This window comes from Oncorhynchus keta, chromosome 22 (assembly GCF_023373465.1).
Source record: "Oncorhynchus keta strain PuntledgeMale-10-30-2019 chromosome 22, Oket_V2, whole genome shotgun sequence".
In the NCBI taxonomy this organism is placed as follows: Eukaryota; Metazoa; Chordata; class Actinopteri; order Salmoniformes; family Salmonidae; genus Oncorhynchus; species Oncorhynchus keta.
In genome coordinates this window covers 6,354,743-6,498,921 of record NC_068442.1, presented here as the reverse complement: position 1 = coordinate 6,498,921, position 144,179 = coordinate 6,354,743, and the positions used below count along the sequence as shown (strand labels likewise).

Here is a 144,179-nt window from a genome sequence, read left to right as displayed (position 1 = left end):
ATTTTTGCACGGATATGATTGAGAAGGCATATAAGGTCGAGTATGTTCTTTTTTTTCCCCTTGCAAGACAAAATGTACTGAGAAAGAGGTATGAAAAAGGAAAGTAGAGCCACATTAATGCTGCAATATGTAACTTTTTGGACGACGCGACCAATTTCACAGAGAAATGTGAGTTATAGATCTGTCATTTTCATTGAAAGCAACTCTGAAAAGAGGTCGTTATGTTCCATGTGTGCTATTTCTATGCTTCCCATTCTGAAGTTTAGTTTTTGCCTCTTTTACTTTCTGTTTTGTACACCAGCTTTAAACAGCTGAAAATGCTATATTTTTTGGTTATGGAAAATATATTTCACAAGGGTTTAGATGGTTCAATCATTCACTACACAATACTTGCTTGTTTTGTCACATAAACTGAAATTAGGAACTATTAGAATTTTAGCAACCAGGAAATGGCGTTGCGATTTCTGCATAGTACATCTTTAAGGGAAACACATTGGAACGCAGACGTTATCTGCTGCTAGCGAGGGAATTCTATTGGAAGCCAGAGTGTTTATGGAGGGAAACCCTATCATTCCCTAAACCTCACTCCTCACTAGGCCTCACATACACACTCATGTGCACAAGCATGCACGCGCACACAAATTTCCATCTGTCTGTCCTAGGATTATCCTTCAAGGAACACATGCGAGATCTGCAAGACAAGAGAGAAGAAGAAAGAAATTCCAAAGCAAAGGCAGAGAGGGATGACAGCTGCCAAAAACATCCAAGGACACTCCCTTGACCACGTGGGCCGTTCCAGATGGGCTGATGAGGCACATGATGGAATTTACCATCTGAGTCAGGCTATGGATTGGGAGATGGGATTTCCTCTGCTCTGTTGGTGGAAGACGGCCCGGCTAATGGGGATCTCTAAATGTGTAAATCTCTCTTTGGAGACAGGGATCATGCAGGCACACACCCAGTGGGTGGGTGTGTTTGTGTGCGTGTGCGCGTTTGTTGGTGTGTGTGTTTGAGGCACACACCTTCATCTTTTGGCTCGCATGCATTGTCCTGCTGCTGCAGCCATTGTCTGTTCTCCTCAGTAGCGGGGGGATATGACTTCATGTTTCGGAGCTCTGCATGTGAAAATGACACCCCAGAGAGCCTTCTCTTGTTAAGGCTGGTTTATACTTCATCTATCGACGTCAGTGGAGGCTGGTGAGAGGAGCTATAGCAGGACTTGCTCATTGTAATGGCTGGAATTGTAATAAATGGAACGGTAGCAAACACATCAAACATATGGAAACCATGTACTTGACTCCATTCCATCAATTCCATTCCAGCCATTGCAATGAGCATCCTCCTATAGCTCCTCTCACCAGCCTCCACTTATCAACACATTTATGGACAATTAGAATGCGACGAGTTGCTGGTCAAAACCACGTTTCATTTATACTCCGGTGGAACGTTTTTATACCGTCGCTGCGACTGTCGGTTTCCTTGTAGCAGACAATATGAAAAAGGTTCAACTTTGACCCTGTCGCTGCGTCAGCAGTCATGGTTACCTGACTGAGCTAGCAATGAGACATTGCACAAGTTCAACAGTTATCCGGTAGAATGCCCTGGCTTTTACTTCGTCACGCTCACAACTGAAAGCTATTTTCTGTAATTAGCTCGCCATTAACATGTAAATAGTTATCTTGCTAAGAGTTTATTTTCTTGTAATAATTAATACAATTGTGCTAAAGTTAAGACGTTGTCAGCTATGCTCCGGTCATCATTTGAACTGGCTAGCCTGCTAGCTAACAAGCTAGAAACTACCAAAAACATTGTTTAGAAAGTTGATTAGCTTGCTAGATTGACATACTAAATACGTTTGTAAACGGATGGGTTTATTGGTGTATCAGTTATGCTTTTTGGACCACCAGGCTGCTGATGTCATTCAACCTGTTGTTTTTGTGTTAATACTTCATAACGACAACTACAAGTTTGATGTCGGACGACTATAGAATGTTCATGATGTCAATGCGACAACTGTCTACAGACATGTTGATAGACCAACTATAAACCAGCCTTTGCCCACAAGGTCTGGGCTCACAACGTCTGACCATTGTAACAGCAGTGTGGCTTTAAGAGGCTAGAGGCTAGTCTACGCCATGAGGATGTTGTGAACTTTATCAGGAGCCAGGACAGAGGAAAAGATCACGCCAGGGAAAAATCTCCCTGAGGACTAAAGGTTTAAGTTTTCCATCACTTTGAAATGGAGGAGGAGAGCATAATAGCTTGCCATGATAGAAGGTTGATGTGGGTCTCCCAGGCATCGCAGTGCTAGCTGTGCCACCAGAGATTCTGGGTTTGAGCCCAGGCTCTGTCGCAGCCAGCCGCGACTGGGAGGTCCATGGGGCGACACACAATTGGCCCAGCGTCGTCCGGGTTCGGGAGGGTTTGGCCAGCAGGGATATCCTTGTCTCATTGCTCACTAGCGACTCCTGTGGCAGGCCGGGAGCAGTGCATGCTGACCAAGTCGCCAGGTGTACGGTGTTTCCTTTGACACATTGGTGCGGCTGGCTTCCGGGATGGATGTGCGTTGTGTCAAGAAGGTTGGGGTTGTGTTTCAGAGGACGCATGGCTCTCAACATTCACCCCTCCCGAGTCTGTGCGGGAGTTGCAGAGATGAGACAAGAATGTAATTGGATACTACAAAATTGGTGTAAAATAAATGTTTAAAAAAAAGACATACCTGAGTGTTGATGAAAATAAATATTATGCATTATATTGTGTGTTTTCCTCATTGTCACACTGATGAGATATTCAAAACATCAGACCCTGTTAAAATCATCCCACTGTCCCATTCAAATCACAGCTAATGCACTGCATATTATAAATATTATAAATTAAACTACAGGTTTACGTACATTTAAGGGTGTGTAGCCTAGTTGCACAGTATTCAGTATCATTTTGGGGTAGAGTATAGGCCTTAAAGTGTGAAAACCCCGCCCACCCAGGGCATCAGGCGAGGTGAAACGTGTACCCAGTTCTAGGGCAGTCATAGAGAAGTGGCTGCTACTCATTGTGGTCAGCGGTGGGTTGGACCAGGGCCCAGATCTCTCTCTGTTAGGCTCCAGTCAGACTCTAATGAACTCTACTGAATGAATCCAGCTGAACTCTAGTTATGCTCAAAGTGGGGCTGCCTGGCTATCCAGGCAGGCAGCTGAAAATGCTATATTTTTGGTGATGGATGTAAGGGTTTTCCTGTGGTGAAGTAGAGGCGGACCAAAACAAAGCGCAGGTCGCGGACCCCACTTCACCATTGTCTTAGACCGGCTTATTGTCTGATTCCGTGGCCTCCTAACCACGGCGACCCCTCTAAATGACCCCACTGGACTGAGGGGCAGCTCGGGACAGAGGGGCGGAAGCCCTGGACAGAGGGGCGGAAGCTCTGGGCTGAGGGGCTCTGGCGGCTCTGGGCTGAGGGGCTCTGGCGGCTCTGGGCTGAGGGGCTCTGGCGGCTCTGGGCTGAGGGGCTCTGGCGGCTCTGGGCTTAGGGGCTCTGGCGGCTCTGGGCTTAGGGGCTCTGGCGGCTCTGGGCTGAGGGGCTCTGGCGGCTCTGGGCTGAGGGGCTCTGGTGGCCCCTGGCTGACTGGCGGCCCCTGGCTGACTGGCGGCACTGGCGGCCCCTGGCTGACTGGCGGCACTGGCGGCCCCTGGCTGACTGGCGGCACTGGGCAGACGGGTGGCTCAGGCGGCGCTGGGCAGACGGGTGGCTCAGATGGCGCTAGGCCGACGGGAAGCTCCGGCAACGCTGGAGAGATGGGTAGCTCAGATGGCGCTGGGCAGACGGGAAGCTCCGGCAACGCTGGAGAGGAAGGCTCTGGCAGCGCTGGACTAAGGAGCACTGGCGCCTCTGGACTGAGGGGCAGGAGCTCTGGTAGCGCCCAACAGGCGGGAGACTCCGGCTGCGCTGGAGAGGAGGAAGGCTCTGGCAGCGCTGGAGAGGCGGGAGCCTCTGTAAGGATGAACCGGAGAGACAGCCTGGTGTGGGGGGCTGCCACTGGAGGGCTGGTGCGTGGAGGTGGTGACGGATAGACCGGACCGTGCAGGCGCACTGGAGCTCTTGAGCACCGAGCCTGCCCAACCTTACCCGGGTGAATGGTCCCGGTTGCCCTGCCAGTGCGGCGAGGTGGAATAGCCCGCACTGGGCTATGCAGGCGAACCGGGGACACCGTGCGCAAGGCTGGTGCCATGTAAGCCGGCCCAAGGAGACGCCCTGGAGACCAGATGCGTAGAGCCGGCTTCATGGCACTTGGCTCGATGCCCACTCTAGCCCGGCCGATACACGGAGCTGGAATGTACCGCACCGGGCTATGCACCCGCACTGGGGACACTGTGCGCTTCACAGCATAACACGGTGCCTGCACGGTCTCTCTCGCCTCCCAGTAAGCACAGGAAGTTGGCGCAGGTCTCCTACCTGGCTTCGCCACACTTCCTGTGTGCCCCCTCCAAGAAATTTTTGGGGCTGCCTCTCGGGCTTCCTTGCCAGCCGTGTTCCCTCATATCGCCGGCTCCTCTCTCCGGCTGCCTCTGCTCTCCTAGCTGCCTCCACCTGTTCCCATTGAAGGCAATCCTTTCCCGCCAGGATCTCCTGCCAGGTGTAGCAACCCTTGCCGTCCAATACATCGTCCCATGTCCATTCCTCTTTGCGCCGCTGTTGCTGTTGCCCGTTACCACGCCGCTTGGTCCTGTTGTGGTGGGTGATTCTGTAAGAGTTTTCCTGTGGTGAAGTAGAGGCGGACCAAAACGCAACGTGGTTATATTGATTCATGTTTAATAAAAACAGAAACATGAACACTACAAAACAATAAAAGTGGAAAACCAAAAACAGCCCTATCTGGTGCAAAACACAGAGACAGGAACAATCACCCACAAACACACAGTGAAACCCAGGCTACCTAAGTATGATTCTCAATCAGAGACAACTAATGACACCTGCCTCTGATTGAGAACCATACTAGACCGAAACATAGAAATACCCCAAAACATAGAAAAACAAACATAGACTGCCCACCCAACTCACGCCCTGACCATACTAAATAAATACAAAACAAAGGAAATAAATGTCAGAACGTGACAATGGAAAATATATTTCACAGTGGTTTAGATGGTTCAATGATTTACAACACTATGCTTGCTTGTCTTGTCGCATAAACTGAAATTAGGCAAACTATTAGAATTTTAGCAACCAGGAAATGGTGTAGCAATTTCTGCATAGTACATACAGTGCCATGTGAAAGTATTCGGCCCCCTTGAACTTTGCGACCTTTTGCCACATTTCAGGCTTCAAACATAAAGATATAAAATTGTCTTTTTTTGTGAAGAATGAACAACAAGTGGGACACAATCATGAAGTAGAACGACATTTATTGGATATTTCAAACTTTATTAACAAATCAAAAACTGAAAAATTGGGCGTGCAAAATTATTCAGCCCCTTTACTTTCAGTGCAGCAAACTCTCTCCAGAAGTTCAGTGAGGATCTCTGAATGATCCAATGTTGACCTAAATGACTAATGATGATAAATACTATCCACCTGTGTGTAATCAAGTCTCCGTATAAATGCACCTGCACTGTGATAGTCTCAGAGGTCCGTTAAAAGCGCAGCGAGCATCATGAAGAACAAGGAACACACCAGGCAGGTCCGAGATACTGTTGTGAAGAAGTTTAAAGCCGGATTTGGATACAAAAAGATTTCCCAAGCTTTAAACATCCCAAGGAGCAATGTGCAAGCGATAATATTGAAATGGAAGGAGTATCAGACCACTGCAAATCTACCAAGACCTGGCCGTCCCTCTAAACTTTCAGCTCATACAAGGAGAAGACTGATCAGAGATGCAGCCAAGAGGCCCATGATCACTCTGGATGAACTGCAGAGATCTACAGCTGAGGTGGGAGACTCTGTCCATAGCACAACAATCAGTCGTATATTGCACAAATCTGGCCTTTATGGAAGAGTGGCAAGAAGAAAGCCATTTCTTAAAGATATCCATACAACGTGTTGTTTAAAGTTTGCCACAAGCCACCTGGGAGACACACCAAACATGTGGAAGAAGGTGCTCTGGTCAGATGAAACCAAAATTGAACTTTTTGGCAACAATGCAAAACGTTATGTTTGGCGTAAAAGCAACACAGCTCATCACCCTGAACACACCATCCCCACTGTCAAACATGGTGGTGGCAGCATCATGGTTTGGGCCTGCTTTTCTTCAGCAGGGACAGGGAAGATGGTTCAAATTGATGGGAAGATGGATGGAGCCAAATACAGGACCATTCTGGAAGAAAACCTGATGGAGTCTGCAAAAGACCTGAGACTGGGACGGAGATTTGTCTTCCAACAAGACAATGATCCAAAACATAAAGCAAAATCTACAATGGAATGGTTCAAAAATAAACATATCCAGGTGTTAGAATGGCCAAGTCAAAGTCCAGACCTGAATCCAATCGAGAATCTGTGAAAACTGCTGTTCACAAATGCTCTCCATCCAACCTCACTGAGCTCGAGCTGTTTTGCAAGGAGGAATGGGAAAAATGTAAGTCTCTCGATGTGCAAAACTGATAGAGACATACCCCAAGCGACTTTCAGCTGTAATCGCAGCAAAAGGTGGCGCTACAAAGTATTAACTTCAGGGGGCTGAATAATTTTGCACGCCCAATTTTTCAGTTTTTGATTTGTTAAAAAAGTTTGAAATATCCAATAAATGTCATTCCACTTCATGATTGTGTCCCACTTGTTGTTGATTCTTCACAAAAAATACAGTTTTATATCTTTATGTTTGAAGCCTGAAATGTGGCAAAAGGTCGCAAAGTTCAAGGGGGCCGAATACTTTCGCAAGGCACTGTATTTAAGGGAAACACATTGAACTCTAATTATGATCAACGTGGGCTGCCTGGCTATCCAACATGGCCTCAGAGCATTTCATACTATTCTGTTAAGTTTAGGAGTTAGTTTAAGTTTAGGGTTAGCTAACATGCTAAGTAGCAAGTAGTTGAAAAGTTGCTAATTAGCAACCTTTGGGTTGCTAGACATTCACTTTATACACCTACCCATCCACCCTGACCAAGCAACCTACTTACATTTTTTGACCTTAAGTAAACTTCTGTCATATGTAACCATACCAAACATAACAAATCATACTAATTTGAGTCCATGAGACCAGGCTGGGCTATCCCCGCACACTGTGAGTGCGTGGTGTGTGTGTGTGTGTGTGTGTGTGTGTGTGTGTGTGTGTGTGTGTGTGTGTGTGTGTGTGTGTGTGTGTGTGTGTGTGTGTGTGTGTGTGTGTGTGTGTGTACCTGCATGTGTACCTGCATGTGTGTGAGTGTGCTCCTATGTAACCATAGATGCACTTTAGGGGGTCTATTTTAGGGGTTTTCTTGTTAGGGTAGGCTTCATTGCGCTCCTATAGGCCAGACATGAGATTGGCAGTCCTACTAAGCCACTTTAGCACCACCAATGAACTCTCCTAGACTACTCTGATGTGGAGTCCTCTCTGTGGAGACTATTCTGTTGTGGAGACCACTTTGATCCCTCTATCTTTATCTTGGCCAGGTCGGCTTTATCTTGGCCAGGTCGCAGTTGTAAATGAGAACTTGTTCTCAGCTTGCCTACCTGGTTAAATAAAGATGAAATATTCATGTTTTTGAACTCTCCATATCTCTCTGCTATGCTACTGTATTTAGTTAGGCATTATCTTTTCTGGCTCCTATACATCAATGACTGGGTACTGCAGAGGTTCTGTCAGACAATGTAAACGTTGGATGTTAGATGGGCAAACATGCCTCCCACTGGAACGGTTCCTCTGGTGGCATTTGGGGAAAGCCCTCAGCCGAGCCAAGATAAATATCTGGATCAATAGAGTAAGAGTGGGGATAATGATTTGCACCAGGAGGCAGATTATAAGAGTAGGAGCATATTTTACAACTGAGCATCTGGATGCTGTGGAAATGGTTTTGAGTATTTCTAGCCTATGTGGCTTGGACGGCAGGACACATACTGAATACACACACACACACACACACACACACACACACACACACACACACACACACACACACACACACACACACACACACACACACACACACACACACACACACACACACACACACACACACACACACACACACACACACACACACACACACACACACACACACACACACACACACACACACACACACACACACTTAGTAGCAAAGAGGCCATCTTCTCGGATGGCGACCATGAAGATATACAAGCAGGGAATAGTAATTCCTTCCAAATCTCCATGGTCAACTACATTGTGAAGGCTTACAATTTATTGCAGAGAGAGGGGCCAAGTGTATTCTCTCCAAACCCAAACTCTCATACAGAGGAAAGGAACTCTACTATTGACATGTCTCTGTAGAAGAGGGGAAAAAGCCCACAAACAATAACTTGAAAGGCATCGTGAGGGGAAAAAAATTCCAAGAAAAGGGACAAAACACCTTTTTTTTATGTGTGTAACAGTAATGAGTGTAAGTTGATTAGATGTTCACTTTTTTGTGGTACCTGAACAAAACAAAAACAATTTACCCAAACTTGGCTCCAGCATGAGAAAACGTAGGCAAAATTTCGGTCAACTTAAAATGATGTGTTTCCTCAAATTGTCTCATATGATCATTCAAGTACAAATTAGTATTTGGGCATCTTATCAAAAAACGTTTTTTTTTTTAATTGTGGAACTAATTACACACACAGTTATTTTAACATAAAATATTTCCAACTTACATATTTGACATATATGATTACATTGTGCATGTTCATTTGTACAGTAATTCAAACTCACCTGGGATTTGCACTCACAACCTCTTGGTTCACAGCATTCCCGTCTTCCTGCTACATCCTGCTACACCCCCAGATCCGTGTCAATGACTCATTTCACCTGGATTGCTACACTTTGCACTACATCTCAGCTCTGTTAAAAGTACAATCAAGAAATATGATTTTATTTATCATAGTGATTAAGGAGTAACATTAAAATAGATTAATATGCTCCACCAACATTAGACTACTATACAGAAATCCTTCAAATTGCTGAAATTAGCTAATTAAATCAATGATGAGGATAGTCCAATTAACTGATAACTGACACAGGCATGATAGCATAGCAGGAAAATCAGAATGTCAAGAATCCAATAGGTTGTGAGTTCAAATCCCAGGCAAGGACATGTTGAATAAAAATTACTATACAAATAAACATGCACAATGTATGTTAAAAGCGCTGTGTGTGTGTGTGTAACTAATTCCAAAGCCTATTTTAGGTAAGATGCCCAAGTAATCATTTCTAGTGGAATTGAACATATTAGACAAGTTGAGCAAACACATCATTTTTAATTGACAGATTTTTTTCCTTCGTTGTCTCAAGTTGGAGTAAGTTTAGAGACAGAAGAAGGGATAGGGTGCTTATATTTGAGTTACATTCTTCACACCTAAAGGTAACTCCCTCCATTGCCTCAACCCTAACAAAAGGGGTGTGTGGTGTGTTTGTACGTGTGTTTCTGCATGCGAGTCTGTGTGTGTGTGGTAAACTTGGGGGAATACCTTTCCCTAAAATCAAAGCCATCAAGATTAATTTTTCAGCTGTCCAGTGAATGTGCGTGTGGTCGCGTGTGTGCCTGTGTGTGCATCTGCATCTAAGTGGCTGTGCTTTCATGCCCCATGTGTTTTAGTACAGGGCTGTGAGCTGTGGGGGAGGGAGACCACAGCTTGCCAGACTTTGACATGGATTAGCAAATTACACTGTGGAAAGCGTGGGGCTGGGGTTGCTCAATGGGGGCTTGTTCACTTTACAGGGCCTGGCTGTTACTGCCAGGGCTACCCTGAAACTAGGGGGGATTACAGTGGTATACAGGGTCTAGGCTATGAGCGCAGTCTGTCTAAGAGCAGGAGTCACGTTGGGAAACACCATGAAACACATGACCCAGTCAGTGTGCAGAGGTTGCTGTGCTGTGGGAAACGTTGCTCAAACACAGCCAGCGGGCAGAACTGGGCTACAGATCAGATCAGCCTGAAGCCTGGGAAACAAGTTAGCTCATCAGACAGTTAGCTAATCAGTCAGTCAGTTAGCCAGTCAATCAGTCAGTGAGTCAGTCAGTCAGTTAGCCATATTATAATTCAACCAGTGGGTCAGGGATGAAGATGAGAAGGACAGTTTGCCAGTCAAACAGGTAGCCAGCTGAACTGTGGATGGTCATGGAGAACCAAAAAAAAAAATGGTCAAGGGAAGCCAACTAGGATTTGGCATCACTCCTATTAAATCCCATTGAGAGCATACGTCATTGACAGAAACACTTGAATTGTTGCATCTTGTTGCGTTGTTGTCCTCCGGTGGCTAGCTAGCTAGCTAAAGTTGTCCCTTTTCTACCTTAGCCATGGATGAAGATAAGGATTTGGACTTGTGTTTTTACTTAATTCTCGGTACTGGCCAATGACTATAACGGCGATTCTGATCCAACCCCCTTGCCTGAGAGGATGGAAGTGAAATATGCACCTAGATGTAGAAGGCTAATGTTAACTAGCTAAAGTTGACGCTGAACGTAAGGCTAGCGAGCAACAGAAAAGAACAAAAAATACAACATCAAAAATATTAAAACTTGTACTTTCGTCACCATGAAACAGAGGAGGATGGCATTGGCGTTTCACTACAAGTAGTGTTAGTCAACATGTTTTCCTACTTGCACGAATGCGCACGCGCACACACACTCACACAGAAATCAGAACCATGGACAGCCACATCATATTTAGCTTAGGTTGACTGGACTAAACTGTTTTTGGTATGTTTATGATGTTGAAGTTGAAATGGTGCTGTTTTCTTTGCGACTTCTGGTAACTCTCTGTGGTCCTGAATCAATAGTTGTTTAGTGGTCGGAAAATGTCGGAAACATTGCTTGCTTGACTATGCTGTAGGTCATGTAACTGTCTGTTACTGTACATACAATATGCTTTGTGGAGTTTACTGGACAGAGGTTTTATATACGATTTCGTGATAAACAAAGGTGTGGTTGAATTTATTCTGCCACTGTGTCTTCTTATTGTCTCGGCCTTTAGGTACATCTGGTCTAATGGGACTTCTGAAATCTTGTGCATGCTTGATAAGGAGTACATGCATCATGTGTCTTAGTATTCTACAGGACAATTGACGTCATGGTCCTGGAATGTAAGAGCAGACTTAGAGAGAATAGGAATGCTGTTGCGGTTTCTCCCAGAAGCAACTAATAGGAATCTATTTCACTTCCAGACCAGTCACAGTGTTGGTGTTTTAACAAGAAGGCTTTGTGCATTCTGGGATGTGTGCGGGTCCTAACTGATCCAACAAACCAACGCGGTGTGGAGTCACATCCATGGCAGAGCCCTTTGAGGTTGGAGTGGGGGCGTTCGGACACTGCCTGGGCAATGGCAACCTAACGTAGCAAGTGTAAAATAAACACATGAACCTAGATCCCCTACATACTGGTCTTGACGAGAAGAAGAAAAAAAAACTGTCAGGGGAGGTTCTCTTCTGCACTGTTCAACCAATACAGTACATTTGGAGGAGGAGTTAAGGTTGCCTTGTTACCATCCAAGCGCAGAAGTCGCCTCTTTCCATTTTCCTCATGAGAAGACCATATTGTTCTTGTTAGTCATAAACTCAACTCAAGCAGTCTAAAACATCTACGATGTCTTTGCAAGTCTTCTTCCTTTCATGACACTACTCTTACGACACTTTGCCGAGAGAATAGGTCAAGTGCAGAGGCCCTGATCACTTAACAGATGGGAGGACGGCTCATAGCTGGAATGGAGTCAATGGAATGGTATCAAACACATCAAAAACAGGGTTTCCATGTGGTTGATACCACTCCATCGACTCCATTCCAGCCATTATTATGAGCCATTCTCCCCTCAGCAGTCTCCACTAACATACTTGACAATCGGAGTCAAAGTGGAAACAATACGTGTTGCAATAATAACATTCCCAGCTCCACATTCCTTCAGCAAGCATGGACCAGCGCTCCAGGAAACATGGTGTTAGTGAGTCAGTGGTTTGGCGAGAAGAAGAAGCGAACGTCGGAAACATGGGAAAGCTGAACTGTGTTGGAACGGGTCTGTTATGTTATTTGTTGAAAAGCATTTCTAAAAGACAATCTCTATTATTGATGTTAATGATCAACTTGTATGTCAGCCAGAAATCAGTACAGGGCCTACAGGGACATATAATAATCGCCGGACGATTTTGCGTCGAAGGGTTCGATGGTTTATTTATCATCTGTGTCTTATAAGTCGCCAGGCCTTTAAACTGACAGTCACTGTAGCAGTGCATTGGTGGAGGAAGAATGCTCATACTTTCTGTTTACCTTGCTGACTTCTAAGTGTATTATTTCTCATGCTTATCTCCCGAAGCAAAAGACATCATTCATAAGACAACCCTCTCTGACCTGTAGACAAGAGAGTGGATTTTGGCATACGTCAACGATGGAACGATAAGTGTAAAGGTTGGGAGGTGAGCTATGGGCCAGTGTTGACACTCACTTCATCATTCCAGATCAGAATCTGTCAGAACGTCTGTAACGGAAAGACGTGCCCCTTTCTTTCACTCTCGTTTTCTGTCTTCCTCTCACCACAGTGCAAAAAGTCAAACATCTGATCTGAAGGCGGGAAAATGAAGAGTGTAAAACAAAATGTCCAGAAGGGGTTGGTGGGACTATCAGTGATCAAGAAGGGTAGGAATTTGTAAGATTTTTTTGAGTGGAGGAACTTGACCCCGTTCCTCCCTTCCCTGTTTCCATAGCCACTGGGAGATGATATTTCACTAGGAGATGTCAGAGCGGGGCTAGGGAGTACCAGTCTCTTTCCACAGAGTCATGGAATCCCCAGACCACATTCCGGTCAGCAACTTGGCCCGTGTACACTAGGCACCTCTGTGTCCTCTGTCTGGACTATGCTGCTGGAGGGAGGGTTAGGACTGTGGGAGGGTAAAGAGAGGGTTATCCTGTTATGATTAATCCAGGACATTCCTCTAAAATATCACACCTTCCACTCCCTTGCACTGTATACACACAGAGAGGGTGTGGACCGGGACCAAATACATCGACTCACGGATGTGTGAGTGGGGAGATGGGGCATGAACTGTGTGTGTGTGTGTGTGTTTCATTTCATATTATACCTCCCTCTCCCATACACTGTAATGAAAAACTAATTTATACCGCAATTTTGGGTATTATTAATACTTTGAATCGTTTCACTGCAGCATGCAGGCAGATGGCAGACAGCGTATATGGCCTAGTGTGGGCCAGCATTTAACATTAATTATCATAATCATTTTAACTAGGCGAGTCAGTTAAGAAGAAAATTCTTATTTACAGCCTACCAGGGAAGAGTGGGTTAACTGCCTTGTTCAGAACAACAGCTTTTTACCTTGTCAACTAGTGGTCCTTCTGTGGCTCAGTTGGTAGAGCATGGCGCTTGTAACGCCAGGGTAGTGGGTTCGATTCCCGGGACCACCCATACGTAGAATGTATGCACACATGACTGTAAGTCGCTTTGGATAAAAGCGTCAGCTAAATGGCATATATATATATTATTATATTATTATTATTATATTATTATTATTATTATTATTATTATATTTAACTCAGGGATTCAATCCAGCAACCTTTTGGTTACTGGCCCAACACTCTAACCACTAGGCGACCTGCCGCCCCAGGTAGCCTAGTTTGCTGATGTCAGTGTTGTGAACATGGTGCCCCATGGTTGCAGGCATAAATTACAGACAATGAACACAATTGCATTTTATCGATGGCAATTTGAAAGCACAGAGATACCGCCATAACCTCATGTTTCAGCATGGTGTTGCACGGCTCCATGTCGCAAGGACCTGTACACAATTCCTGGAAGCTGAAAATGTGGCCTGCATACACACCAGACATGTCACCCATTGAGTATGTGTGGGTCATCCTGTATGAGGCAAATGGTGGACACACCAGATACTGACTGGTTTTCTGATCCACGCCCCTACCCTTTTTTGAAAAGTATCTGTGACCAACAGATTCTTGTCTGTATTCCCAGTCATGTGAAATCCATAGATTTGGGCCTAATGAATTTCTTTCAATTGACTGATTTCCTTATATGAACTATAACTCAGTAAAATCTTTGAAATTGTTGCATGTCGTGTTTCTATTTTTGTTTAGTGTTTAAAAAACAGCTCTCAATTTTTATTACCATACAAGGCAGCCACACATTCCTGCCGAGGACATTTATTGGCTCTTAAATTCTGTTCCTTCGGCTTGCCAAACTCTGGGGAGGAATTCTTGGTTGCGTCCCAAATGGCACCCTATTCCCTACTCAAATGACACCTTATTCCCTATGTAGCCCTGGTAAAAAGTAGTGCACTATATAGGGAATAGGGTGCTATTTGGGACACAACCCTTATCTGCTACATGAGCAGTGTGGAATGGAGACTTGGAAAGAGGGATGAAGGAGGGTGGGGGTTTACGGAATGAAAATGTTAATAGGAACCATTTTGTTTGAACAACATGAGGTGTAATACATGTTTGGGCTATAAAGTGCATTCGGAAAGTATTCAGACCCCTTGACTTTTTCCACATTCTCTTACGCTACAGCCGTATTCTAAACAAAAAACTATTTTCCTTATCAATCTACAAACAATAGGCCATAATGACAAAGCAAAAGCAGGCTTTAAGAATTTTTGCACATGTATGAGACTCAGAATTGAGCTCAGGGGCATCCAATTTCCATTGATCATCCTTGAGATGTTTATGCAACTTGATTGGAGTTCACCTGTAGTAAATTCAATTGATTGGACATGATTTGGAAAGGCAGACACCTGTCTATATAAGGTTTCACAGTTGAAAGTGCATGTCAGAGCAAAAACCAAGCCATGAGGTCGAAGGGATTTTCCGTAGAGCTCCGAGACAGGATTGTGTCAAGGCACAGATCTGGGGAAGGATACCGAAACATTTTTGCAGCATTGAAGGTCCTCAAGAACACAGTGGCCTCCATCATTCTTAAATGGTAGAAGTTTAGAACCACCAAGACTCTTCCTAGAGCTGACCGCCCAGGCCAAACTTAGCATTCGGGGAGAAGGGCCTTGGTCAGGGAGGTGACCAAGAACCCAATGGTCACTCTGACAGAGCTCTAGAGGTCCTCTGTGGAGAATGGGAGAACCTTCCAGAAGGACAACCATCTCTGCAGCACTCTACCAATCAGGCCTATATGGTAGAGTGGCCAGACGGAAGCCACTCCTCAGTTAAAGGCACATGACAGCCCGCTTGGAATTTACCAAAGGGACCTAAATTACTCAGACTATGAGAAACAAGATTGTCTGGCCTGATGAAAACAAGACTGAACTATTTAGCCTGAATGCCATGTGTCACGTCTGGATGAAACCTGGCACAATCCCTACGGTGAAACATGGTGTTGGCAGCATCATGCTGTGGGGATGTTTTTCAGCGGCAAGGACTGGGAGACTAGTCAGGATCGAGGGAAAGATGAATGGAGTGAAATCCTCGATGAAAACCTGCTCCAGAGCGCTCAGGACCTCTGACTGGGGCTCTGAATGAGTGGCCCAGCCAGAGCCTGGACTTTAACCAAATCGAACATCTCTAGAGTGACCTGAAAATAGCTGTGCTGCGACTCTCCCCATCCAACCTGACAGAGCTTGAGAGGATCTGCAGAGAAGAATGGGAGAAACACACCAAATCCAGGTGTGCTAAGATTATAGTGTCTTGCCCAAGAAGACTCAAGGCTGTAATCATTGCCAAAGGTGCTTCAACAATGGACTGAGTAAAGGGTCTGAGTACTTATGTAAATGTTATTGTAATATGTCTTATGTAATAGTTTTTTCTAATCAATTTGCAAACATTTCTAAAAACCTGTTTTTCCTTTGTCATTATGGGATATTGTGTGTAGATTGATGAGTGAAAAAAACCCAATTAAATCCATTTTAAAACAAAGTGAAAAGTAACAAAATGTGTTAAAAGTCAAGGGTCTAAATAGTTTCCGAATGTACTGTAGGGGGCTACAATGAGAAGTGTCCTCAATTCCCGCTAAGATTGGGAAGATCGCTTTAAGTTACTTACCCAATGATGGCTGGGCTGTATATAACAGACAATGTCATCCTGCAGTTTTATGGATTGGCTAATGCATTGGAGAGGGGCTCTCTCCAGAACATTTACAGAATAATATATACAGCGAGAAAACACACACCAATCAAAACTTCAGAAACTCTCGATCCAATATGACTCACTTGTATTTTTCAGCTGGTGGCATGAATGTGTTTATGTAAAAAGTACAGTACGCTCACTGGCATCAGCATGCCCATGACTCAATTGTTGTGAGTGTGTGGACGAGCAACTCATTGGTTTCTCTTAAATCCATACCGTGTGTGTGTGTGTTGGAAGAGCAGCTCATTGGTTTCTCTTAAATCCATACCGTGTGAGTGTGTTGGAGGAGCAGCTCATTGGTTTCTCTTAAATCCATACCGTGTGAGTGTGTTGGAAGAGCAGCTCATTGGTTTCTTTTAAATCCATACTGTGTGAGTGTGTGGAGGAGCAGCTCATTGCTTTCTCTTAAATCCATACTGTGTGAGTGTGTTGGAAGAGCAGCTCATTGGTTTCTCTTAAATCCATACCGTGTGAGTGTGTTGGAGGAGCAGCTCATTGCTTTCTCTTAAATCCATACTGTGTGAGTGTGTTGGAAGAGCAGCTCATTGCTTTCTCTTAAATCCATACTGTGTGAGTGTGTTGGAGGAGCAGCTCATTGGTTTCTCTTAAATAAATCCATACTGTGTGAGTGTGTTGGAGGAGCAGTTCATTGGTTTCTTTTAAATCCATACCTAGTGTGAGTGTGTTGGAGGAGCAGCTCATTGGTTTCTTTTAAATCCATACTGTGTGAGTGTGTTGGAGGAGCAGCTCATTGGTTTCTTTTAAATCCATACTGTGTGAGTGTGTTGGAGGAGCAGCTCATTGGTTTCTTTTAAATCCATACCGTGTGAGTGTGTTGTAGCAACTTTTTGTTTACATGCGTCTTTAACGAGAGGATTATAGTCTTCTGCCAGGCAGAACGCAACAGTCATTATCCGGTCATTACAGAAGAGGAGGAAGATTGTTGAACAGAAACAATTTATTAGTGGAACGGAAGAGTGCTCCAGACCGACCAGTACTGGGGGATCACACTGTCCCTGTGTGTATCTAGCCTCCGTCTTTGAAAAGACAGGAAAAGAGAGAAAGCGAGAGAGTGTACATGTGTGTTGTATTATACTGTATCTGTATGCTCTCACATGCAATTGAGCCTTGGACATCTGAATTAACACAACTGCACAACATTAATAACATTGCCCGAATGCACAATGTACGATGGCAATTTAATGTGCAGAGTTAACTACACTACAACTCCTCATGCCATGGCGAATATGGTGTCATTTGGAATGAGTGAAGCAGCAACGATGGAGAGGACAGGTGTGTTTTAGAGAGGTGAGGTAGAAGGGGGAACACTTTGTTGAAGGCTAATAATGGCAGTGATGTAAAGTCCTTAAGTAAAAATACTTTAAGGTATTACTTAAGTATTTTTTTGGGGGGTATCTGTACTTCACTATTTACATTTTTTGCAACTTTTACTTTATTACATTCCTAAAGAAAATAATGTACTTTTTACTCCATAAATTTTCACTGACACCTAAAAGTACATTTTGAACGCTTAGCAGGACAGGAAAATGGACCAACTCACGCACTTGTCAAGACAACATGACTGGTCATCCCTACTGCTTCTGATCTGGCGGATTCACGAAACACAAATGCTTCATTTGTAAATGATGTTTGAATGTTGTAGTGTGCCCCTAGCTATGTGTAAATAATTAAATAAAACAAGAAAATTGTGCCACCTGTTTTGCTTAATGTAAGCAATTTTAAAGGATGTATATGTTTACTTTTGTAGTATATTTTAGCAATTACATTTACTTTTGATACTTAAGTGTATTTAAAACCAAATACTTTGACTTTTACTGAAGTAGTATTTTACTGGGAGACTCACTTTTTCTTGAGTAATTTTCTATTAAGGTATCTTTACTTTTTCTCAAGTATGACAATCAGATACTTTTTCCACCACTGGCTAAAGGCCTAACACCTGGCTTTACAGCTAACATACAGACAGAGCTTCTAACACACTCCGTTGTTTATGATGCCACTAGAGCGAGAGCTTTACATTAGGATTGACTGACTGCCAGGGGGTTATACTGTACTGGCTCTCCTCAAACATTCTCTATAGTGAAGGGTTTCCCCCAATCCTAGTAGTGCTGGGGAGAGGAGACCCACTGCAATCAAAATGGGGGGAAACTTTATTTATCTGTAAACACTTTCCACCGGTATTTACCTAATAGTTATTTGGAAATAGTTTGCCATTAACAATGGGTACTTTCTGAAATGTACGAGTCCATATTCAATGAGCCCATCCTCCCCATTTCTACCTCCATCAGCTGCCACTTGTTAGAGAGTTATAGGGGAGTGTTGTCCGTAGAAAGCACTTCTGACACAGTGTTTATTGTGACTGGGGGACATTTCTAAGGCCTATGCTCTTTTAGTTAAAGAGAAGGAGTAATTGGTTGTGTGAATGTGAATGCAGGCTTTGTCCAGCTCTGGAAAAAGGAAGTGCCGCGGTGCACAATGACAGGAAAGGGAAACTTGTATTGAGAATCAGGGTACAGCTGCTAATGTTGCTGGACAGAAGTCCGTGCTACTAACAGGAAAGGATAGCAGTCTGCTCTTATAAACACCTTGGGTTTATTCATTTTTGGGGTGCATAGTCGCTAGTGAAATTACCTGCATTGCAGCTGAGCTAGGTTTAATATGTATCTAAACATTGGGCCTATCACTGGCTCATTATTGAAAGAGCCAGTGATCGAAAGAGCCATTGATTGACCAATGCTATTGCCACTGAATCTCTCCCTATACATCGGTCATAAACAAATGTTGAAATTATAATTCATGATTATCGTCATCTCTTATTGCAGCTGTCTAGAAGCCATTGTGCAGTACATCCAATTACAGGATAAGTGTTTCTCAGAGCCTTGTCTCTTGGCTGACAACAACAAAAACAACACAACACGAACCTGCGTGAGCACCTCTGTTTTTAACTCCACTGTACCTTGACCACCCACACTAATCAGCCAGGTCGTCCGTGATACAAGTCAGTATTTGACCCTCATCCATGTCGGAGGATGCCAGGAGATTATGTACAAACAAAACGTCCACTAGGGGCAACCGTGAGCGCTGTTACCTTCAAGTAGGTTGCGGTTTTGCGCGGGTGTCGTGGATGGGTGCAAGCGTCTGCCTCTAATTCTTGAAGTTAAAGTTAAAGTCCAGCGATAGAAAGTGTTTTTTGGAGATTTTCGTTTTAAGCCTATCCCCAACCATTTGGAGGTAATGCCTAACTTTAAGATTTTGGACTTCATGCCTAAACTTAACCTTAAACACTTTCAAATTTGACGTTTGCAACAACTTCAAAATGCTATGTTTGAGAAACATGGATGAACGTGTCATGGCGGACTGAACACGGCGGTGCAGAATGCCTCAAGATAAAAACATAATATTCAATATCTGTACATTTGACTAAATATTAGCACTTCACTCCACAAACTCGTGGGCAATAACCTTCAGTATGGATCAAATCAAATCCAATTTATTTATATAGCCCTTCGTACATCAGCTGATATCTCAAAGTGCTCTAGAGAAACCCAGCCTAAAACCCCAAACAGCAAGCAATGCAGGTGTAGAAGCACGGTGGCTAGGAAAAACTCCCTAGAAAGGCCAAAACCTAGGAATAAACCTAGAGAGGAACCAGCCTATGAGGGGTGGCCAGTCCTCTTCTGGCTGTGCCGGGTGGAGATTATAACAGAACATGGCCAAAATGTTCAAATGTTCATAAATGACCAGCATCGTCAAATAATAATAATCACAGTAGTTGTCGAGGGTGCAGCAAGTCAGCACCTCAGGAGTAAATGTCAGTTGGCTTTTCATAGCCGATCATTAAGAGTATCTCTAACACTCCTGCTGTCTCTAGAGAGTTGAAAACAGTAGGTCTGGGACAGGTAGCACGTCCGGTGAACAGGTCAGGATTCCATAGCCACAGGCAGAACAGTTGAAACTGGAGCAGCAGCACGGCCAGGTGGACTGGGGACAGAAAAGTGTCATCATGTCAGGTAGTCCTGAGGCATGGTCCTAAGGCTCAGGTCCTCCGAGAGAGAGAAAGAAAGAGAGAATTAGAGAGAGCATACTTAAATTCACACAGGACACCGGATAAGACAGGAGAAGTACTCCAGATATAACAAACTGACCCTAGCCCCCCGACACAAACTACTGCAGCAGAAATACTGGAGGCTGAGACAGGAGGGGTCAGGAGACACTGTGGCCCCATCCGATGATACCCCCGGACAGGGCCAAACAGGAAGGATATACAACACAAAATAAATCAATGCAATTTAAACGGACGTTGAAGAACTTAAAAAGGAGAACATGTTTCTGAGAGAAGCCTTACTTGAAATACAGTCGAGATCAATGAGAGAAAATGTTGGTGTTCCGGAGTTCTAAATTTGAGCAGCTGCTGAAAAATGAGCTCCTGTATATATTGAGATTTAAATGGTTTTTTAGAGTGAAGTACATCGAAAGAAATCAAGAGAAAACTGCAAGACTCAATAGAAGACAAATCAAATCAAATCAAATTTATTTATATAGCCCTTCGTACATCAGCTGATATCTCAAAGTGCTGTACAGAAACCCAGCCTAAAACCCCAAACAGCAAACAATGCAGGTGTAAAAGCACAGTGGCTAGGAAAAACTCCCTAGAAAGGCCAAAACCTAGGAAGAAACCTAGAGAGGAACCGGGCTATGTGGGGTGGCCAGTCCTCTTCTGGCTGTGCCGGGTAGAGATTATAACAGAACATGACCAAGATGTTCAAATGTTCATAAATGACCAGCATGGTCGAATAATAATAAGGCAGAACAGTTGAAACTGGAGCAGCAGCACAGTCAGGTGGACTGGGGACAGCAAGGAGCCTTCATGTCAGGTAGTCCTGGGGCACGGTCCTAGGGCTCAGGTCAGTTGAAACTGGAGCAGGAGCATGGCCAGGTGGACTGGGGACAGCAAGGAGTCCTCATGTCAGGTAGTCCTGGGACATGGTCCTAGGGCTCAGGTCCTCCGAGAGAGAGAAAGAAAGAGAGAAGGAGAGAATTAGAGAACGCACACTTAGATTCACACAGGACACCGAATAGGACAGGAGAAGTACTCCAGATATAACAAACTGACCCTAGCCCCCGACACATAAACTACTGCAGCATAAATACTGGAGGCTGAGACAGGAGGGGTCAGGAGACACTGTGGCCCCATCCGAGGACACCCCGGACAGGGCCAAACAGGAAGGATATAACCCCACCCACTTTGCCAAAGCACATCCCCCACACCACTAGAGGGATATCTTCAACCACCAACTTACCATCCTGAGACAAGGCCGAGTAAAGCCCACAAAGATCTCCTCCACGGTACAACCCAAGGGGGGGCAACCCAGACAGGCCGACCACAACAGTGAATCAACCCACCCAGGTGACGCACCCCCCAGGGACGGCACGAGAGAGCCCCAGCAAGCCAGTGACTCAGCCCCCGTAACAGGGTTAGAGGCAGAGAATCCCAGTGGAAAGAGGGGAACTGGCCAGGCAGAGACAGCAAGGGCGGTTCGTTGCTCCAGAGCCTTTCCGTTCACCTTCCCACTCCTGGGCCAGACTACACTCAATCATATGACCCACTGAAGAGATGAGTCTTCAGTAAAGACTTAAAGGTTGAGACCGAGTTTGCGTCTCTGACATGGGTAGGCAGACCGTTCCATAAAAATGGAGCTCTATAGGAGAAAGCCCTGCCTCCAGCTGTTTGCTTAGAAATTCTAGGGACAATTAGGAGGCCTGCGTCTTGTGACCGTAGCGTACGTGTAGGTATGTACGGCAGGACCAAATCAGAGAGGTAGGTAGGAGCAAGCCCATGTAATGCTTTGTAGGTTAGCAGTAAAACCTTGAAATCAGCCCTTGCTTTGACAGGAAGCCAGTGTAGAGAGGCTAGCACTGGAGTAATATGATCAAATTTTTGGTTCTAGTCAGGATTCTAGCAGCCGTATTTAGCACTAACTGAAGTTTATTTAGTGCTTTATCCGGGTAGCCGGAAAATAGAGCATTGCAGTAGTCTAACCTAGAAGTGACAAAAGCATGGATTAATTTTTCTGCATCATTTTTGGACAGAAAGTTTCTGATTTTTGCAATGTTACGTAGATGGAAAAAAGCTGTCCTCGAAATGGTCTTGATATGTTCTTCAAAAGAGAGATCAGGGTCCAGAGTAACGCCGAGGTCCTTCACAGTTTTATTTGAGACGACTGTACAACCATTAAGATTAATTGTCAGATTCAACAGAAGATCTCTTTGTTTCTTGGGACCTAGAACAAGCATCTCTGTTTTGTCCGAGTTTAATAGTAGAAAGTTTGCAGCCATCCACTTCCTTATGTCTGAAACACATGCTTCTAGCGAGGGCAATTTTGGGGCTTCACCATGTTTCATTGAAATGTACAGCTGTGTGTCATCCGCATAGCAGTGAAAGTTTACATTATGTTTTCGAATAACATCCCCAAGAGGTAAAATATATAGTGAAAACAATAGTGGTCCTAAAACAGAACCTTGAGGAACACCGAAATGTACAGTTGATTTGTCAGAGGACAAACCATTCACAGAGACAAACTGATATCTTTCCGACAGATAAGACCTAAACCAGGCCAGAACATGTCCGTGTAGACCAATTTGGGTTTCCAATCTCTCCAAAAGAATGTGGTGATCGATGGTATCAAAAGCAGCACTAAGGTCTAGGAGCACGAGGACAGATGCAGAGCCTCGGTCCGATGCCATTAAAATGTCATTTACCACCTTCACAAGTGCCGTCTCAGTGCTATGATGGGGTCTAAAACCAGACTGAAGCATTTCGTATACATTGTTTGTCTTCAGGAAGGCAGTTAGTTGCTGCGCAACAGCCTTCTCTAAAATCTTTGAGAGGAATGGAAGATTCGATATAGGCCGATAGTTTTTTATATTTTCTGGGTCAAGGTTTGGCTTTTTCAAGAGAGGCTTTATTACTGCCACTTTTACAAAACAAGGAACAAACCAAAAAAGACAGGCTTTTGAAAAATTTACAATTTTTCATAAAATTGTACAGTTATCTTAGCTAGCTGAATTGCTAGCAGAATTGTTTACTTGTTGCTAAGCAGTTGCTAGGGACTCTCCTGGAAGAAGCTAGCTAGCTTACAAAGAATAACAACAAAAAATATCTAGTTAACAGAAGAAAGGAAGACAAAATAAGGACAAAAGAAGGACAGAAGAAAAAGGAAAAGAAAGAGGACAACAAAGTGAAACAGTCAGCACTTCTATTGCAACTTCGTATTTCGTCGTCCTAACGTAGTCTACACTGCTATCTGCCCAGCAGCTAGCCAGCTAGCAAACGTCCACCGTCTACCAAATAGCAGCACTGTAGAAACTATTACACTCAACTGAACGACTTGATTAGTGTAGTGTTAGCTAGCTACATAGTTGTCTTTGCTGTCTTCGTATCCAAGATAATTGTGTAGTTTAGAGCGTGTAGTCTTAGAGTGATTATCTTAATTTACTGAGGTTAGCTAGCCAGCTATTTGTCGTCCTTAACATAGGAGACACTGCTAGCTAGCCATCAGCTAGCCAATGTCTACTGAATAGAACTTCCGCACTCAACAACCCGGTCGCATTCCGCTTCGCTCCACAGGTAGTATCACATTTTCATTTCATTTCATTACAGCACAACGGTTTGATTTGTTTGATCGTAGCTAGCTACATAGCCGTCTGTGTATCAAAGATAATTGTGTAGTCTAGAGCGATTTTCTAGGTTAGCTAGCCAGCTATTGTCGTTCTTTTAATGCAACGTAACGTAATCAACACTGCTAGCTAGCCAGCTAGCCCCGAATAGCAGCACTGTAGAAACTATTACACTCAACGGAACGACTTGATTAGTGTAGTGTCAACAACGCAGCCACTGCCAGCTAGCCTACAAAGTCAACAACGCAGCCACTGCCAGCTAGCCTACTTCAGCAGTACTGTATCATTTTAATCATTTTAGTCAATAAGATTCTTGCTACGTAAGCTTAACTTTCTGAACATTTGAGACGTGTAGTCCACTTGTCATTCCAATCTCCTTGCATTAGCGTAGCCTCTTCTGTAGCCTGTCAACTATGTGTCTGTCTATCCCTGTTCTCTCCTCTCTGCACAGACCATACAAACGCTCCACACCGCGTGGCCGCGGCCACCTAATCTGGTGGTCCCAGCGCGCACGACCCACGTGGAGTTCCAGGTCTCCGGTAGCCTCTGGAACTGCCGATCTGCGGCCAACAAGGCAGAGTTCATCTCAGCCTATGCCTCCCTCCAGTCCCTCGACTTCTTGGCACTGACGGAAACATGGATCACCACAGATAACACTGCTACTCCTACTGCTCTCTCTTCGTCCGCCCACGTGTTCTCGCACACCCCGAGAGCTTCTGGTCAGCGGGGTGGTGGCACCGGGATCCTCATCTCTCCCAAGTGGTCATTCTCTCTTTCTCCCCTTACCCATCTGTCTATCGCCTCCTTTGAATTTCATGCTGTCACAGTTACCAGCCCTTTCAAGCTTAACATCCTTATCATTTATCGCCCTCCAGGTCCCCTCGGAGAGTTCATCAATGAGCTTGATGCCTTGATAAGCTCCTTTCCTGAGGACGGCTCACCTCTCACAGTTCTGGGCGACTTTAACCTCCCCACGTCTACCTTTGACTCATTCCTCTCTGCCTCCTTCTTTCCACTCCTCTCCTCTTTTGACCTCACCCTCTCACCTTCCCCCTACTCACAAGGCAGGCAATACGCTCGACCTCATCTTTACTAGATGCTGTTCTTCCACTAACCTCATTGCAACTCCCCTCCAAGTCTCCGACCACTACCTTGTATCCTTTTCCCTCTCGCTCTCATCCAACACTTCCCACACTGCCCCTACTCGGATGGTATCGCGCCGTCCCAACCTTCGCTCTCTCTCCCCCGCTACTCTCTCCTCTTCCATCCTATCATCTCTTCCCTCTGCTCAAACCTTCTCCAACCTATCTCCTGATTCTGCCTCCTCAACCCTCCTCTCCTCCCTTTCTGCATCCTTTGACTCTCTATGTCCCCTATCTTCCAGGCCGGCTCGGTCCTCCCTCCCCGCTCCGTGGCTCGACGACTCATTGCGAGCTCACAGAACAGGGCTCCGGGCAGCCGAGCGGAAATGGAGGAAAACTCGCCTCCCTGCGGACCTGGCATCCTTTCACTCCCTCCTCTCTACATTTTCCTCCTCTGTCTTTGCTGCTAAAGCCACTTTCTACCACTCTAAATTCCAAGCATCTGCCTCTAACCCTAGGAAGCTCTTTGCCACTTCTCCTCCCTCCTGAATCCTCCTCCCCCCTCCTCCCTCTCTGCAGATGACTTCGTCAACCATTTTGAAAAGAAGGTCGACGACATCCGACCCTCGTTTGCTAAGTCAAACGACACCGCTGGTTCTGCTCACACTGCCCTACCCTGTGCTCTGACCTCTTTCTCCCCTCTCTCTCCAGATGAAATCTCGCGTCTTGTGACGGCCGGCTGCCCAACAACCTGCCCGCTCGACCCTATCCCCTCCTCTCTTCTCCAGACCATTTCCGGAGACCTTCTCCCTTACCTCACCTCGCTCATCAACTCATCCCTGACCGCTGGCTACGTCCCTTCCGTCTTCAAGAGAGCGAGAGTTGCACCCCTTCTGAAAAAACCTACACTCGATCCCTCCGATGTCAACAACTACAGACCAGTATCCCTTCTTTCTTTTCTCTCCAAAACTCTTGAACGTGCCGTCCTTGGCCAGCTCTCCCGCTATCTCTCTCAGAATGACCTTCTTGATCCAAATCAGTCAGGTTTCAAGACTAGTCATTCAACTGAGACTGCTCTTCTCTGTATCACGGAGGCGCTCCGCACTGCTAAAGCTAACTCTCTCTCCTCTGCTCTCATCCTTCTAGACCTATCGGCTGCCTTCGATACTGTGAACCATCAGATCCTCCTCTCCACCCTCTCCGAGTTGGGCATCTCCGGCGCGGCCCACGCTTGGATTGCGTCCTACCTGACAGGTCGCTCCTACCAGGTGGCGTGGCGAGAATCTGTCTCCTCACCACGCGCTCTCACCACTGGTGTCCCCAGGGCTCTGTTCTAGGCCCTCTCCTATTCTCGCTATACACCAAGTCACTTGGCTCTGTCATAACCTCACATGGTCTCTCCTATCATTGCTATGCAGACGACACACAATTAATCTTCTCCTTTCCCCCTTCTGATGACCAGGTGGCGAATCGCATCTCTGCATGTCTGGCAGACATATCAGTGTGGATGACGGATCACCACCTCAAGCTGAACCTCGGCAAGACGGAGCTGCTCTTCCTCCCGGGGAAGGACTGCCCGTTCCATGATCTCGCCATCACGGTTGACAACTCCATTGTGTCCTCCTCCCAGAGCGCTAAGAACCTTGGCGTGATCCTGGACAACACCCTGTCGTTCTCAACTAACATCAAGGCGGTGGCCCGTTCCTGTAGGTTCATGCTCTACAACATCCGCAGAGTACGACCCTGCCTCACACAGGAAGCGGCGCAGGTCCTAATCCAGGCACTTGTCATCTCCCGTCTGGATTACTGCAACTCGCTGTTGGCTGGGCTCCCTGCCTGTGCCATTAAACCCCTACAACTCATCCAGAACGCCGCAGCCCGTCTGGTGTTCAACCTTCCCAAGTTCTCTCACGTCACCCCGCTCCTCCGCTCTCTCCACTGGCTTCCAGTTGAAGCTTGCATCCGCTACAAGACCATGTTGCTTGCCTACGGAGCTGTGAGGGGAACGGCACCTCAGTACCTCCAGGCTCTGATCAGGCCCTACACCCAAACAAGGGCACTGCGTTCATCCACCTCTGGCCTGCTCGCCTCCCTACCACTGAGGAAGTACAGTTCCCGCTCAGCCCAGTCAAAACTGTTCGCTGCTCTGGCTCCCCAATGGTGGAACAAACACCCTCACGACGCCAGGACAGCGGAGTCAATCACCACCTTCCGGAGACACCTGAAACCCCACCTCTTTAAGGAATACCTAGGATAGGATAAAGTAATCCTTCTCACCCCCCTTAAAAGATTAAAGATGCACTATTGTAAAGTGGCTGTTCCACTGGATGTCATAAGGTGAACGCACCAATTTGTAAGTCGCTCTGGATAAGAGCGTCTGCTAAATGACTTAAATGTAATGTAATGTAAAATATGGTACTTACTGGTATTAAAGAAAATAGGGAATATCCTGAAAGTGTGGTGAAATAATTCTTTCTCACAGCACTACATATCCCATGCGATACTGTAAACAAATTCAAACTCAAATGTGTACAAAATCCAACGATATGAGCACCCAATCATTGACAAAATTGGCATCCTTTAAAGAAAAAATTATGGTTAAAAGCCTGGGTGAAAGACTTGCTGGCACAAAAATAGGCATAAATGATCAGCTCCTAATGGAAATTGCAGAAATTCTGTACCCACTCTTCAAGGTGAATAGATTGAAAGGGAAACGTGTGGGCTCCCCTCTTCGACAAAACTGTATATTGATAACCAATTGTTCCGATACACCAAGACTATTCCATGGCTATTCTAAATATTATAATGTTCCCATAAAGGTAACCTCCCATCTGCTCTGTAACCCGGCTGGAAGCAACGCCGTCACCCCGGTTTCCTGGGAACCCCGCTTACCTCCCCCGGAGCGCTATGATGGAAATTCCAGAACCTGCCTGACTTTTCTCTCCCAGTGCTCAATCATTTTGAGCTGCAGCCTTCTTTGTTCCCCTCGGACCACTCAAAGATAACATTATTACGCTGATGTCCGGGAGGGCACTCGCCTGGGCCTCAGTGGTGTGGGAGCAACAAACCGCCGTCTGCCTCAGTCTGGAGGTATTCATGGAGGAGGTGAGAAAGGTTTTCAATGCTCGGGTGTCCGGGAGAGGTGCTGCCTGGAAGATACTCCAGCTTCGGGCAGGACCCCCTCAGTGTGGCAGATTATGCGGTAGTGTTCCGCAAGCTAGCGCCTGGAACCTGGAAGGTTCCTGCACGGATTATCGGAGGAGGTAAAGGATGAGCTGGCAGCCCGAGTACTACCGACGGATCTTGACTCACTCATCGCTTTAACCATCCGGATCGATAGTCGGCTACGGGAAAGTAGGAGGGAGAAGAGGTCCGATTGCAGTCCCAATCGCTCACTCAGGGATCCCACCTGGCATCTGATGAACTCTGGAAGTCCCCGGCGTCTACGTCCCAGAGAGGAACCGAGCTTACCCGAGTCCCTCCAAGAGCCTCTGGAGACTGCCGATTCTCCTCTTCCCAAGCCGATGCAGCCCGGCAGGGTTAGGCTGTCTCCAGCCGAACGAGTATGCAGACTTGAGACCCAGAGTTGTCTGTATTGCGGTACTGCCGGTCATGCGCCACATCTGGATTACCAACCTCTGCCTGACCTGACCCTGAGCCTGCCTGCCATCCTATACCTTGGCCTCTACCCTGGATTATCGACCCCTGCCTGCCTTGACCCTGAGCCTGCCTGCCATCCTATACCTTGGCCTCTACCCTGGATTATCGACCCCTGCCTGCCTTGACCCTGAGCCTGCCTGCCATCCTATACCGTGGCCTCTACCCTGGATTATCGACCCCTGCCTGCCTTGACCCTGAGCCTGCCTGCCATCCTATACCTTGGCCTCTACCCTGGATTATCGACCCCTGCCTGCCTTGACCCTGAGCCTGCCTGCCATCCTATACCTTGGCCTCTACCCTGGATTATCGACCCCTGCCTGCCTTGACCCTGAGCCTGCCTGCCATCCTATACCTTGGCCTCTACCCTGGATTATCGACCCCTGCCTGCCTTGACCCTGAGCCTGCCTGCCATCCTATACCTTGGCCTCTACCCTGGATTATCGACCCCTGCCTGCCTTGACCCTGAGCCTGCCTGCCATCCTATACCTTGGCCTCTACCCTGATTATCGACCCCTGCCTGCCTTGACCCTGAGCCTGCCTGCCATCCTATACCTTGGCCTCTACCCTGGATTATCGACCCCTGCCTGCCTTGACCCTGAGCCTGCCTGCCATCCTATACCTTGGCCTCTACCCTGGATTATCGACCCCTGCCTGCCTTGACCCTGAGCCTGCCTGCCATCCTATACCTTGGCCTCTACCCTGGATTATCGACCCCTGCCTGCCTTGACCCTGAGCCTGCCTGCCATCCTATACATTGGCCTCTACCCTGGATTATCGACCCCTGCCTGCCTTGACCCTGAGCCTGCCTGCCATCCTATACATTGGCCTCTACCCTGGATTATCGACCCCTGCCTGCCTTGACCCTGAGCCTGCCTGCCATCCTATACCTTGGCCTCTACCCTGGATTATCGACCCCTGCCTGCCTTGACCTGTCTTTGCCTGCAGTCTTTTACCATGGTAATCTATACGGTCCAAACAATAATCGTCTATGCTTCTTTGAAAATATATATAATTTATCAAACCTACAAGCAATACAAGACTCTATTATTATGGTGGACAATTTAAGAACGGTTTTAAATATCTCAATGGACCGTAAAGGAAATCAAGCTACAAACGGTCACCCTCATGCACTTCAGGAAATCACAAATATCGTGGATATATAAGAACTAGTGGATACATGGAGGGTTAAATATCCAGCCATAGTAAGGGATTCATGGTGGAGGCTCAATCAAGCTAGTCGTCTTTTAACTACTTTAGACAGAATGTGGTCGGATAGTTAAATAATTGGCATACTGTATATATTAGCCTTACAGGATATTTGACACTAAATCAAAGCCTATTGGATGATAACTTTAACGAGGAGAGAAACATTTCAAATTGACTTTTTTCCGATATAACATAGGTACAGCAGATCCCCCGTATTGTATGGGACACTTTTAAATGTGCCTTTAGACGCCATGCAATTCAATACTCATCTTTAAAACATAAGCAATTTAGGTCAAATGAGTCCATATTAACAATGGAAAGAGAAGGACTAACCATACCGATAGATATCAATAAAAAAAAGTACCATAGAGGCACAGAATAAGTTAGGGGAAAAACTAAAAGAGACGGAGGAATTTATTCAAGAAACATCAAGTGTAATAATGTATATTATAAATGTAGAGAGGTAAGCGGTAGCAAAGCACTTTAAGTTTTCATTTCAGTCTCCTCCATCTCCACAAAACAAAGTTAATTGTATGGATTTATTTCTATTAATAATGTATAAGTAACAGCTGTACAGAAAGACTTATGTGTAGACCAAATTACAGAGAAGGAACATCTTGATGCAATTAAAGCCTTTAAGTCTGAGAAAACTCCAGGGCTGGATGGCATACCAGTTGAGGTATACCAAACCTTTTTTGATGTACTCAGAGGACCGTTTGGGGAAAGGGGGATATCTAGTCAGTTGTACAACCGAATGCCTTCAACTGAAATATGTCTTCCGCATTTAAACAAGTTTTAATGACTCCAATGGATTTAATGGAGTCATTAAAACTTGTTTTTCAACCACTCCACAAATTTCTTGATGACAAACTATAGATTTGGCAAGTCGGTTAGACATCTACTTTGTGCATGACACAAGGAATTTTTCCAACAATTGTTTACAGACAGATTATTTCACTTATAATTCACTGTATCACAATTCCAGTGGGTCAAACGTTTACATACACTAAGTTGACTGTGTCTTTAAACAGCTCGGAAAATTCCAGAAAATGATGTCATGGCTTTAGAAGCTTCCGATAGGCTAATTGACATCATTTGAGTCAATTGGAGGTGTACCTGTGGATGTATTTCAATGAGTACCTACAAACTCAGTGCCTATTTGCTTGACATCATGGGAAAATCCAAATAAATCAGCCAAGACCTCCACCAGTCTGGTTGATCCTTGGGAGCAATTTCCAAACGCCTGAAGGTACCACATTCATCTATACAAACAATAGTATGGAAGTATAAACACCATAGGACCACGCAGCCGTCGTACTGCTCAGGAAGGAGATGCGTTCTGTCTCCTAGATATGAACGTACTCTGGTGCAAATCAATCCCACAACAACAGCAAAGGACCTTGTGAAGATGCTGGAGAAAACAGGTACAAAAGTATCTATATCGACATAACCTGAACGGCCACTCAGCAAGGAAGAAGCCACTGCTCCAAAACCATCATAAAAAAGCCAGACTACAGTTTGCAACTGCACATGGGGACAAAGATCATACGTTTTGGAGAAATGTCCTCTGGTCTGAAAGAAAAGAAAGAAAGAACTATTTGGCCATAATGACCATCGTTATGTTTGGACGAAAAAGGGGAATGCTTGCAAGCCGAAGAACACCATCCCAACCGTGAAGCACGGAGGTGGCAGCATAATGTTGTGGGGGTGCTTTGCCACAGGGGGGACTGGTGCAATTCACAAAATAGATGGCGTCATGAGGAGGAAAATTAATCTGGACATATTGAAGACATCAGTCAGGAGGTTAAAGCTTGGTCTCAAATTGGTTTTACAAATGGACAATGACCCCAAGCATACTTCCAAAATTGTGGCAAAATGGCTTAAGGACAACAAGTCAAGGTATTGGAGTGGCCACCACAAAGCCATGACCACAACCCTATAAGAAAATTTGTTGGCAGAACTGAAAAGCGTGTGCGAGCAAGGAGGCCTACAAACCTGACTCAGTTACACTAGCTCTGTCAGGAGGAAGGGGCCAAAATTCACTCAATTTATTATGGGAAGCTTGTGGAAGGCTACCCGAAACGTTTGACCCAAGTTAAACAATTTAAAGGCAATGCTACCAAATACTAATTGAGTGTATGTAAACTTCTGACCAACTGGGAATGTGATTAAAGAAATCACTCTACTATTATTCTGACATTTCACACTCTTAAAATAAAGTGGTGATCCTAACTGACCTAAGACAGGGAACTTTTGCTAGGATTAAATGTCAGGAATTGTGAAAAAGTTTAAATGTTTGGATTTGAAACAGTATCTGTGCGTTCGTGCCTAGAAAGCTCAGATTGAAACTCCCATTCACCAGCTCTGCAATTCTTACAACGTCAAAATACGAGCAACTATCTTCATTTACTTCCTTTACTGCAGGTATGTACTTCCCAAAAAGGTCTAAATAAAAATTTACAAAGAAAATGCCACTTCGGCACCTTATAAATGCTTGAAGAGCTGATGAATGGGAGTTTGAATCAGAGCTTTCTGGGCGTTAGAGATATCTAATGCACATGTACTGGTTCAGATTGGATTATGGGTTTACTAACGAGTTAGTTCTAGTAGCTATGTTGACTATGACGTTAGCTAATATGGTGACAGGTAGGCTGTATGTAACGGTTAACCGTTTTGGTACGAAGGTTTGGCTTGGAGAGTTTTTCACCTGGTCACACAGACAGCTATTATGTTGTGCACTGAAGTCCACAAGCAAAGGGAAAATGTGAGATGAGGAGAGCAAGTAGATGTGATGATTCTGTTTGTATGGCTGCTATGAAGGGGAACAGTGTGTGCGGGGGAACAGTGTCTGCGGGGGAACAGTGTGTGCGATGTTATATTGAGCTGGGTTAATGGAATATTAATGACAGTCATCCAATATGCTGTAATAAAAAACGTCCAACCTCACGAAACAAAAAGCGTCCTCCCTAATCTTAAACGGCACTGACTGCCGCTGACATCATAAACCATAGAGATAAAACTGTGAGTTCTATATCTCTATGATATATTAACTGACCCTCCACCGTACCTCATTAGACAGTTTAACATAAGCAGAGCATGTTGTGTGGAATCCACTGAGGTGATGTATGGTAGACAGGCAGCTTTTTCCCCACTGACAGGTGCTGCTGTCAGCAGGGGTAGGATTAGTTAGAGACGCCCCACAGACATGAAGTGCGTGCTTTGTCAGTGTTGTAAAGTACTTAAATAAAAATACTTTAAAGTATTTAAAGTACTGCGTAAGTAGTTTTGGGGGGTATCTGTACTTCACAAATTATATTTTTGACAGCTTTTACATTTACTTCTCTACATTCCTAAAGAAAATAATGTACTTTTTAATCCATAATGGTCCAATTCACAAATTTAAGATAACATCCCTGGTCATCCCTACAGCCAATGATATGGCAGACTCACTAAACACAAATGCTTCCTTTGTAAATCATTTGAGTGTGACCCTGGACCCCCCTTCCTTCTCATTTGCAATTTTACAGGATTTATAAAAGTTTACTTTTGCAGTATATTATTGCAATTACATTTATTTTGATACTCAAGTATATTTAAAACCAAATAGTTTTAGACGTATTACTCAAGTAGTATTTTACTGGGTGACTTTCACTTTTACTTGAGTCATTTTCTATCAAGGTATCTTTACTTTTACTCAAGTATGACAATTGGGTACTTTTTCCACCACTGTGTTTTGTTACAACGCCAGCCAGGTCTCAAAAACACAGTGGGAACTGGTATAAGTGAATTTGTCCACAGGATACAGGGCCCCCTACTGGCCTACGATAGAGAGTGAGAGTGAGAGAGACACTCCCAGATGCAATGGTAAGGTGTGGTCAGCATATCCTAGCCTATGACTCCTAGGCTTTCTATCTTCTCTATCATGGATTCTATATAAACCATGTGAGGAATCTGGATGCTATATAATGTGAGAGCCCGGGTTACACACTGAAACTAACTGGCTCCATCTGGACATCGGCCTGAGCCAAACTTCTAAAGATAGGGTGGGGGATAGAGCGGAAAGAGGTAGGGTAGAAAAAGAGGGAGGGGTGGAAAAAGAGAGGGAGAGAAAATGAGAAAGTAATTGGGAGTAAATATAGAAATTTACTAACGGTCTCAAGTCATAATACTGATGTACACTAACCATATTGTGCACAAACCATCTTGTTATTGTGATGTAAAGTGCGAAATGGGTATTCTTTGGGTGGGGGAACTACTTAAAAACAGTTTATCATGATTATCTTTAACGACAACCTATTCAACTGTCTGCCACTATTTCATCTATCACTTTTTAAGGGGCTGCCTCACTTCCATACCCCACCTAAGTCCCCCACCCTTATGTGTACAGGTTGCATTACATAGGATGGTCTGTCACACTATTCCCTATGATTTTGTTTCATTTTTCGAACCCTGATGTTTTTTTACTACCTGCGGCACCCATTTTAGGGGAACACTTTGCCCACATCATGATGACTTGCATTTGAGCATAAAGCCAACGAGGTCAAAGGCTAGCTTTAAACAGAGTACAGTAACGTTAAATCATACACTGACAGAGAGGTCACGGATATCCCGACCTCAGCATATGACAACCATTGAAGATATTCACGTACCGTAGATAATCATTCCATGCCACTTCCTTCCATAAAAACATTCCTAAAAAGTGTCTCTTCTATCCGTCCCTCTCCCCACCCATCCACTGTCCATCACGCTCTTTCTCCACCTCTCTCTCGTTCCAGGGTGAAGGAATGCGTGTGGGGAGTGTTATGTGTTCCAGAGATGACTGCTGCTGCTTCTCCTCACGTAGTATCAGTGTTTAGACCTTCACATACCTCTGGCTTTGACTTGGCACAGCTGGACCAGACCCCAATCTACCCTGCATGTTATAGTGCCTGCATTGCATCCCTCTCACACAACGGAAGCTGACAAGACAACAAGTGTGGTATAAAAATCACAGACCTTGTGTCCCTCAGAATTTAGTGTCATAGCCAAAGCTAGCTAAATATACTTAAAAAGTGAGTGATAATGTACTGTGGCCATACTGGTTAGTAAGAGCTAATGGACCAACACCATAGAATGTGAAAGTGCGCCCTCTGCAGGAACCGAGCCAAACTGTCCTAAAGAACCACATGGGATTCACTGGATTGTTTTTACACCAATGACATGAATATGCCACCAACTGCCAACTTTCCGTCAATAAGTCCTTTTCATACCCAGAAACTAAATGTTGACGGTAGTGTGGGGACATGTCACATCAATGGTATAGCAAAGAACGTGCCTCACTTTCCTATTACAGAGCACATTGAGGTATATCCCATGGTATTTCCAGTTGGTCCTCGGCTGTGGTTTATAGGCGTATGCTGATGAATAACATAGTGAATAATATCAAAGCTAGTAGAATCGAGATACAATCTTAAAAGAGACTATTATTAAATGGGTCTGAGCCTCTGATTGTCGCAATGCAAGACGCAGACACGAAAGGCTAGTTTAAGAGGGACGTTTTTTTTAAATGTAATCTCCTTGGTTCTTCATGTAACGTTGACTCGTAGCTAGTTTACGCAAGTCCTAGAGTCAATCCAGTGTGCATGGCTGGCTGTCAGATACAGTCATGTACGAGACTATGATCTATGGTGACGAGCCTGCATTCTCAGCACAATCCAGAGATGTCAAAAATGGAAATATAAAGTAAATCCAACTAATGATTACATACATGTGAAGGAGGGATCATGCATCTCTCACAAGAGAGCAGTGCAGGCACTGTGCCAAGCACCTGGCTCTCGTTGTAGAGAGAACCAAAGGCAAATCAACAGATCATCTCTACATGTCAGAATGCAGAGGAAATAAAAACCTCTCCTCAACCTAGGTCCTAGGAAAATACAGTACAACTGGGGGAGGGGTGGGGACATAGGCATGGAAAGCAGTACAGTGAAAAGTGCAATAGGAGCATGACATCAAAGGAAAGGGTATGATTGAAGTATAAGCCTTGTAGAGGTGAGGCTACGGTATGGGGAGGGAAGCCGCTGCGTTGCTTTGGGCCTGCTGCCACTAAAGACAATGGGGCCTGAGAGAAAATGGGGCTTCCTTGAATTGTGCACCACTTCCACTGAGTGGGTTAAACACAAGGCTACTCTGAGCCCTTTTTGTCCCCAGGAGAGGAGGGTCCGGTTCTGTGGCGGAGCTGCTGTTCCACCCGTGTGAAATAGTTTTTCGTCACATTAGCCTGCTAGCGACACTGGGTGTGCTAGCTATGTTGGCAACTGAATCGCACACACGTGCGCTCACAAGTACACCGGTTACGTTCTAAATGGTATGTCGTTAACACCTGTGGGAGTGTTGACTGTTACGTCCTGTATGCCAGTATGAACCAAACAGGACTAATCATGGCAAAAAAATCTTTATTAGGTTGTAAGAGCGTGAGGAGAAAATATCATAAAGTGCTTTTCACTGAGCAAGAAACAAAGGAAAGCAAATGGCAAATGATTGAGAAGACAATATCATAATACAAAAAAAGACAGCAGGAAAGAAAGGAGGACGCAGGTCATTAGACACCACAGTAGAAAGAAAAGTACTTTCACATTTCGTTGGTCCTCAAGAGTCGTCGTAATTTGAAGACGTTCTGTCGATCGCATAGATATGACATCACCTGCCTTCACATTTCAGTGATGTTTTCCATAAAAGTGTCACTTGTGAAAACCTGCACTCCCCATGGGTTCTCCATGGGTTCTCCATGGGTTCTCCAGGACTGTGTTGGAGAGAATCAGTCAGCCACTTGGCATAGTCAGATACTTATCCGCCTGTAACAACAATGAAGAGCTGCTTCTAGCGGAAAAGAAACACTGCACACAAAGCATCATTTCTTGTAAGGTTATTGCTGTTATACTGCTGCTTCGAGTTGGATGTCTGTAATCAGACGTACATTCTAGGAGAGAAAGCAACAGGCCGAATGATATGAGAACAACCCAAGGTAGTTATTTTGGTAGTAGACCGAGTCGTGAATCCAAAGCTGATTTACACTGATGAATAAGTGACCTTAAAAATTTTAAGAAGTGTGCTGAAACAAGACTTCAACAAAATGTATGTCAATAAAACTAGAGTAGTTTCATTGAGATACAGTAGAACAAAACAGTTGCATGTCAAGTGAGAAACAGACAATATTGAGGTTATTCCCAACTGTTATTCAGATGATCGGTTGCAGTCTTGAGCGGAAATAAGCAGAGTGAAAACTAAAATTAGCTCAGGACTAGGGTTCAGGACTAGGGTTGGTTGTCATCAGGAGCAGAGTTGATCTGGGCAAGAATCAGTTGCAGACTGAACCACATTGTTTGAGGTCAAGGGAAATGACCATTATTCGCATTCTAGACCAGACTTTAATAATTTTGTCATCAGGTTGAGCTGCTCTGGGCCACACAGTCTTCTCTAGGTCATTGTCTTCTTCTTGCACTCGACAGAGCAGAAGAGCATGCCCTGTATGGCCATGAAGCGCTCTCCAATGAGACACTTAGCACAGCAGGAGCACTGGAAGCACTGGGGCTCAGCGTGCCAGTAGAACTCCCCGTAGGAGACGCGCTGGGCCTCGGGCTCCACTGGGTTCTGACAGGCTGTACATACCTGTAGAGTGAGGAAAGGGTGTGTTTAAATCACACACACATATTCAACGTAGACAAGAGTATGTAGCAGAGAGTTGTATCTCATGTATACAATATACATTGTACACATTTAATACAGGGTATCATATCACACACACGCAGGTATACATGCATGCACACACACAATAGCCACAGCACTGCACAACGCCCTATCCCACCTGGAGAAGAGGAATACCTACTTGAGAATGCTGTTCGTCGACAACAGCTCGACTTTCAACACCATGGTGAGCCCAAGCTTATTACTAAGTTCAAGGCCCTGGTACTGAACCCCTCCCAGAGGGTAGGCGACAACACCTACACCACGCTGATCCTCAACACAGGGGCCCACAGAGGTGTGCGCTTAGCCCCTTCCTGTACTCCCTGTTCACCCATGACTGTGTGGCTACGCACCAACTCCATCATCAAGTTTGCCTGATCACCAACAACGTTGAGACAGCCTACAGATAGGAGTGGTGCCGGGGAAATAACCTCTCTCTCAATGTCAACAAAACAAAGGAGCTGAATGGGACAACAGGAGACAGCATAAAGAGCACAAGCCCATCCACATCGATGGTGCCGCAGTGGAGGGGTTCAAACGCTTCAAGTTCCTTGGTGTTCACATCACCAAGGACGGTGATGCGGTATGACGGCTGCTTGGTCCCATGGTGTTGATACTTGCGTACAGTTTTTTGTACAGGTGAACATGGTACCTTCAACCAGTTGGACATTGCTGCCAAGGATCAACCAGACTTGTGGAGGTCGACATCTTGGCTGATTTCTTTTGATTTTCCCATGATATCAAACAAAGAGGTACTGAGTTTGAAGGTAGGCCTTGAAATATATCCACAGGTACATCTCCAATTCACTCAACTGATGTAAATTAGCCTATCAGAAGCTTCTACAGCCATGACATAATTTTCTGGAATTTTCTGAGCTGTTTAAGGGCACAGTCAACTTAGTGTAGGTAAACTTCTGACCCACTGAAATTGTAATACAGTGAATTATAAGTGAAATAATCTGTCTGTAAACAATTGTTGGAAAAATGAATTGTGTTATGCACAAAGTAGATGTCCTAACCAACTTGCAAAAACTATAGATTGTTAACAAGATTACAACAATTTTTGGAGTGGTTGAAAAACTTGTTATTGACTCCAGCCTAAGTATATGTAAACATCCAATTTCAACTGTATATCCGCCTGTAACACACACACACACACACACACACACACACACACAGCAAAAAAAGAAAGGTCCCTTTTTCAGGACACTGTCTTTCAAAGATAATTCATAAATATCCAAATAACTTCACAGATCTTCAGTGTAAAGGGTTTAAACACTGTTTTCCTTGCTTGTCCAATGAACCATAAACAATTAATGAACAAACAACTGTGGAACGGTTGTTAAGACACTAACAGCTTTGGTCTGGGACGGTGTGTCACAGCATCTTCGGACTGAGCTTGTTGTCATTGCAGGCAATCTCAACACTGTGCATTACAGGGAAGACATCCTCCTCCCGCATGTGGTACCCTTCCTGCAGGCTCATCCTGACATGACCCTCCAGTATGATAATGCCACCAGCCATACTGCTCGTTCTGTGCATGATTTCCTGCAAGACAGGCATGTAAAGTGTTCTGCCATGGCCAGCGAAGAGCCCGGATCTCAATCCCATTAAGCACGTCTGGGACCTGTTGGATCGGAGGGTGAGGGCCATTCCCCCCAGAAATGTCCGGGAACTTGCAGGTGCCTTGGTGGAAGAGTGGGGTAACATCTCACAGCAATAACTGACAAATCTGGTGCAGTCCATGAGGAAGAGATGCACTGCAGTACTTAATGCAGCTGGTGGCCACACCAGATACTGACTGTTACTTTTGATTTTGACCCCCCCTTTGTTCAGTGGCACATTATTCCATTTCTGTTGGTCACATGCCTGTGGAAGTTGTTCAGTTTATGTCTCAGTTGTTGAATCTTGTTATGTTCATACAAATATTTACACATGTTAAGTTTGCTGAAAATAAATGCAGTTGACTGAGGACGTTTCTTTTTTGCACAGACAGGACAGACATTTTGGACACACCTACTCATTCAAAGGTTTTTCTTTATTTTTATACTATTTTCCACATCGTAGAATAATAGTGAAGACATCAAAACTATGAAATTACACATATTTTGGTTAGACGCAGAGTAGGTGAATGGATGATCTGCATGTGTGGTTCTCACCATGAAGCATGGAGGATAAGGTGTGATGGTGCTTTGCTGGTGATACTGTCAGTGATTTATCTAGAATTCAAGGCACACTTAACCAGCATGGCTACCACAGCATTCTGCAGCGATACGCCATCCCATCTGGTTTGCAGTTAGTGGGACTATCATTTGTTTTTCAACAGGACAATGACCCAAAACACACCTCCAGGCTGTGTAAGGGCTATTTGACCAAGAAAAAGAGTGATGGATTGCTACATCAGATGACCTGGCCTCCACAATCACCCGACCTCAACCCAATTGAGATGGTTTGGGATGAGTTGGACCGCAGAGTGAAGGACAAGCAGCCAACAAGTGCTCAGCATTTGTCAGAACTCCTTCAAGACTGTTGGAAAAGCATTCCTCATGAAGCTGGTTGAGAGAATGCCAAGAGTGTGCAAAGCTGTCTTCAAGGCAAAGGGTGGCTACTTTGAAGAATCTCAAATATAAAATATATTTTGATTTGGTTAACACTTTTTTGGTTATGACATTATTCCATATGTGCTATATCATAGTTTTGATGTCTTCTACAATGCAGAAAATAGTAAAAATAAAGAAAAACCCAGGAATGAGTAGGTGTGTCCAAACTTGACTGGTACTGTATATATTTCACATATCCTGAGTATTACCAACCATTAGGAACACCTTCCAGGCTTATCTCAAGGATTAAAACATCCTTCTTTAACCTATCCCCTCCCATTCATCAACACTGATTGGAGTGTATTTAACAATTTACACCAATAAGGGATCATAACTTTCACCCTGATTCGTCTATGTCATGGAAAGAGCATGTCTTCTTAATGTTCTGTATACTGTGTATATATTTATACTCTGGATTCTGACATTGCTCGTTCTGATATTTTTCTACTCTTTGGATTATGTGTGTATTGTTATTGTGTTGCTAGATATTACTACACTGTTGGAGCTAGAAACATAAGGTCTTCGCTGCATCTGCGATATTGTCGGCAAATCCGTGTGCATGATCAATAAACTTTCATTTGATTTGACACACACTCTCCCTCTCGGTCCTTACTACTGCGTGGCTCTTCATGTAGCAGGGCTTGCAGACAGGCTTGTTGTTCTCCATAACATAGGTCTCTCCAGCCAGAACACAGTCACAGTCGAAACAGCAGAAGTGTTTCAGGTGCCAGTTCTGGTCCTCGGCCTGTGTGTACTCATTACTGAAGATCAGCTGTAGAGACACACACATCATGACACACACACAGTTAATTCAACACATCGAAGAGCAATAAAGAAAACCAGAGTAATAGATTAGGGGAGAGCAAAGCAGGTTGAGACATTTCTTTACATTCAGCATCACTCCGTGAAGAGAAATATAGTATTCTTTCAAACAAAGATATCTACATATATTTCAGGATGTTGTGTATCCCTGGAAATAAATCAGAATTCATGTAAACATTTAAAGTTTTGAAAACATAGCTTTTCCATAAAAATGGGGTATGGGTTAGGTTAAGCCGCCTACACATTTCTGTACGGAATTAAATATTACCACGGCCTTTTTAAAACCATGCCAATCTTTATTTCCCAAACACAATTCAACAGAATCAAAATAGTTTGTCTTTTAATCATTTTAAGTATCTTTTATCACAGGCTTAACCCCTAACAAAGACTTTGTACTTTTTAAAAACACTTTTAACATAGACCAGGCCCTGTTATTACATCATATCCCAGCGATAATGCCTTGCATTACACCTGTGAAGAAAACACTTCAATTTGCTCAACATGGTATTGGCTCAACCATTGGCTCAGCATACCCCGTGGCCATTGGCCCAACTTACCCAAAGGTAAACATTTTGACTATATTAGCCCATACTTGTGCATAAGGATGCACATTCACGCTAGGTTTAGAACCACATACTGAAGTTTATAGAGATGCCAAGTGATGTATAGTACAATCTTAAAATCATCTACATTGGTTTAGATACAAGGATCGTGCAACCTCAAACAATACATTCATTTGACTTGGTGAACATTTGTTTTCTTGTTTTTTTTAACCTAACTTGCTTACCATTTTTTCAATGTGGTTTCTTTCTTCACAGACTCCGTCAAACGATGACCTCTTCCTAAATATGTGGTCAAATTATGCATTTTGTGTATGGTTTCCTAGAAACAAGGGTGGCTCAACCACTTTGGTTCAATTACCCCACTCTTCCCTACAGTACATCTATTTTTGTTAGCGTTGCAGTTTTTTCCTCTCTACACACCTGAATCTACATAAAGTGTGTGACTAACAATCTTACTCTCCTGTTGACCTCTCTTCCTTTAACACCCAGTCTTCCCCACCACCTCTCTCCTCCCTGCCTCCCCCTCAAATCCCTCACCTCGTCACAGCCTCCACAGCGGGGCTTCTCGCTGTCTCCGTAGTGGCGTCCGCAGTAGAGCTGTCCCTTCTTCCAGAAGTAGATCATGTCCACCAGGAGCTCTGAGCAGGTGCAGCACACGAAGCAGGCTGGGTGCCACAGCTTGTCGTAGCCAGCACGCTCTGCGTACACCGCAGGCTCGCCCTGACGCATGGGCAGTTGGCACTGGTGGCACGACTGGAGGACGGGCAGGGGGGTGGGGGTAAGAGGAACAGAGGGGAGGAAGGAGAAAGGGAAGGAGAGGAGATAAAAAAGGAGGAAGGAGGGAAGGCGACCTTCATTAGGAATGCTCTCACAAAAACAATGGCTCTGTAGCATAGACCCATCCTATTATTTTATGCCATTATACACTATCATTATGCAGTTTAAGACACTGCCTGACAACGCCCATAAACCAAAATGTTCATTCAGTTTGAATAACTAATTGCATATGGGGAGAGACGGGTGAAGACAGACAGGGGTTTGCATGAGCCAAATCTCTGTTAGATGGATAAATGGTACATTTAAACCACGAAAAACAAATCACCATGCAAAAGTGTCCAAAACTTTCTGGCAAAAAGTGATATTTTTACTCCTGGCTCTATCTTGTGGCATGTTGAATTTACGATCTATATCTAAAATACCAGATACGATTCTCTGCTGGGAATTAAGCCTGTCGCATTCTTCCCAGTAGAAACGGTTAGCGTATATATTATGACGGGATTCTTCCATGAAGTGTTTATTGTGATTCAATGGGAGTTCAACGACTATCTTTCATGCACATTTTTTCACTTGCAAAATACTTCACCAAACATAGATGTAAAATTGCGTAACTAAGACCTCCTTGGCAAAAAAAATAAAAAATGACAGATTTCTTGATTGATCTTAGATTCATTTGGACTATTTTGAGGAAGTGCATACCGGCTCTTTGATTTAGTCCACTCTATGTACACTCCCTCATTCCACCATCATAGATTTAAAAGCATTGGATGGGGGAAAACAATCGTAGAAATTACCCCTCATTTATCAAATGGCTCGGGGGAGGGGAAGGGGGTAGGGCTGGGAGGTCTGGCCAAAATATCATATGACCATAGTGTTGACATTTTTGACGGTATGACAGTATTTGACGTTTTTGAATTATAAAAGTTCTAAAAGCTTTATGTAGTTCATTTCCCTAAGGTGACTACACAGAGTACCAGTCAAAAGTTTGGACACACCTAATCATTCAAGAGGTCCTCTTTATTTTTTTTACATTGTAGAATAATAGTGAAGACATCAAAACTATGAAATAACACATATGGGATCATGTAGTAACCAAAAAAAGTGTTAGACAAATAAAATAAAAAAACATGTAATATTTTAGATTCTTCAAAAGAAGCCACCCTTTGCCTTGATGACAACTTTGCACACTCTTGGCATTCTCTCAACCAGCTTCACCTGGAATGCTTTTCCAACAGTCTTGAGGGAATTCCGACATATGCTGAGCACTTGTTGGCTGCTTCTCCTTCACTCTGCGGTCCAACTCATCCCAAACCATCTCAATTGGGTTGAGTTCAGGTGATTGTGGAGGCTAGGTCATCTCATGCAGCACTCCATCACTCTTCTTCTTGGTCAAATAGCCATTACACAGCCTGGAGGTGTGTTGGGTCATTGTTCTGTTGACAAATAAATGATAGTCCCACTGAGCGCAAACCAGATGGGATGGCGTATCGCGGCAGAATGCTGTGGTAGCCATACTGGTTAAGTGTGCCTTGAATTCTAAATAAATTACTGACAGTATCACCAGAAAAGCACCCCCACACCATCACACCTCCTCCCTGCTTCACGGTGGGAACTACACATGCAGAGATGATCCGTCTGCGTTTCACAAACACACTGCATTTGGAACCAAAAGTCTCAAATTTGGAGTCATCAGACCAAATTACAGATTTGCACTGGTCTAATGTCGATTTCTCGTGTTTCTTGGCCAAAGCAAGTCACTTCTTATTATTGGTGTCCTTCAGTCAGGGTTTCTTTGCAGCAATTCGACCATGAAGGCCTGATAAACTCCTCTGAACATTTGATGTTGAAATGTGTCTGTTACTTGAACTCCGTGAAGCATTTATTTGGGCTGTAATTTCTGGTGCTGGTAACTCTAATGAACTTATCCTCTGCAGCAGAGATAACTCTGGGTCTTCCTTTCCTGTGGCGGTCCTCATGAGAGCCATTTTCATCATAGTGCTTGATGGTTTTTGTGACAGCACTTAGTTATTGACATTTTCCGCATTGACTGACCTTCATGTCTTAAAGTAATGATGGAATGTAATTTCTCTTTGCTTATTTGAGCTGTTCTTGCCATAATATGGACTTGTTCTTTTAGCAAATAGGGTTATCTGTATACCATCCCTACCTTGTCACAACACATCTCAAACGCATGAAGAAAGAAATTCCACAAATTAACTTTTAAGAAGAGAAGGTACACCTGTTAAGTGAAATGCATTCCAGGTGACTACTTCATGAAGCTGGTTCAGAGAATGCCAAGAGTGTGCAAAGCTGTCATTAAGGCAAAGGGTGGCTACTTTGAAAAATCTCAAATATATTTTGATTTGTTTAACACTTTTCTGGTTACAACATTTTATATTTATTTATCCGTTATTTTACCAGATAAGTTGACTGAGAACAAATCCTCATTTGCAGCAACGACCTGGGGAATAGTTACAGGGGAGAGGAGGGGGATTAATGAGCCAAATGTGTTATTTCATAGTTTTGATGACTTTAAAGAAAATACAAAAAAACTTACACGTTTAGAGACACCTACTCATTTGTCTGATACTGTACATTAATAATGATTTACTAACAACATGCTGATTTAGGACTACCCATATGGAAAAGTTATATATTGCAATATGTACCACAAAAGTATGCGGAGACCTGCTTGTCGGACGTCTCATTCCCAAAAATGGAGTTGGTCCCTTTTGTTGATCTATCAGCCTACAGTCTTCTGGGAAGGCTTTCCACTAAAATGTTGGAACACTGCTGCGGGGACTTGCTACCAATCAGCCACAAGAGTATTAGAGAGGTCAGGCAATGATGTTGGACGATTAGGCCTGGCTCGCAGTCAGCGTTCCAATTCATCCCAAAGGTGTTTGATGGGGTTGAGGTCAGTGCTCTGTGCAGGCCAGTCAAGTTCTTCCACACTGATTTCGACAACAAATGTTGTATGGGCCTCGTTTTGTGCACAGGGCCATTGTTATGCTGAAACATGAAAGGGCCTTCCCAAATCTAGAATGTCATTGTATGCTGCTGCAGCGTTAAGATTTCCCTCCACTGGATCTAAGGGGCCTAGCCCGAACCATGAAAAACAACCCAACAATTATTCCTCCTCCACCAAACTTTACAGTTGGCAATATGCATTCGTGCAGGTAGCGTTCTCTTGGCATCTGTCAAACCCAGAATTGACTGCCGCATCGTGAAGCGCGATTCGTCGCTCCAGAGAATGCGTTTCCGCTGCTACAATATCCAATGGCGGCGAGCTTTACATCACTCCAGCTGAAGCTTGGCATTGTGATCTTAGACTTGCGTACGGTTGCTTGGCCATGGAAACCCATTTCATGAAGCTCCCGACGAACAGTTCTTGTGCTGACATTGCTTCCAGAGGCAGTTAGGAACTCAGTAGTGAGTGGTGCATCCAAGGTCAGACCATTTTTACTCACTTCAGCACTCGGCGATCCCGTTCTGTGAGCTTGTGTGGCCTACTACTTTGCAGCTGAGCCGTTGTTGCTCTTAGATGTTTCCACTTCTTTTTGTTTTTTTGCCCTAGCACTACACAGCTGATTCAAATAATCAAAGCTTGATTATGAGTTAGTTATTTGAATCAGCTGTGTAGTGCTAACTCATCATAAAGCTTTGATTATTTGAATCAGCTGTGTAGTGCTTTGGCAAAAAGTTTGGGGAAACCCTGATCTAAACCACACAAAAGTGCTCTTGCCATTGTAGTGGAACTGTTGGCCTGGTTACATGGCTGCCCTCCAGATGTTTTTTAGGACTGTAACGTTTGAGCCAAAACATGAATCTGCAAAACATGAATAATTCAGTCAAATTTTGTAAAAGACGTATTGTAACATAATATATCCTCTGTATTTAAAAGTCATACAAGCTAATGCATTGACTTTTATTTAAAAATATACCTTCTCAATATTTATCTTAATCTCATGTACTGTGTTTCAATAAAAATGCCTTTAAATAGCTAAATTAACCTTAAACCAGTAGTCATCTCAATACTGAGCCAGCTAACGGTAGCCGCTAAGCTAATACCGTATAGGCTTGACAGGTTAGTGTATAGAGTTAAAACAAAAAAAATACAACTCTGTAATATATAACACTTGGATGGGGAGATGTCAGGGCCTAGACCATACAAACGAGAAGAAATCAAACTACAATATTACCTCAGAGGAGCTAAAGCTAAATCAATAAATTCAAAACAGAATATTATCTGGCGCCATTTTTTCTTATGTTATTCTATGGGCTAGCAACCACAAACCGTCATCTCTATGTCATAAGGTGTATGCACCAATTTGTAAGTCGCTCTGGATAAGAGCGTCTGCTAAATGACTTAAATGTAAATGTAAATGTATGTCCAGATCGCTAACAGTTTTCCCTCAATTAATTTACAGATTTAAACTTTACAATTTCATCATAAAAAGGTAACTCTCACTCAGATAACCATTTTGACTAACATTTTCAGTAGACAATGTGCTTGTGTACACTACATACCTGTTTAAGAGAACAAATAAAAAAAGAGTAGGAGAAACAGTAAAAGTTGTCACAGGCGTCTTCTTCAAGTGTTGTTGAGGGGAGTGGAGACGCAAACCGCTATGCTCCCTCACCCCCTGCTGGTGGCAACAGGCAAAACAATTCCAAATGGAAATCCTTGGGAGGACTCAGCCCAAAATAATAGTGGATTACAACAATATACAGTCATTGATTAAAACAATACCTAAACCACGTGTTATGAACACAATGTGATCCCATAACCTTATGGGCAGCCACAACGATAGTGAATGAAAATAAACATGCATTCTTATAAGTTTCTGTGCGTTTTCAAAACTTGTACATCAGAAACTATAAACCTACAATAGTCTACACCATCTCAAACTAATCTCAAAATGAGATGGCAACATTTACAGTAGATACAAAGATACGACATATTAGTCACAAGGTTGCCTAACACTACAGTCCTTCACAATTCTCTCTCACACTTACGTATTGTCCACAGGGCCCAGCCAGGTGAGATCCAGGGCCTCCCGGAGTGCCCATTGACCCAGCGGTAGTGGTGGCAGCAGTACCCATGTCTTCTGGTGCACCCTTTCCAGCCCCAGGGTAACCCCCAGCCCCCGTCCCAGGCTGAACTGGTCCTGCTGGCCCAAGTGCACCCCCAGCGCCGGGTCTAGTCCGAAAACCAGGACCTGCAGGCCCAAAGGCTCCCCCAGCTGTTGCCATCCTTGTGTGTTCTGCCATCCCTGGTGCTCCCAGGCCTGGTGCTCCCATGCCTGGTGCTCCCATGCCTGGTGCTCCCATGCCTGGTGCTCCCATGCCTGGTGCTCCCATGCCTGGTGCTCCCATGCCTGGGGCCCTCTCCTGACCCAGACCCTGTCCCATCATCTCCTCGGGCAGCTTGATGTCTCCCACTCCCAGGGCCTCGTCCTTGTACTTGCGGACGAACTGCTGCATCTGTTTCACCTCTGCGGGGGTAAGCTCGTGGCACTTGGCCGGGTCCTGGTCATGCTCCGGTAGCTGCACTGCCATCTGTTGCCGGCGGTAGGCTGCACCCTCCGTGCCCGCTATGGGACGTCTCTCTGGGGGCAGGAGCTCAATGTAGCGGACAGCCTGATGAGGGCAAAGTGGAGAGGAGAGAGAGAGGATAATCAGGACTTTGTAAAGGAGAAGGGAGGAGAAGAGAGAGGGAGGGGAAGACGGGAGAAAATAGGAGAAGAGACAATGAGAGGAGTGGCAGAAAGGACATAAAAAAGGAGGAAGGAAGAGTCATGGGCACAAATAGAGAGAGAGTGAAAACAAAAATGATAGAGATACAGAGAAAGAGGCAGAAAGGAACAGACTAAAATTAAACCCTGTTAATGAGCTGATGTAGTTACGGGAGAATTGGGGAGAGGCAGTAAGCTATTAGAGGACAACTTACAACCTCTCCCTAAATAACACTTATTTGCTTGTTGAGGGATACGAAGAGATCATGAGCACTGGTGGCACAGAACTTCAAGTCAGTGACCTCTAGTGGACAATATCTTCCATTACAACACACCAATGCCTTGTTTAGTGAACTGAACCAGACCAACTACAGACCCATTTGCGACCTCAAGATTGTAATCATATTTCATTGTACAGCACATCATGATGACTTTGCTTCTGGAATGAATAGCATCATGCCAAGGGAACAGCACCAGATTCTTTCAGATTCAGACCTGTGTTCAATACTCTTGGGATTCCTAGGTATTTAAATACTATGATACAGTAGTTATACCCTTACCATATACTGTTTGACCCCTGGTGGTGCCCACTCGTAGGTGACAGACTTCACAGCATCCTTCCTGACTGGCACGACATTGACTGACACAGCATTAGGTCTGATTGCCCCTGGTTTGGACATGGTAGCAGGCCCAGCACCGGCCCCAGCACCGGCCCCAGCACCGGCACCAGCACCAGACCCAGGTACGGCCCCTGCCCCAACCCCAGCCCCACCCTCAGCACCATAGCCAGCATTGGCTGGCACAGTGTGGGAACTGTATGGTACAGAGGTGGCTGATATGGGGCTGGGGGAGATGGAGAAGGTGACCTGGTTGCCCTTGTATGTGGGGGCGCCGTCTGTCTTGAGCTTGGCGACGAGACCCGTGTACTTGGTGTCCTCAAACAGCTTACCAACCTTCCTGTCATCCTCAGAGTTCATCTGAACATCGTGGTCCATCAGGCCACACTTACAGTTCCGGCAGATTTTTCTGTGGAGGGGAAAGTCAATAAGGAAAGGGAATGGGTTATGGTAGAAAATATTTTTGGTTGTGCCTAAGCACTCTCAAATGTATAGGTTTCCTTTATGATCATCAGACCAGGCCCTTAGTAGGCCCTTTAGCAGCGTTTTCCAAACTCGGTCCTCGGGACAATGATAAAAGCTTTGAAGATCATAGACAAATTCAGCTCCATCTCAAGTTATAAAATAAATCTAACCAAATCTGCCCTACTGCTTCTCAAGACCCTGATAGAGGACTCCATCTCTAATTATGGAATCCCAATCGTTTCCCATTTTATATATATTGGAATAGATATCCTTCCTGAGACAAATCTATTGCCAGAAACTTTAACAGAACGCTCAAATCAATTCAACACAACCTCAGTAGATGGACTAATATCCCAGTTGCTTTAACTGACAGAATATTTGTCATCAAAAGGAATATCCATAGTGCGGTTTCAAAAGGTATATGGCAAGGTAACGCGAGACTGGATAAAACTAACAAACTTGCAAAGGGAAAGACATAGGACACTCTGTACCAAACTTTAAATTATATTACCAGGCACTAGCATTTCATCCCATACTACATTGGTTTAGACATGATACCATTAAACAATACTCAGCCCCCTGGCTGAGTAGAGAGATAAATATGGTGTCTCTCATTTCCCTGGAAGAGGTGGTCTTCACTGATGTATCCCTTAAACAACTAAAATTACACTTTGGTCCTATTATTGCTCACACTATTTCTATTTGGCACAAAATTTAAAAACAATGTAAATGGGAATCAAAATGGCGTGCCCATATTCCATAATGACACATTTCGATCTGGAGGGCTGGCTGCCTTTTAGATGGGACATGTTGGCTGGGTGGGAGGCCCACTTCTTTGTTTTCATTTCATGTTGATATTGAATGTATTATCACTTAAAGATGCACTATGCAGAAATCGTGCCGCCATTTCCTGGTTGCTAAAATTCTAATAGTTAATAGTTACCTAATTTCAGTTTGTGAGACAAAACAAGCAAGTATAGTGTATAGCAGCATCATTGTATCAACTAAACCACTGTGAAATATATTTCCCACAAGCAAAAATATTGTATTTTCAGCTGTTTGAAGCTGGTGTACAAAACCAAAAGTAAAAGACATAAAAACGAAAACATAAGTAGGGGAAGCATAGAAATAGTGCACATAGAACAGATCTGTTTCTTAGACTTGCTTTCAATGAAAATGACAGATCGAAAACTCACATTTCTATGTGAATTTGGTCGGATCGCCTAAGAAGTTACATATTGCATCTTTAAGCTCAGTATGTATTTCTTACATTTAATGTATTTGGTAACAGCCTACATGTTTTCTAATCCTATAATTTGAAATGGATAGTGTACCTGTAACCCCCCCAAACAAAAATGTAAAAAACAAATAAATCACATCGCATAACACAGAATAGCTTTCCAGTTCCGTTCTTATTGCCACAGACATGTCTGACCATGACTAAGACCCTTCCCATTGGACACATTAAGTCATTTCAATGTGGAAATTTGGGTAATATTTGGTTGAGGCATTGATCAATGAGATTTCAACCCTTATTCACCCACTCAAAAAGACACCCAGAAGTTTGTTGAATTCCCAAAATGTCATCCCCATGCTCCAACAATCGAAAAGCACAATCAAATTCCAATGGAAAAACAATGTCTGACTATGTGTTATCACTGCGCATTCAAAAGAAAAGCTGCACACAATAGCGGTCTTCATCAACCATTTAAAAGCACAACAAAGTTCACATGGGAATACAATGTCAGATATTGTGTATTTATACAAGGAACTTAATGTCTTGTCACTGCGCTTCTTTCTTGATATGCCACACCCGTCAGTCAGGTGGATGGATTATCTTGGCAAAGGAGAAATGCTCATAAACAAGGATGTATTTTGTGAACAAAATTTGAAAGAAATAAGCCTTTGTGATTAGGGAACATTTCTCTGGGATCTTTTATTTCAGCTCATGAAACATTGGACCAAGACTTTATATGTTGCGTTTATATTTTTGTTCAGTTTACATAGTGCAAGTGATCAATGCCGTTTGAGATTCTGCAGATTATTATAGCAAATGTGAAGTTCTCCACAGACCTGTTAACTTTGCATGCTATCTTGAACATTTACACTTTCTATGATTACGTAAGACATGTATAGTTACAGTAACATCTACGGATGTGTATCTTTAAACACTGATTGTTTAAAGCAAAACTACCAAAACTATTGCTGATGGTGAACCTGAGTAATCAAAATAGAATCTATTTTAAGCCCTGTATAGCCAGATGAGAGGTGTGTTTCCATTAGCTTATTTTTATTCCGGTAAAACATCATTTTCAACAATGCATAAAGTAGATAACATTAACCTAGCAAGTTACATAGGCTTCCATCAACAAATAAAGCCTAATATCGTTCAAGCCATTTGTCATGTCCTGTCCATAGAAAGCCTTTATTTTCTATGGTGGAGTAGGTCAGGGTGTGACTGGGGGGTGTTCTAGTTTATTATTTTTATGTGTAGTCTAGTTTTTGTATTTATATGTTGGCCTGGTATGGTTCCCAATCAGGGGCAGCTGTCTATTGTTGTCTCTGATTGGGGATCATATTTAGGCAGCCTTTTCCCACTTGCTGTTTGTGGGATCTTGTTTTTGTATAGTTGCCTTGAGCACTGCACGTTTTGTTATACTCTTTGTTGTTTTGGTTGTAAGTTTCACTATTAAATATAATGTGGAACTCTACGCACGCTGCGCCTTGGTCCACTCATTTCAACGAACGTGACACCATTTTAGCATTTGAATGCTGAAGGTGCCATGCAGATGTGCAAGATCAGGCCGCCTATCTCGCGTTGGTCAGCGCATGAAGCTGGGAACAGTGTGCAGTTTGGGGATGTTCAGCATGCAAAATGCTTTGAAGATCAATGACTGTCAACACAGTTACATGCTTAGTTCCACACTGAAGGAGAGGATGCATCAGTTGTCACAAAAGAGAAGGTATTTTTGAAAGATTGGAAGAAAAAAAAATTGTGAACCGGCAATTCGTAACGTTTGAATCGATTTTCTGACCAATGCTACATTTGGATCAGTTTGGGGTCCGCAGACCATGTTAAAAGATTTGAATCGGGGACCAATGTAACCTCAAATGTGGCCATGGATGTGTTACTCATTTTATGGTAGAATAAATACTGTTACATTAGTTTGTAAGTTTGTAAGATAGCCTGAAGTTATGTATTGTATTACAAAAGTGTCAATGCAATCAAATGTCAACCAAAAATCTAAGTTAAAGAATAGAGCTAAATCAAATCAAACTTTAAATGCACTTTAAATAAAGTCTGATTTGATTTAGTTATAATCTCTATTTTTGTTGAGATGGAGACATGAAGCCAACATATCAATCATTCATTTGTAGACAAACTGGAATTAAAGCCAGACTAAGTCAGTGGCACAGATGGAACTATCCAAGAAGAAGTAACATCTCCTTCAAATTCAATATCACTAAATGTCCTTACATTTGAAATCAACCAGAGCATGAACCTTAGGCCTATTACTGTATGATTATAGGTCTAGTCCTATTCTTTAACTTTGATTTTTGGTTGAGTTGGAGACGTTCATAATTAATATGTTTGATTCACTTGAAGATTATATTTGAAATCAACCAAAGTTTTTATTCTCCATTTTTTGTTGAACCCTGGGTTGATTTGAAACAATAGCTGTTGATGACTTCGCAAATGCTATGTAGACCTAAATATCATCATCGATGGTATGGTCACATTTCATTTGCTGTGTTAAACATATAATTTCGAATGACTTCAATAGCAACTGTAAATCTATTTACTGATTAAGAAATATCTCAATCATTCTCATGATAGCACATTGGTAGGTAGTCCGTGACAAATATCAAAGCGAAGCTGGGCTTGGTTAAAACCCTGGATGGGAGACCAAATGGATAGCTGTGGATAGTTGAACTTTCCAGTAGGAGGTGCTAGCCAGCCTATGCATTTTTTATGATAGTGGATATAATGTTGAACATCTGACGTTGTTTCAAAAGGGTTATAATGATGACATAATCCTGTGTTGAAATTTAACCCTCAAAACAACTGTTTTTGCGAATTCTATGTATTTTTCACGTAGATTTCATGTCACAATACGTTGATAAATTCAATTGAAACAATGTTGATTCAACCAGTTTGTGCCCAGTGGTCTGTGAGGCGGTTAGGTGTTGCCATAGCGACCAGCCACTGCAGTAGGCATGAGGGCACCTGTTGTGATGTCTTCAGGAAAGCTAGCCGGGTGTGGATAATTGTCTGGGTAAACGGGAAACAGGAATGCTGGCTTAATTGGCGAGAGGGGACAGTGGGGGACACAACTATTTTAATGAGTCATTGGTCCAGATAATGACTGCATGGTTGGAATCAGACAGGAAGTCAAAGGAATGTAGGTCACTTCAGTTCTACAGTAATCCAAACATAAAAGAGGACGGTGCTACATGCTTTGGGGGGCCTGTGGCTTTCCCTGTTGTGTAACAAAGAGAAAGTAAGCATTGTTTTTTGCCAAATTGGGTCTGGTTCATATTGAATTTAATATATTGAAAAGTAAGAAAAAAATCATTTTTGCATGTGCACCAAAAAACATGCAAAAACATTGACCATGCTGGTTCAACAGAGTAGAGAGCAGTACAAACCTCCAGAAGTGCAGCTCGAACCCCTCGCATTTGTCCTTGCATTTCAGGCACGCGGCTCCGGCACCAATCTCGTGGCCCAGGGTCATCTGCCAACAGACATAGCACATCAATGAGATTAACATACTTATACTGGAAAGGGAAATTATTTCATACAGTAGAAAGTTTCAGGCCAGGGTTTGATACACTATATATACACACACAAAAGTATGTGGACACCCCTTCAAATTAGTGGATTCCAATATTTCAGCCACACCCGTTGTGGACAGATGTATAAAATCGAGCACACAGCCATGAAATCCCCATAGACAAACATTGGAGATTGGAAATACTGAAGAGCTCAGTGACTTTCAACGTGCCACCGTCATAGGATGCCACCTTCCCAACAAGTAAGTTTACAAACGTGTTGCCCTGCTAGAGCTGCCCCAGTCAACTGTAAGTGCTGTTATTGTGGAGTGGAAATGTCTAGGAGCAACAACGGCTCAGCCGTGAAGTGGTAGGCCACACAAGCTCACAGAACGGGACGTTCGAGTGCTAAGATCGTATGGCCTTGCAACACTCACTACAGAGTTCCAAATAACTGCTTATCAGGAGCTTCATGAAATAGGTTCCCATGGCCGAGCAGCCTCAAAACAGCCTAAGATCATCATGCGCAATGCCAAGCGTTGGCTGGAGTGGTGTAAAGCTTGGCACCATTGGACTCTGGAGCAGTGGAAAAGGGTTCTCTGGAGTGATGAATCACACTTCACCATCTGGCAGTCCGATGGACTAATCTGGGTTGGCGGATGCCAGGACAATGCTACCTGCCCCAATGCATAGTGCCAACTGTAAAGTTTGGTAGAGGAGGAGGAATAATGTGCTGTTTTTCATGGTTCGGTCTAGGCCCCTTTGTTCCAGTGAAGGGAAATCTTAACACTACAACATACAATGACATTCTAGACTGTTCTGTGCTTCTAATTTTGTGGCAACAGTTTGGGAAGGCACTTCCCTGCTTCAGCATGACAATGCCCCTGTGCTGTTCTTAGTGCCAGTTCTTAGTGCCAGTCTGCACGTTCAAACTCAAACAATGTAACTAATAATGGCGTGAAAAATGCCCCTTAGATTAAATATTAAAGCACTACACCGCTCACTAAAGGCGTCAAAAGTTATACTTTAACGAAAAATGACATGAAAAGCACACATTTGTAAATCCCAAACTCTAAAAGTAATTGGAAAGGTAGATACAAATTTGGTGACATTGTGGTTACAATAAAGAATGTAAACAAGATGTAAATAAGATGCTGTTTTATTTACAGTAGTGATGGACAGCTGGTGGCATTTTGAAAACAGGCTTTCAAACAATTGTAGCCAGATTAGTAGCATAATCAAAGTGAGGACAATCGGCGATATACTTATGGCCTATTGTAAGTCACTCCTTTCCAGTACTCCTCACCCCGCCCCAAACTCTACCCTTAACACAGTTACCATTCAAAAACTAGTTGTTTATCTAAAAAAATAAAAATAATATGGCTTCTTTCTATAGTGCTACCATTCCAGGGTTAGGACCATAACCACGGGAGGACTTGAAAATGAGCCAGAGCTGAATGAGCCAAAACTAAAAAAGCATTTTGGTTTCAGTGCATTTTCTTTAAAAAAAATGTATATAGCCTATCAATGTGTAGGCATACAGTTTAATAAAATCTATACTTAAGAGGTAAATTAAGACTCTAGGGGCAGTATTGCATTTTTGGATAAAAAGACGTGCCCGTTTTAAGCGCAATATTTTGTCACGAAAAGATGCTCGACTATGCATGGAATCGATAGCTTTGGAAAGAAAACACTGACGTTTCCAGAACTGCAAAGATTTTCACTGTGAGTGCCCTAGAACACAAGCTTTAGGCAAAACCAAGATGTTACTGCAACCAGGAAATGAACAGGATTTCTGAAGCTACGTTTTGCATTGTCTCCTTATATGGCTGTGAATGCCCCAGGAATGAGCCTACCCTTTCTATCGTTTCCCCAAGGGGTCTGCAGCATTGTGACGTATTTGCAGGCATATCATTGGAAGATTGACCATAAGAGACTACATTTGCCAAGTGTCCGCACGGTGTCCTGCGTGGAAATTGGTGCGCAAAACTCAGCTGCTGGTATTTTTCCATGGGATTCTGAGAAAAACCATGCTTCCACGAATGGCATATCAATGAAGAGATATTTGACAAAACACCTTGAGGATTGATTCAAACAACGTTTGCCATTGTTTCGGTCGATATTATGGAGTTAATTCGGAAAAAAGTTTGACGTGTAGGTGACTGAATTTTCGGTTCGTTTCGGTAGCCAAATGTGATGTACAAAACTGAGCGATTTGTCCTACACAAAGAATCTTTCAGGAAAAACTGGACATCTGCTATGTAACTGAGAGTCTCCTCATTGAAACATCTGAAGTTCTTCAAAGGTAAATTATTTTATTTGATTGCTTTGCTGGTTTTTGTGAATATGTTGCGTGCTAAATGCTATGCTAAATGCTAAGCTAGCTATCAACACTCTTACACAAATTATTGATTTTCTATGGTTCAAAAGCATATTTTGAAAATCTGAGATGACAGTGTTGTTAAGAAAAGGCTAAGCTTGAGAACAGGCATATTTATTTCATTTCATTTGCAATTTTCAGAAATCGTTAACCTTGCATTATGGTAATGAGCTTGAGCAGTAGTCACGATCCCGGATCCGGGATGAGGGGTTCTATGAGGTTAAATAAAACAAATATATTCATGTTTTTAGTACACGATTATTTGTATTGTTACAGAGCATACAACCATGCCAACAAACATATGTGGAGATCGGTGGACAAAGGGCTGGACAACGGTCCGCACAGAAAAAAAGCGTGGTTGGGGGCTCAGGTACCATTCTGATCATCTGATGAAGGTGCACATGGATCAGATTCAAACTTTGTAGACCGACAGAGTCCCTGAAGGCAGATCTGAGTATCTGAGGGCAGAGATACGGGTGACAGCTGATGCATTGGTCCAGAGCCAGGCGGCATTGGCGGAGAGTGACACGTTGACGAGGGCCAGGCACACCTGTGAGCTCTGGAACTCCACCTCTGACAGGCAGAGGCAACATACCTGGTGGATTCATCAGGTCGTCGGTTCACCCTGACATTTCCATTCCTCTTCTGACAACAGAACTTGACCAACTGCTCAACAGGCACAGCAAGTGCCATCCAGACCGTTATGTTCTTCTGCTGTTCCAAGGATGTGTAACCGAAGCGAGATCCCACGAGTGGGCACAGAATACCAAACTGAGATGGGTTACCATTAATACTGTGTCTCAGAAGTGTCTGTCCATGACTGATACAACCTGAAAAAGCCTTAAAGACAGGGTTAATGAGTACTTGAGGTCACAGAGAAAGTCTGGACATGGCCTGCTCTCCCTTATGTAAGGAATTAGGCACTTACAAACAAATGCAAATGGCTTATATCTTCAAAATGCTTTGAATGCTTTATTATCCAAATGTAAAAGCATATACTGTACAGTACTGTATGTCTTCATCAGCATCTTTATGCTTTTGTTAATAAAATACTGTTACAATACTCTTTCAAAATGCAGATGTTTATTTAGTTATGGATCCATAACGAATTACTATGGGAATAAATATATCACTGAATTACAGAAATATTAGAACAAAGTTGTCTAATGAAGGTAAACAAATTGTTGCTTACTGGAAAATACTCTTTCAAACACACACGGTCACATTGTACAGCGCCATTATGGCTATTAGCTGGACAATAAAATTGCCTAAGAGGGTAAGGGGAGAATTCTATCGTCAAAATGTATTTCTTAATTAGGTTGGCTGTATCACAACCGGCCGTGATTGGTTGCAATTTCAGTTTAGTCCACCAGAAAAGACTAAACAAATAATACGACAAAAATTGATATTTGTATTATTATTATTATTATTATGCATCACACCCGACCGTGATTGGGATTCCCATAGGGCGGCGCACAACTGGCCCAGCGTTTCTCTCCCTCTAACAACAGAAATAAATGTTTTGGCCTTTACAAATTCTATATTGACCTTTATTCATATTACAAATCGCTCACCTTTTTTATTTTTTACAAAATAACCAAAATATCGTTATATATTATGAAGTTGATGGCACGGTCATATAGCCCGGCACCTACATAAAGCTGAGTGACTCATTTATTCATGGATTTAGATCAAAATAAATAAGTACCAACATTCTTTCTGATCGTATTTAATAAAGACATTTGGATGATATCCTGACCTTGACACCATGTATAGTATTATAATAGCCCATTATGGGCTGTTAGCAGGACAATATACCTTTACCAACACCTCTCTGTATTTTGATACTTTGTCGATGGGGCCTCCCGATTGGCAAAAGTCTAAGACACTGCATCACAGTAGGCCTACCGTAGGTGACATGAGTCTCACTAATGTTGAGTAATGTTCGGTTAAAAGTGGTGTAGAGCTTATTTATTTAAAGAGCATTTTAGCAACTTTTCGCGCTGCTCTGAGACAAGCATGTGGACTGGTCTTGATAAATCAATGAGATTTTTAATTTCACAGAATCGCCATTTGGGTATTGTCTGGACTACAATTATACAATTAGGGTGTGGAAATGTTATGCTATTAGTACTGTAGCCTACTCCCGACCGTCACGTTGTACCGCTCCATATTTCTATTCCATCCTAACGGAAACCCTGAGGGTTTTTCATTTTTCTTGGAATAGAAACATAATATTAATCAAATTAATTAAGCCACTATTGAAGGTTATCAAATGCTTCTCAAAGATTCCCTCTGGTGGTCAAACTAGCACTAACTGGCTTTAATGGTTACAATGGCTGACCCTTAAATAACGTGCCATAGAATTCTGCGGCACCATGCAAGCTGTACTGCAGTACGCTGCAACTTTTGAAGGACGAACCACTGTAATCGCCCAACATCAATCAGTGTCTGACCTCACTAATGCTCTTGTGGCTGAAATGAAGAAAGTCCCCGCAGCAATGTTTGAACATCTAGTGGAAAGCCTTCCCAGAAGAGTGGAGGCTGTTATAGCAGCAAAGGGGGAACCAACTCCGTATTAATGCCCATGAGTTTGGAATGAGATGTTCAACGAGGTGTCCACATACTTTTGGTCATGTAGTGTATTTACTGTAGTTCCTATGGTTGAGTCAGTACTTACTTAGGTCTAGTTGTTTTGGAGTGGCCTCTTCAAATACCCTAGTTAGCCAAATCTACAATGTTTTGTTAAGCTGGGTGTACACTACACAATTTTGGCCCCGATTTAGCTGTCCCAGACAGGTTTTTTTTATAGATCAGAGACAAAATCCACATGTCGTTTCCTCAGGGCGTGTGGCCGTCACCAACATTTGTTAAATGTGAGCGGGTCAGAGATGCAATCTACCGATCCCGTCTTTGAGCAGTCCCAGACGTCCCAATATTTTCAAACATGTTTGATTTTATTGGCACAAAATCTGCAATGATCTTGTAGTGTGAGATGTGCAATGAAACGTTTTGAGAAAGGTGATCAACAAAAGCCAATGAGAGCTCACCAGAGAAGAAGCCAGTGAGATGACGTGGTTTTGCATCACCCCGGAATGTGTAGACGATCAAGCAGGAGCAATGACTACTATTAGTATGCGTTTGTACTTGCCTTTCACCAAAGCCAAAGTGTCAAATCGTTACAGCTCTGAATTTCACAAGCAATGTTATTCAACATAAAATGTTGGCTAGATATTTCAACTCTTTATGGCAGGTGTGAATGTCTTCATGAAAATGTCTATGAGGCTGCTTTTTTCTAGCTACGTTAACAATCTAATCACATCATTGTTTTCACGAGACAGCGTGGTGGTATGGAGAGTCCTAGTAGCGGGTGACACACCGCCTCTGCCACATTGTTTAGTGTGCATACCACTATGTTGGCAAGACAAACAACTACAGGAAAGATGAGAGGCTCAGAGATGTTAGGATTTTGAAAGTCGTGTCGTGTACAACCGGCATTACAGCGCAGCTTGACATTTGCGTATAAACATGCCTAACAGAGATGTGAGAGGGAAAACAAGATCTTACTAAATTCAAATGCACAATCTGATGTCCCATTAATCCCTAATCTCCTCCTCGGATATATTCCAGATTCAACGCTTCCAGCAACATATATAGCCTACTTTTCTCAACCATCTGCATACATTCTCTTCTTCTGATTCCTTTACTTCAGTGCCTATTTTGGTCAAATATAAAAGCAGCTCTAAAGTTCTGTCTTGCCACCTTTTCGAATCAAACCAGACTCACTATACTAGGTCTGCATCTCAAAATGGCACCATACTCCCTATATAGGTGTACAACTTTTGACCAGGGCCCACAGGGAATAGTGTGCCATTTGGGATGCACACTGAGGCCAATTCCAGAGTTTGTAGTCACAGCCCATATACCGTGGCACTCTTTCCTCCCTCCCATTCGCATCATTCAGTCCTGCCTCACTTCTCAGACGTACTTCAAAACACCAGTGTTGTCCGTCTTGCCCGGTCAAGGCTGTCCACGCCCTTATATGGTCAATTATTCCACGCTGCTGAGAGCCCCTCAGGACTCCAGCACACACTGATGTTTGGAGAAGCTGTTTTTTGGCTTAGGAGGAGCACTCAGGGAATGTGCAGCCGGCCTGTACACGGAGGAACGCAAAACTAAAGCCAGACTAGAGCATGACTCAGTAAATAATATTTACGTTAACTATCAACTCCCTCTTCTCCACTTACCAACATTAGACGTGTTTCCAACTATATCTGTCTAGGTTTATAACGAATGGGGAGAATAGCCAGAGATGGTTTACAATGTAACGGCTTTGGTCTAGATATTGGTCTGAGCCAGCCATGAGTCTCTCCAAAGTGTCCAGCTCATTGTTTCTGTATTCCACAGAATATCCAGCTGACGGTTCATCACTTCCGAAAATAAATATTTGTGAATTGTTTCCTTAAACCACTTGGGAACACCATAGAATCCTTGCCATTTTGGGGTGGGTTGAGTCAGTGGCCATTTGTTTTGCAAACTCCATCTCATGTGCACTTCAGAAATACTGCTGACCAAACAACAGTGCTAAGTGCCTGCTCAGTTGAATTAAAGGGTAACTACATTTTTTCACGGACCTCAAAAGTGGTCTCCTGGTGTGGTTTAACACATTTTGTTATTTTTCTATTAAAGTGTTACTTTGAGAGCGAAAACCTGTGAATTTATTACTCAGCTGGCAATCTCATTTATCTATTTCAATAGTAGGCCTACTATTTGTCTACTTGCACAGTACAACTTGCAGTACAGCTTGGGCTGATCTGGAGGTGAAAGATCAATTTGAGATGGATCATTTTAGGTCATTCAAAGTGTAGGTCACTCTTTTTCATATACTTTTTCACACAGGGCAACTTTCCTTCGCCGGGCGGGCCATTTGGGAAATGTTGGGCAAAATTTGAGTATACCCACTTCTCCAGGCACCCAATTGAAGTTAAGGTTAGGTTTAAGGGTTAAGGTTAGGGACATGCCAAGGAACCTGGATTGCACTAACTGAGGACAATCCCTTTGTGCAAGAGCTTGAATCTTGATGACAGCTGACAGACAGGGGCTGTCTGGAATCATAAAGCCCCCCTACACACTCCCCCCACCAGATTTGACAGCAGAAATGAATTCCCTTGAGTGGAGAAGAGCTCTGTTTCTCTTAATGACAGTTATCATAGTCGTGTTATTTAAATGAGGATGCATGGGAGTGACTCCCGTGTGTGGATGATGGTTTATTTCGTGTAAAAAATATGCTGCATTGTTCTCTGCTGCAGCAGGCAGCTAATGGAAATTGTGGTATCGCTGCTGAATGAAAGCGAGTGGAAGACAGTAATTGGCATTCCGAGTCTTTTCGGTGAACCGGTTTATTTGGCTTCGTTCACTTAAGAGTCGGCTCATTTGGTTCCCAAACTGCTCTTCGTTCAAAATGTTTAAAAATCGACCGAGAACTATGATTTTTTTTTTTTTTACAACAACCTAGAACCAATTTCCAATGTAAATACAAAAAGTAAGCTACCATTGTCAGATCATGAAATATGTGTTCAAATAAAATGTTTACCTGGTCAAATTATTAGCTCACCTGCAAAACAAGTTTTAAAAAGTGTTTATTTTTAAGCAAGGAATGTACGGGCTCTCCCCACTAAGTATTGTTTCCGTAGTGAGGATTCAAGCTCTTAGAGAATTCGTTTGTAATTTATCTGCAGACAATCGTTGTTTTGAACGCAAAAAGCAGTAATAGCGGTATGCAAATCAGGCAGCCAAATGAACGGCTCTTTCACCAATACAAAAGATCCGTTCAAAAAGAGCCGTTCGTTCGCGAACGACCCATCACTAGTGTGAGACGGGACGGAACGTCTGTCCTCCTTCAAACATGAAAATATTGTGAAAAAGGTACTCTACCAACGAAACGAAAAATGTCAATGCATATTAAGACAACCCCGGGTTTGTTATTTTTGTATTCCATGACTAAAACAAAGAAAGATGTGAAAGGTTATATAGCTCATACTAATCTATTTTTTAAATATCAAAAGCAGTCTGTAGCTGGCTATACATTGACAGGACTAGGCAGGCACCTTCCTTGCTGACTTTACTACCTGGTAGGATACACCTTTTAGGGCGTTGCCATGTCTTATCTGGAACTATACAAGCATGAAGACTTACCTTCTTTATTTCCTTTTCTACCTCCATTTTCAATTCCCCTCCGTATGTTGTTTGAGTCCTGCCGTAACTTGCAAATAAACACCAAAAACTTGGATTGACTTTACGTTGACACCAATCTTTAGAAACAAAACCGAGAGTTGATCGATTTTACTCGCCCATCACTTCTTCAAGCACCGCTGTCCCGTTCATTGCATTGGGAAAGATTCGTATAATCTGGCCCGGGTAGGCGTTTTGCACCGGGTGAAAATTGATCACGTTCCTTTTGGAACAGGGCTGCAGTTGCAACCTGGTCTCATATCATTTCGTATTATTCTGTACATAATTCCGAATCACTCCATTTAGTATGATATCTTACGTTTGGTATGGTTAAATACAGCTCACTAGGAAGGTATTCAGACCACTTCCCTTTCCCACATTTTGTTACGTTACAGCCTTATTAAAAAAATGTATTAAATAACAATACTCATCAATCTACACACAATACCCTATACTGACAAAACTATGTTTTTGCTAAATAGTTACATTTTTATTCAAACCCTTATCTATGAGACTCAGAATTGAGCTCAGGTTCATCCTGTTTCCGTTGATTATGCTTGAGAAGTTTCTACAACTTGATTGGAGTCCAGCTGTGGTAAATTCAATTGATTGGACATGATTCCGAACACACCTGTCAATATAAAGGTCCCGAAGTTGACAGTGCATGTCAGAGAAAAAAAAACAAGCCATGAGGTCGAAGGAATTGTCCGTAGAGCGCCAAGACAGGATTGTGTCGAGGCACAAATATGGGGAACGATACCAAAAAAATGTCTGCAGAATTGAAGGTCACCAAGAACACAGTGGCCTCCATCATTCTTAAGTGGAATAAGTTTGGAACCACCAAGACTCTTCCAAGAGCTGGCTGCTGGAGAAGGGCCTTGGTCAGGGAGATGACAAAGAACCCGATGGTCACTCTGACAGAGCTTCTTCTGTGGAGATGGGAGAACATTCCAGAAGGACAACCATCTCTGCAGCACTCCACTTATCAGTCCTTTGGCCACTCCTAAATAAAAGAAACATGACAGCCCGCTTGGAGTTTGCAAAAAGGCACCTAAAGGACTTTCAGACCATGAGAAACAAGATTCTCTGGTCTGATTAACAAGATTTAACTCCTTGGCCTGAATGTCAAGCGTCACATCTGGAGGAAACCTGGCACCATGTTTTTCAATGGCAGGGACTGAGAGACTAGTCAGGATCGAGGGAAAGAAGAACTGCGCAAAGTACAGAGATCCTTGATGAAAACCTGTTCCAGAGCGTTTAGGACCTCAGACTGGGGTGAAGGTTCACCTTCCAGCAGAATAATGACCCGAAGCACACAGCCAATGCAAGAATTGAATGTCCTTGATTGGTGACGCCAGAGCCCGTACTTGAACCCTGTCGGACATCTCTGGAGAGACCTGAAAATAGCTATGCAGTGACGCTCCATATCCAACCTGACAGCGTTTGAGGATCTGCAGAGAAGAATAGAATAAACGCCCCAAATACAGGTGTGCCAAGATTTGTGTACGACCCAAGAACACTCGAGGCTGTAAATGCTGCCAAAGGTGCTATAACAAAGTACTGAGTAAATGGTCTGAATACTTGTAAATGTGATATTTCCATTTTAAGTGTAATACATTTGCAAACATTTCTGAACTTGTTTTTTGCTTTGTAATTATGGGGTATTGTGTGTAGATTGAGGGGGGTGATTTAATATATTTTAGAATAAGACTAATGTAACTAAATGTGGAAAGTCAATGGGTTTGAGTACTTCCGACTGCACTGTAAGACCGATGGTTACTTGGCAAAAAACAAACAAGATGGTGGTTTTTCAGGGTGGGTAGCTGGATGGGCATATAACGCAAACATCTAAAAACCCAAAGGTTGTGAGTTTGAATGTTGTCATGGGCAACTATCATTTTACCTAATTAGCAACAACATACTGCTTTTTAGCTACTTTGCAACTATTTAACATGTTAGCTAACCCTTCCTCTAACCTTAACCCTTTAACCTAACTCCTTACCCTAACCCCTAGCCCAGCTAATGTTAGAGAGCTAGATAACATTAGCCACCTAGCTAGAATGTGGCACATCATAAACATTTAGCAAATTCTTAACTTATTGTACGTTTTTAAAAATCATGACATATAATACAATTTGTAGCATCATATGAAAAGAGTGGACATCCACAAATTAATACATACCATATGAAATGTAACATCATACTATTGAGTGTCTCAGATTTCAGTACCAAATAATACTAAATGCTCTGAGACCAGGTTGGCCTCCCAGGTGTGAGCCGGGTTCCCAGTTCAAATCCCACTGCAAAGTCTGTTTAAAACAAGTGACAATTACAGTGGTGGAAAAAGTACCTAATTGTTATACTTCAGTAAAAGTAAAGATACGTTAATAGAAAATGACTCAAGTGAAAGTCACCCAGTAAAATACTTGAGTAAAAGTCTAAAACTATTTGGTTTGAAATATACTTGTCACGATCGTTGTACAAGGATATAACGGTCGTGACACACGTTGGCACTCAAACAAAGCAATATCCCACATCGCAGGTGGGGAAAAAGGACAAACTAAGTATGATCCCCAATTAGAGGCAACGATTATCAGCTGCCTCTAATTGGGAACCATACCCACACACCAACATAGAAACACAATATCTAGAATCCCCCGAGTCACGCCCTGACCAAAAACACCATAGAGAACACCGAGGGCTCTCTATGGTCAGGTCGTGACAGTACTTAAGTATCAAAAGTAAATGTAATTGATCAAATGTACTTAACTAACAGAAGTAAAAGTATAAATCATTTCTAATTCCTTATATTAAGCAAACCAGACGTCAGCATTTTCTTGTTTTTTAAATTTACGGATAGGCAGGGGCACACTCCAACACTCAGACATAATTTACAAATGAAGCATTTGTGTTTAGTAATTCTGCCAGATCAAAGGCAATAGGATGACCAGGGATGTTGTCTTGATAAGTACATGAATTGGACCATTTTTCTGTCCTGCGAAGCATTCAAAATGTAACAAGTACTTTTAGGTTTCAGGGAAAATATATGGAGTATATAGTACATTATTTTCTTTAGGAATGTAGTGAAGTAAAAGTAGTCAAAAATAAAAATAGTAATGTACAGATGCCAAACAAAACTACTTAAGTAGTACTTGAAAGTATTTTTACTTAAGTACTTTACACAACTGCACAATTAAGCATGTGGAGTAATGAGTAGGATTCTGTTTTCACATGCAAAAGTGATTACTTTTGATAAAAATGCTTAATCTGCCTTCCCAATGAAAACTAGTTTGAATGTATTTTTTATTTTTATGGAAACAAAATGTATGTTTCTGGACGATGCACCATGCTGCCTTGTTGACAAAATGACTGAGCGGTTCAGATTAGCCAACTGTTTGATTTGAGAAGTGCATTTCTCCTTCACCACTCAGACCAGTGCATCACGGTTCAGCGTAATCAAATCAGCCCACTGGTACTATGAAATTCTTATTTACTATGACAGCCTACCCCAGCCAAACCCTAACCCGGACGACGCTGGGCCAATTGTGCGCCACTCTATGGGACTCCCAATCATGGCTGGTTGTGATATAGCCTTGAATCAAACTAGGGTCTGTAGTGATGCCTCTAGCACTGAGATGCAGTGCCTTAGGACTCTGCGCCACTCGGGAGTCTACTGTTCCCCAACTCTGGATCAATAGGAATTGAGTGAGCAACCAATAAAGTACCCGACAGCCAATCACCATTTAGCAAAGGGGGCCTCCTCAACAATGAAAATAAAATGAATGAACCTGTAAATTACAGTACACCGTTTAACATTGAGAACATTTCAATATTTTTTGTTGGCTGTGGCTGCATTACCTATGAGTTTCTGGTGTGGTGAAGTAAATATTATAGGCAGTTTTTGTGTGTGTTTACAGTCAATTTACATATGTTGAATCAAATGTCCTTTTATAGGCTTATATAAAAAGACAATAAAGATTAGACAATAAATATTGACGATAATATTCATATTTTGTATGGGATATCATCATATGCCAGACAGAGAGCAGCAACTTCTTGGCATATCAAATTGATTAAATGTATCTGTCATGTGCAACACATTTCACGTTTGTTATGGAGATGAACAATATGTCTGCCACACAGCTGATTCATAGAGCCTCTTGGTCTGATTGGGTGAGTCTTGATGCAGTCATGTACAGCTGTATTTACTATCTGTCCTCCGTTCCCTATCTAAAGCCCACACATACTGCAACTTGTTTTCATTATAATACAGATGCAGGAAGCGTGTCGTAATAATGTGGTTCGAGACTTCCTGCCTGTGCATCTGCTTCGCTGTCCTTTTCAAGGGAAGCATTGGGTGTTTCACAAAACTTGTGAACTTGTGTGACTGTGTTACAGACAAACAACAAGCGGGAAACTGTATCAAAAAACAGTTAACAGTTAACAGTAATCACCATGTGAACATAAAGATGGTCATTATGTCCCCATGTGCAGTTGCAAAACGTAGTCTGGCTTTTTTATGGCCTTTTAGTAGCAGTGGGTTCTTCCTTGCTGAGCGGCCTTTCCGCTTATGTCGATATAGGACACGTTTTACTGTGGATATAAATACTTTTGAAGCTGTTTCCTTTAGCATCTTTACAAGGTCCTTTGCTGTTGTTCTGGGATTGATTTGTACTTTTCACACCAAAGTACGTTCATCTCTAGGAGACAGAACGCATCTCCTTCCTAAGCGGTATGAAGACTGCGTGGTTGCATGGTGTTTATACTTGCGTTTGTACAGATGAACGTGGTACCTTCAGGCATTTGGAAATTACTCCCAAGGATGAACCAGACTTGCGGAGGTCTACAATTGTTTTTCTGAGGTCTTGGCTGATTTCTTTTGATTTTCCCATGATGTCAAGCAACGAGACACTGAGTTTGAAGGTGGGCCTTGAAATACATCCACAGGTACACCTCCAATTGACTCAAATGATGTCAATTAGACTATCAGACGCTTCTAAAGCCTTGACATCATTTTCTGGAATTTTCCAAGCTGTTTAAAGGCACAGTCAATTTAGTGTATGTACATTTCTGACCCACTGGAATTGCGATACAGTGAATTTTAAGTGAAATTATCTGTCTGTAAACAATCGTTGGAAAAATTACTTGTGTCATGCACAAAGTAGATGTCCTAACCTTCTTGCCAAAACTATTGTTAGTTTAAAAAGACATTTGTGGAGTGGTAGAAAAATGTGTTTTAATGTAAACTTCCGACTTCAACTGTAGGTATGTACAACACATATAGGTAAGGGTAAAGTGACGAGGCAACAGGCTAGATAATAGTTGCAGCAGTGTGTGTGTGTGTGTGTGTGTGTGTGTGTGTGTGTGTGTGTGTGTGTGTGTGTGTGTGTGTGTGTGTGTGTGTGTGTGTATCACATCCAGCTGGTATAGAAGAGAGGAGAGGAACATGCAGATCAACTCAAAGAAAAACAAGGGAAAGAGAAAAGGGAGTGAACATTTATTATGAGATGAGGAATAAATGAACTCAATGACTTACATCGAATTGCATTTACATATTATTTATCCCTTTACACTTGTGTGTATAAGGTCGCAGTTGTGGAATTGTTAGGTTAGATTACTCATTGGTTATTACTGCATTGTCGGAAGTAGAATGCGCAAGCATTTCGCTACACTCGCATTAACATCTGCTAACCATGTGTATGTGACAAATACAATTTGATTTGATTTGTTTTGGTTGATTGTGTTTGATTGTGTTTATATACTAAACAAAAATAGAAATGCAACATTGCAACAATTTTCAAGATTTTACTGAGTTACAGTTCATATAAGATAATCAGTCAATTTAAATAAATTAGCCCAAATCTATGGATTTCACATGACTGGAAAGGCACAGCCTTGGAGGGCATAGGCCCACCCACTTGGGAGCCAGGTCCAGCCTATCAGAATGATTTTTTCCCCACAAAAGGGCTTTATTACAGACAGAAATACTCTTGTTTCATCAGCTGTCCGGGTGGCTGGTGTCAGATGATCCTGCAGATGAAGAATCCGGAAGAGGAAGTCCTTGGCTGTTGTGGTTACATGTGGTCTTTGTTTGTGAGGGCAGTTGGACATACTGCAAAATTCTCTAAAACGACATTGGAGGTGGCTTATGGTAGAGAAATTAACATTAAATTATCTGCCAACAGCTTTGGTGGTCATTAGTCTAGTCAGCAAATACATTTGACACTCCCTCAAAACTTGAGATATCAGTGGCATTGTGCTGTGTGACCTTTTATTGTCCCCAGCACAAGGTGCACCTGATCTGGCTGTTTAATCATCTTCTTGATATGCAACCCCTATAAGGGTGGAGACAATCAAAAGAACAGGTGAAACAGATCAGAGTGTGACGCCTGTCTGGTGGATGGGTTATCTTGGCAAAAGAGAAAAGCTCACTAACAGGGATGTAAACTCATTTGTGCACAACATTTGAGAGAAATATGTTTTTTTTGTGCATATAGAACACTTCTGGGATCTTTTATATCAGCTCATGAAACATCGGACCAACACTTTACATGCCCTGCATATCTCCTTTAAAGACATTCATATCAGAGATTATTTGCAGTTTCTCAAACAATCTAACTAATTCAAACCAACATACGTGTACATTAAACCAGGTGAAATGATCCAATGGGTTTATCACACCCATTACCCTTCTAAACCACATGCCCAGGGTAACCTTGCTGAACCTCTTTAGACATGTGTTAGGCCACAAACCTTGAAGACAGAAACACCAAAACTCCTTTAGAAGCCACATCACTCCCTAGACATATTTGTCAGGTCCATATTGCCCACACTCACAGGGGACTTCTTTTCATTTTGAAGACATTTTAAAACAACATGTTTTTTCTTATGTTACTAAAGTCCTTTATTTTTGACACACAAACTCAAATATGTTTTTTCATATACAGTCTGTACCTCTCCACGAGAGATTACTTCAACCATTACAACCTTTCTCTCTGCTTCATTTTGACATCACCTAAAGAGCTTGGCAAAGTGTTAAAAATGAAATAGACAAAATCAGGTATAACAGTTGACATTTATTGATCTCTTTCTGGCCTGGAAAGAACCATGGTAGACTTAATGGTACATCTAGGCTTTTCCTATATATGTACAACAGTACAATGACACAGTGTCCTGTAGGTTGTCGTGGTGACCCATCTAGTTGGTGTTGTCCTTGGTATGCTCCATGATGGCCATCAGAGCCAGCCAAGTCTCCTTGGCAGTAGGAAGGATCTGATTAGCTGGCAGGATGAAACCATAGCGACCGGTGTCTCTCAGCTCAAAGGTGTAGGAGTACTTGACGCCCTGGTTGTAGGTCCAATCAATGGTACCACCACTAGCCTGATCTGGAATTGACAAGAAAAAAGGGAATTGACAATATTTTCTGTCTTAATGTCACAGAGTATATAACAGCATTGTTTATATTATTCAGATGGAGTGTGCTCATGTTGATAGACCGTGGTGGACTAGTGTGGACTGGAATGGCATGCGATGGGATCCATTTAAAGCAATGAATAGGTTAAGCCGGTGTTTGACACTTACAGATGGTGTTGATTATGCTGCCGTATCTGTAGGAGGTTCCGTACAGGGAAGCCAGATCAGTGATAGCCTTCCTGGCCAGGTTGTGCTGTGGGCAGATAATAAAAGTAACCTAATGTTAAAGTACCCTGTTGGAGCCTCCCTTCCCCTTGTGAGGCCTATAGGCATGGATGCCACAAGTTGTTACCAAACATGTTATGTTACCAAAGACAACTAGTTGATGGATGCTGAACTCACCAGTTCGCTCTCGTCCTTGCAGGAGGTCCTGGTGTAACCATAGGGGTAGAGGAGCATCTGGGAATAGGAATGGATGGACACGAAAGCCTGCAGGTTGCCATGAGACTTGACAAAGTCCACGATGGACTTGACCTCAGACTCAGAGTGAGCCTTGGGTCCACGGTAAGTCTCAGAGCAGGGGCTGGCACTGGCACCGGGACCTTCCAAAAATAACAGAGGAGATAGACAAAAGGATAAAAGAGATTAGTGCCAGACTAAAAAATAACAATGCACATTTTCCACAGTAAAATACTGTCTCACCAGGTGCAAGGAGATACCTATTTTTGACAAAAAAATGTAGATTTGGTCTCTTATTGAGTTTGTGACATCTGAATCTTTTGTATTTGAGTGAACATTTAAGTGAACTGGAAAATATACCTCCAAAACCAGCATCCCAGTTTCTGTTGGGGTCAGTTCCAATGCAGGAAGAGCCAGGGTTGGGCTTCCTGGTCTTACGCCACATACGGTTCTGTGGAACATGAAAGGTTGATGAAGTCAGAGAGAAGTCAAATGACAAAACAGGATACAACACTGAGATTTGTGAAAGTTAGATTCGATAGTTGATATTCGGTACAGATGTAGGATCTTAATTTAATCACCCTGTAGCAGGAGAACTTTAAAAACATGTGCAGTGTATTTGAGGTTTGAAAAGGCTTCTGAAGTTGAATTTCCACTTTGACATTTCAGATTTGATTTGCGGTTGCAAAAAATGCATCAACCCTTACAAAATTGTCCATGAATTATAATCCACATTATAATTCAAATGTCCTGTTGCTGCAGGATTATTTTCATGCTGTAGCAAACTGGCTCAAATTAAGATCTCACATATGTACAAGAGATTCAGATCACGCTCACATGTAACATGGAGTTAATAAATCAAAGAGGTGGAGCGATGTAACGTGACGTAAACACCAATGTAACATTTAGTAATCAACAGCGATCAAGTACGGAACATGAACCTAAAATGTACCGTAAATGACACATTTTCTGTTGTGAGCGACTCACGCTAGTGTGGGTGTAGAAGTAGCCGTCAGGGTTGGTCACAATCTCCAGGAAGATGTCCATCTTGTCCAGGACGGCGGTGAGGGCGGTGTCACGTCCGTAGTCGGTCACAATCTGGACATGGAAACAGAAAGATGATATCATAAATCTTACATGATGACTGCTCATACATAGTGAGTAATAGTGGGAGTGATACAGTGGTTTGGTGAACAGATGCGCAGATGAAGAGAGGGGAAAGGTTTAAAGACTGTCAGGGAGTTAGCGCTGATGCACCTTCTTGGCGAACCAGGTGCCGCTAGCCTGTGTCACCCATTCCCTGGAGTGGATTCCAGTGTCAAGCCAGATACCAGGTTTGTTGGTTCCACCAGTGCTAAACTAGAAAATAGAGAAGGGGGGTGTAATGAACATCTACCGTAATCCTCAAATACTGTAAACTTGAGACATTTAACATACAACCAAGCACTTAATTAACATGTACCAAAAAATGGTATCTCATCCAGGATCAGGCAAAAACTAGGCTTGTATGTCTCTATTAGATGTATATTTCACGTGTAAAGAGTACTGGTTAGATATCTGACAAGGCCCACTGTGGTCAGGAACTTACCTTGAGCACATTCAGGGGGCGTCCCTGGTAGCTCTGGCCAATCACAATCTTGCTAACCAGGTTGGGATTCTCAGCCACCAGCATGTCCTGGAAAGCGTAGATCTGGAGAGAGAGAGAAAGAGAGATGTTACAGTCAACTCAAACAATATTCTAGGTGTCGTGTCACAGACCATGTCACTGTCATGTCACTCTTATGTGGATCTTATGATAGCAGTCTTAATAGTGTCTGCCTGAATGTGTGCTGCTCTGAGTGGTCATGTGAAATGGGCTGTCCCATTTCTCCTTGCCACTTGCGTTTCGGGATACAGAACATACCTCGGCTATGGTGTGGTAGTTGGAGTAGTCGTAGTCATCACTGGTTCTGGGGGCAGTGGCGCGGGCAGAACTCAGCATCTGCTCCTTCTCCTCATCCAGCATAACCTGTGGGCAAAAGGGAGGTCAAAAGTCACGACAAGGCTTATTCAACCATCGTATTTATTTACTGGAAGTCACGACATGGATTTACACATTTCAAGATCAGCCAAGACGAAGTAAGACGGAAGTAATCACCCTGACCTCAGTCACTTTCTCCCTGACACAGAAAGCAGTCCTACCTGCAGGTCCTTGATCATGATGAAGTACTCAATGTCCTCGGTCTCCAGGAAGGCCTTGACGGTCTGCAGGCTGGTGAAGGGAACTCTGATGTCCACAGAAGTGGGGAGGTCAGTGGTCTCCATCCACACATCCAACTGGGACATAGGAGAGGAATGGCACGTTAGGTCAACAGACCAACACAAATGGGCCGGTCTCCCAGACAGATTAAGCCTAGTCCTGGACTAAAATGTTTGCCGATATAAGTGTTTTGAGCAGCTATAGTGAAAGGGAAATGGCCTGGTCAAGGCTCTACATTGGTGATTATCATGTCACATACCTGGAGATATTCCATCTCAGACAGATCCTTCAGAAGAGTAAGCTGGACCTCATCCCTCGCAGTGATACGAAGGACCTGGTCCCTACAAAGACAGGAGAACCATTCAGCTTTCAACAACTATGCTTGGAGTTGAGAAAGGGAGAGAAAAAAGTTACCCAACAAAGACTGTGGCTAAATGCCTGCTTACAGCATCACTTAAAGTTTTTGTCACCATTAACCATAAGCTTTGCTTCCTCTTTACAGTTATCATTGAAGATATTATCGTTTCCGCCCCCCCCATGAGTAGTCATTTCTAATGATTCAGTTGAAGTGAGGATTGAAAAGTAATAAAGCCTGACTGTCGTTCAGTCTAAAGAGGCAACTCATGTCTCCAGAATCACAGGGGCAAGCATGACATATGGCATTACTACCCTTCCTATGGTTCCTCAATCTTTACATAGCAACTACTGGTGATATATCAAACATGACATCAAATAGAATTGGACAGTTTTACAAAAAGTTGTACCATTGGTGTGTCCACTCACCCCTCAAAAGTCTCCTCGCCGAAAACGGCCACAAACAGCGCAGTCAAAACGAGCAGCCCCTTCATCGTTGCCTATGGAGTAGAGCCACAGACAGTAGCCTCCACCTTTTATGTTACGCGCCAGATCACATGACCAAACCACGACCTTGCTTAAGGGTACTTACGTGTTATGCCTGCTGCTTTGCTTCCCACGCTACCTCGGAGATATTTGGAAGTACCAGACGGCTGGTTTCTGCACCTTTTGCATCAGTTCTGCCAGCAGTTTTATGCATTTATACATGTCTTTATGAATAAATCTGAAACAAACATATATACTGTAGTTTCAGGGCCGGTTCCAGACATAAGCAACATAAGCGATCACTTAGGGCCCCTGACCCCCCCCCAAATGTGTATATATACAGATGAGCCAGCTGTTTTATACATAGTCAATGTGGTTTAAAGGGCACCACATCCATATCATTTTAGGAGTTTAGAAATTGAGCAAAAGTTTTAGGGAGCAAAAGTTTTGGGACAAATTTCCTTCTATTTAATTTTTTTTACTAGGCAAGTCAGTTAAAAACAAATTCTTATTTACATTGACGGCCTACCCCAGCGACACTGGGCCAATTGTGTGCCACCCTATAGGACTCCCAATCACAGCCAGTTGTAATGGAGCCTGGATTGAACCAGGGACTGCTGTGACCTCTCTTACACTGAGATGCAGTGCCTTAGATCGCTGCGCCACTCGGGAGCCCAACTGTGTACAGTATGTGTATTCATGTGTAGTAAAAAGTAAAGTATGGGGGCCCATATTCATAGCACACAATGACCACAACAAGCTTGTGACTCCACAAACTTGTTGGATGCATTTTCTGTTTGGTTTGGTTGTGTTTCAGATTATGTTGTGCCCAATACAAATGTATGATAAATAATGCATTGTGTCATTTTGAAGTCACTTTTATTGTAAATAAGAATCGAATATGTTTCTGAACACTTCTTCATTAATGTGGATGCTAACATGATTACGGATAATCCTGAATGAATCGTGAATAATGAGTGAGAAAGTTAGACACAGAAATATCATAACCCCCCAGGACAATGCTAACCTCCCCTTTTATTTTTTTGTAATGGTGAACTTTAGCAAGTCTTCGATGCATGATATTTGTGTGTCTGTAATGAGAAGGGCAGGCATTAAGTTGATACTGCTGCTCTGATTGACACTGTATCCGTCCACTAGCTTCATATTTCACCCGATCACCTCTGAGCTCATGTTTCGGTCTGATCATATAAAATAACTCATCAACAGTAACCTTTGAACCCTTCAAGCTAGAGACACCAAACCAACTTTAACATGGTAAGGCTATACTAACGTCAAGTTCTTGAACATTTTTTATCAATTGTAAGTATACACATACATTTTCAAACATTTGCATAAAATAACTCAACAACAATAACTCTTGAACCGTTCAAGCTAGATACACCAAGTCAACTTTCAAATATTCAGGTTATCCCAACTTCAAATGGTTTCAAACTTTTATAAACTATAGCAAAACAACTATTGTACAAAATAGAGTATTGAGTTGCCCACACTTTTACTCTCAGAACAGCTTCAATTCATTGGGGCATGAACTCTATAAGGCGTCAAAAGCGTTCCACAGGGATGCTGGCTTATGTTGACTCCAATGCTTCCCATAGTTGTGTCATGTTGGCTGGATGTCCTTTGGGTGGTGAACCATTCTTGATACACACGGGAAACTGTTGAGTGCGAAAAACCCAGCAGCTTTGCAGTTCTTGACACACTCAAATAGGTGTGCTTGGGACCTACCACCATACCCAGTTCAAAGGCACTTAAATATTTTGTCTTGCCCATTCACCCACTGAATGGCACATATAAACAATCCATGTCTTAATTGTCTTAATTGAGGCTTGTTAAATCCACTTCAAACATTACATCTGTTTAAGTAACCGCATTAACAAAACAACAAGTCAGACAAAAAGTTAGATTGTATGACATCTTCATCTACTTCTCTATTATTCAAATCTGAAGTTCAAATCTCAACCCAGCCGCTATTGAATACACAGTGGGATATTGGTTATGTTGCACTTCCTAAGGCTTTCACTAGATGTCAACCGTCTTTAGAAACTTGTTTGAGGATTCTACTATGAAGTGGGAGCTAATAAGGGCTGTTTGAGCCAGATGTCTAGCAGATTGCCACAGGCTCTGAGGCGCGGTCACGAGAGAGTTAGCTCTCGTTCCATTGCTTTTCTACAGACATAGGATTTCTCCGGTTGGAACATTATTGACGTTTTATGTTAAAAACATCCTAAAGATTGATTCCATACATCGTTTGACATGTCATGACAGTCACAGAACTTTTTGACATTTTGTCTGCAACTATGCAACGCACTTCATGACTTTGGATTTGTTTACCAAACGTGCTAACAAAAGTATCTCTTTGGACATAAATGGACATTATCGAACTAAATCAAACTAAATCAAACATTTAATGTGGAACTGGGATTCATGGGAGTGCATTCTGATGAAGATCATCAAAGGTAAGTGAATATTTATAATGCTATTTCTGACTTTTGTTGACTCCACAACATGGCGAGTATCTGTATGGCTTGTTTTGGTGCTGTACTCAGTTTATTGCATGGTGTGCTTTTTACATAAAGCTTTTTTGATATCTGACACAGCAGTTGCATTGAGGAGAAGTATATCTTTAATTCCATGTATAACACTTGTATTTTCATCAACATTTATGATGAGTATTTCTGTAAATTGATGTGGCTCTCTGCAAAATCACTGAATGTTTTGGAAGCAAAACATTACTGAACATAACGCACCAATGTAAACTGAGATTTTTGGATATAAGTATGAACTTTATCGAACAAAACATACATGTATTGTGTAACATGAAGTCCTATGAGTGTCATCTGATGAAGATCATCAAAGGTTAGTGATTCATTTTATCTCTATTTCTGCATTTTGTGGCTCCTCTCTTTGGCTGGAAAAATGTTTTTCTGTGACTAGGTGCTGACCTAACATAATCGCATGGTATGCTTACGTTGTAAAGCTTTTTTGAAATAGGACACTGTGGTGGGATTAACAACAAGTTTATCTTTAAAATGGTATATAATACTTGTATGTTTGAGGAATTTTAATTATGAGATTTCTGTTGTTTGAATTTGGCGCCCTTTCACTGGCTGTTATCAAATCGATCCCGTTAACGGGATTTCAGCCGTAAGTAGTTTTAATATATGAATACATTGACATGTGTGACATGAATTATCAACAGAATTGAGTAGCCAGCCAGGGGTTGGAACCGATTCAGGGACCAGAACCAAAAACCCGGAAAATAACATATTTCAAAGGAACAGAATCAGAACTGCAAATGAAAGTTATCTTTACTGTTCCAGAACATAACCATTATTTTAAAAGCATGGGTACCGGTTAATAACGCTCTTTCTTTCCAGTTCCACAAAAGAAAATGCAACAAAGTGCCAATGCAAAGTGCTCACTCTTCCTGGCTGCCAGCTGAAAACCTGCCCCTCCCCCCTACTCATAGGGAGTCTACCGAGGTTCAAGTGTGATTCAGAAATTCGATTTTTAATTAGAGAAGAATGGATTAACCTTTTCAATGCTAGTTAAGGATACTATAGTTATCACGTTTCACATGACATATATTTTATGGAGTTGGTTCCGCTGTCGGGATCAAATCAGCAGAAATTTCAAGAGCGACACGTATCGTTTTTGATAAAAATCAAACGTTCATTAAAACACACATGCAAGGTACTGAATTAAAGCTACACTCGTTGTGAATCTAGCCACCGAGTCAGATTTGTAAAATGCTTTTCGGCGAATTATCTGATAGCATGCACCCCCAAAGTACTGGAACATCATCTAAAACAACAGATTTTGCGGTAGCCGGCGCTACCCAAAACGCAGAAATAAAATATAAAACATTCATTACCTTTGACAAGCTTCTTTCTTGGCACTCCTATATATCCCATAAACATCACAATTGGGTCTTTTTCCCGATTAAATCCGTCATTGTATAGCCAAAATGTTGTTTTCTGAAGACCGGTCTGATCCAGGAATATTCCCTTTTACAAGACGCAACGTCACTTTTTAAAATGACAAAAGTTGTCTATAAACTTTTACAAAACACTTCAAACTACTTTTCTAAACCAACTTTAGGTATTAATAAACGTTAATAATCTATACAATTCATCACGGGACGATCTGTATTCGATAGCAGCTAGTCTTGAAATCAGCGGCCAATCTTTTCCATTTTAACAACATCCTGTTGAGAGACTAAAACAGGAAAGGGAAAAAGGTCATACAACCAAGGATTAAGTGTGCTAGAAATGCCAGCACTGGCGACATCGTGTGGAAGCTGTAGGCGTTTACAGGACATCTTCATGTATTTGCAGTCGCCTTAAACAATACATTGACTGGTGGATTAATATATTTTTTGTGTTTTTGGAGAACAGTTTTTTGAGGGGTTTTTACTCCTAAACACGTTGTGTTATAGCCACAGACACGATTTAACCAGTTTTAGAGACTTCAGAGTGTTTTCTATACACACATACTTATCCTTTGCATATACTATATTCCTGGCATGAGTAGCAGGACTTTGAAATGTTGCGCGATTTTTAACAAAAAGCTGCGAAAATTCGCATGATCCTTAAGAGGTTTTTTAACTACAAAAAGGTATGACGTGTTTTTATTTTAATTCTGGTGCCGCACAGCATACACAAGCTTATTAGCTATATATATACAAAGGTATGTGGACACCCCTTCAAATTAGTGGATTGGCTAGTTTAGCTGCAACCATTGCTAACAGGTGTATAAAATTAAAATCGAGCACACAGCTATGCAATCTCCATAGACAAAAACATTGGCAGTAGAATGGTCACCTAGGAGGCCACCTTTGCAACAAGTCAGTTCGTCAAATTTCTTCCCGGCTAGAGCTGCTCCGGTCAAATGTAAGTGCTGTTATTGTGAAGTGGAAATGTCTAGGAGCAACAATGGCTCAGCCACAAAGTGGTAAGCCACACAAGATCACTGAAGTCCGATGGACAAATCTAGGATAGTCAGATGCCAGGAGAACGCCATCTGCCGAAATGCATAGTGCCAACTGTAAAGTTTGGTGGAAATGGACTAATGGTCTGAGGTTGTTTTTCATGGTTCGGGCCCCTTAGTTCCAGTGAAGGGAAATCTTATCACTACAGCACACAATGACATCCTAGACGATTCTTGCTTCCAACTTTGTGGCAACAGTTTGGGGAAGGCCTTTTCCTGTTTCAGCATGACAACCCCCCCCCCCCGTGCACAAAGCGAGGTCCATACAGAAAGGGTTTGTCGAGATCCGTGTGGAAGAATTTGACTGGTCTGCACAGAGTTCTGACCTCAACCCCATTGAAAATCTCTGGGATGAATTGGAACGCCAACTGCGAGCCAGGCCTAATTGCCCAACATCAGTGCTTGACGTCACTAATGCTCTTGTGGCTGAATGGAAGCAAGTCCCTGCAGAAATGTTCCAATATCTAGTGGAAAGCCTTCCTAGAAGAGTGCAGGCTGTTATAGCTGCAAAGGGGGGACCAACTCTATATTAATGCCCAGGTGTCCATATACTTTTGGTCATGTAGTGAATTTTAAATTGTATGTCAAAACTAAAGGACTTTAGTAACATCACAACATGCAAAAACATGTTTTAAAATGTCTTCCAAATGAAAAGAAGTGCCCTGTGGGTGTGGGAAATATTAACATGGCAAATATTTCTAGGGAGTGATATGGCTTCTAAAGCAGTTTTGGTGTCCCTCTGTCTCCAAGGCTTTTGGCTTGACCTGGTTGAATGCACAGGTATGGTGATTTGAATGAGTTAGATTGTTAGATAAACTGCAAATAATCTCTGACAGATGAACGTCTTTAATGGAGACATATAGGACATGTGGGGCATGTAAAAATATAAATGAAATAAAACACAATCATTCTTAAACAATACATAACAAAATTATGTTTGATGTCATTGATTTCACTTATTCCTTGTCTCTAATTTTTCAAATGTGAGTACCGTAATAGTCAAAAGGACTCTTGAGTCAGTCCTCAAAAAGGGTTGCGACAACCCTTGGGGGCATATCTTTTACAGTACAGAATACAAACACAGGCAAACTAAGCAAATGGAACAGTAAGGGAAAAAACTGACAATCTGGTCCATTCTCATTGTCATTCTCGGTATCTGCTCCAGAAATACTCACCATTAGAGTTACATCAGAGTTGGTGTGGGAAACAGAACAGCAGGAGAAAACACCTGAAGAAGAAAACATCAACTTACTGTAACTAACCAAGGTCAAAGGTGGTGGGCAAGGTGTGTGGCTACACTCTTATTAATTACGATGAAAGGCTATGCTGTTTGTGGCCGTTATCGACAAGGAGACATTTGAGGGGTGAGTGTTCATCATCATGTACGGAAAATAAAGCACTTTGTGACAACTGCGGATGTAAGAAGGGCTTTACAAATACATTTTGCTTGATTGATGAAATTATTATCACTTGTTTGCTACAGCAGTGGTAGCTGAGAAAAGGGTAATGACATATGGTGTTGATTGTCACCCTTTCTCTTTTTAGGTTTCCCCCATCTCTTTATTACAATTATTAGGGATGATGACATCATCGTTGTAATATCTGTACAGACACCAGGTGCTTCAGATCACTTGGAAGGATGAGCTCCAGCACTCTCTCCTGAAGGACCTGGCTGAGATTAAAGATCTCCAGGTGGGGCATAATAACAGTGTTCATAATATGATTATTATCCTTCTTATACAGATGTCGGATCTTAATTTGACCTGTATTGTTGCAGCAAAATAATCCCGCAGCAACAGAATTTCAATGTTTAGTCCATAATGTTGCTTGATCGGTGGCTAGGTTATTAGCTGGTCAAGACGAAGCTGCATGAAAAGTGGAATGCTGTTAATATATATCTGTATGTTCGTGCATGATTTCAGTGAATTTCTGTAAATCACTTAGCTCATCTGCGGCACATGAACATGACCAGCAACAGAAAAGTGATCAAATGAAGATCTGTAAATAGGAATTTTAGAGGAAAACAATCAGAACAGAAGTATCAGAGCAGATCCCTTCTCATACTGTATAATGTATGATCAGTCCATTTGATCTTTTCCCATGTGTTGATTTGTGAGTTCATCTACATGTTCCTCTCCTCTCTTCTTTCCCAGCTGGATGTGTGTGGATGGATCCCACTGACCTCTCTACTCCTGTGGACATCAGAGTTCCCGTCACCAGCCTGCAGACCTACAAGACCTTCCTGAGGACCGAGGACATCTCTTACTCTGTCACAATAAAGATGGACAACTTTCTGAGCTGGGGAGGAAAGAGAGCTCATCTGCCTTTCTTACGCCAGTCTTTAGTCATTGTTATTCTTCAAAAAGTAATAACTGTACAGACTATGACACCACCAAAGTTATCCCCCTGACAATCTAATTATTCTTGAAAGAACCAAGGAGAGCGATCAGTGATATGAAACCTTTTGCCCCTTTTATCTTAGGTTATGTTGGATGAGGAGTGGAGCAGATGCTGAGTGCTCATGCCGCTGAGCCCAGAATACTGATTACTACACCAAATACCATGTCAGTACCCAATAACACTGCCGGGAAAGCCTCAGCATCTATTATAACATTGTCATAAGATTGCAAAATAAAACTGTCATAGGACTGCATAATAACTTTGCAGAAACTATCTCTCTTGCACTGACTCTATGCACATACACTGGACTCTACCCACACACACATACTTACATTGACACCCCAACACACACACACTTTCACACTCACCGCTTATGCTGCTGCAACTATTATCTATCCTGTTGCCTAGTCACTTTACCTGTACTTATATGTACAGTACATAGCTACCTCAATGACCTCGTACCCCTGCACATCGACTCGATACTGGTACTCCCTGTATATAGCCATCTTATTTTCTATTCCCTGTATATAGCCATGTTATTTTTATTTGTTATTCACTGTGTATTTACTCCTAGTGCCACTATTTCTATTTTTCATGATTTATTTTATCTTTAACTCTGCATAGTTGGAAAATGACCAGTAAATAAGCATTTCACTGTTAGTCTACACATGTTGTCTACGAAGCATGTGACAAACAGCATTTAATTTAATTTGATAACTCTGTCATAAGACTGCATAATAACTCTGTCATAACAATGTTATTATGCCTGTGTTAAAACTCCAGTCTTTGATTCTAATGTGAGATTCTCTTACGAGCTGTATCGCAATAGATCTACAGTTTCCAGGACATGATGGCTAAGAACCCCAACCTGGTGAGCAAGATCGTGATTGGCCAGAGCTTTGAGGGCCGCCCTATGAATGTACTCTAAGTCATGTCAGTTCTAAAATACTTTTTTTGGGTGTTTGAAGATCACCAGGATTTTATTTGCATCTGTATTAATGTAAATACTCCACTTCTGTCTCTCATAGTTCAGCACTGAAGGTACCAACCGTCCTGGCATATTGATCATAACTGGAATCCACTCCAGAGAATGGGTCACTCAGGTTAGCAGCACCTGGTTCACCAAGAGGTGATTAACTTCTAGTCTCTTTCCTACCAGTCAGAGCCCCTGTTTTGAATTTCTCCACATGCTCATGAGTCACAATGCAAACGCCAGTTTGCTGCTAGGAATATAAAAAATAGTATAATGAAGGCAACAAGGTCATTACAGTCTATTTGCTATGATAACATATTACTATTGTTATTGTTATTAAGGGAGTTAAGTCTCTTTGTAGTAAGGCAATTCCAGTTCTGAATACCCACAGGGACGTTCCGACCGCCACAGATTGCCGCATTGATGTAAAAAGTGAGATGGCGCCCTCATGAGGCCAGGTTCTCTCTATTCAGTATGATAATGTGCATAAATCTTTCTGTTCAATGACCAACAGATTGTGACAGACAACATGCGTTTATTAGCCTACAAGAATCGCCTACAAAATTACGTTTGTGATACGCCTTCAATTGAAAGGTTTCACTTGTTATTGTAACGTCGTTCTTCGTTTTGTCGAAAGAGAGTCGGACCGAAATGCAGCGTGGTGGTTACTCATGACTTTAATGGAAAAAGTGACACATGAAATAACTATACAAAATACAAAACAACAAACGGAACGTGAAACCTAATTACAGCCTATCTGGTGAATGTCACGAGTCCGACCGAGGGTGTTTCCCCTTCCCGGGCGGTTGGCGCCGGCGGTCGTCGTCGCCGGCCTATTAGCTGCCACTGATTGTTTTTCCTCCCCTCCTTGTATGTTTAGTGGTAGCACCTGTTCATGATTGAATCAGCGAATTAGTTTTGTCTTTATTAGGCAGCCGGCCCGCCTGGTTGTTGTGCGGGATTATTGCAGTGTAACCTTCGGCTCTGTTGTTAGAAGTACGTGTTAGTGCCTGGTCGTTACGTTTTCTGTTGTACATTCTCATTCCCTGTGTTTGGGGCCGTTACTATTGTGAGCACCCTGGGATGCGTTGGCGCTATTAAAGACGCACAGCTTTGCACTCACTGTCTCCTGCGTTTGACTCCACACACCTACGACACCTGAAGTGTTACAGAATCCCGCACCCAAAATCGAATGGAGTCAGCAGGAGCAGCAGCCAACCCTCTCCCATCGATGGAGGAACGGGTTCTCCACCACACCACCATTCTCCATCGGATCGGATCCGCGATGGATCAAGTGATGGAGAGAATGGACCGATGGGAGAGGAGTGGTCTCCTCTCTCCACCTTCGGCACCCCGACCCGGTCTCCCCATCATCGACTCCAGCACCCTTCGTCTGACGCTACCGAGGGCTTATGATGGAGCGGCGGCGGGTTGCCAGGGGTTTCTGCTTCAGCTGGAGCTATACCTGGCCACCGTTAGACCCCCTCCCTCAGGAGCGGAGAGGGTGAGTGTCCTCATCTCCTGCCTCACGGGTCGTGCTCTGGAGTGGGCGAACGCAGTCTGGAATGGCCCAGACTCAGCGCGGGAGCACTACCCAGAGTTTTCCTGCCGCTTCCGTGCCGTATTTGATCACCCTATAGACGGCCGAGCGGTGGGAGAACGACTTTTTCATCTCAGGCAGGAGAGGAGGAGCGCCCAGGATTACGCGCTGGAGTTCCGGACCTTGGCAGCCGGATCTGGGTGGAACGACAGGGCCCTTATGGACCACTACAGGTGTGGTCTCCGAGAGGACGTCCGCCGGGAGTTAGCGTGTCGGGACACCACTCTGTCACTGGATCAGCTGATTGACATGTCCATTCGACTGACAATCTGCTGGCTGCCCGCGGGCGTTCAGAGAGGGTCCTGTGCGTTCCACCACCCGGCCCCTCCGCTCCCATTCCGATGGAGTTGGGAGGGGCTGCGCCGAGGGGTGCCGGAGGAGGGGGCCTTCCCTGCACCAACTGTGGTCGGAGAGGACACACGTCTGATCGGTGCTGGGGGGGTCCGTCTGGGAGTAGAGATGGCAGGCGGAACGCTTCTCGGTCACCCCAGGTGAGTCAGCATCAGACTCACCCAGAATCCCTTGTTGGCCATATGTTTGTCTTAATCTCTTTCCTTCACTTTTTTCCCTCTTCCCAGCATAGGGCGCTAGTCGATTCAGGCGCAGCTGGGAACTTTATGGATCGCGGACTCGCCCTTAAGTTAGGGGTTCCGCTGGTGCCGATAGATTCTCCTTTCCCCGTGCACTCCCTAGATAGCCGGCCATTAGGGTCAGGGATGGTCGGGAGACCACGGTCCCACTGGACATGGTGACGCAGGGGAATCATAGGGAGCGTATCAGTTTTTTATTATTGATTCGCCTGCGTTTCCAGTGGTGCTGGGGACTCCTGGCTGGCCCGGCACAATCCTAAAATTTCGTGGAGACAAGGGGTTCTCCAGGGGTGGTCAGAGGAGTGTTCTGGAAGGTGTTTGGGAGTTTCCATCGGTGCCACGTCGGTGGAGAGTCCCGACCAGGGTTCCACGGTGTGCATTCCCCCGAGTATGCCGATTTGGCAACCGCTTTCAGTAAAGTGAAAGCGACTAAATTACCACCTTATCGACCGGGAAGGGATTGTACGATAGATCTCCAGGTAGACGCTGCGCTTCCCAAGAGTCATGTGTACCCGCTGTCCCAGGAGGAGACGTTGGCAATGGAGACATATGTCACGGAGTCGCTGGGACAGGGGTACATTCGGCCCTCCATTTCACCCGTCTCCTCGAGTTTCTTTTTTGTGAGGAAAAAGGAGGGAGGTTTGCGTCCGTGTATCGATTATAGAGGTCTAAACGCCATCACAGTGGGGTATAGTTACCCTCTACCTCTCATCGCTACGGCGGTGGAATCGTTCCACGGAGCGCAGTTCTTCACAAAACTGGATCTCAGGAGCGCGTATAGTCTGGTGCGTATTCGGAAGGGAGACGAGTGGAAAACCGCATTTAGTACTACATCCGGCCACTATGAGTACCTCGTCATGCCGTATGGGTTAAAGAATGCTCCAGCCGTTTTCCAATCCTTTGTAGACGAGATTCTCAGGGACCTGTGCGGTCAGGGGTGGTTGTTTATATCGATGACATTCTGATCTACTCGGCCACTCACACCGCGCATGTGTCTCTGGTGCGCAAAGTGCTTGGAAGACTGCTGGAGCATGACCTATACGTCAAGGCTGAGAAATGCGTGTTCTCTAAACGAGCCGTCTCTTTTCTGGGATATCGCATTTCCACCTCGGGGTGGTGATATTAGGGCCGTGCGTAATTGGCCGACTCCAACCACGGTAAAGGAGGTGCAGCGGTTTTTGGGTTTTGCCAACTACTACCGGAGGTTTATCCGGGGTTTTGGCCAGATAGCGGCTCCCATTACCTCACTGCTGGGGGGCCCGGTGCATTGCAGTGGTCAGCACAGGCGGACAGGGCATTCAACAAGTTGAAGGCGCTGTTCACTGAGGCGCCCGTGTTGGCGCATCCGGATCCCTCTCTAGCATTCATAGTGGAGGTGGACGCGTCCGAGGCTGGGGTGGGTGCCGTGCTATCACAGCGCTCGGGCACGCCACCAAAACTCCGCCCTGCGCTTTCTTCTCAAGGAAGCTCAGCCCAGCGGAGCGTAACTATGATGTGGGGGACCGGGAGTTGCTAGCGGTGGTTAGAGCTCTGAAGGTGTGGAGACACTGGCTTGAGGGGCTAAGCACCCTTTTCTCATCTGGACCGACCACCAGAATCTGGAGTATATTCGGGCTGCAAGGAGACTTAACCCACGTCAGGCAAGGTGGGCCATGTTCTTCACCCGGTTCCGGTTTACTTTGTCTTATAGACCGGGCTCCCAGAACGTGAGGGCTGACGCACTGTCCCGCCTTTACGACACCGAGGATGGGTCCACCGAACCTACTCCCATCCTTCCCGCCTCTAAGCTGGTAGCCCCAGTGGTATGGGAGGTGGACTCGGACATCGAGCGGGCGTTACGGGCTGAACCCGCGCCTCCTCAGTGTCCAGCGGGGCGAAGGTACGTGCCGCTTGATGTTCGGGACAAGCTGATTCGGTGGGCTCACGTCCTACCCTCCTCGGGTCACCCTGGGGTGACGAGGACAGTGGGGAGCCTTCAGGGGAGGTATTGGTGGCCTACGTTGGTTAAGGACGTTAAGGGTTATGTCTCCTCTTGCTCAGTGTGCGCTCAGAGTAAGGCTCCTAGGCACCTTCCTAGAGGGAAGCTACAACCCCTCCCCGTTCCACAGCGGCCATGGTCACATCTGTCCATAGATTTCCTGACCGATCTTCCGCCGTCTCAGGGGAACACCGCGGTTCTAGTGATTGTGGATCGGTTTTCTAAGTCCTGCCGTCTCCTCCCGTTGCCCGGTATCCCTACAGCCCTGCAGACTGCGGAGGCATTATTTACCCATGTCTTTCGGCACTACGGGGTGCCGGAGGACATCGTTTCTGATCGGGGCCCCCAATTCACGTCTCGGGTATGGAGAGCGTTCATGGAACGTTTGGGGGTCTCTGTCAGCCTGACCTCCGGTTATCACCCCGAGAGTAATGGGCAGGTGGAGAGATTGAACCAGGAGGTGGGTAGGTTTCTGCGGTCGTATTGCCAGGATCGGCCAGGGGAGTGGGCACGATACATTCCCTGGGCTGAAATGGCTCAGAACTCACTACGCCACTCCTCTACTAACGTGTCCCCTTTTCAGTGTGTGTTGGGATACCAGCCGGTCCTGGCACCATGGCATCCGAGCCAGACCGAGGCTCCTGCGGTGGAGGAATGGGTACAGCGCTCCAAGGAGACCTGGAGGGCCGTCCAGGAGTCTCTACGACAAGCGAGTGGACGGCAGAAGAGGAGTGCTGACCGCCACCGCAGTGAGGCCCCCGTGTTTGTACCGGGGACAGGGTCTGGCTCTCGACCCGAAACCTACCTCTCCGCTTGCCCTGCCGGAAGCTGGGTCCGCAGTGTGTAGGGCCCTTTAAAGTCCTGAGGAGAATAAACGAGGTGTGTTATCGATTACAACTCCCTTCCTATTATCGAATTAACCCCTCGTTTCATGTGTCTCTCCTCAGGCCGGTGGTAGCTGGTCCCCTGCAGGACAGTGAGGTACCGGAGGTCCCTCCCCCTCTGGACATCGAGGGGACCCCGGCGTACACGATCCGGGCCATTCTGGACTCAAGACGCCGGGTGAGGGGCCTGCAGTACCTCGTGGACTGGGAGGGGTACGGTCCGGAGGAGAGGTGCTGGGTACCGGTGAGGGACATCTTGGATCCATCCATGTTGAGGGATTTCCATCGCCTCCATCCGGATCGCCCTGCACCTCGTCCTCCGGGCGACCTCGAGGCCGGTGTCGGCGCGCTGCGGGAGCCCGCGTCAGGAGGGGGTACTGTCACGAGTCCGACCGAGGGTGTTTCCCCTTCCCGGGCGGTTGGCGCTCGGCGGTCGTCGTCGCCGGCCTATTAGCTGCCACTGATTGTTTTTCCTCCCCTCCTTGTATGTTTAGTGGTAGCACCTGTTCATGATTGAATCAGCTAATTAGTTTTGTCTTTATTAGGCAGCCGCCCCGCCTGGTTGTTGTGCGGGATTATTGCAGTGTAACCTTCGGCTCTGTTGTTAGAAGTACGTGTTAGTGCCTGGTCGTTACGTTTTCTGTTGTACATTCTCATTCCCTGTGTTTGGGGCCGTTACTATTGTGAGCACCCTGGGATGCGTTGGCGCTATTAAAGACGCACAGCTTTGCACTCACTGTCTCCTGCGTTTGACTCACACACCTACGACACCTGAAGTGTTACAGTGAAACTACACAGAGACAGGAACAATCACCCACGAAATACACAGTGAAACCCAGGCGACCTAAATACGGTTCCCCATCAGAGACAACGAGAATCACCTGACTCTGATTGAGAACCACCTCAGGCAGCCAAGCCTATACTAGACACACCCCTAATCAACCACAATCCCAATGCCTACAAAAACCCCAATACGACAATACAATAAACCCATGTCACACCCTGGCCTGAACAAAATAATTAAAGAAAACACAAAATACTAAGACCAAGGCGTGACAGTTATAGTTTACAGTTCGCAATAAAAGGAAACAAGACATTTAATCAATAAAATAAAATGAGGAGATAGTAAACTTTCACGATGACACTTCGAAGTGTTGGCTAATGGATAACTGAAACATAAGGAAGCTATCCAATTTTCACGACCAATTCTTTTGATAAGGCAAAGCAAAACATATTGATTTTAAAAGCATCCTCGAGCAGGAGAGCTTGAGAGGGAGAACCATGCGTAATGGATGGATTTGGCGGATGGGTAGCAAAATAAATAATCGCATTGCGGTGATCAACTTGCTGTGGCAGTTTTCTAGCCTCATTGCAGTAGGATCAGTAACAATAATAAACTACCTTAATATTCTGCGCAGGTTGATGCATCCATAACAATGAGCTAATGATGCGTGAAAAAACTGTGCTCTCTCTCGATAGCTAGCCAACAACACAGCTTACACAATCACTTCAAACTGAAGCTGGAAATACTTCAAACTAACTGCACTTTGTTTAATTTGACCTGTCTTCTATTGATAGTTCTTTGTATATATCCATAAAAATAAAGCTGAATCATGATTTCGACTGGCTGTCTCATCCCGACTCCCGACACGTTCATTACTATGGGACAGCTGGAGATCGAATTTCAATATTGAAACAATGTTGCAAATGTCAGAGGGACAGACTGCAAGGTTTATCCAAATCTCCACTGTTGAAAACTAAATTTTAGTCTAAAAGAAATGTGAAACAATGTCTAGTGGATATCAAGTTAATAAATTGCCTGGCTGGGCTGATGAGACATTGGATTGCTCAGTCAAATGGAACAGAGTAAATAGGCCTTTTAAAGTCATAGATCAAATCAAATCAAGTCAAATCAAATTTGTTTATATAGCCCTTCGTACATCAGCTGATATCTTTTTCTCTCCAAAACTCTTGAACGTGCCGTCCTTGGCCAGCTCTCCCGCTATCTCTCTCAGAATGACCTTCTTGATCCAAATCAGTCAGGTTTCAAGACTAGTCATTCAACTGAGACTGCTCTTCTCTGTATCACGGAGGCGCTCCGCACTGCTAAAGCTAACTCTCTCTCCTCTGCTCTCATCCTTCTAGACCTATCGGCTGCCTTCGATACTGTGAACCATCAGATCCTCCTCTCCACCCTCTCCGAGTTGGGCATCTCCGGCGCGGCCCACGCTTGGATTGCGTCCTACCTGACAGGTCGCTCCTACCAGGTGGCGTGGCGAGAATCTGTCTCCTCACCACGCGCTCTCACCACTGGTGTCCCCCAGGGCTCTGTTCTAGGCCCTCTCCTATTCTCGCTATACATCAAGTCACTTGGCTCTGTCATAACCTCACATGGTCTCTCCTATCATTGCTATGCAGACGACACACAATTAATCTTCTCCTTTCCCCCTTCTGATGACCAGGTGGCGAATCGCATCTCTGCATGTCTGGCAGACATATCAGTGTGGATGACGGATCACCACCTCAAGCTGAACCTCGGCAAGACGGAGCTGCTCTTCCTCCCGGGGAAGGACTGCCCGTTCCATGATCTCGCCATCACGGTTGACAACTCCATTGTGTCCTCCTCCCAGAGCGCTAAGAACCTTGGCGTGATCCTGGACAACACCCTGTCGTTCTCAACTAACATCAAGGCGGTGGCCCGTTCCTGTAGGTTCATGCTCTACAACATCCGCAGAGTACGACCCTGCCTCACACAGGAAGCGGCGCAGGTCCTAATCCAGGCACTTGTCATCTCCCGTCTGGATTACTGCAACTCGCTGTTGGCTGGGCTCCCTGCCTGTGCCATTAAACCCCTACAACTCATCCAGAACGCCGCAGCCCGTCTGGTGTTCAACCTTCCCAAGTTCTCTCACGTCACCCCACTCCTCCGCTCTCTCCACTGGCTTCCAGTTGAAGCTCGCATCCGCTACAAGACCATGGTGCTTGCCTACGGAGCTGTGAGGGGAACGGCACCTCAGTACCTCCAGGCTCTGATCAGGCCCTACACCCAAACAAGGGCACTGCGTTCATCCACCTCTGGCCTGCTCGCCTCCCTACCACTGAGGAAGTACAGTTCCCGCTCAGCCCAGTCAAAACTGTTCGCTGCTCTGGCTCCCCAATGGTGGAACACACCCCCTCACGACGCCAGGACAGCGGAGTCAATCACCACCTTCCGGAGACACCTGAAACCCCACCTCTTTAAGGAATACCTAGGATAGGATAAAGTAATCCTTCTCACCCCCCCCCCCCTTAAAATATTTAGATGCACTATTGTAAAGTGGCTGTTCCACTGGATGTCATAAGGTGAATGCACCAATTTGTAAGTCGCTCTGGATAAGAGCGTCTGCTAAATGACTTAAATGTAAATGTTAAATGTAATATCTCAAAGTGCTGTACAGAAACCCAGCCTAAAACCCCAAACAGCAAGCAATGCAGGTGTAGAAGCACGATTAGATTTAGCCAGTGGCAACTTGTGGAATAGACACCGGCTGGAATGTATAGCAGCTGGAATGTGGTTTTAACCAATCAGCATTCAGGATTTGACCCACCCATTGCATCATTAGCTCATTGTTATGGATGCGTTTTCTATGATTTGGTATTTCTGTGTTTGGCCTGGTACGGTTCTCAATCAGAGGCAGCTGTCAATCGTTGTCCCTGATTGAGAACCATACGTAGGTAGCCTGTTTTTCACCCTTGAGTTGTGGGTGATTGTTTTCTGTTTTGTGTCTACACCAGACAGGACTGTTTCATTTAGTTCATTCTCCTTTGTTATTTTGTTTAGTGTTCTCGTGATAATACATTATCAATATGGACACTTACCATGCTACGGCCGTTACAGTATAAAAAACAATGTTATGGCTCCTAAGTGGACCATAAGGTTAAAAACCAAACTAAACAAAAAAAATACAAACTAAGTAACTCTGCCAGAGTGTCTCTTTTGGGTCACTTTTGCCGGTCCCAAACCCGGATAAAGAAGGGTTGGAATTGTGACGTTAAAAAAAACAAGAATCGACAGTTTTATTTATCCGTTATTTTACCAGGTAAGTTGACTGAGAACATGTTTTCATTTGTAGCAACAACCTGGGGAAGAGTTACAGGGGAGAGGAGGGGATGAATGAGCCAATTGTAAACTGGGGATTATTAGGTGACTGTGATGGTTTGAGGACCAGATTGGGAATTTAGCCAGGACTCCAGGGTTAACACCCCTACTCTTATGATAAGTGCCATGGGATCTTTAATGAGCTCAGAGTCAGGACACCCGTTTAACGTCCCATCCGAAAGATGGTTCATTTGTAGTTCTAAACATATTTAGAGTGTTTTTTACTCACTTTTTGTCTCTCCCACAACGTTATTCCTCTCTCCTACAGCATCCATCACAATTACATGCGCATGGCCAATTATGCAAATTATGTTATGACATCATTTCGAAACTTCTAGCGACTTTTTGGACAGCTAATAGCTACTTTCCTTACTGAGGAGTTGGCAACATTGCACCCACAGAACACAACTATGAGGAGTTCATGCAAATATTTGAAAGACAGATGGAAGTCTTGAGTTGGGTGCCCCAACTTTCCCACTAATCTTTCAAAAAGCTAATGCACTGCAAGTGTAAGGATTATCGAAGTCAATGCATTAAATTAATCTGTTATAGTAAATGTTCAGTTTATTTTGGGATTATATCAGTTGCTAATGTTAGCTAGCTAGCTAGATAAATTAGCTGAAAGGTAGCTAATAGGATTTAACTAACTAGCTAGCTAACTTGTAACATTAGATAGCCAATATTATGTCATCAACAGTGTAGCTTATCAAATGTATTTTTTCATTTGAAGAAGGTTGCTTGGAATAGTTAAGTAATTTAGCAGTTAGTAACAAAACAACACTGATTGATTCGCTGTAGCGTAGTGCATAGCTAATTTAGTGACAAGAAGTGAAACCACATTCAAAAGTAGTTTCCCAAAAGCATGCAAAACTGAAACTAACAGACTAGTTAGCTAACACAACTTAGTGATATGGCATGCAGTGTTTTTGCATACTTGGCAACTTTGACATGACCCCTTGGTGAACTATCATTGTAGGAGGACCACCATACTTGAGCGATACTTCAAAGGCCTCAAAAATGCTGTCACCAGTGGAGACTTCAATCCCAACCACAACCAAAACACACCACAAATTCAAATGTTTGTTTCTGCTCTGTTGCCCTTATTTAATTGTTGGGTTCAGTACCATCCTGTGAAGTTAATAGGAGCACATTCAATTTTGGTGTCAAATGAAAGCTAAGACTAATTACATTTTGTTAAGCTTTTTCCATCCTCAAATTGGGAATAAGCAAAGGCTTTGATTTCTGGTCAAACAGATGGAAAAGGAGGTTTAGAAAACATCTACCAAAACAATTCTTTAAAGGTATTAGAAATATATTAAAAGAGAATAACACAATAATGTTGACGTTAAGACCCTTGCCAACTAATATCAACATTGATATTTAATTTTGCAGGAATTACTTGCCTTCTGTAAGGTAAAAAAATACTGCCTTGTGTCATTCTGTTGAAAAAACACGACATATCTTTAAGATATTTTCCAATTTCTCTCCCTCGTGAGGAGAGAGGATAATGAAAGTTCACAGAAGTAACACGTAAAGGAAGACCTACCAATTAGTTAGTGTTTTTACTGATAACAATTTTCTTTATGATTTATTCAGTGATTAAAATGCAACATTCTCTTACGAATACTGTAACTGCATTTGAATTGGATAAAATGTGAAATGATAGTAGTAGTCACAAACTACAGTTGGGTCACCTGCTACTGTCCTCCCTTCTATTGTCATTATGTTCAGTTCATAATTGTGAAAACAGTCTGGACAACCCCTCTCTCTGTCTCTCTCCCTGTTGCTCTTCTCTCTACAGTTAAATGGAAAGAAAGGGAATGGGAAAGGGGGATACCTAGTCAGATATACAACTGAATGCATTCAACTGAAATATGTCTTCTGCATTTAACCCAACCCCTCTGAATCAAAGAGGTGCGGGGGGGCTGCCTTAATCGACATCCACATCATCGGTGCCCGGGGAACAGTGCTTTGCTCAGAGGCAGAATGGCAGATTTTTTTTACCTTGTCAGCTCAGGGATTCGATCCAGCAACCTTTCAAGAGAGGGGGTTCATGGACAATGTTCCCCCAGGACTGTTGCTCAGAAAAAATACCAGCCTGAGTGTGCATGTTTGTGGTCTCAATCCTGCACTAGCATTAGCGGAAAGACTGGGCATTTTTGGAATAAGCTAAGTAGCATTGGTTTGCAAAACTACCTCTAACTTCCTTACATGAATTCTATGTCATCTGTAACCTGTGTTGTAGCCCCACTGGGATATGAATCAGTAACCTTGTGGTCTCTAACGGTTTTGTCATACAGGTTTTCACCCGATGGCCATCTGATTGCCTCTTGAGACGACCGCACAGTGTGACTGTGGGACACCTCCAGCAAACATGGCATCAACTGCTTCAGACTATGAAGAGTAAGAAAGAACCTCCCTTTTAACTTCTTTTAAATAGTTCTTGGTCATTTTCTGGGTGTATTTGATTTAGGCTCGATGTACGGACAAACCAACTGCTCCAGCATTACCATGGTAACAAGCTTTTAGAAGGCTTAATTCTACGGAATGACAGCCTGCTTGCCAGATCTGTTTTTGTTTTAGCCAACAATGAGTTTACCGTATTAGAAACACCTGTATTAGAGAGCCTAGGTATGATTTCTGCACACCTCAACCTCTGTCTATGGTATCAGTCCACAGCACAGGGATCAATTGATTTTCATTCCACCCATTGGGAGCTACAGTGCCATATCAAATGTATTTATTTTCTCACCCATATATACACAATATCACATAATGACGAAGTGAAAACATGTTTTTAGACATTTTTGCACATTTATTGAGAAAGAAATACAGAAATATATTATTTACATAAGTATTCACACCCCGGAGTCAATACATGTTAGAATCGCCTTTGGCAGCTTTCCGAGTAAGTCTCTAAGAGCTTTGCACACCTGGATTATACAATATATGCACATTATTATTTTTTTTAAATCCTTCAATCTCTGTCAACTTGATTGTTGATCAGTGCTAGACAACCATTTTCAAGTCTGGCCATAGATTTTCAATCTGATTTAAGTCAAAATTGTAAGTAGGCCGCTCAGGAACATTCATTATCATCTTGGTAAGCAACTGCAGTATATATTTGGGCCTGTGTTTTAGATTATTGTCCTGCTGAAAGGTGAATTTGTCTCCCTGTGTCAGTTCAAAAGCCGACTGAACCAGATTTTCCTGTAGGATTTTGCCTGTGCTTAGCTCTATTTAGTTTCTTTATATCCTAAAAAACTCCCTAGTCCATGCCGATGACAGGCATACCCATAACATGTTGCAGCCACCACCATGCTTGAAAATATGAAGAGTGGTACTCAGTGATGTGTTATGTTGGATTTTCCCCAAACCTAATACTTTGTATTTAGGACATAAAGTGAATTTCTTTACCACAGTTTTTGCAGTTTTACTTTAGTGTGTTATTTAAACCATGCCAAATATTTTCAGTCTCTGGAGGGGGATTAGGCGTTGTCATGCCCTCTTCACGACTGCCTTGGTGTGCTTGGACCATGACAGTTTGTTGGTGATGTGGACACCAAGGAACTTGAAGCTCTCATCCTGCTCCACTACAGCCCCATCGATGAGAATGGGGGCGTGCTCGACCATTCTTTGCCTGTAGTCCACGATCATCTCCTTTGTCTTGATCACATTGTGGGAGCGCTTGTTATCCTGGCATCACACGGCTAGGACTCTGACCTCCTTCCTATAGGCTGTCTCATCATTATCGGTGATCAGGCCTACCACTTTTGTGTCGTCTGTAAACTTAATGATGGTGTTGGAGTCGTGCTTGGCCATGCAGTCATGGGTGAACAGGGAGTACAGGAGGAGACTGAGTACGCACCCTTGACGGGCCCCCGTGTTGAGGTTCAGCGTCTCAGATGTGTTGTACCTACCCTTACCACCAGGGTGCGGCCCGTCAGGAAATCCAGGATCCAGTTCCAGAGGGATGTGTTTAGTCCCAGGGTCCTTAGCTTAGTGCTGAGCTTTGAGGGCACTATGGTGTTGAATGCTGAGCTGTAGTCTTCTTTCGTCAAGGTGGGAAAGGGCAGTGGAGTGCAATAGAAATCGCGTCATTTGTGGATCTAGTGGACCTAGGGTTTCTGGGATAATGTGAGCCATGACCAGCTTTTCAAAGCACTTCATGACTACAGATGTGAGTGCTACGGGTCGGTAGTCATTTAGTCAGGTTATCTTGGTGTTCTTGGTTACAGGGACTATGGTGGTCTGCTTGAAACATGTTGGTATTACAGACTCGGTCAGGGACAGATTGAAAATGTCAGTGAAGACACTTGCCAGTTGGTCAGCGTATGCTCAGAGTACACATCTTGTTAATCTGTCTGGCCCTCCGGCCTTGTGAATGTTGACCTGTTTAAAGGTCTTACTCACATCAACTACGTATAGCGTGATGACACAGTCGTCCAGAACAGCTGGTGCTCTCATGCATGCTTCAGTGTTGCTTGCCTTGAAGCATGCATAGAAGTAATTTAGCTCATCTGATAGGCTTGTGTCACTGGGAAGCTCACAGCTGTGCTTCCCTTTGTAGTCTGTAATTGTTTGTAAGCCATGCCACATCCAAGAAGCGTCGTAGCCAATGTAGTAGGATTCAATCTTAGTCCTGTATTAACGCTTTGCCTGTTTGATGGTTCGTCGGCAGAGCATGATTTCTCCGGGTTATAGTCCCGCTCCCTGAAAGCGGCAGCTCTACCCTTTAGATTAGTGTGGCTGTTGTCTGTAATCCATGGCATCTGGTTGGGGTATGTACGTACGGTCACTGTGGTGATGCCATCATCGATGCACTTAATGATGTAGCCAGTGACTGATGTGGTGTACTCCTCAATGCCATCGGAAGAATCCCGGAACATATCCCAATCTGTGCCAGCAAAACAGTCCTTGTAGCTTAGCATCTGCGTCATCTGACCATTTCCGTATTGAGCGGGTCACTGGTACTTCCTGCTTTAGTTGTTGCTTGTAAGCAGGAATCAGGAGTATAGCGTTATAATTTGTCAAATGGAGGGCAAATGGAGGGCGAGGGAGAGCTTTGTACACATCTCTGTGTGTGGAGTTTTTTATCCTCTGGTTGCACATGTAATTTTCCCTGCATTAAAGTCCCCGGCCACTAGGAGCGTCACCTCTGGATTATCATTTTATTTTTTTGCTGATGGCCTTATACAGTTCGTTGAGTACCGTCGGTAACAGCATCGGTTTGTGGTGGTAAATAGACAGCTTCAAAAAATAGAGATGAAAAATCTCTTGGTAAATAGTATAGTCTACACCTTATCATGAGATACTCTACCTCAGGTGAGCAAAACCTCAAGTCTTCATTAATATTAGATTTCGTGCACCGGCTGTTATTGACAGGCCACCACTCATTGTCTTACCGGAGGCAGCTGTTCTATCTTGCCGATGCACGGAAAATCCATCCAGCTCTATGTTATCCATGTTGTTGTTCAGCCACGACTTGGTGAAACATAAGATATTACAGTTTTTAATGTCCCGTTGGTAGGATAGTCTTGATCGGAGCTCATCCAGTTTATTATCCAATGATTGAACATTGGCAAATAGGACTGATGGTAGATGATGCGGGTTACCAACTGTTCTGCCTCGACCATGCTGGTCATTTATGAACATTTGAACATCTTGGCCATGTTCTAATCTCCACGCACAGCCCTATAACTCTATCTCTTCTTCATGCGAATGACAGGGATTTGGGCCTTGTCCGTTGTCTGAAGTAAATCCTTTGCGTCCAACTCTTTAAAGAAAAGATCTTTGTCCAGTACGAGGGGAGTAAATGCTGTTCTGATATCCAGAAGCTATTTTCGGTCATAAGAGACGGTGGCAGAAACATAGTGTACAAAATAAGTTTAAAAAAACGTGAAAAACACACACAATAGCAAAATTGGTTTGGAGCCCGTTAAACGGCAGCTATCTCCTCCGATGCCATTATAGGATGTCATGTGACTTTTACTGAAGTGTGGCTTCCATCTGGCCACTCTACCATAAAGGCCTGCTTGGTGGAGTGTTGCAGAGATGGTTGTCCTTCTGGAAGGTTCTCCCATCTCCACAGAGGAACTCCCCCTGACAAAGGCGCTTCTCTCCCGATTGCTCAGTTTGGCTGCGCGGCCAGCTCTCAGAAGAGTCTTGATGGTTCCAAACTTCTTTCATTAAAGAATGATGGAGTTTTTGCTCTGACATGCACTGTCAACTGTGGGACCTTATATAGACAGGGGTGTGCCTTTCCAAATCATGTCCAATCTGCCGTTTCCAGCTATAATAGTAATTTACAACATTAACAATGTCTACACTGTATTTCTGATCAATTCTATGTTATTTTAATGAACACATTTTTAAAAATTTCTTTCAAAAACAAGGATATTTCTAAGTGACCCCACACTTTTTGAACTATAGTGTATGTAAGATTTGTAATAAGCAAACAACATCATGGCTCCTATTGTCAAGGTAAAAAGCCTTTGCCTGTAAATGCATATAAAATGCATTACACTCAGTTGACTATTGTATTCATAATGATTTATACCTTTGTGTGACCCTTGTTCTTTTTCCTCCCCACAGAGCCAGACCTTCTACACAGCCAGGGTAAGACCACCTCTACCCGTCAGCACTCACAGCCAATTAACATATTAATTTGTCTGCTACATCAGGCTAAAACTGAGCTTGGTCGTGTTAGGTAGGCATAAAATGATAGAAAGCGGTCAGAAACTTGGAGGTGCTACATTTTTGCTACATTTTGCTACTTTGTGCCCTAATGAATATGTCCCTGGATTTACTCCGAGCCCATTGACCACAGTATAGTCCATGTAATGTGCTGTTTGAGATTCACTGGTAGCTTTCCAAGTGGCGCAGCGGTCTAAGGCACTTCGTCTCAGTGCTGGAGGTGTCACTACAGACCCTTGTTTGATTCCAGGCTGTATCACAACCGGCCGTGATTGGGAGTCCCATAAGGCGGCACACAATTGGCCCAGCGCCGTCCGGGTTAGGGTATGGCCGGGGTAAGCCATCATTGTAAATAAGAATTTGTTTTTCACTGACTTGCCTAGTTAAATAAAGGTTACATAAATGATGGGCAACAAGGCAAACATTCACATGTAACATGTAAAGTCCACCAGGTGGCGACACAGGCCTGTGTTTAAATGTATTAATGTGGCTACAGCGTTGTAAAGACACTGGGAAAATCTCAATTGCACACTCCTAGTGTCCTCTCTCCTCATCTCCTTCTCAAAACCCATTGGAGGAGAAGGTCCGAGGGGAGGGACGTCTGGCTTTCTCATCCAATCGGTTTCGAGGAGGAGAGAGGACACTAGGAGTGTGCAATTGAGATCTTCCCTGTGTTTTTTTCATGTCGGTGCAAAGACCCACATGCACTCAAATGGAGGTCACAATGACAGGGAGGTATTCTCCACTGACAAACAGCAACACTGTACTGTTTACAGTTTTGCCCCCATCCCCTTTGAGATTGATGGCTCAGCTGAATCATTCAAATTCCTGGGGACCATCTTCTCCCTCAAACTCAAGTGGGAAGAAGACCACACACACACACACACACACACACACACACACACACACACACACACACACACACACACACACACACACACACACACACACACACACACACACACACACACACATTCTGTTAGCTAAATGAGGCTTGCATTGAATGAGTCTACTAGGGTGGTTCAGCCCAGTCCAGGACGCCCCTGGTCCTGCCCTGTCAGATCCCATTACCGGGGAGGCCAACAAGATATCCCGGAGGTTTGCTCATCCCTTTATCACCAACTCCACACAGTACTTCCCTTCCTGCCTTGGGTTAGTGCTTCCTCATAGTGCTTCGTTACCAAACGTAGGAAGGAGGGAGAGAGGGAGGGATGGAGGGAGAGAGAGACAGGGGGGGCTGCATTTTGACTGGAGGGGGTCTGTTTCCACTGACAGTTGCTGACATCATCCTCTCTGATTGTGTCATTATTTCAGGGCAATTCCCTCTGTGTCTGTGGTTGTGTGAGTGTATTATTTTATATGCTATAGGCTGTTTGTGCATATGCATAGTGTTAGTGTATGTTGGAGACTTTTGTGTAGGAGTGTGTGTGCATGCATGTGTGCATATGTATGCTTTTATAAATGTGTGTGACAGGGTATAGTACACCAATGAGGCTACATGCCGATATCATATGTTTGCGTGCGTCATTTGGTGCGTTAATGGATTGTGTGCAAGCATGTATGTCGTTTTCCTGTGTACATTAACCGTAACACATCCAAGCCTTTTGATGTGTTGTCATTGAGTGAGAATACAGTGATGCAATTTGTCAGTGTTTTCCACAAGTACGTAGAGTAGCCAGCCAAATAGAAAAAGCATCTAGCCAGGCCCCCCCCTAATCCGGGGGGTTCATTTTTTGGGGGCCGAAGGAGCTCTATTTTGGTGGCCTCTGGTACAATCTAATGCCTTGACTCCACCTGAAATACACAGAGAAATGATTGAACACTTTATTGAGTTTACCTCCCAGTTGGACAAATGAGAAGTGCTATTGTGTAGAAAGACTTTACTTTTTTACTATTTAAATTACAGAACATTTATGAATTCAGTGAATTGTTAGTTGTTTTTTTGGTGTAGTTAACCGTTAATTCAAGTGTGCATCTAGCAAAAGTCTATGGTGTTTTTGTACCGCACATGTGAAATGTAGAGTTTGCAAAAAAAATACCCACTGGATTGATGAAAATAATCATGATATCATTCTGCCAGGTAACTACAAAGTAGCCTATGCTTAACATTTAATTGAGAACGTTTTTGGGAAAGCCTTTCCATCTACCAGTAGACTGTTTTCATTAGCATCATTGTGGTAGACGTGCTGCACACACAGACAAGGGGTGTTCTTGTTGCCTCTTCAGAAAGTTGCAGGGAATACAAATCACTGATGCATTCTGTAAAAGTCTTATGATAAACCTGGGCAAATGAATACATTTAGTTGTTTCCTTACTAAGGCGAATACATTTTTTATATTTTTGAATTCCGTTTTAATGTTTCCATGAGGGCCCTAATTATCATATTAGGACCAGAATGAGGCTCTCCGCTACCTATTCTTCATGCAGTGATTGCTCACCATTTTCTATCACATGATTTCATAATTTACCTGCAGGTAATCGCCAAAAAGCCTAGGCCTACCAGTAGCTTATGCAAATTAGGGAGCCAAATGAACAGCACTCACAAAAATACAATTCAGTTGACTACCCTCACTAGGCAAAAAATTGTTGTGACATGTGTAATGGAAACGGCAGATATAGGAGATATTTCTAAAGATCAACAACATTTGTGTCTGTTCGACAGGTGGAATTTTCTTTTGTTGAATTTTCATTATTGTGACAAATGATGGTGTTGGTGTTTTTCAAATAAATGATGATTGCTAAATACTTTTAAAGGAATGCGGGGCTCGTGATTTAGGCTAATCACGTAATAAGTGCATCTTCACATTTAATTCTAAATGCTAAATCTTTTTTTTTGAACAACAAGTTATGTTTCTTTACAGGGCAATAAAAAACCTCTTGCTTTACCTCTTCCTCTCTGCTGTCATCTGCTGTCATCCAGTCATCGCTCGCTTTGTGACTGACTGGTGCCTATCCTATCAATAGATTTCTAGAAGATAAATAGTTAATTCTAGCAGGAGAGGGTTTGACAGACTAACGAATTTAAACTTTTAAATGAAAAGTAACCTAGTTAATATGTAGTGGAAAATGTAGCCGGCTGAAAATGTGTGTCTCGCGCTCTCTCTCTCTCGCATTATCCATTGTGCACAGCGGTGTGCTAGCAGCATTAGCAAGGCTCAGTGGTTCTGAATAGGGAGTTAGCAGCAGAGGCTATGTCATCACTCCACTAGAGCCTGCCTGCCTGCCTGCCTGCCTGCCTGCCTGCCTGCCTGAGCTAGATGGAGGGGGGATGCCCACACCCTTCATACATTTTGTCTTACCCATTCGCCCTCTGAATGGCACACACACAATCCATGCCTCAATTATCTCAAGGCCTAAAAATGATTTAACCTGTCTCCTCCCCTTCATCTACACTGATTGACAAGTGACATCAATAAGGGATCCTACCTTTCACCTGGATAGTCTGTCATGTTCCTAATATTTTGTACACTCAGTGTATACAGTTGAACAGACACACACAATGGTTTGAACACTTGTCCAAAGTGTACACTAGATAAGGAGGAGAACTGTAGCCTAAATACTAACAAGGGTAGGAGTGTATTATACTCCCACTTTTCACCTCTGTAGATTTGTGCTGACAGGGAAAGGGGATACCGAGTCAGTTGCACAACTGACTGCATTCAACTGAAATGTGTCTTCCACAGTTAATCAGAGGGGTGCAGGGGCCTTAATCGACAGGGCCCAGTTGTTGTTGGGGGTAACTGCCTTGCTCAAGGGTAGAGCGACATGTTTTCCCACCTCGCCGGCTCGGGGATTCAAACCAGTGACATTTCAGTTATTGGCCCAATGCTCTTAACCACTAGGCTACCTGCCACTAGGCTACCTGCCACCAGGCTACTTGCAGAGACAGGATAGACGGCGACGACGACAGCAGCGACGGGAGACAGCACGCAGGCAGGGTTAGAATGTCAAGGCTGCGTGTCTATGTATAGCTGCTGTGACGGGTCTATTACAGGTATTGGGGACAGGTCAAAGGCAAACGGGGCATTCATGTTTTCCCACTGCTCTGCTGTATCCCTGCCTGACTGTCTGTCATCTCACTCTGCCTGCCCCTCCTCTCTCGAGTGGAGTGGCTGAGAGACATGAAAGGGAATGTACATCTGTGAGTGTCAAACCAAGTGCTCTGAATTGAAATCAAATCAAATGAAAACTACATGAAGTAGGCTGCAATTAGTCCAGAGCAAATAGCAATGTGGTGTGTTGACCAGACTAGACCAGTTCAAACCTATCCACATGCGTTTGTCTCATCCTACGCTGTGTGTGTGTGTGTGTGTGTGTGTGTGTGTGTGTGTGTGTGTGTGTGTGTGTGTGTGTGTGTGTGTGTGTGTGTGTGTGTGTGTGTGTGTGTGTGTGTGTAGAAGAACCTGCCAGTGCCAGAGCTTCCTTCCTTTGCTGTAGGAAAAAGGAAAGTACAGGATATTGGATGGCCCGGAGGTGTGGATACCAGATTTAAGTGCTGGGGAAAGAAGGACACGAGTTACAAGAAATGACGGAAGTGGCTAAAGATAGACACACACATACACAGCCCCCGGGGGAACAAGGTTCACTTACCACCAGCAGAGAGGAGAGCTCTTAGAGATGTCCTCCTAACTGCCTGGGAGTGAACACAACGCTTAAAAAAAAAGACTCCATGTATTTCCCATGCAATTTGAACGCTATTACGCCATGACTGCCTTGAAAATGTTTTTATCTCAGTTGATTATCTACCTAGATATTCATTCATTGATCATACCTCCTTTTGAGTACATAAAGGCCTGCAAAGGGTCCTTTATGCTATTATGTGATGGACTGTTTGTGGAGGTGGCGTTCCTGTAACTGAGATGCTTACGCAACATTTCCGTCTGGCGACAGAGGAGACGAAATGTAAAACGTCGCAAGACACTGTATACGTCCCCTGGTCCTCTCTTTATCGTCCCTCATTCTCCCGGCAGCAGCCCTCGCCGCAGTCGCCACAGAGTTGGCATCATGTGGGTGGCCAAACATGATCTCACTCATCAAAGATATACGAGGGGGCAAGCCTTATCACTAATTCGGTAGGGTTCTCTCAGTCTCTCCTCCCCTCCCTCCGCCTCTTCCTCTCTCAGTTCAACTCAATTCAAGGGGCTTTATTGGCATGGGAAACATATGCTTACATTGCCAAAGCAAGTGTGATGGATAAACAAAAGTGAAATAAACAATAAGGAGTGAACAGTAAATATTACACTCACACAAGTTCCAAAATAATTTAAACATTTCAAATGTTATTATGTCTATATACGGGTGTTGTAATGATGTGCAAATAGTTAAAGTACAAAAGAGAAAATAACTAAACATAAATATGGGTTGTATTTACAATGGTGTTGGATCTTTACTGGTTGACCTTTTCTCGTGGCAACAGGTCACAAATCTTACTGCTGTGATTGTACAGTGTGGTATTTCATCCAATAGAAAATGAAAATGGAGTTAATCAAAATTATCAAAATTGGATTTGTGGGTCTGGATTTGTGGGTCTGTGTAATCTGAGGGAAATGTGTGTCTCTATGGTCATACATTTGGCAGGAGGTTAGGAAGTGCAACTGTTTCCACCTCATTTTGTGGGCAGTGTGCCTACGGCAACCTTTCTCAATAGCAAGGCTATGCTCACTGAGTGTACATAGCTTTCCTTCATTTTGGGTCAGTCACAGTGGTCAGGTATTTTGTCACTGTGTACTACTCTCTGTTTAGTACCAAATAGCATTCTAGTTTGCTGTTTTTTTGTTAATTATTTCCGATGTGACAAGTAATTATCTTTTTGTTTCCTCCTGATTTAGTTTAGTCTAATTGTGTTGCTGTCCAGAGGCTCTGTGGGGTGTGTTTGTGTTTGTGAACATAGGCCCCAGATCAGCTTGCTTAGTGGACTCTTTTCCAGCTTCATCCCTCTGTAGGTAATGGCTTTGTTATGGAAGGTTTGGGAATCACTTCCTTTTAGCTGGTTGTAGAATTTAATGTCTCTTTTCTGGATATTGATCGGCCTCATTCTGCTCTACATGCGTTATTTGGTGTTTTACGTTGTACACGGGATATTTTTGCAGAATTCTGGATGCAGAGTCTCAATTTTGTGTTTGTCCCATTTTGTGAATTCTTAGTTGGTGAGCGGACCCCAAACCTCACAACCATAAACGGCAATGGGTTCTATAACTGATTAGAGTATTTTTCAACAGATCCTAATGGATATGTCAAATTTTACATTCCCTTTGATGCCATAGAAGACCCTTCTTGCCTTGTCTCTCAGATCATTCGCAGCTTTGTTAAAGTTACCTGTGGCGCTGATGTTTAGGCTGAGGTACACTACCGTTCAAAAGTTTGGGGTCATTTACAAATGTCCTTGTTTTTAAAAGAAACTATTTTTGGTCCATTAAAATAACATCAAATTAATCGGAAATACAGTGTAGACATTGTTAATGTCGTAAATTACTATTGTAGCTGGAAATAGCAGATTTGTTTATGGAATCTCTACATAGGCATACAGAGGCCCATTATCAGCAACCATCACTCCTGTGCTCCAATGGCATGCTGTGTTAGCTAACCCAAGTGTATCATTTTAAAAGGCGAATTTATCATTAGAAAACCCTTTTACAATTATGTTAGCACAGCTGAAAACCGTTGTTCTGATTTAAGAAGCAATAAAACTGGCCTTCTTTAGACTAGTTGAGTATCTGGAGCATCATCATTTGTGGTTTGATTACAGGCTCAAAATGGCCAGAAACAAATACCTTTCTCCTGAAACGTATCAGTCTATTCTTGTTCTGAGAAATTAAGGCTATTCCATGTTAGAAATTGCCAATAAACTGAAGATCTGGTACAATGCTGTGTCCTACTCCCTTCACAGAACAGCGCAAACTGGCTCTAACCAGGATAGAAAGAGGAGTGGGAGAAACAACTGAGCAAGAGGACAAGTACATTAGAGTGTCTAGTTTGAGAAACAGATGCCTCACAAGTCCTCAACTGGCAGCCTCAGGTGGATCAGGACAATATTCAGCCCCCTGAACAGCTTTCACAAGCGCTGCAGAGGCTGCTGTGCAGGGGAGGTGCTCCCTTCTTTGAATGTGTGGGGTTACAAGTGCCTGTCCCAGCTGTTTCAGGAACAACCTCCTCTTGTTCCACTTATCAGGCATCCAGGTAAGGTTGATCTTGTTTCATATCACTAAGGCATTGTATGAGGACACATCAATGATGTTATGGAAGATGACCAGGGGCCAGGATGCAGTCATCCTCCTGGAGCTGTAAGTTCCAATCACCTTGTCCAGGTTGTCCTCACCTCCTTTGTTGTGGTTGTAGTCCAGGATGATGGCTGGCTTCCTGTCCTCTCGAGCACCGATCTCAGCCTTTTTGTGCAGTGTGCTCAGGAGGACCACATTCTTGTTCCTCTTTGGGAGATAAGAAACTAGAGTGGTGGTGGGGGTGAAGGAAAACTTTGATGAGAAGGCCTCTCTCCCCCTTGTTGCGATGAGTGCATGGGGGAGCTCAGGCTTGTTATTTCTAACTGTGCCAACCATGGTGATCTTCCTCTTCAGGAGCTGCTGGCTGAGTTCAATCAGTTGCACACATAATCTCAGTGTGTGTGTGTGTGTGTGTGTGTGTGTGTGTGTGTGTGTCTGTGATTTTTGTGGTGTGTGAATGATTGTATAACTGCCCAGTCAAAAAGTATCCTAAGACAATCTTTGTACCCTGGTGGTGTACAGCTTTCATGGAAATATGAACAAAGGCAATGTTTCACTTTTTCTAATGTTGGGGTCACTCTAGGAAAAGTAATTGAAAATATAATTTAGGAGGTTTTCTCTGTTAAACATAGTGGCGGGTCATTTTTGACCCTTAAGAGAACACAAGGGTTAATCAGCTTCTTGATATGCTACATGTCAGGTGGATGGATTATCTTGGTAAAGAAGAAATGCTCACTAACAGGGAGGTTGTCACGTTGGTATGAAGAGATTCGGGAGACAGGCGGAGGAATGTGTAATAGGGCGTTTTATTAAGCCCAAATTATGGCGTGACGTGTAAAGGCAAGGGGACGAAGACCAAACAAACACGTAACAAAACACAGGGTAGAAGCCCAAAACAAAAGAGCGAGGAGCACCTCGAATAAATAACACAAGTGCACAATGATTAACACACGGGGACAAGACCCTTAATGATCTGCGCAATCCACAATGACACGAAAGCCAAAACACACAGCACAGGTACTCACACGCACCAACGGACATAGTAACAATATATTACCTTTACAATAATCGACAGCACCGTGATGAACATAGGGTACATATATACAAATACAATCAGTGGGAATAGGGGCCAGGTGTGTGCAATGAACGTTCCAGAGGGATCTGTGACAGAGGTAAACACATTTCTGCACACATTTTGAGAGAAGTAAGCTTTTTGTGCATATGGAACATTTCTAGGATCTCTTATTTCAGCTCATGAAACATGGGACCAACACTTTACATGTTCCATTCGTATTTCTGTTCAGTGTACACATAAAGTGGGTGAAACAATATGTAAACATTATTAAAGTGGCCAGTGTTCAATGACTCTATGTACATAGGGCAGCAGTGTCTAAGGTTCAGGGTAGAGTACCGGTTGGTAGACTGCTAGAACAGTGACTACGATTCAGGGCAGGGTACTGGGCGTAGGCCGGATAATGGTGACTGTTTAACAGTCTGTTGCCAGGATATAGAAGCTGTTTCCTCCTCGCTCTCTCTCTGCTGCTCTCTCAGTGATACAGGCTGTGTCCGGGGGGGGGGGGCCTCTGCTGAAATGTGCTGACAGTAAGTCGACACGGGAGGGCTAAATATAGCCCCAAAGGGCTATTACAGGTGTGCTATCGGCTGGGGACACCTCAAAGGCAATTGATCCCCCTCTTTGTTTTTACACACCCTCTCTCGGGTTGATTTTTTATCTCTCAATACTCGGGTTAGACGATTTGAAAATAACTGGCGTCAGGGACAGGAGTTGTAATAATTGCTACATTTGAATGATGATACAGATTATATTGATTGTGATGCTTTCCATGTAATGGAACCTGCTCACTGGCGTAGTGTTGCCATTCCCTATCGTTACTCTCTGAAGCACTGGTTGCCATCCTTATGTAATACACTCATCTCATATGTATATTCTGTACTCGATACCATCTACTGTATCTTGCCCATGCTGCTCTGTACCATCACTCACTCATATATCCTTATGTACATATTCTTTATCCCCTTACACTGTGTATAAGACAGTAGTTTTGGAATTGTTAGTTAGATTACTTGTTGGTTATCACTGCATTGTCGGAACTGGAAGCACAAGCATTTCGCTACACTCGCATTAACATCTGCTAACCATGTGTATGTGACGAATAACATTTGATTTGATTTGAAACCTCTTCTTTTCATTCCTTTTCCATCTCTTCTTTTTGTAATAATGTCTATAGCAGGATGAGAGAGCCAGCGGGACTCGCTGCTTTATAGACGGCTACAGCAGTCGTTCGTTGACTTCATGACCTTCTGTGAATAAAGTGCATCGTAGAGCAACACTGCCACAATGTATAGTCTGTGTGCTATTTGATTGTGTGTTTCTGACACCTTGTCAGTCTCTTTGTGTGTCACGTCTATGGACAGTAGCTCTGTGATTGTCCATGTATTCATCCAGCCACCTACTCTTAGCTGGCTGTAAATAATAATCCGTAAATGGCATCCTTATAGCTGGCAACCGTAAATAACACCAGGGCAAGGTCATATCACCGTGACCCCTCGCCTCAAAAGAGAAGCACACCAAAAACTCAGGTTAGATTACTCATTTATTCCAACACTGCAGTTCACCGGTCGTTGGGATTTTCTTTTGCAAAGTATTTGTCCATTTCATTTGGTCAATGTTTTAATGCTGTTCTACAGTGCGGAACACCATAGGATAAAAGCCACCAATGTGCTGATTTCACATCCATCTAGTTTATTCCTCTGTGAAAGCAGACTAGCTACTGTGCTATTTGTGAACAGCCAGTGTGGAGGTAGAGAAGCAGGGAGAGGATGTGGCCGGGTGAACTGCGTGGGTAGATCAAACATAGCATCACTCTGCCATCGGCTCAAAGTGGGCTTAGTCCTGCATGGGGGGAAAACAGGCCAAGGTCAATGGGAATTGGGTTGCAGCGGTGGGTTTAATGCTTTTGGATAGAGGGAAATTGTTTTTGATTTCATTTTGTGGGTTTTGTGGTTGAAATTGGTTGTCTGCATTGTTGTTTTGAAACGTATGTACAGTGGGGAGAACAAGTATTTGATACACTGCCTATTTGGCAGATTTTCCTACTTACAAAGCATGTAGAGGTCTGTTATTTGTATCATAGGTACACTTTTGAGGTACACTTTTGATTGAGAACCATACCAAGCCAAGACATAGAAATACAAAACATAGAAAAAAGGACATAAAATGCCCACCCTAGTCACACCCTGGCCTAACCAAAATAGAGAATAAAAAGCCTCTCTATGGCCAGGACGTGACAGCGTGACTGTGCGTGTTGTGTTTGTGCGCCTGAGGTGATTTTATCTAAATCCATTTCATGCAGAAATAGAAAGAGAGTGGAATATCAAATATTTAAATCTACACCAAGTGTGCAAAACTTCAAGAACACCTTCCTAAAAATGTATTCCTAATATTGTGTTTATGAGAAGGCCTTGTTCAACAGGGATGCTGGGCCATGTTGACTCCAATGCTTCCCACAGTTGTGTCTAGTTGTCTGGATGTCCTTTGGGTGGTGGACCATTCTTGATACACACAGGAAACTGTTGAGTGTGAAACACCCAGCAGTGTTGCAGTTCTTGACACAAACCGATGCGCCTGGCACCTACTACCATACCCTGTTCAAAGGCACTTAAATATTTTGTCTGGCCTCATTTACTCTCATAATATCACACACACAATCCATGTCTCAAAGCTTGTTAAAAAGCTTAAAAATGGTTCTTTAACCTGTCTCCTCCCCTTCATCTACACTTACTGGAGTGGAGTTCACAAGTGACATCAATAAGCTTTCACCTGGATTCACCTGATCGGTCTATTTCATGTTTTTGTTATGTTTTGTGCACTCAATGTATATCCACATCTACTTTCCTCACTAGTTTGTGTGTCTGTCATGTAGACCTACAGGTAACCGCCAAAATAAAGGAAACACTTGAGTAAATGAGGGATACAAAGTACATGTATCTGTGCAACTGTGTGTGTGTGCTTGAGAAAGAGAAGAGGATTACTGGTAAAGTGATAGGAAAACAGATTAGATTCCTATGAGGTGAGAAGGCCAGGGAGTCACAGGCTCCATCCGTTCCATCCGGAGGTATGGCCGAAACCTGACACTGATGCAGGTCCCAAGTTAAGCTCCCATCAGAGGGTTGAGGGGCAGCCAGCCCATGACCCACCTGTTAGGAAGTCATTAATCTCTCTGTTCCACATTCACCCACCCACTTACTCAGCCAAGAGACAACCACCCTCCCCTCCTCCACCTGGCCCGCTCAACAGTGTTTGGCGTGTTTCATTGTTTGATGTGCTACCTCTGTCTCTCCATTTTCCCTTGTTGATTTTCTGCTTTTCACAATCTTGTTGGCCTCAATTCCTCTCGCTTCTTTACCCACTGCTCCCTGCTTTGTCCTGTGTTGTCCCTGTCTTCCCACACCATGAGGTCTGAAAAGATCTACTGTTTCTATGGTGACTGCTGCCTTGATTCTACTACTGTATGCCAGGTTGCTGTATGATGCTCAGAAGCTCAGAAGCTCAGACTAGGTCCTATCCAGACTAAATAAGCAGTGTCTGACAGAGGATCCTCTAAGCTGAACGAGGCCTTATACATTACACAACATTCACTGTCTATATAAACCTGACCTCAGACCCTACAGGCTGTGTGCTTACTTATCACCTTCTTAGGATATGAACTTTAACCCTATTCCAATTAACTAGCCTATCACCTCATTCATAGGATACCTTTCCTAGCCTCATGCTAAACTTCATCCCATTTTTAGAAGGGTATGACCTTTAACCTCTAACCTGACTGATTGAACTCTGAACTCTTACCTCAGTCATAGGATATGAATATAATGGAAAGATCACTTCACCTTCAAAGGCATGATCAAATCTCCATTGTTTTCCAATGGTGTTCTTATTGTTCTTTCTGACCTCTTGGAGTGGTCTGAGGTGAGCCTTCGAGACAAGTAGTCTGAGTCTGCATGGTGAGATGACAGGAGAGGGAGCTAGGGGCCATGCAATGAGCGATTGAGTGAAAGAGCACTTCACCAGCCAGGCTCCACATTCCTCATTCCTCCCAGTCCCTACCTGTTTGATTCTGTTTGATCCTGATCTCCTGGTGGCTAACGCTAACATGCTACACCTGTGACGTCCCTCTCAGAGACCCTCCAAACCCCTCAGCACTCAGAAGATCTAGGACAGATCATCCATCCTCATACTATTTCCAGTAAGACCTGGAGGATTTGGTTCTGGGTGTGAGATCGTGACGAAGAGTGGTTGTTATCGTGGTATTTCTACTGGACTATTGACTATTTTATTTTCTTTATCTTCTAAAGTCATGTCTGAGACTTTTTGGCTGAAAGTATGATGTTTCTGCCCCCAACGTTTTAATACTAATGGCTTGTCCCCTTTGTTTTTGCATTTCTATTCGTCCTTTCTTCTGCTCAAGAATCGGCATCAAAGACTCTTAGGCCCCTAAGTGTTGGTTGCTGCGTGGTGGCTTTGAGCCCAGAATGTGTGGGAATCTAGGAAAGGTTGGCTTGCTTGGACTACTGGAGCATGGTCTGAGAGGGTTATTAGCTGGATTAGCCTAGCTTAGCACTCCCATTGTTTTTCATTGGGGGCAATTAGCAATTAGTGCTGGGCTTACAAAATGAGTAGTGGGTTCCCACATGTGCTTTACAGTCTGTTTGGTATTAGCTCAAGTGCTAAAGCAGATTATGAGGCATTTGTTAGGTAATTTAACTTGGCTCAATTCAAATCCTGCATAGCAACTGCTTGGCAACTTCCGGTGTATTGATGCTTTTCTAAATATTTAGTCAATGTTCTTAGCAGAATTATTATACATATTTTTTTTATTTTGTATATTATTATTATTTTATTTAACCATCAAAATACTTTTGGCCCCAAAAGGTTTTGTTTTGCCTTTTTTCATACTAATGACTTGTCCTTTTGTTTTTTTGTCTTTTCATTCAATCTTTGTTGCAGTTAATGTGTACCTATCAAAGGCAAAATGAATGAATGAGGACTAGTCTAGACCAGATTCTGAGTGTTTCCTCTGTTTTGTTTGAAAGCTTTCAGCATGGTTTCTCACAGAGCTTTCTAAAATGTTTATATGTGATAGTGCATTTAAGAGCAAACATGATATGTTGGGTCACCTGTGACGATTAACCTCTCTCTGTCCTACACATACACGCTACACGCACACACACACACACATGCACACACACACACTTAAACCTCCATATGGCCACCTACTCTATTTTCCGTTCCCGTTCTTCCTCTCCTTCCGTCTATCCTTGTAACTCTCTAGTCGTGTCTCCATCTTGACAGTCGAGTGTGAGAGGGTATTAACCTACTGTACTGCTGTCTAATTGTTATACACTCCCCTATGCAATTGGACAGTAATGAAACATTTTGAAATTTGGCTCCATACTCCAGCATTTATGGTCATAATATGACGCAAAAATAGAGGTCTTTGGCCACACACACCAGTGGTGGGTTTGGCCTTTGAAAGTACAATGTGTATACAGAGAATTATGCATACTGTAAAATATGGTGGTGAATCTTTGATGTTATGGGGCTACTTTGCTTCCATCGGTTCTGGGGCCCTTGTTTAGGTCAATGGCATCGTGAACTTTACCAAGTACAAGGACATTTTTGCTAAAAGTTGGTTGCCTCTGCCAGAAAGGAGGATGTGACTTGGCCATGAGGAGACCTTCCAACAAGAGTGTTAACTCCAAGCACATACCAAAGAAATGGTTAAAAGGCCAAATGCAGATGTTTTTTATCTCAATATCAAATCATCTCTGGGTAACAATTAAGTACCTTACTATGATTGTTTTCAATACAATGGTCAAAAAGAAACACAAATAGCTTCTTAGCAAATAGCAAGAATTTTGCTAGGACTGTCTGGGTGGTCTGGCTCGGGAGAGGAAATCTGAAAACGACCTGTTATTGGCAGGGAGATTTGTAACTCTATTTCTTATTGGTCTATTAATGAATATACCACCAGGTGAGATCACCCAGCACACCAAAACACCATCCCACCAAAACAGGTTGAAATTTCCGGCATTCTTTTCAAACAGCTCTTACACTAAAAGTGCATTACCATAATTTTCACAGTATTATTCCGATCAAATTTTATTGGTCACATACACATGGTTAGCAGATGTTAATAATGCGAGTGTAGCGAAATGGCTTGTGATTCTAGTTCTGACAGTGCAGTAATATCTAACAAACAATCTAACAATTCCCCAACAACTACCTAATACACACTAATCTAAATGGGTGAATGAGTACATATAAATATATGGATGAGCGATGGCCGAGCGGCATAGGCAAGATGCAATAGATGGTAGAAAATACAGTATATACATATGATATGAGTAATGTAAGACATGTAAACATTATTTAAAGTGGCATTATTTAAAGTGGCATTACTTAAAGTGACTAGTGATCCATTTATTAAAGTGGCCAGTGATTGGGTCTCAATGTTGCTGTTTAGCAGTCTGATGGCCTTGAGATAGAAGCTGTTTTTCAGTCTCTCGGTCCCAGCTTTGATTCACCTGTACTGACTTTGCCTTCTGGATATTAGCGGTGTGAACAGGCAGTGGCTCGGGTGGTTGTTGTCCTTGATTATCTTTTTGGCCTTCCTGTGACATCGGGTGCTGTAGGTGTCATGGAGGGCAGGTAGTTTTCCCCCGTTGATGCGTTGTGCAGACCGCACCACCCTCTGGAGAGCCTTACGGTTGAGGGCAGTGCAGTGTGATACAGCCTGACAGGATGCTATCGATTGTGCATCTGTAAAAGTTTGTCAGGGTTTTGGCTGACAAGCCACATTTCTTCAGCCTCCTGAGGTTGAAGAGGCGCAATACTTCACCACACTGTCTGTGTGGGTGGACCATTTCAGTTTGTCTGTGATGTGTACACTGCTGTCCCTTCAATGTGGATAGGGGGGTGCTCCCTCTGCTGTTTCCTGAAGTCCACGACCATCTCCTTTGTTTTGTTGACGTTGAGAGAGAAATTGTTTTTCTGACACCACACTCCGAGTGCCCTCACCTATACAGGTAACTGACAAAATAAAATGAACACTTGAGTAAATGAGTTATATAAAGTATATTGAAAGAAGTTGCTTCCACACAGGTGTGGTTCATTAGCTCTTTCTAAGCAAATAACATTGCATCATGCTTAGGGTTATGTATAAAATGCTGGGCAGGCCCATTTGCCCATTATTTAAGTTACCATGGCTGCCCCCATTGGATGACAATGCCCTCCTCCACAGGGCACGGGTGTCACTGAATGGTTTGATGAGCATGAAGACGATGGTAACAGTATGACATGGCCATCTCAGTCACTGGATCTCAACCCTATTGAACACTTATGGGGCGGGGCCTAAGACACTGTTTTCCACCACCATCAACAAAACAACAATGATGGAATTTCTCGTGGAAGTATTGTGTCGCGTCCCTCCATGGAGTTCCAGACACATTTAGAATTTATCAAGGGATCCAATCATTCTGGGCCCTCCTGTATCTATTCCCCCGATTTGAAGATATACACTACCATTCAAAAGTTTGGGGTCACTTAGAAATGTCCTTGTTTTTGAAAGAAAAGCAATTTTTTTTGTACATAAAATAACATCAAGGGGCCTCCCGGGTGGCACAGTGGTGCAGCCGACCGGGAAGTCCATGGGGCGATGCACAATTGGCCAAGCGTCGTCCGGGTTAGGGAGGGTTGGGCGCACTAGCGACTCCTGTGGCGGGCCGGGCGCAGTGCACACTGACCAGGTCGCTAGGTGCACGGTGTTTCCTCCAACACACTGGTGCGGCTGGCTTCCGGGTTGGATGTGCGCTGTGTTAAGAAGCAGTGCAGCTTGGTTGGGTTGTGTTTCAGAGGACGCATGGCTCTCGACCTTCGTCTCTCCCGAGCCCGTACGGGAGTTGTAGCGATGAGACAAGATAGTAACTACTAACAATTGGATACCACGAAATTGGGGAGAAAAATGGGTAAAATTCAACAAAAAAAGAAATGGAATATCTACATAAGTGTACCAGTTTTATGACAACAGTTTTCAGCTGTGCGAACATATTCATTTTTTAATGGAATATTTACATAGGCGAACAGAGGCCCATTATCAGCAACCATCAATCCTGTGTTCCAATGGCACATTCTTTTAGCTAATCCAAGTTTATCATAAAAGGCTAATTGATCATTAGAAAACCATTTTGTAATTATTTTTGCCCATCTGAAAACTGGCCTTCTTTAGACTAGTTGAGTATCTGTAGCATCGGTATTTGTGAGTTCGATTACAGGCTCAAAATGGCCAGAAACAAATAATTTTCTTCTGAAACTCACCAGTCTCTTCTTGTTCTGAGAAATGAAGGCTATTCCATGCCAGAAATTTCCAAGACACTGAAGATCTGGTACAACGCTGTGTACTGCACCCTTCACAGAACAGTGCAAACTTGCTCTAACCAGAATATAAAGAGGAGTGGGAGGCCCCGGTGCACAACTGAGCAAGAGGACATGTATATTAGTTTGAGAAACAGACGCCTGACAAGTCCTCAACTGGCAGCATTAAATAATACCTGCAAAACACCAGTCTCAATGTCAATGGTGAAGAGGCGATTCCGGGATGCTGGCCTTCTAGGCACACTTCCTCTGTCCAGGGTCTGTTCTTTTGCTCATCTTAATCTTTTCCTTTTATTGGCAGGTCTGAGATATTGATTTTTCTTTGCAACTCTGTCTAGAAGGCCAGCATCCTGGAGTCGCCTCTTCACTGTTGACGTTGAGACTGGTATTTTGTGGTAATGGTGAGAGGTTAGCATGCTTTGTAGCCTCTGTAACTTTCACACTCGTAATTATTTATGATTCATTCATAATTTTTCTTAATCACTGCACTATCAGGATTGATTTAGAAGTCTTCATTAAACCAAAACACAACCAAAACAAACGGCAAATGCATCCAACAAGTTGGTATAGCCACACGATTGATTTAGTCATTGCGTGCTAGGAATATGGGACCAAATACTAAACTTGTGACTACTTTCGTAGGGGGCGACTAGATCTATAAAGTACTTTAATTTCTAAACGGCAAATCAGATAGGTATGAAAATACCCTCAAATAAAAGGTGACATTCTATACTCCCTCATGCGAAACATCTCAAATCCAAAGTGCTGGAGTATACAGTAGAGCCACATATAAAAATGTTTGCATCACTGTCCAAACACATACTGTACGTACGGGGAGTGTATTAATGGTGCAAGGGTCAGCTGTTTGTTCACCTGCACCTGCCCTCAATGGATAATAATCCATCTGCAACAACCTAACTATGTGATAAAGTGAAAATCTGAGGCCCGCACCCGAACCTAACCAGCTAATATAGAAAATGCGCTGTAGACTACAGTCAAAGACGGCAGAATTATTTATTTTTTGTATTTTTTGACTGATTTTAGAAATGTTTTTACGTATAATTTCTGAGGTTTTGGTAGGCGATTTGTCTGTCAGCTTGTCTATAATTAGATACATGCAGCTTCTCCATTGTCATTATGTTGCCCTCGGAGACAAATAAACCCTTGCTCAGCAGAATTTCAAAAGTCGCTAGAATGAATACAATCTCGTTGACATCTGTAACGTTTTCTCTGTTGTCTCTGCTTCCTTCACGTCGGTAAGACGATTAGGGACTGGGGTGAAAATGCAATAACTCCCAAAAACAAGAACATTTCCAAATCAAATCAGTTTGACCAGAGGTATAGAAATAGAAACCTGTGAAAATAACACAAAATGTTTCTGATAACATTTCAGTTCGGCTTGGGTGCATTTTGTATGTGCTTAAAATACTATCAGCTTTTATGATGCTGATAATGATAGCACCTCTACAGATGGTATCTAACTGCGCATTCACATTCTCTCAAGTTAATATGAATGATATATGAGAGTTTATAGACCTACAGTCAGTGTCCAGATTTCAGTTTTCATTTAACCCATCTGAACAGTAGGCTACAGTTCCCCTGACGAACCATAGGCCTATTTAAATTTGTAGAGCGCCTCACAGTCATCATACATAATATAGCCGGCACTGCTATCATCCCCTTTTGCCACTTCACCAAATCTTTCCCAAACATTCATTTTTCTGGCCCTCCCTTCTCTTTATTTTGAACTCTCCATTTCAAAGCTTTTCTCTTGTTCAACCTTTGTTTACCGGTCCGGTCCGGTCGAGTATGTTTTTGGGTATAGCCTCGCAAAAGTCTGAGTCTGACCCACTACATCTCTCTTTCATCTCTCTGGCTTTGTCCCCCTACTACCTCAGTGACCTGGGCCTCTTGTGACAGCCCGGCCCTATTTAAACACTTTAAGTTACACTAGCTTAAATGAAAGGAAGTTACCCATTTAGGTCTATTTCTCTCCCTTTTATAATTTAACTCCACTTTGCCTCTGTGGAGAATTGGTGGTAAAGGCCTACTTCAAAGGCCTGAATTCTGAATAGACAGCGTGATACTTGTTAGAGTTCCTCACTCTGGTCCTTGTGACGCTTTTCCAGGGTTATTTAGGAAATGGTGTGTGTGAGGTCAATCAGTTAGAAAGGCCCGGACGACAAAACACTGTGATGTCCCCGACTCCGCCGTAGATCAATTGGATTAAAGCTCCCCAAATCAAATTACCTTCAGTTTTTCCTTCTTTTTTTGTTGTTGACTGGGGCAAAACAAATTACAGGATCAAAATCCTGGACACAGGCCTACACTGTGGAAGACAATACTACAGGGTTTAACAGGCCCAAAGTACCAAAGAAGCCTTTCTTTGTTGGAAAGTATGCAATTCCTCCTTCTCACCCCCCACTGTACAATGCAATGAGACATGTATGCATGCACATGTTGTTCCACCTGGTTAGGGTCAGAATGGAGGGACTGAAGGTGGCTGGAGGTGAGCTCTGGTTTAGGTCGACCCTTGACCTTGTGGAGGTGGTTGGGTGGACAGGAGTCAGGACACTGAAGAATCTTTGTTTCCGTTTTATGAGCCTCTCTTTAACTGGGCCTCCTCCAACTCTCTGGATCATTCCTCTCCCTCTGCTGCTTTTGTTCAGTGCTTCTTCACTTCTTTAATTTCCCCCTGCTTCCTTTCATCTTTCATCTTTCATCCTTCGTCTCCCAGTCCTCTTCTCTTTATAATTTCCTATCTTCTCTCAGCTCTCTCTGGCTCCTTGACTATCCAATTCTCACTCTTCACTCCCCTCTTCTGTCTTTCAAACCTCTCCTATGTCCCCTTTCCTCTCAACATCCTCTCCTCTCTGTCCTTTCAACCTTCTCTTGTCTCCTCTTCCTTGTTGACCTTACTTGACCCCTATGTCGGAGACTGGGTGTACACAGCACGCGAGGGCTCGTGCATATATGTACGTACTTATGTTGTGTGTGTGCATGCTCATGTCGGTGTGTGTGTGCTGGCTTGTGTCCCCTGGTGACATATGTGTGTGTGTGTGTGTGTGTGTTTGAGTCAGACATTCCTGCTGAGGTTTTCCCCACATTCCTCGGATGTCTCGCCATTTCAGCACCGCCTCTTCTCTTCCTGTTCCTTTCTGGTGGGCCGCTAACACTCACAGATATTTACGAGGTCTCAGAACCAGCGGTGTCGTTTGGATACACCCCCCTCCCCCAGCTTCTCATCTGTAGTTATTGATGCCTCCTCTCCAGAGAGGGGTTTCAAAGAGGGGAGATAAAGCATACCCCCCCTAAATGTGCTGCCCTGTTCAGCTTGTGGAACTCGATGTGAGAGTTGTGAATGGAGAAATGAGCTGATTAGGGATTTGGTGTATTTGGATTAATCCATTTTGGTCACAATGAGGAATAACTGTAGTTTCCTTTGTTTAATGAAACACCTGTGTTGAACCACAGTATGTGAGCTTATTAATACACAGGCGGGGCCTTGATTAAGACAGATTGAGAATTCAACAGAATAATTGAACATTACCACACATTATTTACTGAATTTTTACAATGCATTACTTACTGGAATTTAGAAAGGTATTTAAAAGATTTTATTAACAAAGGGTAAACAAATACGTTTTCTTTATAGTAATAGTAAATGTGTAGAATAGTAATTCTACACATTTAGCCTTGGGGTGGGGAGAAAGTTTGGCAGTTTTAAAAGCTCATCTCCTGCAATTCTACCCATTTTGCCATGATTTATGCCATGTTATTATGATATCTGAGTGAGAGTGACTAACAAAACCAACGGGGCCCCCTGGAGGTCAGGGCCCCTGAGCACATACCCTGCGTGCCCGGTCGGTAATTCAGCCACGTTCACTACAAGTTTAGAGAGATGGCTAGACTAACGAGACACATTTTTTAATTCAACATTTTTTTTAGTTCTATAATTATTATTCGGCCCTCGTGTCCTCATATGTAGCTACGGCTCTGCACAGTGCCTTTTGAACCCCACTCCCATACACACACTTCCCACTCTTCCCACTCTTCCCACTCACTCACACTTTTCTTCTCATGTTCCACTGACACAGCCTTTCCTCACTATTTATCCTGCACGCATGCAGTACACACCGTTCACATGCATGTGCACATGCACACACAAAACCCCAAACATATCAATTATATATAAAACACTTATAATAGAACTATAGTATCTCTATGACCTCAAAACCTTCCCACCAGAATACAGACTGTTTGTCTCCTGTATGCCAGTATGTTAGAAAGACTGTAGGGGCTGGTGTGGGGCACTGTGGGGTCTCTAATTTGCAGAGGACAAAGGCCACCTGTGGCTGCCGGGGCCTCCTCTCTCCTCGGTCCCCCACCCCCCTCTCTAAAGACCATGACCCACTCACCTCCAACTGTTCCACCTGTCAATCACATCACTGGAGCCCGAACTGGAGCAACCTCCAGTGTTGCAGCTGCCTGTTGTACACATGCACACACTTACATGCGTACACACACACACACACATGTCCATGGCACTTCTATCAGTAAGTCAGTCACTTGCATAATTTTGCAGCATTGTCGGATTGTCAAGGCTGTCCATTTCCAGCAACCATAAGTTATCCTCACCCCATGTATGCTCTGCCTCCTGCTCCTAACCCTACATTATACAGGCCTATTGTGTACCTATTGCGTAAGTGCAACGTCACATCAACACATGACCCATGACCAGAGTGTTATGAATGATAACAGTCTAGATCTGACTCAGAGCTTAGAACAAACTTGTGGACTGACTGGTTGAACTCAAGTGCTCAATGCTTTTGCTGGCCACTCTGATGACAATATTCTTTGACATTTATAGTCAAGTTCATTAATGTTCCTAGTACAGTATTTAGATCAAATGACTAATTGTGTTCATTAAAAGGAGTTCAATTAACCTTGTGTCGCAAATTATAATTTTAGTGAATTGGCAGCAGATTGTGATTTAAATGTGCATCAAAATGTGAATTATGCATGTACATCTTTGTAATGGGCTTTAAAATGGGCTAATCTAATGCAAAGCCACAATGATGCTCATTCACTTCCTAACCGTGAGAGGATTGCATGGCAATGGCGCCCACTTCACTTCAGCCTTGGGTAGAAAAGTTGCTGGAAGTCCTTTGGAGCTAATATGAGAGCAATTAGCTAGACCTCTCATTGCAAGGTAGCCTTTCTCTTCCTGGAAAGGAGGACAACTCAAAGGACTGTGTCGGTTACTGGTAATCAATTGGGGCACTCTGTTCACAACGTTGACATCAACAAACTGCTCGCCCACACGGCTTCATACACATGGTCTGCGGTTGGACGTACTGCTAAATTCTCTAAAACGACGTTAGAGGCGGCTTATGTTAGAGAAATTAACAATAAATTCTCTGGCAGCAGCTCTGTTGGACATTCCTGCAGTCAGCCTGCCAAATGCACGCTCCCTCAAAACTTGAGACATCTGTGGCATTGTGTTGTGGGACAAAATGTTAGAGTGGCCTTTTATTGCCCCTAGTACAAGGTGGACCTGTGTAATGATCATGCCATTTAATCAGCTCCTGGATATGCCAGAACTGTCAGGTGGATGGATTATCTTGGCAAAGGAGAAATGCTCACTGACAGGGAGGTAAACAAATTTGTATGTAGCGTTTGAGAGAAATACGCTTTTTATGCGTATGGGACATTTCTGGGATCTTTTATTTCAGCTTTTGAAACAGGGGACCAACACTTTACATGTTGCGTTTATATGTTAGATACATGCCAATTTTTCTTGAACGCTTATTTCTTTTAATCCACAGTTATCACATTGGGATAAAAACAGGGCAGTCTGTTTGCGTCCCAGGTTTCTATTAGAAAAGAGTAGGCCGTAAATTGTGCCGCACATAAACCATGCTAATCTTTGGCTTCGTTTTATGAAAACAACACAAGCTAAGTTAATGACTTCCCTATTTTCCCCTCGGTGACACTTAGTCACAGTTGGCCTTCTATGTGGTTCAACTTTCTCTGACTATCTGGATCTGCCAGACAGGCAGTGAGAAGTTGATATACAGTCGGTTACTAAGAGACAAACTGATAACAGCAATCTGAACATCCTCTGCACGCACAAGGTTAAGGTGGAAAAATAGAAGTAGAAAAGGGGAAGGAAAGTAGCAGAGGGAGACAGAGAGCCTGTGTGCGCAAACAGAGGAAGCATAAGTGCTGAAGGCAGCACAATATGTGGAAGAGCTGAAGAAAGAGAACGGGGAACAGAAAGTTACAGGGAAAAAAAGAGAAGAATGACTCAGCCCATTACTGAAAGCATCCAAAGAGAGCAGTGTGATGAGTATCATGCCAAGTATAGAAAATACCAACGTGTGTGTGTGTATAGGGAAGGGACGGAAGCACAAAAGACATTGTGCAGCCCAAGGGCAACAGGTGTGGGGGTTAAACAAAGATGAATTGATAAACAATGGGGACTTACTGTCCTGCAAAACATGGGTTAGGCCTGCATTAACGGTGTCGTCTAAAATAAATATACTTGTGTGTGCATCCCAGCTAGCACAGTGGACCTGGGCCGATTCCGGCTGAGAGTCAGGGCACTCGGCTGATAGTCAGACTCGGCTGACGTCATGTGGCCAGAATCTGGGCCGCCTTTCGGCAGTATTACTTATGGCTGGGATGAGGGGACTGAGCTCGGGGCCGATTCCGGTGTGAGTTATCTGGCCCAAATGTATTACTTGGGGCTCGGGCCGATTGTGGCTCCTCTGGCAGACGATTACACAGGCTGCTTTATGTAATTAACATTTCACTATTTATTTATTTATTTTTTCACAGTTTCTCATTGCTTCTGTGATCAAAAAATGAAATGAACATTTAAATAACATTCTTTAAGAGTCTTCTTTAAGTAGTATTTTAGTATATTGATACTGTGCAAATTGATAAGCTTTAAAAACTTTGTGGATGGGGCCTCCCGAGTGGCGCAGCGGTCTAAGACACTGCACCGCAGTGCAAACTGTGTTGCTACAGATGCTGGTATGATACCCGTGCTGGCCGCATCCGGGAGACCCATGAGGTGACACACAAATGGCCCAGCACTGTCCCGGTTAGGGGAGGGTTTGGCCGGCCGGGATGACCTTGTTCCATTGCGCTGTAGAGACTCCTGTGGCGGGCCAGGTGCATGCACGCTGACACGGTCGTCAGGTGTACAATGTTTCCTCTGACACAATGGTGCGGCTGGCTTCTGGGTTAATCGTGCATTGTGTCAAGAAGCAGTGTGGCTTGGCGGGGTTGTGTTTAGAAGGATGCATGGCTCTCCCGAAGACGTACGGGAGTTCCAGCGAAGGGACAAGACAATTGGATATGACGAAAAGGTGGTTAAAAAAAAAACCTTTTCATTTTAACTAAGCAAGTCAATGCTTATTTTCAATGACGGCCTACCCCGGCCAAACCCGGACGACGCTGGGCCAATTGTGCCCTGCCCAATGGGACACCAAATCACAGCCAGATGTGATGCAGGCTGGATTCAAACCAGGTATGCAATGATGCCTCCTGCAGTGAGATGCAGTGCCTTATACCACTGCTCCACTCGGGAGCCCCATAAATGTATAAAGTTATAAAAACAATTGTGGATGGTTATAATTTGTATGTATACAATGTATAATAGTAACATTTAAAATGACTAAATTGGAGAAATTTGTATACATTTATTTAAAATTGCATCTGGCCGCTTCTGGGGGGATTCTGGTAAGATGCCGGCAAAGTCGACTGAATTCTGGAAGACGGAAATGCCCCGATGTACTTGGGCCGATTCTGGGCAGTCATTCATTTTGAATCCGGGCCGAGTCCGACACCCGCATCCGAGCCTATTTAATCAGTTCTGGCCCCCCTGAAGAGGGCCGCTTCTGGGCCGATTCCTCATTGCTAGCTGGGATGTGTGTCCTGTGCGTATTTGCAGTACATTGGTGCGTCTGTGTGCTTATCAGCATCTGTTAGATGGAGTTGTGCATGTGCGTGCCTGATTGTGTATGTGTGTCTGTGTTTGTTTGTGTGTGTGTGTGTGTGTGCATGCGTGACTGTGTGTGCCTGTGTGTAGACAGTGGAACCGTTACAACACTTGCTGGGTGTAGGATCCAGGGTGTTTGTTCTCTAGGTGTTTGCAGAGTGGAATATCACTCTGTACAGGACACAATGTTCTCCTACTCCATCAGCCCTTAACCTCTTAAAATGTCAGGCTTCTCTCTGTCTTTCTTTCTCTCTCTATCTATATATATACACATATATACAGTACAAGTCAAAAGTTTGGACACATCTACTCATTCAAGGGTTTTTCTTTATTTGTACTATTTTCTACATTGTAGAATAATAGTGAAGACATCAAAACTATGAAATAACACATGAAATCACGTAGTAAACAAAAAAGTGTTACGCAAATCAAAATACATTTGATATTTTAGCATCTTCAAAGTAGCCACCCTTTGCCTTGATGACAGCTTTGCACACTCTTGGCATTCTCTCAACCAATGCTTTTCCAATAGTCTTGAAGGAGTTATCACATATGCCGAGCACTTGTTAGTTGCTTTTCCTTCACTCTCGATTCCAACTTATCCCAAACCATCTCACTCCATCACTCTCCTTCTTGGTCAAATAGCCCTTACACTGCCTTGAGGTGTGTTGGGTCATTGTCCTGTTGAAAAACAAATGATAGTCTCACTAAGCTCAAACCAGATGGGATGGCGTGTCGCTGCAGAATGCTGTGGTAGCCATGCTGGTTAAGTGTGCCTCGAATTCTAAATGAATCACCAACAGCGTCACCAGCAAAGCACCCTCATACCATCACACCTCTTCTTCCATGCTTCACAGTGGGAACCATACATGCAGAGATCATCCATTCTTACTCTTATTACACCTACTCTGTGCCTCACAAAGACACAGCGGTTGGAACCAAAAATCGCAAATGTGGACTCATCAGAACACATGACAGATTTCCACTGGTCTAATGTACATTGCTCGTGTTTCTTGGCCCAAGCAAGTCTATTCTTCTTATTGCTGTCCTTTACTAGTGGTTTCTTTGCAGCAACTCAAATATGAATTCCTGATTCACTCAGTCTCCTCTGAACAGTTCATGTTGAGATGTGTCTGTTACTTGAACTCTGAAGCTTTTATTTGGGCTGCAATTTCTGAGGCTGGTAACTCTACTGAACGTATCCTCTGCAGCAGAGGTAACTCTGGGTTTTCCTTTCGTGTCGGTAGTCCTCAGGAGAGCCATTTTCATCATAGCGCTAGATGGTTTTTGTGACTGCACTTGAAGAAATGTTCAAAGTTCTTTGCATTGTTTTAGCTGTTCTTGCCATAATAAGTGACCCGTTTCAGGAAACTAGGCATATGTCGCAAGTCACAACTTCACAGGGGAGCATTTGAAAGTTATTTACATTTTTTATCAAAATGCAGAAATGCCTACTGGAACATGTGAACTTTCATGTGTCTTAATGACAAACTTGTATGCCATCTGTAAATACTGATACAATTGTTATACTATGAGCCTTGTTGGTTAAGCCACAGAAAAATACAGTAACCTTCCTACTAGCCATGATTGGCTGAGATAATGATTCGGCTGGACATGCCGAGAGTGGAGGTCGGATTGGTCTGCCATGTAGAAGGGTTCTGTCTATTTGAGCTGGTCAGTCTGTGTTGATAATCCTGTCGAACGCTGCTGTATTGTGTAGTGGAGCTGCATAAGCGTTGCTCTCCACTTTCCTAAGGATTGAGTTTTGAAATCAGTGGAATTAGAGTATGATAGCTAAAGAGATGGAGACAACACCTGTCTCCGGATTACATCTTCAAACTAAGGGTAACCGTGGCATGGTATCCGTGACAGGGGAGCAAGGGACATGCATGATGATGTACGGTATATGGGTAAGATAGTCTAGCTAGCTACATTTTCAGATATTACAAGTTTCTAATTTTGACAGAAAGTGGTTTAATTTGAAGATAAAGTGTACTGTTCGCTAGCTAGCTAACATTAGCTGGCTGGCTCCCTAGCTAACATTACGTGTATTATTTGTATCCCAGAACTGTTTACTTTGCTAGTTAGAGCCTAATGTTAGCTAGCTAACATTGAACCTGGTTGGTTAGCTCCCAGCAGATTCATGCAGGTTAGTAACGACATGATTTGGCACTATGTTCATTGTTGTTTAACGTTCATTGATGTTTAATGGCTGGCTCGTTAGCTAAAGTTACGTGACGTGTGTGTGATCTTACACGCTGTTTACCTAGCTAGGTTCATTGTTTACCTAGCCAGCTAGCTACATGTCTTATGCTAAAGTGTACCCATTGAATATGGCCTGTGTCAGTAAACGTCGGCAAAAAAAGCATAATAAAATTCAAATGCATTCCAGGTGACTACCTCATGAAGCTGGTTGAGAGAATGCCAAAAGTGTGAGAAGCTGTAATCGAGGCAAACGGTGGCTAAAATATATTTTGATTCGTCGAACACATTTTTGTTAATACTTTATTCCATGTGTTTTTTTCATAGTTTTGTTGTCTTCACTATAATTAATTCCACAATGTAAAACATAGCAAAAATAAAGAAAAACCCTTGAATGAGTAGGTGTGTCGAGACTTTTAGATAATTTCATTATGTACTGTGTACATATCCTCTCTTTCTGTCTCTCACTTTCTCCCTCTCTCTTTCTGTACCCTGCTCTCTCTATCTCTCACCACACAACCACTGGTTGTTGAGATGGAAAGGGTTGAACCGTACTCTAAATGTCAGGCAAATGATGGCACTGTAAAGACATTTGAATTGCATGTAGTAAGAAATGATTGTATGGTTTGACATTGACTTAATGGCACAATTGGGTCATGTTACTTATCACACACATTTGATAGCGCTTCATGTAATTATCTTTCTTATATGTGTATCAAAATATACCGCGTGATACATTGTAATGTGTGCCCTTATCATTATCATGCTAGGTTATAATAATGCATGGCAGTCTGTTATCTCACCTCCTGGCCCTCTTATCTGTGTGGAAGGAAGGCTGGAACGATGAAGTGCCTGTAGTGTTATTAGTGTTAATGATTGACCACTGGCCAAGCAAAATGTAGTTTACAAAAGTTAAATCAGGAAGGCTGGTCTGAATGCTTGCTTTAACTTTATCAAGTAAGCATAATATAATTCACACTGTGTCCTATTCTACAGGCATATTTTGAATGTAATACAAATGTATCCACATCAACATAGCATCTTGTTTCTTCTCGTCTTTCCTGTTAGCAATGTTTGGAATGTCATTCACCTATTTACAGTATAGCCTATTAAGCACGGCACAATAATGCACATTCCTCACACTTGCGTTTAACCTATGGGCTCACTTTTGCAATTATAACCTTCCTATCTCTCTACCAATGGGCATACATCTTGGGATGCATTTATATGTCAACTTACCCTCGTTCTCTCACTTGCTGTATTTTAGCAACAGTTTTTCGACAACCATCCAGCACCAGAGGGTTTCGAGGAATGCATCCCGCATAGGGCTACCTGCCAACACATCATCTGGCCATTCCCCAACACTTTTAACTAAATGTAATATTGCATTCTGTCTTTGTTGTTCATTCAGTTTAGCCTGTACTCGATTGAGCAACAGATAACAGGAAGGAAGTACTGTATCGGGCTGTAGGAACTGTGTTACTGTGTTCATCACTAGTAGCCTAAACCAACACCATCTCACCAAAAACACGGAGGTTGCAAACCTGAGTTCAGATTTAGGCTGTCTTCATGTATTTCCTGTTTATTATGCTAAAATCTAGCAGCAAGATGCACGAGTTATAGCATGCTTCTAAGTGGCTATTATCGCTTACGTAGAGGGTCATAGCAAGTGTTGCCGGATTAACATGATCAATTTACTTGGACGCTCCTTGATATTGAATGCAGCATTAGGCGAACTAACAGCAGATGGCTCATATTTTTGACTACAGTATTTCTATTTTTTTAATGTCAGATTCACAGCAGAGTGTATCCTCAAATGTGGGTTCAGTCATCTAGCTGTGTGTGTGTGTGTGTGTATTTGGCAGCAGCAGCTACTCTTTCTGGGGTCCAGCAAAATTAAAGCAGTTTATACAATTTTAAAAATATTACAAAAATTGCATAACACACTGTGTGCCCTCAGGCCCCTATTCCACCACTACCACATATCTACAGTACAAAATCCATGTGTACGTTTGTGTATAGTGCAGGTTGTGTCTGTGTCTATGTTTGTCCCCACTGATCCATAAGGTGTATTGTTATCTGTTTTTCGAATCAAATGTTACTGCTTGCATCAGTTACTTGATGTGGAATAGAGTTCCATGTAGTCATGGCTCTATGTAGTGCTGTGCGCCTCCCCATAGTCTGTTCTGGACTTGCGGAATGTGAAAAGACCTCTTCTGGAACATGTTGTGGGCTATGCATGTGTGTTCAAGCTGTGCGCCAGTAGTTCAAACAGACAGCTCGGTGCATTCAACATGTCAATACCTCTCATAAATACAAGTGTAGATGAAGTCAATCTCTCCTTCACTTTGAGCCAGGAGAAATGTCCATGCATGTTACTAATATTAGCTATCTGTGTACCTTCAAGGGCCAGCAGTGCTGCTCTGTTCTGAGCCAATTGCAATTTTCCTAAGTCTGTTTTTGTGGCACCTTTACCACACAACTGAACAGTAATCCAGGTGCGACAAAACTAGGGCATGTAGGACCTGTCTTGGTGATAGTGCTGTTAAGAAGGTAGATCAGCGCTTTATTATGGACAGACTTAGCTGAAGTTGTATCAATATGTCTTTATCATGACAGTTTACAATCCAGGGTTACTCCGAGCAGTTTAGACACCTCAACATGCTCAATTCCACATGATGTAATAACAAGATTTAGATGAGCTTTAGGGTTTAGTGAATGATTTGCCCCAAATACAATGCTTTCAGTTTTAGAAATACTTAGGACTAACTTATTCCTTGCCACCCGCTCTGAAACTAACTGGAGCTCTTTGTTAAGTGTTTCAGTCATTTCAGTTGCTATAGTTAGCTGACGTGTATAGGGTTGAGTCATCCGCAGACATAGACACACTGGCTTTACTCAAAGCCAGTGGCATGTCATTAGTATAGATTTAAAAAAGTAAGGGGCCTAGTTAGCTGCCCTGGGGAATTCCTGATTATACCTGGATTATGTTGGAGAAGCTTCCATTAAAGAACACCCTCTGTGTTCTGTTAGACAGGGAACTATTTATCCACAATATAACTGGGGTGTAAAGCCATAACACATGCAGTTGAAGTCGGAAGTTTACATACAACTTAGCCAAATACATTTAAACTTTACTGACATTTAATCCTAGTAAATATTCCCTGTCTTATGTCAATTAGGATCACCACTTTACTTAAAAATGTGAAATGTCAGAATAATAGTAGAGAGAATGATTTATTTCAGATTTTAGTTCTTTCATCACATTCCCAGTGGGTCAGAAGTTCACATACACTCAATTAGTATTTTGTAGCATTGCCTTTAAATTGTTTAACTTGGGTCAAACATTTCGGGTAGCCTTCCACAAGCTTCCCACAATAAGTTGGGTGAATTTTGGCCCATTCCCCCTGACAGAGCTGGTGGAACTGAGTCAGGTTTGGAGGCCTCCTTACTCGCACACGCTTTTTCAGTTCTGCCCACAAATTTTCTATAGAATTGAGGTCAGGGCTTTGTGATGGCCACTCCAATCCTTTGACTTTGTTGTCCTTAAGCCATTTTGCCACAATTTTGAAAGCATTGTCTATTTTGAAGACCCATTTGCGACCAAGCTTTAACTTCCTGACTGATGTCTTGAGATATTGCTTCAATATATCCACATAATTTTCCTCCCTCATGATGCCATCTATTTTGTGAAGTGCACCAGCCTCTCCTCCAGCAAAGCACCCCCACAACATGATGCTGCCACCCCCGTGCTTCACGGTATGAATGGTGTTCTTCAGCTTGCAAGCCTCCCCCCTTTTCCTCCAAACATAACGATGGTCATTATGGCCAAACAGTTCTATTTTTGTTTCATCAGACCAGAGGACATTTCTCCAAAAAGTACAATCGTTGTCCCCATGTGCAATTGCAAACCGTAGTTTGGTTTTATAATGGCGGTTTTGGAGCAATGGCTTCTTCCTTGTTGAGTGGCCTTTCAGGTTATGTCGATATAGGACTCGTTTTTACTGTGGATATAGATAATTTTGTACCTGTTTCCTCCAGCATCTTCACAAGGTACTTTGCTGTTGTTCTGGGATTGATATGCACCTTTCGCACCAAAGTACGTTCATCTCTAGGAGCCAGAACGAGTCTCCTTCCTGAGCGGTATGACGCATGCGTGGTCCCATGGTGTTTCTACTTGCACACTATTGTTTGCACAGATGAACATAGTACCTTCAGGCATTTGGAAATTGCTCCTAAGGATGAACCAGACTTGTGGAGGTGTACATTTTCTTTCTGGGGTCTTGGTAAAAATAATATTGTTTGTTAATGTCTGAACGTACCATGTTCATCTGTACAAACGCTAGTACTTTTCTTAAAAAAACAAGGACAAGTGACCCCAAACTTTTGAATGGTAGTGTATATGTAGCAGAAAAGCTGTAAAAGAAAACTAAAAGATATTTGTCCTCTGAAGGGGGGTAAAAATAAATAAAAACAATCATAACAATTAAAATAAAAAAAGAGAGCGGCCACTGACAAGGAGTATGAGTCATATCTTTCTCTCTCTCCGCCTCCCTCCCTCTGTCACTTTCTTTCTCTCTCTCTCGTCTCTCTAGTACTCCGTTTGAGCCCTTCTAAGCAATAGACAGAGACACTCACAGAGTGAGACACGTCTTTGTTAATGTGTGTGTGTGAGAGTGTTTGTGTAAACGTGTGTGTGCATTTTAGTGTGTGTGTAAAAAAGAGAAACACCTCAGCCTTGACAATATTCCTGGCGTGCTTGGATATGAGCGGTGTTGGCAGCCTGCAGGAGGCTTAACCTCCACTTCCGGTGTGAAGCGGTTATGTAAGAAAGACAAGGAGGCTGGGATAGTATCCTCTGGGTCCCACCACCCACACACAGTCACACTAAAGCACCTAGGATGCACTTTAAATGGCACCCTGGTCAAAAGTAGTGCACTAGTGCCCCCGGTCAAAAGCACAGCACTAGGGAATAGGGTGCCATTTGAGACACAAGCCCATTTAACCTCAGTTGACTCACCAGGATAGCAATAACAATATCAACAACCACATGACCACAAGAACAACAACGATTCCAATTGAACCCATCCAAAAAAAGTGGCTACTGGATGAATGAATTGTCAATAGAGTTGAAACAAGCTGATTTATTGTCCCGACTGCTGCTGTTTTATGAGGCCTTTCTCTTTTTACCCCCCTTTACCTCTGTTGTCAACAGCACGTCAACAAAAACAACAACAATAACAGAAACAAATCAATCAGCTACCCATCTGTTGAGGGCTGTCATATGGCACTCCATGTCCTGCCTTTTTTAATATATTTAACCTGGGCCTTTGTCACCAACTATGTAAACAACAACGTACAGTGCTTTCAGAAAGTATTCAGACCCCTTGCCTTTTTAATCTAAAATTGTTTCAATTGTTTCTCTTCCTCGTCAATCTACACACAATAATGACAAAGGAAAAACAGGTTTTTATCCATTTTTTTGCTTGTTTATGAGAAATATGACATTGACATAAGTATTTGGACACTTCAACAGTACTTTGTTGAAGCACCTTTGGCAGCAATTACATGCTTGGCACACCTATATTTGGGGAGTTTCTCCTATTCTTCTCTGCAGATCCTCTCAAGGTCTGTCAGGTTGGATGGGGAGCGTTGCTGCACAGCTATTTTCAGGTCTCTCCAGAGATGTTCAATCGGGTTCAAGACAGGGGTCTGGCTGGGCCACTCAAGGACATCCAGAGACTTGTCCCGAAGCAGGCGCTGCATTTTCTTGGCTTTGTGCTTAGGGTTGATTTCTTGTTGGAAGGTGAATCTTTGCCCCAGTCTGAGGTCCTGAGCACTCTAGAGCAGGTTTTCATTAAGGATCTTTGCACGCTTTGCTCCGTTCATCTTTGCCTCGATCCTGAAAAGCATCCCCACAGTATGATGCTCCCTCCACGCTTCACCGTAGGGATGATGTCAGGTTTCCTCCAGACGTGACACTTGGCATTCAGGCCAAATAGTTCATTCTTCATTTCATCCGACCAGATAATCTTGGTTCTTATGGTCTGAGAGTTTTTAGGTGCCTTTTGGCAAACTCCAAGAGGGCTGTCCTGTACCTTTTACTGAGGAGTGGCTTCCGTCTGGCCACTCTACCATAAAGGCCTGATTGGTGGAGTGTTGCAGAGATGGTTGTCCTACTGGAAGGTTCTCCCATCTTCACAGAGGAACTCAAGAGGTCTGTCAGAGTGATCATCGGGTTCTTGGTTACCTCCCTGACCAAGGCCCTTCTCACCCGATTGCTCAGCTTGGCCGGGCTGCCAGCTCTAGAAAGAGTCTTGGTGTCCCTCTCTCTGTGTGTGTGTGTGATTGTGTGTGTGTGTGATTGTGTGTGTGTGTGTGATTGTGATTGTGTGTGTGATTGTGTGGGTGGAGACAGGTGTGCTGGAGTCAGAGCAGATCCCCACCAGTTGCAACCTGTTCTCTAATCAAGACCTCTACAAATACTCAGTCCTGCCACTTCCACACTGCCAGATCGTAATCTCTGCCCAGTCAGACAATGCTTCTAGCCGTCTGTTCCTGTTGTCGTGTTGCGCCTGTTTTCCCTTGCCTGACATAGTTCCCCCCGCTACAGTTCTGCCCGCTCTGACTCTGGTCTGTCTCCAGTCCCACTTCTTGTCAGCCTGCTACTCTGTCCTGGATTCCCCACTCTACGCTCCCTGGGATTCCCCTCCAGACCTGTTTACCCTGTCTCCACACCTCTCGTTCCAGCCTCAGTCTCCGCACCTGATTTCCAGCAACCCGCCCGAGCTTCCCCTGACTTGCACTCAATCTTTCCCGTGTTTCAATAAATAACTTGGTTACCTCATCCCAGTCTCCTCGTTTGAGTCTGCTCTTGGGTTCATCTGTTCCGCTCCACGTGACACTTGGTGGTTTCAAACTTCTTCCATTGAAGAATGATGGAGGCCACTGTGTTCTTGGGGACCTTCAATGATGCAGATATTTTTCAGTACCCTTCCCCAGATCTGTGCCTCGACACAATCATGTCTCTGAGCTCTACGGACAGTTTCTTTGACCTCATGGCTTGGTTTTTCCTCTGACATGCACTGTCAATTGTGGGACCTTATATAGACAGATGTGTGCCTTTCCAAATCATGTCCAATCAATTCAATTTACCACAGGTGGACGACAATCAAGTTGTAGAAACATCTCAATGAGGATCAATGGAAACAGGATGCACCTGAGCTCAATTTTGAGTCTTATAGCAAAGGGTCTGAATAAACAAGGTATTTCTGTTTTTTATTCTTTATAAATTGTCATTATGGGCTATTGTGTGTAGATTGCTGATCATTTTAATTTATTGAATCTATTTTAGATTAAGGCTGTAACGTAACAAAATGTGGAAAAAGTCTAGGGGTCTGAATACTTTCCGAAGGCACTGTACATGTCAACAATAGATAGCAGCATCAATAACAACAATAGTTACAAATGAACCTAAACAAGTAGCATAGCTATTAAGTAATACCTCATACAGAATTATTAGTCCCAGTTGCAGCAAGCCCTTTCCTCTTGAACCCTGCCCAGACCAATGGTTGCCAACTAAATATAAACATCAACAATAACAACGGTTACAATTCAACGCAAATGACTTGCTCTGTAATGAAGAGCTGTGAAGGGCACTGGGTTGCCACAGCTATTAAGCAGCGATCAAGTACACGTCACAACTTGTCCGCTAGAGTGATCCATGCATAACTCTTAGAGCTCTTAAAGAATTAATGGAGGGTTAATGGAGGGGTTGGTTATGACGTTGGAAAGTGTAGAGCAGCGGAATAATAGTTGCTATATTCCCCTGTTAGCACTAACTATTAAGGTTCTATTGTCAAACCAACGATGCTTCAAATGCTAAACAACATAACGGTCTGTATTGGTTGATCTCAGGACAGATACATATTATGCTATTACACACTTTAAATGACAACAGCTGAACAATTAGCATATATCACGTTATAGCAATCTCCATTTTGTCTGTGCAATCGTGCTACATGAATGTTCTATTAACATTGATATTTGTTTGTGTTAATGTTGCATGTCACTCACTGCAGTACTGTTTCTTGCCTCAGTAAAACATACAGTTGAAGTCGGAAGTTTACATACACTCAGGTTAGAATCATTAAAACTAGTTTTTCAACCAAATCACACATTTTATGTTAACAAACTATTGTTTTGGCAAATTGGTTAAGACATATACTTTGTGCATGAAACAAGTATTTTTTCCAACAATTGTTTACATGTAAATTATTTAACTTATAATTCACTGTATCACAGAAGTTTACATACACTAAGTTGACTGTGCCTTTAAACAGATAGAAAAATTCCAGAAAATGTCATGGCTTTAGATGCTTCTGATAGGCTAATTGAAAGAATTTGAGTCAATTGGAGGTGTACCTGTGGATATATTTCAAGGCCTACATTCAAACTCAGTGCCTCGTTGCTTGACATCAAGGGAATTCTTTTTGACAAGACCTCAGAAAAAATAGACCTCCACAAATCTCATTCATCCTTGGGAGCAATTTCCAAATGCCTGCAGGAAATAGGTAAAAAAAGTATCTATTTCCACAGTAAAATGAGTCCTATATCAACATAACCTGAAAGGCCACTCAGCAAGGAAGATGCCACTGCTCCAAAACCACCATATAAAAGCAAGACTATGGTTTACAACTGCACATGGGGACAAAGATCGTACTTTTTGGAGAAAGGTCATCTGGTCTGATGAAACAAAATAGAATTGTTTGGCGATAATGACCATCGTTATGTTTGGAGGAAAAAAGAGAAGGCTTGCAAGCCGAATAACACCATCCCAACCGTGAAGCATGTGGGTGGCATCGTCATATTGTGGGGGTGCTTTGCTTCAGGAGGGACTGGTGCACTTCACAAAATAGATGGCAGCATGAGGTAGGAAAATTATGTGGATATATTGAAGCAACATCTCAAGACATCAGTCAGGAAGTTAAAGCTTGGTCGCAAATGTGTTTTCCAAATGGACAATGACCCCAAGCATACTTCCAAAGTTGTGGCAAAATGGCTTAAGGACAACAAAGTCGAGGGATTGGAGTGGCCATCACAAAGCCCTGACCTCAACCCCATAGAAAATTTGTGGGCAGAACTGAAAAAGCGAGTGCGAGCAAGGAGGCCTACAAACCTGCTACAGTTACATCAAAATTCACCTAACTTATTGTGGGAAGCTATTCGAAAAGTTTGACCTAAGTTAAACAATTTAAAGGCAATGCTACCAAACCAAACATAATGATTCACATTTTGAGTAGGCTATACCAGCCTCTCTTTTCAGTCAGTTAACATGTTACTGGACTGGTCCATAGCTTTGGCAGCTTCTCCTGGTTCCACACCTCCTCGGTGTTTCTCAGTTCTTAGTTTGGGCTGTAGTGTCTGTTCTCTGCTGGTGATGAGTCATCAATGTTCTCTCAGTAGGACTGGTTGACAGACGCTGTCTCATTCCACATCCCTCCGTCCTCCAGAACTGGGTCAGAATGCCTGGGTTTTCACTTCTCCTCGCCTCTCCCCTCTCTGTGTTTGTCTGAATCTCTTCTGTCATGATTCCCCATGTCTCTCTCCTTCTTTCCTTCTCTCATTCCTTACCTATTCATGTCGCAGCTCCTTTTCATGAATACTGTATCTCTCTTTCTTCACTGTTGGCCACTTTTCCTTGGGCTCAGAGTTCCCTTCACATACACTCTCAGTAGTGGCATTTTGACATGTCAGATTTTTGGTAGCCTATAGGGCAGTTTCTATTTATATATATATAATGTAAAAAAAATATATACAAAATATATATATATATATTTTTTAACATTATTTGCATTAAGAAATAATAATCATTGAAAATATTCCACTGTCTCTGTCATTTCCACATAGAAAAATAGCTAATTACTATTAAATAACACAATATTTTAGTTGTACATATTACTTAGTTTTCTTTGATTACTTTATCATTTTTCATTCCTTAAAGTCATCATCTCATCTCTGCTCAGGCAGTTTCAGCCAGCCATCCATCCAACCTCTAACATGATATCTGTTCTCCCCATACAGTACTGTCTTTCGTCATCCCATTTAGCTAGACTAGCCTGCCTACAGTAAAGATGCCGCAGAGCTATGACTAAATCATTTTACTAGTTCTTCAAAGTAGATAAGGCATACTTTTACAAACTCTCTATCCCTTTCTCTCGTAATTGTGTTGTGTAGGCTACATTCCTCTCTCATGCAGCATTGCACGCAGTCTGTTTGTGTATCGTCTGTGTGTATCTAACCTAATGTGGCAGGCGTAAAAGTATACCCATCTGTGTCCGAGCCGGGAAAGAACAGGAACAAGGGATTATGGTCATTGTAGTTTCTTTGCTGAACAAGGTTGAATATTTGCTTAATGAAAACTGCAACTCCCTTCAGCCCAGCGTCCCATAGACCAGCATTTCACTACACTCCCATTAACATCTGCTAACCATGTGTATGTGACCAATAAAATTTGATTTTTGATTTGAGTTCATTACTAAATTTCTCTCATGAATAGAATTCAAGTAATTGAAATAACATCAGACAATAAATTGTTTAATAACTAGAGTTTTAAAAACTTTGGTTAATCGCTCAGCATTAATAGGAGAGAGTCTGTGTTTTTGTATGTGTATGTGTGCTCTAGCGTGTGTGTGTGTGTGTGTGTGTGCTTGCATGTGTCCGTGAGATGGAGTTAGCAGTCCACCTGTCATTGAACCTTGACGGCTCAGAGTCAGTGCTGTTCCCATTCTCCCTCCGTGCTGCCTCCTTCAGCCCGGTCACAATCACAACATGACATAACCACTTAGTCACGCAGCACAGAACAGTAGAGCTGCTTATAAAATATAGTACTGTTCTTTTTATTTTATGGCATCTGTGGAACAGGATATTTAAGCCCATGTGTGGGTGGAGACGTTGCAGAGGTATGAGACGAGAGGGAGGAAATGAGGGAGGGAGACAGAGAGAGAGAAAATAGGAATATAGAGGAAGGGGCCACTTCCTCACAGCCACATGACCCACCTCCTCTTTCAAAACAAGCTTTTTAACAGAATAATGAACTCCATAGAGCACAAAGGTACTATCCAGTTGGATCAGATCTGCTAGAGATGTTTTACGTAGGGGGGGCGCATGTGAGCGAGGGGGATTGGGATAGGAAGAGAGAGATACATATACAGTATAAAGTGCATGTGAGAAACGAAAGCATTTGCACATGCACGAGCGGCTCTGTTTGTGTGTGCACACTTGAATATGTGTGGCAGAGGATGAGGGCAATGGGTAGCCTAGCTGTACTGTAAAACAATCCCTTTATACACTCAGCTGCCCAGTCTATTAATAGGTAGAGCCCAACAATAAATAGAGCTCTAGAGCTTGCAATGCCTCACCTGTCACCTAACTTCCAGTAAAAGGTCAAAGGTGACAGGACAGCTGTGGTTTGTCCCACACAGGAAATGGCCTACTTTATCAGGACACTGTATTTTGATGTCACCCCAGCAGCCGACCAGCCAGAACTCTTGACTGTAACGGAAAATGGCAACCTATTCCCTATATAGTTAATTACTTTTGATCAGAGCCCTATGTGCACTGGTCAAAAGTAGTGTACTACATAGGGAATAGTGGGTCTTTTGGGATGCAACCAATTAGGCTATTCCCCTTTGGGTGACCACATCCTTGTTATGCTGTTTAAATAACAATCCACTAACAATAGGACAAGAGAAACTGAGGGGGATTTCTGCATTACAAGTCTGTTGTGGTGTTAGCTAACATTTGACATTTGTACTGGATCACAGATATTATATATGTGGTCCTGTATGGCTCAGTTGGTAGAGTATGGGGCTTTCAGTGCCAGGGTCGTGGATGTGATTCCTGGGTCCACCCACACATACAATGTATGCACACATGACTGTATATCACTTTGGATAAAAGTGTCTGCTAAATGGCATATGTTAGGCCTATTAGTATATAGCAAGTTCCGTTAGTTAATGAATGATATGTTAGGCACTAATATCAACAAAGCAAGCTGAGCAACCTAGTTATACTGTGGAGTAGAGAGCTGCATTTTTGCATTTTATCATGCTGCGGGGGAGGAGCGGGCAGTCAGACAGACAATTTTGGGATGAAAATATTTGTAATACTGCAGATTATTTTGAACAGTTGTCTTTCTGTTTTGTATATGTGTCACGTTCAGACCTTAGTTCCTTTGTTTTGTCTTTTGTTTTAGTATGGTCATGTTAGTTTTTCTATGATTTTCTATTTCTGTGTTTGGCCTGGTATGGTTCTCAATCAGAGGCAGCTGTTGATCGTTGTCCCTGATTGAGAACCATATTTAGGTAGCCTGTTTTCGATTGTGTTTTGTGGGTGGTTATTTTCAGTCGTCTTTGTGTGTCTGCACCAGACAGAACTGTTTCATTTACATTTACATTTAAGTCATTTAGCAGACGCTCTTATCCAGAGCGACTTACAAATTGGTGCATTCACCTTATGACATCCAGTGGAACAGCCACTTTACAATAGTGCATCTAAATCTTTTAAGGGGGGAGTGAGAAGGATTACTTTATCCTATCCTAGGTATTCCTTAAAGAGGTGGGGTTTCAGGTGTCTCCGGAAGGTGGTGATTGACTCCGCTGTCCTGGCGTTGTGAGGGAGTTTGTTCCACCATTGGGGGCCAGAGCAGCGAACAGTTTTGACTGGGCTGAGCGGGAACTGTACTTCCTCAGTGGTAGGGAGGCGAGCAGGCCAGAGGTGGATGAACGCAGTGCCCTTGTTTGGGTGTAGGGCCTGATCAGAGCCTGGAGGTACTGAGGTGCCGTTCCCCTCACAGCTCCGTAGGCAAGCACCATGGTCTTGTAGCGGATGCGAGCTTCAACTGGAAGCCAGTGGAGAGAGCGGAGGAGCGGGGTGACGTGAGAGAACTTGGGAAGGTTGAACACCAGACGGGCTGCGGCATTCTGGATTAGTTGTAGGGGTTTAATGGCACAGGCAGGGAGCCCAGCCAACAGCGAGTTGCAGTAATCCAGACGGGAGATGACAAGTGCCTGGATTAGGACCTGCGCCGCTTCCTGTGTGAGGCAGGGTCGTACTCTGCGGATGTTGTAGAGCATGAACCTACAGGAACGGGCCACCGCCTTGATGTTAGTTGAGAACGACAGGGTGTTGTCCAGGATCACGCCAAGGTTCTTAGCGCTCTGGGAGGAGGACACAATGGAGTTGTCAACCGTGATGGCGAGATCATGGAACGGGCAGTCCTTCCCCGGGAGGAAGAGCAGCTCCGTCTTGCAGAGGTTCAGCTTGAGGTGGTGATCCGTCATCCACACTGATATGTCTGACAGACATGCAGAGATGCGATTCGCCACCTGTTGTTCAGTTTTTTTCATTAAATAAGATGAACACTTACCACGCTGCGCTTTGGTCCTCACCTTCTTCCCAAGACAGCCGTTATAATATGTTATCTATTGTATTAAAAACAAATCTTTGTCACAATATTCACAAACCCTAATAGCCTAGTTCGTGCTGATTTACTTTCAGTAGCCTACCTTTCTGCTATTTTGTTGGGTGTGCATTCAGGATGCCTTTAACATCCTGAATATGAAAGGCTATGATTTAGACTCCGACATTGACTGGAAATATATATTTACTCTGCTTGCAAATCGTCCTACTCTTTTAAAGTTATGCAAAATGTAGCTCAACTCAAGTAAGTGTCCACTCCTATATTTCGTGACAACTCTACTCTCTTTCAAACTACATCTACCCTATTGGCTGATATAGGGCAAAATTACTAATAGACAAATAAAATGAATCTCTGGTATTTTAACCTACTGTATTTCTTATCCTATTTTTGCGAATTTTGATCATGACTAAGGTGGCAAAATTGCTGATGTACCTAAAATAACATGGGAGTCCACAAGAAGTCAATGGGAGCAGGCGGGGGCAGTACAAAAATCAGCAGGAGAGGGCAGGCGGGGGTGGGTGGGGGGAGCGGGATGAAGAAATCAGTCCTGTTCAGAACTCTACAGAGGAATTTGATTCTACTTCCCTGGACATACTCTCCTGTTAGTAGTTGAAAACACCATAAAGTTAAGGCCTTTGCAGACTGTACATAAGGGTATTCTACGATTATCATGTAACACTGTGCGATGTTACCAAATTAAAATCATGATCAACCTCGCCAAATTGTACGATTTTCTTCACTTCTGTCGTCACATTCATTATGCGATTGGCTTGCGAGGCTATGTTAGCCAATTTAGGTTACAACTACTGTGGTGGTGTGATGTGCCAGCACCTTCAGCGAAAGCCTCACTATTTGCTTATGCATAAGTGAAGTAAGTTCTGAAAAACTGAAAGTATGCATCTTAGAAATGGTTTTCTTTCACATACAAACGTTATATGGCCTTTATTTAACTAGGCAAGTCAGTTAAGAACAAATTCTTATTTTCAATGACGGCCTAGGAACAATGGGTTAACTGCCTGTTCAGGGGCAGAACGACAGATTTGTACCTAGTCAGCTTGGGGATTTGAACTTTCAACCATTCTGGTTGCTCGTCCACCGCTCCAACCACTAGGCTACCCTGCCTCACCGAATAGGCTTTCCCAAAATATAATGGTCGCTGTGGTAGAACATTTTGTTTGATTGGCGATTTTGCGCATTTATCAAAACCCTATCAGGGAGCCTGATTTAATATGTGTCCTGTAAACAAGTTTATTAGGGGAATATTCATTATTGTAAACGTTTAAATCAAACTATTATTTTAATTTGACTATTCACAATAATCGTATTATTGTGTGCATGTTGTGCTGGCCATGTTGCCATTGTTCGGCTTGTAACACCAACCACACTACATGATAAAGGCAAACAAATTCAAACAAACGTTTATGACCCCTAACAGGCTGACTACACCACTCGCGTCCTGTGCGCGAGCAGTGCAAAATAAATGTAGAAATCTATATTATTCAATTATTCAATATTTCACCCACACTGCTTGGACGTGCCAACTAGCATCTGCGTTGCCAAGGGCTAAAATAGAAGTCAGTTCTATATATCTGACGCAGATCGCACTGCAAGTCCTGCCTCTCCCATCTCCTCATTGGTTTATAGAAGCAGGTAACTACGTACCATCTCCTCATTGGTTATACCCACGTGGGTGACTGAAAGACGAACGAGGTCAGTGGCGGTAATGCACCTGATTTATGAAAGTTGCCAATCTCAATATGAAGTCAAGAGAAGAAAAGCCTAGAAGGAGGAGAGATGACTAGAAACAATTTAGTTGACAGTTTTATGTGTGGATGAATTGTCGGAGTAGAGGGCCTTGTGCATTTCTGGTAAAATAACAACTCAATGTTTCTATCCCAGATTATCTAGCAACAACAAACTAGCTAAATAGGACAAATTGGCGAGCAAGTGAAAGCTAGCTAGCTAAATTGCCATAAGTGTTTAATGCTTTTTGACCTGTCCCCAAATTAATGTAATTGGTTCAGTTTGTTTTGATATTTTAACCTGTGTGTAGTGATTGCGTTTGGTGTGGGGAGGAAAAAATACATTTATACACGATGGGGCACACGCGCGCAGCCAGTTTGAGTTCCATGTAAGAATTGGTCCATGACCTGGACATTTTGTCGGGGACTGCAAAATTGTGACATAAGACAGCTAAAATCGTACAGTGTGCATTGGCCTTGAACAAGGCAGTTAACCAACTGTTCCGAGGCCGTCAATGAAAATAAGAATTTGCTCTTAAATGACTTGCCTAGTTAATAAATAAAGATAAAATAAAGTGTGTGGGAGAGATTGGTGCGGTTTGGTTAGCTTTCTTTCTCCCCCCTTCAGCCTGTTGGAAGGAATGATCCCTCTTTAATGTGCAGAAAGCCAGAGAGCAAATGCTGCTAATATGAACCATTATCTTGGACTGACACACACACTCTGACTTAACTTTATCTTAACTCTATTAGCCTGGCACTGCAGCATCTCTCCAGTTGGTAGCTACCAGAACTGTTTTCAAATAGTATTTGAAATAATTGAACATACTTTAGCTGGCCTTGATTGAGCTTTTTCTGTTGCAATGGATCCAATAGAAAAGTCCCAAAATGGCTAACCCTGCCCTGGCACTACATGTACAGTATGTTAAAGAAAACACTAAAGTATTTTAAATACATCAAATAGTATTTGAACCCAGGTGCTCAGCACTACGAACACCCCCCACCCCCCTCTGCTTTGATCTCCATAAGACTAGTAAAAGGAAGATGCTCCAAATGATTTGTAGTTTGTGTGTGCGTCTGTGTGTTCAGAAACTGGTTGGGGGTCAGGGGAGCTTATGCCTCCTTTGATTCCAATAAGGATTTCCTTGTACTCTTAGACTGACTAATGCAATTACATTACATGGCATCTTGTGACAAGGAAATGTTCTCGTATAGAGGGTTTAACTCTCTGGGGTTTAGTGAAAACATCTACCCCTATGATGGCTACATTGAAGTCACCATTGAGTTTGCAGCTGAAGTGGTGAGTGTCCAGAAGCCTTTAAACACAGTTGCCATAGTGTGCCCGGAGCCCCCATCACACGATGATTCTCACATACTCTTGGGAACATGCTCCAACATTTTCTCTGTGCTGGGGAAGCTGTGTGAGAAGTTAGACTGTGCAACACAAGAGAGTGTGCCTCATCAGAGCTCCAACCACCTAAAGGCCTCACCTCTATGAGGCCCTTGACTTTGCCTCCTCTGGATGAAGCAGAGATCGAAGTTTGTAAGGAATTGGCACCCTGGCAGCAAGACCTCACACTGTCCTGGTCGAGCCCTTTGAGAAGATTGCAATGGCTAGTCAAGTAATAGTGACCAGTGGCATCCATACAGTGCCTTCCCAGTGAAGCAGCTGCGCTTTAAAAAAAAGAGCTTATGCAGTCTGTAAATTGTGGGAACTGCATTCTGTTGAAAGCGTGCCCCACATTTACAAAGTCACAGACCCTCATACTCTTTTCATCATGACCTGTTTGACTTTGGTGACTCACCTATACCATCTACATTTATACATTTGAGTTGTTTAGCCTCTTAGTGCGGCGATCCCGCTAGCAGGATCAAATTCGACAACATCCGGTGAAATCGGAGTGCGCCAAATTCAAAATACAAAATCGGAATATTAAACATTCTTGAAAATACAAATGTCATACAGGATTCTTCAGCTTAGAATCTTGGTAATCAAACTGCATTGTCAGATTTCAAAAAGTCTTTACAGCGAAAGCATAGCGTTCGATTGTCTGAGGACAGTGCATCACATTAGCATATTTTACAAACCAGCACATAATTCACAAAATAACAAATAGCGATGAAATAAATCACTTACTTTTGAAGATCTTCCTCTGATTGCAATCCCAAGGGTCCCAGCTACATAATGAATGGTCGTTTTGTTTGGATAAAGTCCTTCTTTATATCCCCAAAACGCAGTTTAGTTGGCGCCATTGAATTCAATAATCCAGTCCGTCAACATGTATTCAAAGGATTCCAAAAAGTTACCGGCAAAGTTCATGCAAACAAGTCAAACAATGTGTTTTATTAATCCTCAGGTTGTTTAATATCTAAATAAATGATAATATTTCAGACGGAGATTACTATGTTCAATAGCAAAGGAAATGAACGAAGTGCGCGCCTACGTTCACGCGAGCAAAAATACTACTTTTGCCCTTGAGTTCAACTTGGAAAGACTACAAATACTTATTACTTTAAAAAAACAAGCCTAAAACCTTGTATAAAGGCTGTTGACATCTACTGGAAGCCATAAGAATGGCATTGCATTGGAAGTCATTCGGAGCTCCAAATGTTTTACTTATTTTAACAGTTTTAGAAACTGTGTTTTTTCTATGCAATTCGACCAATTATATGCAAATCCTAGCTTCTGGGCCTGAGTAACAGGCAGTTTACTTTGGGCAGGTCAGACAGGTGTACATTCAGGAAACTAGCCTTACTCGCATAGGTTAACAGATACTCTTATCCAGACCTTACATGAGCAATTAGGTTAAATGCCTTGCTCAAGGGCACATCAACATATTTCCACCTAGTCAGCATAGGGATTCAAACCAGTGACATTTTGGTTTCTGGTCCAACACCCTTAACCTCTAGGCTACTTGCCACTTTATCTGATTGTAAAGAGCACCTGAGAAGAGGACAGTCTTGCAGAATTGCTCCTGCAGATGTAGAAGATGTCCAAAAACACCTTTGATATCTGCTGGAGGCAGGAATCATCTATGACTCTCATAGCCCCAACAAACAGATGTTTCTATGCTTCTTTTGTTTTTCATTGAGGAGTGAAACACATATCTCGTCTGTCAGGTATAGAGGACTGACTCTAGTGGTACTGCCTGCCCAGAGCAGACACCACCACGGACAAGAACTTCTGGAAGGATGCCTGATACTCAGGGGTGAAGGCGGTGCCCATCTTCACAGCGATGACGATGGTCAGACAGTCAGACAACAGCTTGAAGTTGTCGGGATCCACGCGCAGTTTCTCGGAGTGCAGAATGCTCAGCTCTGCGTATGTGTTCTTTATGTTCTTTACGCGCAGTTTTCATTTGGAATATTGATTACACCCCAGTACTACAGGTCAACAGTACAAATGAGAATGATGTCTTAGAGTTAACAGACACACACGCCACACACACTTTTACATGCCAGCCACCATAAACAGTTAAGTCCCACTCCAACATCTGCAAATCAGAGACAGTCTCCACTGGATACATGCATCCAGAGGAATTCAAAGCCCTTAGAACAATTACCCACAGTGCAATTCATCTCGCTGGTCGACGCAAATGGATTTAGATTCTCTTGAAGGTGATCGTATCAAAGTCTTCCAGCTCCGCTAGCGGGAATTGAACGCTTGCAACGATATCAAATCTGACCAGGCATGATTATCTCCATTATAACCCTTTCATGTTGGCAAATTGGGCTATAAGTAAAAAGTGTATTATGGCATGTGCAAATGCTTTCCGTTTGAGTTATATTAGGTTTTATTTTCACCCCATAGCCGTGGTGAGGAAGAAGAGTGGCCAAATCAGGTTATGCCATTGACTATTGCACCCTGAACAGACGGATCATCCCCGACCAGTACACTGTCCCCAGAATAGATGATGTGTTGGACTGCTTATCTGGAAGCAAATGGTTTTCAGTGTTGGACCTCCGAAGTGGCTACTATCAAATCCCCATGAGCAAGGCGGACAAAGAAAAACAGCATTCATCAGTTTAATAGGATGCCTGGAGTTCCTGGAGTCCCGGCAACATTCCAGCGCTGCATGGAAAAGGCAGTGGGCGCCATGAGTCTTCAGGAGGTGCTTGTATACCTCGATGACCTGCGGGAAGACCCGTGAAGAGCACGAGGAGAGGCTGGAGTCCTGTAGGTTGAAGCTCTCAGTGGACGAGTGCAAGTTCTGCAAGACATCTGTGAAATACCTTGGCACATCATGTCTGACAAAGGCATTGCAACTGACCCCTCCACATGGGGGCACCATTTGGAATTTTGGATGAAAAGCGTG

General features: G+C 43.3%; 2 protein-coding genes and 1 long non-coding RNA gene across 4 annotated transcripts; 1 reads left to right on the top strand and 2 right to left on the bottom strand.

The window, feature by feature from the left end:
• Positions 1-36,269: 36,269 nt before the first annotated feature.
• Positions 36,270-63,016, bottom strand: LOC118400966 (testin-like). The gene is made up of 7 exons (XM_035798026.2): positions 62,505-63,016; positions 53,807-53,892; positions 48,635-49,100; positions 47,356-47,979; positions 42,097-42,312; positions 40,788-40,946; positions 36,270-37,499 (listed from the first exon to the last, which is right to left on the bottom strand). Exons 1-7 carry the CDS (start codon positions 62,529-62,531, stop codon positions 37,308-37,310), a joined length of 1,770 nt encoding a protein of 589 aa, XP_035653919.1. The 5' UTR covers positions 62,532-63,016; the 3' UTR covers positions 36,270-37,307.
• Positions 63,017-69,596: 6,580 nt separating this feature from the next.
• LOC118400965 (carboxypeptidase A1-like) lies at positions 69,597-73,595 on the bottom strand. The gene is made up of 11 exons (XM_035798025.2): positions 73,435-73,595; positions 72,911-72,992; positions 72,594-72,728; positions 72,316-72,420; positions 72,001-72,102; positions 71,670-71,771; positions 71,400-71,510; positions 70,773-70,863; positions 70,356-70,555; positions 70,122-70,206; positions 69,597-69,925 (listed from the first exon to the last, which is right to left on the bottom strand). Exons 1-11 carry the CDS (start codon positions 73,497-73,499, stop codon positions 69,738-69,740), a joined length of 1,266 nt encoding a protein of 421 aa, XP_035653918.1. The 5' UTR covers positions 73,500-73,595; the 3' UTR covers positions 69,597-69,737.
• Positions 73,596-79,605: 6,010 nt separating this feature from the next.
• LOC118400723 (uncharacterized) lies at positions 79,606-82,093 on the top strand. 2 transcript variants are annotated; one of them, XR_008076274.1, is made up of 4 exons: positions 79,606-79,865; positions 80,047-80,193; positions 80,655-80,866; positions 80,984-82,093. It is a non-coding gene; the product is annotated as an uncharacterized LOC118400723 (long non-coding RNA). The 2 variants fall into 2 exon arrangements; XR_004829076.2 differs by having other exon boundaries at positions 79,612-79,865; positions 80,655-82,093.
• The last annotated feature ends 62,086 nt before the right edge of the window (positions 82,094-144,179 follow it).

Bases quoted from the DNA above. Each gene is read 5' to 3' on its own strand.
- LOC118400966 (XM_035798026.2), bottom strand. From the start codon at position 62,531: ATGGAGGTAGAAAAGGAAATAAAGAAG. The intron at 49,101-53,806 runs GTTTGTACTGCT...TCCCCTCCACAG, and splicing joins TTCGAGCTGCACTTCTGGAG to AAAAATCTGCCGGAACTGTA. The intron at 37,500-40,787 runs GTAAGGACCGAG...CTCACTCTACAG, and splicing joins ACATGAAGAGCCACGCAGTA to GTATGTACAGCCTGTCAGAA.
- LOC118400965 (XM_035798025.2), bottom strand. From the start codon at position 73,499: ATGAAGGGGCTGCTCGTTTTGACTGCGCTGTTTGTGGCCGTTTTCGGC. The intron at 72,729-72,910 runs GTATGTGACATG...CCTATGTCCCAG, and splicing joins CTGAGATGGAATATCTCCAG to TTGGATGTGTGGATGGAGAC. The intron at 71,772-72,000 runs GTAAGTTCCTGA...TCTATTTTCTAG, and splicing joins GCCCCCTGAATGTGCTCAAG to TTTAGCACTGGTGGAACCAA.